This window comes from Phyllobates terribilis, unplaced genomic scaffold (assembly GCF_046119375.1).
Source record: "Phyllobates terribilis strain yellow unplaced genomic scaffold, ASM4611937v1 Scaffold_10__3_contigs__length_209671492, whole genome shotgun sequence".
Lineage (NCBI taxonomy): Eukaryota > Metazoa > Chordata > Amphibia > Anura > Dendrobatidae > Phyllobates > Phyllobates terribilis.
In genome coordinates, this window is record NW_027362770.1 from 132143566 (window position 1) to 132287744 (window position 144179).

At 46.7% G+C, this 144179-nt stretch overlaps 1 protein-coding gene across 7 annotated transcripts; it reads left to right on the forward strand.

Moving 5' to 3' along the window:
* The first annotated feature begins 40182 nt into the window (after window positions 1-40182).
* On the forward strand, window positions 40183-94714 carry TCOF1 (treacle ribosome biogenesis factor 1). Of its 7 annotated transcripts, none has more exons than XM_073649794.1 (30): window positions 40183-40377; window positions 43987-44039; window positions 50993-51093; window positions 52173-52234; window positions 58863-59034; window positions 60293-60363; window positions 61917-62054; window positions 62326-62514; window positions 64469-64657; window positions 65490-65642; window positions 66915-67061; window positions 68049-68201; window positions 73127-73264; window positions 73378-73515; window positions 73633-73770; window positions 75337-75492; window positions 75730-75867; window positions 76164-76298; window positions 76383-76643; window positions 77581-77733; window positions 83722-83907; window positions 85844-86020; window positions 86622-86786; window positions 87545-87614; window positions 87985-88040; window positions 88147-88309; window positions 89341-89745; window positions 90400-90512; window positions 91026-91065; window positions 93506-94714. In XM_073649794.1, the coding sequence occupies exons 1-29, from the start codon at window positions 40276-40278 to the stop codon at window positions 91044-91046; spliced, it is 4143 nt and encodes a 1380-aa protein (XP_073505895.1). In that variant the 5' UTR covers window positions 40183-40275; the 3' UTR covers window positions 91047-91065; window positions 93506-94714. The 7 variants fall into 7 exon arrangements, with proteins under 7 accessions (XP_073505895.1, XP_073505899.1, XP_073505896.1 ...); XM_073649798.1 differs by having other exon boundaries at window positions 86622-86699; XM_073649795.1 differs by having other exon boundaries at window positions 62329-62514.
* The last annotated feature ends 49465 nt before the right edge of the window (window positions 94715-144179 follow it).

Below are 144179 nucleotides of genomic sequence, written 5' to 3' on the forward strand. Positions count from 1 at the left end.
CTCAAAGTGCGTGTGTTGGGCAGGTTGAGAACGCTATTAACCTGCAGATTAACCCCATATTTGCAGATTAATAGCATTTTTTCACGTGACATGTTTGCATCACCTGGCCTTTCCTGACGATGATAGTGAACAAGCCATAACCTTAACAGGTTAATTAAGGTCTGAAACCTTGGTCAAAGTTACCTGAGTACACAAATCTCCAAGGGTGCCCAAACTTTTGCATTTTTGTAATTTTTAAAATTTAAAAACTGACTATATGTTTTTTTGCCTAAAATACAAAGGAAATGTGTCATCTTTAGCTTTAGGCCTTTTAGAGATCATTTCATCTTCAACTTGCTTAACTGTTCACAATAACAGTAATTTTGACCAGGGGTGCCCAAACTTTTACATGCCACTGTAGGTACTCTTTAAGTATCCGATCCCCTCCACACCCTTGCTTGGGTCTATGTCTTTCCCACTGGCTAACAATAGCTTGTCCTGCACAGGGTCCCTCCACCAAGAAGCCAAGAGGATGTAGACCCAACCAAGGTTGGGTGTTCTTTCCTCTGGAGCCCCATGGGATGCCTCATTGATATGTACTCCCCATGTGTAACATGGGCGGGGTGGTAGCTGTGGACGAGGTATTCATCTCTTGTGCCCCAGCACATTACATAAAGGTGGGGGTCCTGGCTGGGTGTGTAGACTTGTGCTGTGATGGTGCTACGCCCGTGACGGCCGCATTTAACTGATGTTGCTGATTGGCCAGGACCAAATGTTTGACAGTTCAAGGAGGGAGACCACCAGTTTAAAATAAACTTTTTACTGAACATTTACTTATGGGGGTTATATTCAGTAGATAGCGGGTACATATCTTCTCAAACGTTTCCTTGATAGTGCATAACCTTTTCTTCACACAAATTCAGTCCCTTTCTCTTCTCTCTGTTTACTTGTCCTCAGTTTTCACTATTCCTCACTACTTCACCACAACCCAGCTCGACTCTACAATTCAGCTAGCTAGAGTCCTTTACTCAACCCGCAGTTCCGCATCTTCTTTCTCCTTAAGGGAGCTACTTTGCCAGTATGGCCGGTACTTATCGTCTCTCTCATTGATGCTTTAAAACTCTGTTCGTCTTGCGTACTCCGTCCTCTTTAGGCCCTTTACCTTTTGAAGTTATAAACTCTAGGCCATACTGCTTGGCGTCCTTACCCAAAACCCATCTTCAATAAATCACTGTCTCTTGGTCATTCTTCCTTGTTTCTGCTCCAGATCATGCTATCTCTTTCTCCCAGTCTCCTCTCACTTCTAGGGACACCCAAGGAATGCGGCACTGCTCACATTCGACTTTGGGTCTCTTCTCTATGCACTCCAAGCCTTATCTGCCATTCTAACAGGAAACTGACACTTTCCCTTCAGCTTATGCCCTCCCCCCACTCTGGGCTAGTTCCAAAACATTAACTCTTGCTATCCATACTGTCAAGCAATTCACATTATCAATGACAAGCCCAGGGGATGGGGATGACTCAGTACCCGGGCCTTTGCCTGGCCTTGGGGATGTCGCGGTGGTCGGCTCCTGGGCCCGTACCCTGGGGTCAGCTTTAAAAAGGGGATTGTTTGTTAGTTTTATGAAAGTTCGTGACGCCACCTGTGGCTTCTGGTGAGAATCACCAGCACTGCGCAGTCCACTGAGGCCGGTGATAAGGCAGCTCGATGGTATAGCTCCCCACAGGTGGAGCTAGGCCTCAGGGCAGCATACGGAGAGGGGGATACAGGACAGGCGAGACCCAGCCGGGTCAGATCAAGAACAGGGACAGACACGATAGTCACTTCAGTACCTTTTACTGGTGGAAAATCAGTCACATCCCGAAGCACTGTAGGGTGAAGGGTGCATATCAGGATCCTCTCCAATGAGCGGGTGTAGGGCCTCCTGTTTCTTGCCTCTGCGTTGTAAGTTTCTGACCTGCCTGAAGCTAGGCCTAACTTTATCTCTGTCCTGCACTGGCTGACGTTGTGGTAGCGCCTTCTCTTGGAGTGCACACTCCCAGCTACGGGGCCTATGTGTCTCCTGGCTCTGTTATGTATCAGCTTTCTGGTGAACCTGGGACCTGTAGTTCTCCAGGGATTCCGGTTATGCCTTACTGGGACGTAGAGATCCCGGTAAGCTCGGACCCGGTGTCCGGTATATGGTTCGGGGTGAACTGGGTAAGCTCCTCTGCCCCCACTGCTACTCACTTTCCACTGCCTTCGGCCACGCTCGGGCCCTCACTAGGCTACTCACACTAACGGCAGCTTGCCGCTCTTCACCGATCTTATGGCGCCGGCACACCTTAAGCTCACTATTTTGAGCTATAACTGAGTCTGAACTATGCTCCACTGCAGGAACTCTCTCAACAGACTTGACTAGACTGAGCTCGACTCTGTATTCAGGTCTGTACTTGCTGAACTCTCCAGAGGAACTGCTGAATCACTCTGTACTCTAAACTAGACTGAACTGCCTGGCTCCACCTTCCCTATTTATATCCCTAACGAGCTCCCTCTGCTGGTCTGAGGTGGAAGGTGGAGATGTGTGAATGTTTATGGGGGCCTCTTGTGGAGGAATCCATCAATGCACTCTTCTAGGATCTGTGATACCAAGCGCAGCTGGGCATCACATTAACATCATTATCGCACATCACAGTTCACATTACGCAACATAACAACACTTGTTTCTTCAAGGGTGAACGTGGGCAATATGTCCATCTCCTTACATTTGTATAAACTTTGGGCTGTCCATGTAGGACCTGCTGTACTCAGCTTCGTGTTTGTAACAAAGTGCCATTTGTTCTTGTACTTAAAAAAAAAAAAAATCAATATCATTCTGTGCATTTTTTTTTTTAGATAATTGGATGTGGGTGGGAAAAAAACATTGAAAGCGTTAAAAATCAAACCTCACACCGTGCACATTGAGCGGGCCATTAACAATCAACACATTGCTCTTTGTGTAGAGGAAATTCGTGCAAGACTTTTCTCATTTTGTCACCAAAATCAATGCAGGCTGCCTAAGCAACGTCTCGCTCTGAAAATCCTCCACACCGGGTGTCATAATCCCAATAATCCATAGTAAGACGGGAGCTTTTTTTGGCTTCACAAAAACTAATTCCTGTAATTTGCTCATGAGTCAGGATTAATGACGATAAAACCGACAGGTAAAAGTTTAATAGAATGAATGTAATGGTGGCTCTATTTTATTTTTTTCTAAAATAATTAACAAAAAAGCCTGCTGTCCACAGGTGAACTGATACGTCATCTTTTAATGGCTCAGCGCTGGCAAGACGTCTGTACCTGCATTGATTGCTCCCGGGCACTAGACTGCCCAGGTAAGTGTTTTTGTGGTTATTTTTAACTTGCTTGAATAAAGTTCGGCTTAATAGAAAACTAAAGTAGCATTTAAGCTTTTGTGCAAGGTGCTTTCATTCCCAATCAACTGCAAGTCGTCCCGCCCATTCCATGTCAAAAAAGGCTTGAATTTTAGGGTAAAGTGCTGGTTACCATGGCAACAAACAAAATATGTGCTTTTATAATAGTTTGTTGGAAGAGAGCTTCCGAGAATGCTGATGAAGTCAATTTTTTTTTCTATTTTAAATGTCTTCACGGGAAATAAAATGTAAAAAAAAAAAAAAAAGCGCTTTATGATATCAAATGCCAACATGAAATGCCGTAAAAGTTTGAAACAAAACATTACTGATTCCTGCACTTCCGGTTCTTGAAGATGGTGGAAGTTTAATCATAAATGTTTATGGAAACAGCATCTTGGCCTATGGTATTCCATGTTCTAGGATTACTAAATTCAAACTGGTCTTCTTTCTTCTTTTTATTTTTTTATATAGTGCCAGCATATTCCACAGCGCTTTACAATTCAGACAATATTGGTGCTGTCCCCATTGGGGCTCACAATTTACATTCCCTATCAGTATGTCTTTGGAACTTGGAAGGAAACCTGGAGGAAACCCACACAAACCCAGTGCTGCAAGACTACAGTGCTAACCACTGAGCCACCATGCTGCCCAAAGAGGTCCTGAAATATAAAAATAAATGATAGATAATAGGTAGAGAGAGCTGGATGGATAGATAGACAGATAGATAGATAGATAGATAGATAGATAGATAGATAGATAGATAGATAGATAGATAGATAGATAGATAGATAGATAGATAGATAGATAGATGGATAGATGGATAGATAGATAGATAGATAGATAGATAGATAGATAGATAGATAGATAGATAGATAGATGGATAGATGGATAGATGGATGGATGGATGGATGGATGGATGGAGGGATAGAGGGATAGAGGGATAGAGGGATAGAGGGATAGAGGGATAGAGGGATAGAGGGATAGAGGGATAGAGGGATAGAGGGATACTGAACCACCGGACTACTGTGCTGAGCTGCCAGAGCAAATCTGGCAAATACCAGGTGGACCGGTCCATCAGTCAGCCACATCAGCCTGAAATTTTTTTAACAGATATTGACGTTCTATTAACAGCTGTAGTGGAGCAGAAAGCCAACAGCTTCCTACTCTGCCATTTACTCCGGACGGCCACCTGACATCACTGCATCGCCTGTGATGGCCTACTACAAAATAAGCAGGATGAGGAGACAAAGACAGCGGTGGAATGGGAACAAAGATTGGGTGAGTATAAGGAGGGTGTATGGTGCATCATACATGGTAGGGGGAATATACTGTAGGGGTCATCATACTGTGTATATGGGACAACATATGGGACATACACTGTATGGGACATACACAGGTTATAGGTAATCATATTGTGTATAGGGGGGCTGTGGTGGCAATAGACTGTGTATGGTGGGCTGCTCTCCCCCACCAACGCCATCACCCTCATCGCTGCTCTCTCCCACCAGCCCCATCACCCTCATCATTGCTCTCCCCCACCAGCCCCATCACCCTCATCATTGCTCTCCCCCACCAGCCCCATAAACCTCATCATTGTTCTCCCCCACCAGCCCCATCACCCTCATCATTGCTCTCCCCACCACCTCCATCACCCTCATCATTGCTCTCCCCACCAGCCCCATCACCCTCATCATTGCTCTCCCCCACCAACCCCATCACCCTCATCGTTGCTTTCCCCTACCATCCACATCACCCTCATCATTGCTCTCCCCCACCAGCCCCGTCACCCTCATAATTGCTTTCTCCACCACCTCCATCATCTAGGATTACTAAATTTAAAGAGGTGTTGAAATATAAAAATAAGTGATAGGTAGATAACAGGTAGAGAGAGATGGATGAATAGATAGATAGATAGATAGATAGATGGATAGATAGATAAGATAGATAGATAAGATAGATAGATAAGATAGATAGATAGATAGATAGATAGATAGATAGATAGATAGATAGATACTGAACCACCGAACTACTGTGCAAAGCTGGACTGGCCATCAAGCAAATCTGGCAAATACCAGGTGGACTGGTCCGTCAGTCAGCCACATCAGCCTGAAAATTTTTTAACAGATATTGACGTTCTATTAACAGCTGTAGTGGAGCAGAAAGCCAACGGCCGGATGGCCACCTGGCATCACTGCATCGCGCCGCCTCTGATGGCCTACTACAAGATAAGCAGGATGAGGAGACAAAGACTGTGGTGGAATGGGAACAAAGATTGGGTGAGTATAAGTTGGGTCTATCGTGCATCATACATGGTAGGGGGAATGTACTGTGGGGTCATCATACTGTGTATATGGGGCAACATATGAGACATACACTGTATGGGACATAAACTGAGGTTATAGGGAATCATATTGTGTATGGGTGGCTGTGGTGGCAATAGACTGTGTATGGTGGGCTGTGGACCATCATACCATGTATAGGTGGCTATACAGCATCATCATTTTGTGTATGGGGGGCTGTGGGGAATTATACTGTGTATAAGGGTCTATGGGGCTTCATACTGTATATAATGGGCTATGGGCCCTGTGGGTGTGTAACTGTGGGCATCATCATACTGTGAATAGGGGCCTGGGACATCATAATGTTCATAGGGGAGCATGGGCCATTATAGTATATATATAATGGGGGGCTATGGGACATCAGATTGTATATGAGGAGCTATGGTCCATCCTGCTGGGTATAGGTGGGCTATGAGACCATAATTCTGTGTATGGGGCATGTGGTGCCATCATCCTGTTTAAGCGGGACTGTTCGGACATTTATACTATATATAGGAAGATATGGGGGTCATCAAACTGTGAATAGTGGACTGTGGGGCCATCATACTGGATAGGCATATGGCCACCATCATACTGTGCACAGTATGGCTATTATACTGTGTATGGAGGACTGTTGGGGCCATCATACTGTGTATGGGGTGCTGTGGGGACCATCATACTGTGTGTAGGGAGGGGGCTATGGTCACCATCATACTGTGTACGGGGGGCTTCAGGAACCATCATACCATGTATGGGGGACTGTAGGGGACCATGATACTGTGTAGTGGCCAGCATAATGCATCTGGTGGGTCTGTAGGGGCCATCATATTGTGTATGGGGGGCGGTGATGGCCATCATGTTGGATATAAGGGACACTGATGGCCGTGATGTTGTATATGGGGGCTGTGGTGGTCATCATTCTGCAAATGGGAACATTGTGGGGGTCATCATACTGCTTAACGGGGGCTGTGGTGTTAATCTTAGTGCATACGGGGAGCTGTGCTGTCTATCATACTGTATGTGGGAGGCTGTGGGGCATCAATATAAGGAGCCACAATGGGGGATCATTATAGGAAAGCACAGAAGTATTATTATTCTACTAGATGGTGGCCCGATTCTAACGCATCGGGTATTCTAGAATAGGTATGCGGCCGACCGGGCGCAATCAGCAGAGCGGTGTTTAAATTTGGCGCCAAAATCGCTGATTGGTCGAGGCCGGCAACTGCGACCAATCAGCAAAGCGGTGTTAAAATTTGGCGCCTATATCGCAGATTGGTCACGGCCGGCGGTCGCGACTAATCAGCAGAGCGGGGTTTAAATTTGGCACCAATAATGCTGATTGGTCGCGGCCAGCGAACGCGACCAATCAGCAGAGCGGGGTTTAAATTTGGCGGCAATAATGCTGGTTATTCGTGACCGGTAACCGCGACCAATGAGCAGAGCGGTATTTAAATATGGCGCCAATATCGCTGATTGGTCGCGTCCGGACACCGCGACCAATCAGCGAAGCGGTGTTTAAATTTGGCGCCAATATCGCTGATTGGTCACAGCCGGTAGTTGCGACTAATCAGCAGAGCGGTGTTTAAATTTGGCGCCAAAATTGCTGATTGGTCACGGCCGGAGACCGCGACTAATCAGTAGAGCGGTGTTTAAATTTGTCACCAAATCTGCTGATTGGTCGCGGCTGGCGGTCGCGACCAATCAGCAGAGCGGGCTTTAAATTTGGTGCCAATACTGCTCATTGGTCGCGGCCGGCGACCGCGACCAATCAGCAGAGCGGTGTTTCAAATTGGCACCAAAATCGCTGATTGGTCGCAGCCGGCCTCCGCAACCAATCAGCAGAGCGGGGTTTAAACTTGCCGCCCATATCGCTGATTGGTCGCGGCTGCCAGCCGCGACCAATCAGCAGAGCATTGTTTAAATTTGGCGCCAATCTCGCTGATTGGTCGCAGCTGGCAGCCGCGACCAATCGGCAGAGCGTTGTTTAAATTTGGCGCCAATCTCACTGATTGATCGCGTCTGCCGTCCGCGACCAATCAGCAGAGCGTTGTTTAAATTTGGCGCCAATCTCGCTGATTGGTCGCGTCTGGCGTCCGCGACCAATCAGCAGAGCGTTGTTTAAATTTGGCGCCAATCTCGTTGATTGGTCGCGTCTGCCGTCCGCGACCAATCAGCAGAGCGTTGTTTAAATTTGGCACCAATCTCGCTGATCGGTCGCGTCTGGCGTCCACGACCAATCAGCAGAGCGTTGTTTAAATTTGGCGGCAAAATCGCTGATTGGTTGGGGCCGGCCATCGCGACCAATCAGCAGAGCGGGGTTTAAATTTGCCGCCCATATCGATGATTGGTCGCGGCCGCAACCAATCAGCGTCGTATTAGTAAGGACCAGGGAGCGGCGCTGCCTGTGCGGGTACTTCCGCGACCAATCATCACAGCAGTGTTTAAATGTGGCGCCCAAATCGGTGATTGGTCGCGGGCAGAGGCCGCGACCAATCAGCACAGAGGTGTTTAACTTTTGGTCCAAGATCAGTGATTGGTCGCGGCAAGAGATCGTGACCAATCATCGAATTATATTGCTGAGGACCGGGGAGCGGAATTGTATAGGTGAGGACCGGGGAGCTCCGCTGCCTGTGCGGCTACTTCCGCTGCGAGAACCCGGGACATGAGCGGGCGTTCGCAGCAGAAGTATCCCGCCCCGCAGCGCCGCTCCCCGGTCCTCCCTTCCGCATGGATGTCAGCGCCGCTGCCTGTACGGCTACTTCCGCTGCGAGAACCCGGGACATGAGCGGGCGCTCGCAGCTGAAGCATCCCGACCCGCAGCACCGCTCCGCGGTCCTCCCTTGACACCCTAGCCGCATGGAGGTCAGCGTCGCCGGCGGTCGGGAGATGAGCGCCTCGCGCCGGTCATCTCCCGGCTGCATCGCCGCTGAGCTCCGTCCCGCAGATGAGCCGCTAACGGCCGCCATCTTTTTTCAGAAATCCCGCGGCGCTGATTGGCCGCTGCCGAACCAATGAGTGACGCGGGATTTCCTGGACAGACAGACAGACAGACAGACGGGATAAGACGATTATATATATAGACTAGATGGTGGCCCGATTCTAATGCATCGGGTATTCTAGAATATGTATGCGGCCGACCGGGCGCAATCAGCAAAACGGTCTTTAAATTTGGCGGTAAGATCGGTGATTGGTCACGGGTGGCGGCCGCGACCAATCAGCGAACTGTGTTAGTGAGGACCGGAGAGCTTGTTTAAATTTGGCGAAAAAATCAGCAGAGCGGCGTTTAAATTTACAGCCTATATCGCTGATTGGTCGCGGCTGGCCACCGCGACCAATCAGCAGAGCTGCGTTTAAATGTGCCACCAATCTCGCTGATTGGTCGCGGCCGGCCACCGTGACCAATGAGCAGAGCGGCGTTTAAATTTGCCGGCCATCTCGCTGATTGGTCGCAGCCGGCCACCGCGACCAATCAGCAGAGCGGCGTTTAAATTTGCCACCCATCTCGCTGATTGGTTGCGGCCGGCCACCGCGACCAATGAGCAGAGCGGCGTTTAAATTTGCCGCCCATCTCGCTGATTGGTCGCGGTGGCCGGCCGCGATTAATCAGCAGAGCAGCATTTAAATTTGCCGGACATCTCGCTGATTGGTCGCGGTGGCCGGCCGCGACCAATCAGCAGAGCAGCGTTTAAATTTGCCGCCCATCTCGCTGATTGGTTGCGGCCGGCCACCGCGACCAATGAGCAGAGCGGCGTTTAAATTTGCCGCCCATCTCGCTGATTGGTCGCGGTGGCCGGCCGCGATTAATCAGCAGAGCGGCGTTTAAATTTGCCGCCCATCTCGCTGATTGGTTGCGGCCGGCCACCGCGACCAATGAGCAGAGCGGCGTTTAAATTTGCCGCCCATCTCGCTGATTGGTCGCGGTAGCCGGCCGCGACCAATCAGCAGAGCGGCGTTTAAATTTGCCACCCATCTCGTTCATTGGTCGCGGCCGGCCACAGCGACCAAGCAGCAGAGCGATGTTTAAATTTGGCGCCAATCTCGCAGATTGGACGCGTCTGGCGTCCGCGACCAATCAGCAGAGCGTTGTTTAAATTTGCCGCCAAGCTCGCTGATTGGTCGCGGCTGGCGTCCGCGACCAATTAGCACAACAGTGTTTAAATGTGGCGTCAAAATTGGTGATTGGTCGTGGCCGCTATTTAAATGTGGCGCCCAAATCGGTGATTGGTCGCGGGCAGCGGCCGCGACCAATCAGCAGAGCGGTGTTTAACTTTAGCGCCAAGATCACTGATTGGTCGGGTGCGGAGAGCGCGACCAATCAGCGAATCGTATTGGTGAGGACCGGGGAGCGGAATCGTATTGGTGAGGACCGGGGAGCGCCGCTGCCTGTACGGCTATTTCCGCTGCGAGAAGCCGGGACATGAGCGACAGCTCGCAGCAGAAGTATCCCGACCCGCAGCGCCGCTCACCGGTCCTCCCTTGACACCCTAGCCGCTGATGTCCCCACAGTATCCGCATGGTGTTACAAAGGTCCGGACATTTGTGTTAAAAATCGCTGATTGGTCGCTGGCGCTGCCCGTGACCAGTCACCGATTTGGGCGCCAAATTTAAATATCGGCCGCGACCAATCACCGATCTTGGCTCCACATTTAAACACCGCTGTGCTGATTGGTCGCCGACGCTGGGCACGACCAATCACCGATTTTGGCGCCACATTTAAATAGCGTCCGCGACCAATCAGTACAGCGGTGTTTAAATGTGGAGCCAAGATCGGTGATTGGTTGCGGCCGATATTTAAATTTGGCGCCCAAATCGGTGACTGGTCACGGGCAGCGCCAGCGACCAATCAGCGATTTTTAACACAAATGTCCGGACCTTTGTAACACCATGCGGATACTGTGGGGACATCAGCGGCTAGGGTGTCAAGGGAGGACTGGGGAGCGGCGCTGCGGGTCGGGATACTTCTGCTCCGAGCGCCCGCTCATGTCCCGGGTTCTCGGTGAGGAAGTAGCCGCACAGGCAGCGCCGCTGACATTCATGCGGCTATGGTGTGAAGGGAGGACCGGGGAGCAACGATGCTGGTCGGGATACTTCTGCTGCGAGCGCCCGCTCATGTCCCGGGTTCTCGCAGCGGAAGTATCCGCACAGGCAGCGCCGCTGACATCCATGCGGCTAGGGTGTGAAGGGAGGACCGGGGAGCGGCGCTGACATCCAATTGGTCGCGGCCGCTATTTAAATGTGCCGCACAAATCGGTGATTGGTCACCGTCTTGGCCCGCGACCAATCACTGATCTTGCCGCAAAAGTTAAACACTACTGTGCTGATTGGTCGCGGACGCTGCCCGCGACCAATCACCGATCTTGGCTCCACATTTAAACACCGCTGTGCTGATTGGTCGCGGCCGATATTTAAATGTGGCGCCCAAATCGGTGATTGGTCGCGGGCAGCGTCCGCGACCAATCAGCACAGTGGTGTTTAACTTTTGCGCTAAGATCAGTGATTTGTCGGGTCCGAAGACCACGACCAATCATCGAATCGTCTTGGTGAGCACCGGGGAGCGGCGCTGCCTGTGCGGGTACTTCCGCTGCGAGAACCCGGGACATGAGCGGGCGCTCGCAGCAGAAGTATCCCGACCCGCAGCGCCGCTCCCCGGTCCTCTCTTCCGCATGGATGTCAGCGGCGCTGCCTGTGCGGATAGTTCCGCTGCCAGAACCCGGGACATGAGCGGGCACTCGCAGCAGAAGTATCCCGACCCGCAGCGTCGCTCCCCGGTCCTCCCTTCCGCATGGAGGTCAGCGACGCTGGCGGTCCTTCCGCTGCTACCGGCCGGGAGATGAGCGCCTCGCGCCGCTCATCTCCCGGCTGCATCTCCGTCCCGCAGATGCGTCCTGCGATCGAGGTCCTTCTGCTGGTACCGGCCGGGAGATGAGCGCCTTGCGGCGCTCATCTCCCGGCTGCATCGCCGCTCAGCTCCGTCCCGCAGATGAGCCGCTAACGGCCGCCATCTTTTTTCAGAAATCCCACGGCGCTGATTGGCCGCTGCCGGACCAATGAGCGACGCGGGATTTCCTGGACAGACAGACAGACAGAAAGACAGACATACAGATGGACAGACAGATAGACAGACAGACAGACAGACGGGATAAGACGATTATATATATAGATGGAAGAACGGGTGTGCGTTTTTATTTTTATAAGGTGGGAAAAGTCATTATTTTGATTAGAAGGCATAGAGGGATTATTATTAAAGGAGGAGCAGGGGGAATATTAAAGCAAGCACAGGGGGACATTGTTACTATGAGGAAACATTATTACTGTGCAGGGCTCAAGGGGGGACATTTTTACATTTTTACTGTCTAAGGCACTAGTTATAGCACTATATGGTTTGTGAGGTGGGGGAATATGAGGAAGTTGATGTAAAAGCAGTAAGCCAAAGATGTCTGTTATATTTTGCACGAATAAGTTAAGAAAATGGAAGAAGTGGTGCTTCATAGCAGATGATGATTTCTGAAGCCCTGACGTGTGTAGCACAAACGATCAGAAGATCGCAAGCTTCAGCAAGTAAAGTAAGTAAAAGCAAGTAAAAATTTAAAAAAAAAAAAAAAATGTAAAAAAAATCATTTAAAATATAAACGTTCAAATAACCCTCCTTTTGCCCCATTCAAAATAAAAAAAATAAAAAATACACATATTTGGTATCACCGCGTTCAGAATCGCCCGATCTATCAAAATATAAAAAGAATTAATTTGATTGGTAAACGGCATAAAAAAAAGTAAAACTCCAGAATTACTTTTTTGGTCACCGCAACATTGCAATAAAATGCAATAAGAGGTGATCAAAACATTGTATCTACCCCAAAATGGAATCAATAAAATCATCAGCTCAGCGCGCAAAAAATAAGCCCTCACCCGGCCCCAGATCCCGAAAAATGGAGACACTACGAGTCTTTTTTTTTTGTTGCAAACTTTGAATTTATTTTTTTTTACAGTGGACACTCGACGCTAAAGGAGATAAAACCTAACAGGTATTTGTATATAGCTGTAGTGCGAGCCCCTAACTTCAATTCTACCTATTGGTCCTAAGTACCCCAGTTTGTCACTAGCTGTGTGTATATGCAGGAGAGCTGTGTTTTCATGCTACTGCTCCCTAGCCAGCTAACAGAGGTGTGAGGATCATGGATCCAGGGTGTAGGGGAGCTCGCCGGTGCCAGTAGGGTAGATCGCCGATGCCAGTAGGGGAGATCGCCGATGCCAGTAGGGGAGATCGCCGGTGCCAGTAGGGGACATCGCCGGTGCCAGTAGGGGAGATCGCCGGTGCCAGTAGGGGAAATCGCCGATGCCAGTAGGGGAGATCGCAGATGCCAGTAGGGGAGCTCGCCGGCGCCAGTAGGGGAGATCGCTGGTGCCAGTAGGGGAGATCGCCGGTGCCAGTAGGGGAGATCGCCAGTACTAGTAGGGGAGATCACCGGTGCCACTAGGGGAGATCGCCGGTGCCAGTAGGGGAGATCGCCGGTGCCAGTAGGGGAGCACGCCGGTGCCAGTAGGGGAGATTGACGGTGCCACTAGGGGAAATCGCCGATGCCAGTAGGTGAGCTAGCCGGTACCAGTAGGGGAGATCGCCGGTGCCAGTAGGGGAGCTCGCCAGTACCAATAGGGGAGCTCATCGGTGCCAGTAGGGGAGCTCGCCAGTGCCAGCGCTATTCGTTGTTGAATATGTATTCACGAATGAACATGCGATTGAAAACTATTGTGGAGCAGAAGCCATTGACTGCCTGCTCCGCAATACCTGTACACACCTATCAGAGGCCAACTGGCAGCAACTGATTATACTGTATGGGGGACTACAGAGAGAGACATTATGCTGTATAGGGCCTACAACGGGGGATATTACACTGTATGGAGGCTACAATGGGGGACATTATACTATATGTGGGACAGAATGGGGAACATTATTCAGTACTAGATGGTGGCCCGATTCTAACGCATCGGGTATTCTAGAATAGGTATGCGGCCGACCGGGCGCAATCAGCAGAGCGGTGTTTAAATTTGGCGCCAAAATCGCTGATTGGTCGAGGCCGGCAACCGCGACCAATCAGCAAAGCGGTGTTAAAATTTGGCGCTTATATCGCAGATTGTTTGCGGCCGGCGGTCGCGACCAATCAGCAGAGCGGTATTTAAATTTGGCGCCAATAATGGTGATTGGGCACGGCCGCAACCAATCAGCAGAGTGGTGTTTAAATTTGTCGCCAATAATGCTGGTTATTCGTGACCGGTAACCGCGACCAATGAGCAGAGCGGTGTTTAAATATGGCGCCAATATCGCTGATTGGTCGCGGCCGGCCACCACGACCAATCAGCGAAGCGGTGTTTAAATTTGGCGTCAATATCGCTGATTGGTCACTGCCGGTGGTTGCGACTAATCAGCAGAGCGAAGTTTAATTTTGGCGCCAATACTGCTGATTGGTCGCGGCCGGCGACCGTGACCAATCAGCAGAGCGGCGTTTAAATTTGGCGCCAATATTGCTGATTGGTCGCGGCCGGAGACCGCGACTAATCAGCAGAGCGGGGTTTAAATTTGGCGCCAATACTGCTTATTGGTCGCAGCCGGCGACCACGACCAATCAGCAGAGCGGTGTTTCAAATTGGCACCAAAATCGCTGATTGGTCGCAGCCGGCCACCGCAACCAATCAGCAGAGCGGGGTTTAAACTTGCCGCCCATATCGCTGATTGGTCGCGGCTGCCACCCGCGACCAATCAGCAGAGCGTTGTTTAAATTTGGCGCCAATTTCGCTGATTGGTCGCAGCTGGCAGCCGCGACCAATCGGCAGAGCGTTGTTTAAATTTGGCGCCAATCTCGCTGATTGATCGCGTCTGCCGTCCGCGACCAATCAGCAGAGCGTTGTTTAAATTTGGCGCCAATCTCGCTGATTGGTCGCGTCTGGCGTCCGCGACCAATCAGCAGAGCGTTGTTTAAATTTGGCGCCAATTTCGCTGATTGGTCGCGTCTGCCGTCCGCGACCAATCAGCAGACCGTTGTTTAAATTTGGCGCCAATCTCGCTGATTGGTCGCGTCTGGCGTCAGCGACCAATCAGCAGAGCGTTGTTTAAATTTGGCGGCAATCTCGCTGATTGGCAGCGGTCGCCGGCGGCCGCGACCAATCAGCAGAGCGTTGTTTAAGTTTGGCGGCAATCTCGCTGATTGGTCGCGGTCTTCCGGCGGCCGCGACCAATCAGCAGAGCGGCGTTTAGATTTGCCGCCCATCTCGCTGATTGGTCGCGGCCGGCCACCGCGACCAGTGAGCAGAGCGGCGTTTAACTTTGCCGGCCATTTCGCTGATTGGTCGCGGTGGACGGCCACGACCAATCAGCAGAGCGGCATTTAAATTTGCCAGCCATCTCGCTGATTGGTCGCGGTAACCGGCCCCGTCTCATGCTGCACAAAACACATCTGCATCTCTGGCTGCTATGGGCATAAAAGGGGACAAACTTATGGTGTGGCCCCCATGCTCCCCTGACCTCAACCCCATTGAGAACCTCTGGAGCATCATCAAAAGGAGTGTCTATGATGGCGGGAGGCAGTTCACATCTAAGCAACAGCTCTGGGAGGGTATTCTGTCCTCATGCAAAACAATTGAAGCAGAAACCATCCAAAACCTGACAAATTCAATGGACGAGAGAGTTCAGAAGCTCCTTTCGGACAAGGGGTCCTATGTGCAAATGTAACATCACCTAGAATAAAGTTTTGAGTTGAAAACTGTTTGATTTCAGTGTGTAATAACCTGCTAATGCTTATAATTTCAAAAATGACCATTTTTTTGTTCTTTATTAAAATGAAAAGGTTGAAAACTCTGCTGTGCATAATAATTTGGAACATGCATTTTGAGTGCAGTTTGAGTTTTTTATTTTTTAAAAAATATCCTGTTATCATAGGCAGTTTGTACAAAAAAACTTTCAATTGTACTCTAATAGTTATTTAACTGGAAATTTACAATGACTGCAATTCATATAGGTAATTTGGGAAAATCTGAGAAAATATTATTTGCATAATAATTTGGAACACAGTGTATTACTATATTGGGGTCAGAATAGGGGACATGATAATGTACTGGGCTAGAATGGGGGACATTATTACTATGTTAAGATCAGAATGGGGGACATTATGTTGTATGGGGCCAGAATGGGAGATATTATTACTACTGTATATTCAGACCACAATGGGTGATATTGTACTGTATGGGGACCATAATGGGTAATATTATACTTTATGGGAGCCAAAATGTTGGACATTATAGTATATGAAGGCCATAATGGAGTACATCATTACTATATTGGGGCCATAATGGCAGACATTATTGTTGTATAAGGGCAGCAATGGGGGAAATTATTGCTATACTGGGAACAGAATGGGGTACATTATACTACATGGGGCCACAATGGGGGACATTTTTACTGTGTGGGTGCCACAATGAGGAATTATATTACTGTACAGGGTCAGAATGGGTAACATTACTATATTGCTGCCACAATGGGGATATTATACTTTATGGGGATCAGAATGGAGAACATTATACTGCACTAGATGGTGGCCCGATTCTAATGCATCGGGTATTCTAGAATATGTATGCGGCCGACCGGGCGCAATCAGCAGAGCGGTGTTTAAATTTTGCGCCAAAATCGCTGATTGGTCGAGGCCGGCAACAGCGACCAATCAGCAAAGCGGTGTTAAAATTTGGCGCCAAAATGGCTGATTGGTCGAGGCCGGCAACCGTGACCAATCAGCAAAGCGGTGTTAAAATTTGGCGCCTATATCGCAGATTGGTCACGGCCGGCGGTCGCGACTAATCAGCAGAGCAGGGTTTAAATTTGGCACCAATAATGCTGATTGGTCGCGGCCAGCAAACGTGACCAATCAGCAGAGCGTTGTTTAAATTTGGCACCAAAATCTCTGATTGGTAGCGGCCGGCCACCGCAACCAATCAGCAGAGCGGGGTTTAAATTTTGCGCCAATACTGCTGATTGGTTGCGGCCGGCGACCGCGACCAATCAGCAGAGCGGGGTTTACATTTGGCGCCAAAATTGCTGATTGTTCGCACCCGGCGGATGCGCCAATCAGCAGAGCGGGATTTAAATTTGGCCCCAACACTGCTGATTGGTCGCGGCCGGCGACCGCGACCAATCAGCAGAGCGTTGTTTAAATTTGGCACAAAAAACGCAGATTGGTCGCGGCCGGTGGTTGCGACCAATCAGCAGAGTGAGGTTTAAATTTGGCGCCAATACTGCTAATTGGTCACGGCCGAAAACCGCGACCAATCAGCAGAGCGGTGTTTAAATTTGGCGCCAATCTCGCTGATTGGACGCGTCTGGCGTCCGCGACCAATCAGCAGAGCGTTGTTTAAATTTGGCGCCAAGCTCGCTGATTGGTCGCGGCAGGCGTCCGCGACCAATTAGAACAGCAGTATTTAAATGTGGCGGCAAGATCGGTGATTGGTCGCGGCCAGGTATTTAAATGTGGCGCCCAAATCGGTGATTGGTCATGGGCAGCGGCCGCGACCAATCAGCAGAGCGGTGTTTAACTTTAGCGCCAAGATCACTGATTAGTCGCTTGCGGAGAGCGCGACCAATCAGCGAATCGTATTGGTGAGGAGCGGGGAGCGGAATCGTATTAGTGAGGACCGGGGAGCGCCGCTGCCTGTGCGGATACTTCCGCTGCGAGAAGCCGGGAGATGAGCGACTGCTCGCAGCAGAAGTATCCGGACCCGCAGCGCCGCTCCCCGGTCCTCCCTTGACACCCTAGCCACTGATCTCCCCACAGTATCCGCATGGTGTTACAAAGGTCCGGACATTTGTGTTAAAAATCGCTGATTGGTCGCTGGCGCTGCCCGTGACCAGTCACCGATTTGGGCGCCAAATTTAAATATCGGCCGCGACCAATCACCGATCTTGGCTCCACATTTAAACACCGCTGTGCTGATTGGTCGCCGACGCTGGGCGCGACCAATCACCGGTTTTGGCGCCACATTTAAATAGCGTCCGCGACCAATCAGTACAGCGGTAGTTTAAATGTGGAGCCAAGATCGGTGATTGGTCGCGGCTGATATTTAAATTTGGCGCCCAAATCGGTGATTGGTCGCGGGCAGCGCCAGCGACCAATCCACGATTTTTAACACAAATGTCCGGACCTTTGTAACACCATGCGGATACTGTGGGGACATCAGCGGCTAGGGTGTGAAGGGAGGACCGGGGAGCGGCGCTGACATCCAATGGGTCGCGGCCACTATCGGGTATTCTAGAATATGTATGCGGCAGACCGGGCGCAATCAGCAGAGCGGTGTTTAAATTTGGCGCCAAAATCGCTGATTGGTCACGGATGGAGTCCGCGACCAATCAGCAGAGCGTTGTTTAAATTTGGCGCCAATCTCACTGATTGGACGCGTCTAGCATCCACGACCAATCAGCAGAGCGTTGCTTAAATTTGGCGCCAAGCTCGCTGATTGGTCGCGGCTGGCGTCCGCGACCAATCATCACAGTAGTGTTTAAATGTGGCGGCAAGATCGGTGATTGGTCGCGGCCGGTATTTAAATGTGGCGCCCAAATCGGTGATTGGTCGCGGGGAGCGTCCACGACCAATCAGCAGAGCGGTGTTTAACTTTAGCGCCAAGATCACTGATTGGTCGCGTGCGGAGAGCGCGACCAATCAGCGAATCGTATTGGTGAGGACCGGGGAGCGGAATCGTATTAGTGAGGACCGGGGAGCGCCGCTACCTGTGCGGCTACTTCCGCTGCGAGAACCCGGGACATGAGCGACTGCTTGCAGCAGAAGTATCCCGACCCGCAGCGCCGCTCCCCGGTCCTCCCTTGACACCTTAGCCGCTGATGTCCCCACAGTATCCGCATGGTGTTACTAAGGTCCGGACATTTGTGTTAAAAATCGCTGATCGGTCGCTAGCGCTGCCCGCGACCAATCACCGATTTGGGCGCCAAATTTAAATATCGGCCGCGACCAATCACCGATCTTGGCTCCACATTTAAACACCGCTGTGCTGATTGGTCGCCGACGCTGGGCGCAACCAATCATCGATTTTGGCGCCACATTTAAATAGCGTCCGCGACCAATCAGTACAGCGGTGTTTAAATGTGGAGCCAAGATCGGTGATTGGTCGCGGCCGATATTTAAATTTGGCGCCCAAATCGGTGATTGGTCGCGGGCAGCGACCAATCAGCACAGTCACAGTAGTGTTTAACTTTTGCGGCAAGATCAGTGATTGGTCGCGGGCCAAGACCGCGACCAATCACCGATTTGTGCGGCACATTTAAATAGCGGCCGCGACCCATTGGATGTCAGCGCCGCTCCCCGGTCCTCCCTTCACACCCTAGCCGCTGATGTCCCCACAGTATCCGCATGGTGTTACAAAGGTCCGGACATTTGTGTTAAAAATCGCTGATTGGTCGCCGACGCTGGTCGCGACCAATCACCGATTTTGGCGCCACATTTAAATAGCGTCGGCGACCAATCAGCGATTTTTAACACAAATGTCCGGACCTTTGTAACACCATGCGGATACAGTGGGGACATCAGCGGCTAGGGTGTGAAGGGAGGACCGGGTAGCGGCGCTGCGGGTTGGATGCGGCTCCTTCCGCAGCGAGAACCCGGGACATGAGCGGGCGCTCGCAGCAGAAGTATCCCGACCCGCAGCGCCGCTCCCCGGTCCTCCCTTCCGCATGGAGGTCAGCGACACTGGCGGTCCTTCCGCTGCTACCGGCCGGGAGATGAGCGCCTCGCGCCGCTCTTCTCCCGGCTGCATCTCCGTCCCGCAGATGGGTCCGGCGGTCGAGGTCCTTCTGCTGGTACCGGCCGGAAGATGAGCGCCGAGTGCCGGTCATCTCCCGGCTGCATCGCCGCTGAGCTCCGTCCCGCAGATGAGCCACTAACTGCCGCCATCTTTTTTCAGAAATCCCGCGGCGCTGATTGGCCGCTGCCGGACCAATGAGCGACGCGGGATTTCCTGGACAGACAGACAGACAGAAAGACAGACAGATAGACGGTATAAGACAATTATATATATAGATGGGTGCCAGAATGGGGGACATTATACTGTATGGGGCCACAATGGGGTATATTATTTCTATATTGGATCCAGAATGGGTGACATTACAGTGTATGGAAGCTATATTAGGGGACATTATTACTGTATTTGGGGCCAGAATGGTGGACAGTGTAGGGGGGCCACAAAAGGGGACATTACAGGGTTACAATAGGCAACTTTTTGCATTAAAGGGAACCTGACACCATGATCGACACCTACAGTATATGGTTTCTTCACTGCTGATACAGTGGCTTGCGAAAGTGTTAACCCCCTTGGCATTTTTTGTATTTTCTGATCTCACAATCAGAAATTTTACTGTTTTTTTTTAAGGGTTGCATCAGTTCATGTAAAGAAGATGTCGACAACTATGAACATTTGGTTTTCTTTTTTTTTGCAAAACAAACAACAAATACGACAAAATAACTGAAAACTTCACTGTGCATAACTAATCACCCCCCTAAAATCTGTACTTTCTAGAGCCTCTGTTTGCGGCAATTACAGTTACAAGTCGTTTTGGATAAGTCTCTCTGAGCTTTCCACATCTTGCCACTGGGATTTTTGCCCATTCATCAAGGCAAAACTGCTCCAGCGACTACACGTTAGATGGTTTCCTCTGGTGAACAGCAATCTTCAAGTCTGACCACAGATTCTTAATTGGATTTAAGTCTGGTGTTTGACTAGGCCTCTCCAAAACATTTAAACATTTCCCCTTAAACCACTCAAATGTTGCTTTAGCAGCATGCTTTGGGTCATTGTCTTGACCCTCCATCCCAGTCTCAAATCACTGACAGACTGAAACAGGTTTTGGTCAAGAATATCCATGTATTTCGCACAATCAATCTTCTCCTGAACTCTGACCATTTTCCCTGTCCCTGCTGCCGAAAAACATCCCCACAGCATGATGCTGACACCACCATGTTTCACTGTGGGGATGGTGTTCGTGAGGTGATGAGCTGTGTTGGTTTTATGCCAGATAAAGCCTTTACCTTGGTGGCCAAAAAGTTCAATTTTGGTCTCATCTGACCACAGCACCTTTCTCCATACATTTGGGGGTCTCTCACATGTCTTTTTGCAAACTCAAAATGAGCCTTACAATTTTTGTGTGTAAATAAAGGCTTTTTTTCTGCCCACTCTTACATAAAGGCCACCTCTATGGAGTGAACAGCTTATTGTGGTCATATAGACAGATACTCCAGGCTCTGCTTGGGAAGTCTGCGGCTCCTTCAGGGTTACCTTGAGCCAAGGGGGTGAATACTTTCACAAGCCACTATATACAGTTGTGCTCAAAAGTTTACATACCCCGGCAGAATTTTTCCTTTCTTGACCTTGTTTCAGAGAATATGAATGATACCAAAAAAACTTTTTCTCCACTCACTTTTTAAATCTTAATGACAACCAAAAACATCCTAATGACCCTGATCAAAAGTTCACATACCCTGGTGATTTTGGCCTGATAACATGCACAGAATTTGACACAAATGGGTTTGAATGGCTACTAAAGGTATCATCCTCACCTGTGACCTGTTTGCTTGTAATCAGTGTGTGTGCATAAAAGCTGAGTGAGTTTCTGGGATCCAGACAGACTCTTGCATCCTTCATCCAACCACTGACATTTCTGGATTGGATTGTGAGTCATTGGGAAAGCAAAAGAATTGTCAACGGATCTACGGGAAAAGGTATGTTACCCTATGCGCAAGATCCTATCCCAATATGTAGTAGGTGTATTAATAATAATATTAGCAAATACCTCCAATTAGAAATGTAGTATAGTTCTTCTGATTCACTATGTTAAACCGTGTGCAAGATCCTATCCCAATATCTATTAGTTGTAATAATAATATTAGCAAATAACTCCAATTAGAAACGTAGTATAGTACTTCTGTTTCATTATGTTACTTACCCCGTGTGCAAGATCCTATCCCAATATGCTGTAGGTGTAATAATAATAATATTAGCAAATACCTCCAATTAGAAATGTAGTATAGTTCTTCTGATTCAGTATTTTACCCCATGTGCAAGAAACTATCCTAATATGCAGTATGTGTAATAATAATATTAGCAAATACTTCCAATCAGAAAATGTAGTATAGTTCTTCTGATTCATTATGTCACTTGCTAGATGTAGTAATAATAATAATAATAATAATAGAAAATACCTCCAATTAGAAATCTATATATATAATCGTCTTATCCCGTCTGTCTGTCTGTCTTTCTGTCTGTCTGTCTGTCTGTCCAGGAAATCCCGCATCGCTGATTGGTCCGGCCGCGGCCAATCAGCGACGTGGGATTTCAGAAAAAGATGGCGGCCGTTACCGGCTCATCTGCCGGACGGAGGTCAGCGGCGATGCAGCAGGGAGATGACCGGTGCTAGCCGCCCCTTTTCCCCACTGCTAGCAGCACAAGTACCCCGACAGGCGGCGCCGCTCACCTCCATGTGGCTAAATTCGGGAGATCAGCGGCTTGGCCAGTCACGACCAATCAGCGAGATTTGCGCCAAATTTAAACAATGCTCTGCTGATTGATCGCGGCCGCCGGCCGACTGAGACCAATCAGCATTATTAGTGCCAAATTTAAACACCGCTCTGCTGATTGGTCGCGACCGCCGGCCACGACCAATCTGCGATATTGGCGCCAAATTTAAACACCGCTCTGCTGATTGGTTGCGACCGCCGGCCGCAACCAATCAGCGACATTGGCGCCAAATTTAAACACCGCTCTGCTGATTGATCGCAGTCGCCGGCCGCAACCAATCAGCATTATTGGCGCCAAATTTAAACCCCGCTCTGCTGATTGGTCGCGACCGCCGGCCGCGTCCAATCAGCGATATTGGCGCCAAATTTAAACACCGTTTTGCTGATTGGTCGCGGTCGCAACTAATCAGCGATTTTAGCGCCAAATTTAAACAAGCTCTCCGGTCCTCACTAACACAGTTCGCTGATTGGTTGCGGCCGCCACCCGCGACCAATCACCGATATTGCCGCCAAATTTAAACACCGTTTTGCTGATTGGTCGCGGTTGCCGGCCGCGACCAATCAGCGATTTTGGCGCCAAATTTAAACAACGCTCTGCTGATTGCGCCCGGTCGGCCGCATACATATTCTAGAATACCCGATGCGTTAGAATCGGGCCACCATCTAGTGTAGTATAGTTCTTCTGATTCACTATGTTACCCCGTGTTCAAGATCCTATCCCAACGTGTAATAGGTTTAATAATAATAATAATATTAGCAAATACCTCCAATTAGAAATGTTGTATAGTTCTTTTGATTCACTATGCTACTTACCCCATGTGCAAGATCCTATCCCAATGTGTAGTAGGTCTACTAATATTAACAATATTAGCAAATACTTCCGATTATAAATGTAGTATAGTTCTTCTGATTCTCTATGTCACTTACCTCATGTGCAAGGCATTGTTGTAGCTTGGGTATCCATGGCTGCGACCACTAACAGCTAACTAACTGTCACTATAGGAGTGGTCGTATCCATGGATACCTAAGCATGGATATGGCTCTTTAAATGACACATAGGAATCATTTAATTTGCTTTGCCAATTTCTACAATATATTTATAACACTGTGAAATCTGAAGAGTCTGAAATGCTATTAATAAATTAATTAGAACGCCAAATTAGGTAACGGAATTGGATGCGGTCTTCATTCACAACACAGGAAATATCAAGTCTTTGAAATGTTAATGGGACAATTTGAAGACGCTACAAACTTGTTCCTCTGGAAGAAAGTCATTATTTGTCATTTAGTCACACATCCTTATTAGACAAACTGTACTGATTAAAGTATGTTGGGCATCATTTTCCTCCGTGCATGCACCGCTACAGGGACGAAGAACCAACAAGATTATAGCATCCTACACGCACATTCATTAGTCGTATAATGAGATTCGGGATTCTTACACAACAGAAATCAATCATTTGTTCTGACAATCCAAAATCCACAATAAGAAAAAAAATGGCTTTGTACCCAAATAATTATTCAAGCATTCATTTACTGGAAAAACTGAATAACAGCAAATATGACGCTTTATACAATGCCTTGAAAAAGTATTGATAAGCCGTGAACTTTTCCATATTTTGTCACGTTACACTCACAAACTTAAATGTATTTTATTGGGATTTTATGTAATATACCAACACAATGTAGCAAGTATTCGTGAGTGTGAAGGAAATGATACATGGTTTTCGAAATATTTAAAAAATATAAATCTGAAAATGGTGATGTGCATTTGTATTTAGCCCCTCTGAGACAGTACTTTGTAGGACCAACTTTCGCTGAAATGACTGCTGCAAGTCTTTTGGGGTCTGTCTCTACCATCTTTGCACATCTAGAGTTGATATTTTTGCCCATATTTCTCGCTCTGAGATTGGATGGAGACGTCTGTGAGCAGCAATTTTCATGTCTTGTCACATATTCTCAATGGGATTTCGGTCTGGACTGTGACTGGGTGATTCACACACATGAATATGCTTTTGATCTAAACCATCCATTGTAGCTCTGGCAGGATGTTTAGGGCCATTGTCCTGCTGGAAGGTGAACCTACGCCCCAGTCTCAAGTTTTTTGCAGCCTCTAACAGCTCCTGTACCTCCAGGATTGCCCTGTATTTAGCTCCATCCATCTTCCTATCAACCCTGACCAGCTTCCCTGTCTCTGCTGAAGAGAACCATCCCCACAGCATGATGCTGCCACCACCATGTTTGACAGTAGGGATGGTGCTTTCAGGTTATTGTACAGTGTTCGTTTTCTGCTACACATAGCATTTTGCATTTAGCCCAAAAACTTTTACTTTGGTCTCACCTGAGCAGAGCACCTTCTTCACATGCTAGTTGTGTCCCCTACATGGCTTTTTGCACACTGCAAACGGGATTTCTTATAACTTGTTTTCAAAAATGGCTTTCTTTTTGCCACTCTTCCATAAAGGGCAGATTTGTGGAGTATAAGACTAATAGTTGTCCTGTTTACAGATTCTCCCACCTGAGCCGTGGATCTCTGCAGCTCCTCCAGAGCGACCATGGGCCTCTTGGCTGTTTCTCTTATTAGTTCTCTCCTTGCTTGGGATGTCAGTTTAGGTGGACGGACATGTCTTGGTGGGTTTGCAGTTTTGCCATATTCCTCCCATTTTTGGATAATGACTTGAACAGTGCTCCGTGAGATGTTCAGTGTTATGCTCACGCCCAGACTAACTGGCGTGAGCGTGGTTAGTGATCCCACTGGACCATGAACCGAGGAGTGCCTGGAGGGGCGTGACAAAGTATCAACTCGGTCCGACCAAGGTCGCACGGCGGCTCAGTCGACTCCGTGAACCAGGGAGGAACCGAGCAGAGGGACCAGGTGCTACTCCAGGTCAGACCACGGTCACAGCTGTTGACCCACACCGGGGAATACAGGAATGGGCAGGCACGGCTGGTATGCAGAAAGACGGGTACTGGCAGGCATGGCTGGTATGCAGAAAGGCGGGTGCTGACAGGCACGGCTGGTATACAGACAGGCGGGTACTGGCAGGCACGGCTGGTATGCAGACTGGCAGATACTGGCAGGTATGAACGCAGGCTGGATAGGGACCAGTACAGACTGGGATACAGGAACAGAGCCGTAGGTGCGGTGGACTAGCAGAGCAGAACCTCAGGCGCAGAGGACAAGCGGGGTAGAGCAGAGCTAAACCACAGGTGCAGTGGACAAGCAGAGCAGAGCGAAACCGCAGATGCGGTGAACAAGCTAAGCAGAACAAAACCGCAGATGCGGTGAACAAGCAGAGCAGAGTGAAACCGCAGGTGTGGTGGACAAGCAGAGCAGAGCGAAACCGCAGGTGCAGTGGACAAGCAGAGCAGAGCGAAACCGCAGGTGCGGTGGACAAGCAGAGCAGAGCGAAACCTCAGGTGCGGTGAACAAGCAGAGCAGAGCCAAACCGCAGGTGCGGTGAACAAGCAGAGCAGAGCGAAACCGCAGGTGCGGTGTACAAGCAGAGCAGAGCGAAACCGCAAATGCGGTGGACAAGCAGAGCAGAGCAAAACCGCAGATGCGGTGGATAAGCAGAGCAGAGCGAAACCGCAGATGCGGTGGACAAGCAGAGCAGAGCGAAACCGCAGATGCGGTGGACAAGCAGAGGAGAGCGAAACTGCAGGTGCAGTGGACAAGCAGAGCATAACAGAGCAGAAGGTGCACGCAGACAGGACAGGGCTCTGTTCACATGGAATAGACTGGAAAATACAGGAAGATAGTTAGAACACAGGAGGTAGATACGAAGGCAGGGAAACGGGACAAGCAGAACCAGATACACACAAGGTACTTACAATGAAGTAGCGAGTGGACACAAAACTCACAAACAGAAATACAGAGACAACGAGTTGGAGTTAGGTGCAGGTTCAGACACTGCAGGAAAAAGGAAGGTTCGGACATAGAGACAAACAGGTAACGGGCTAGGACACAGTTCAGACAGGAACTGAACCAGGAACAAGATACAGGAACGAGCCTGGGAACTCAGCCCCCAGGGTAGCGGAAACAGACTAGAAGTCATAGATACAGGCAACAGGCCTGGGTATACAGCCCCCAGGGTGGCGGAATAGACTAGAAGTCACAGATACAGGTAACAGGCCTGGGTATGCAGCACCCATGGTGGCGGAAACAGACAAGATACAGGACAGGACATGACAACTCAGTTGCAAGGAACACACTGAAGGAAAGTGTTGCTCAGGCACCTCCTACTGGGTGGAGGGGGTTTAAGTATCCAGTGACTCACAGCAATAGGCTGGGGAGGCATTAGGAGTGCGCACACAGTAACTATAAGAATCAGGCAGTAACTGCGCCGCCCTAAGCAATCAGACAAGAGACACAGCAGGTACTGGAGCAAAGTGTGCAGCCTGGACTGATAGGTAAGATGCCAGCACACCGTCCGGGATGTTACATTCAGAGCTTTGGCTGTTTTTTTATAACCTTACCCTGCTTTACTCTTCTCCACAACTTTATCCCTGACCTGTCTGGTGTGTTCCCTGGTTTTCATGATGCTGCTTGATCCCTAATGTTCTCATACATACCTCTGAGGCCTTTACAGATCAGCTGTAGTTATGCTGAGAATAAAGACCACATAGGTAAACTCAATTTACTAATTATGTGACTTCTGGAGGCAATTGGTAACTCAGGATTTTGTTTAGGGGTATTAGAATACAGAGGGCTGAATACATGTCACAATTTTAAGACCACTATTATTATTCTTTGGATATGTCTGATTATAATGCATCTTCATCTTTTCACTATTGATTTTATTTTTGTGCATTACATTACACCAAATCTCTATATATCTATCTCGCAGAATTGCATTGTAATTAATTTTGTAGATATCTATATGTGCCTATACATACCTCTTATCATCACTCCTTCTGTCATCTTGTAGCTACGGTTTTTTATTACTTTCTTATTTTTATTATTTTGTGTCTCCCATCGGCCTCCTCTTGATTTCATTGTTTTTATTATTAACTTTTTTTGTATTGTGTAGTTGTGTACAATAAAATATTTATTGTGTATATACATTTGCCTGATTTCTGATTTAATTGGAGTTGTGACACTCGCAGCCCTGCCCTGGGAAGATGGGAGGGGGGTACTCGGAGCCGGGTCAGATGACGAGGGGATGTAGCCGTGGCCTGGACCCGTTCCGTGCCCAGGGCCGTCACATTTAAAAAAAATAATGGGCTATCGGTGTTGGTGAGGACGAGTGGTGGAATTGAGACTACGCCACCTGCGGTATCTGGTGATGCGCCACCAGCGCTGCTAGCAGTCCTCTGAGGCTGGATGTTATGGCAGCTTGAGATGTTATGACTCCCCACAGGCGGAGCAGGGCCTCAGGGCAGGGGAGCAGGAGGATGGAAGAAGTAGTTATAGGAATACCCTGGTGCTGTGTGGTGCAGTGCTGAATAAAGAGTCCGGAGGCCTTAGGGGTAGTCTTCCAGGTCTTTTACTCACGTTATTGTAAGCAGCAGCAAGGCTTCTCCCTGCTCCTCACAGATTACTGCAGTCACCAGAGACGAGGGCTCAGCGCACCCAGGATATTCAGGCACTTCGATCAGGACCCTCTGAGTGTTCCTAAACTGTCCCTTTCGACCTCTCCTGTCCGCGTGCGTGCAAAGGCTGGGTCTCCCTCTGGACTATGCACAGATTTGGGGCACGGCGGCAATTGCTGTTCTGTCCGTCCCGCGACGGGATCCACTGTAGCCTTCCGGACTTCTCTGACAGAGATGTGAAGTGGCAAAGTCAGATGTCGGGGGCCGGTACCCCTCTTGCAGCATGAATCCCTCTGGCTGGGCCAGAATGGAGAGTACAGGTGGCGTATGCCGCTCCCACCATACTCCCTGGGATCCTTTTGCTTGTGGAGCTGTTTCACTATAGCTCCCGACCTTCTTGAACAAGGGAACTTGACCGGGGTAGGGACACTGTTAACTCATACCCGCTCCTCGTGTCAAGGTCAGAGCACGAGGATCGTGCATCTACAACATGCTGCAGGCTCCAACACATGGCCGCTGCCAGCTGTGAAGATCACACTCCATGAATAGGAACTAAGAATCAAGAACCTTGTGCTCAAGATGGCTGGCTATTATATAGCAAGTTATGTGTGTAAACTTAAACTGTGATCTACCCTTCACCCACTACATGGTTCCCCTAACTTTTGGTTCCCCCCACTTGTGATCCTGCTGAGGCAGCACTATGGTGCATACTTGCCTCCCATAGGTCAGGAGTGTGTAGTGTTGAATGTAGATTCAGGGTCCTGACCAGTGCACCTTCCTTACCTGGGTGGGGAGACACTACACCTGCTGACAGGCTGCAGTATCCCCCCTTGTGGCGACCGAACCCTCAGGGGCGCCACAGAGTAACATTTATATGATATTTTAAGGTATAAATAAAACCTTATAAGTTTGGTATCACCGTAATCGCACTGACCTAGAGAATCATATTGACAGGTCCATTTTAATGCATAATGAACACCATAGAAACAAAACCCAAAAAGCAATGGCAAAGTTGTTTTTTTTTTTACCATTTCACCCTACATGGAATATTTTTCAGTAGGAAAGTAAAAAAAGTAATGGCTCTCGGAAAAAGGAGAGTAAATATCAAACGAGCAAAAACTAAAAATCGCCGGGTCTTGAATAGGATAAAGGGGTATTCACAACAAAAGCAGTATATTCCATATATATCTGATAGATAAAGGGACCCTGCCAATTGCCGCTTATTGCATTGACATCCATAGAGAGGTGTGTATATGAACATATATGGGAGTTATGGAGAGAGGCAGAAAGGTAAATCCTATAGATTAGAATGAGAGAGCCATGCACAAGTGCGGAGAACTCTCCATTGAAGCCTTGTGCATCAGCAAGTAAGATTTTTTTCCGCAGAAGGACATTTATGGGTATCAGGGACATATGGCATATCATGTGGAGACCACCCACTGAACTCATAAATCCAAGGGAACAGGGGTATAAATCAATAAAATACAAATAAGTCATACAAAAGTGCTTCCCATATGTGTGTGCGTCCAATATGTATTTGTTGCATGTGATCTTTGATCTTCCATATATAGTTTCTGTATTGAGTCAGTTTTTATGTTTGCAAATATTTTTAGACACCACCCTAATGGCAATCCTCTTTTGTAATAATTCACTAGTAGATTGAAAAACAGACAGATAGATCAACAAACGATAGATAGATAGATAGATAGATAGATAGATAGATAGAAAGATAGATAGATAGAACACGTCTATAACGTGGTCACCAGTCAGCGATCCAAATTGTCCTATGCAGGGCAGCTCATTACAAGGTATATAGCCACACAATGCCACATCTAATCATTAGTAGCTGGAACATCCAAGGCCTGAACACCTCAGTCTTTGGACGTAAGACAGACGACCCAAACAAAGATTGAAAAACATCGATATACAGATCCTCCTGGAAACATGGACTAAAGCAGATAATGAATCCCTTGTCCCCACCGGATACAGGAAACTCTCTGTCCCTGCCCTGAAAAACAAAAACACCAAACAGGGTCGGAGCTCAGGAGAGATATTAGTCAGGAATAAAGAGGAGCTTCGTGAACATATCAGAGCATTGAAGAGAGGAGACAGCCACATCTGAGTAAGAATAAGCCGCTCCATCCTCATCTCTCAGACCGATATCTACCTTTGTCCAGCATAAGTAGCTCCTCCAGAGACTCCATACTTCAACCCAGACAGCTTTGAGACCCTGCAGAGCGAATCCGCCCACTTCCAGACCTCAATGCAGGAACGGGAAGGGAGAGAGACTACCTGACCACTGAAGGAAACGTTTGTAAATTCAGAGCAGATACCGACTGTGACAACCCAGTGTACACCGAGAGGAACAGCTACGACGGCACAGTCAATAAAAGTGGCAGAACACTATTAAACCTATGCCGAAGCCTCGGACTTCATATCCTTAACGGTCACAGCAAGGGAGACTCATTGGGAAGAAACACCCTAAACTCCCAGATGGTCAGCAGTGTGATAGACTATGCCATCACAGATATGGACCCTACAAGCATTGGCGCCTTTAGTCATCCCCCAAACACTTCTATCAGACCACAACCAGCTGCTCCTATACATCAAATCCACAAACAAATCACCCTCACAAACTCTGCAGCAGACCGGCCTCTTTAGCTTGCCTCCATGCTTCAAATGGTCCAAGATGTCGGCCCCAAAATATACAGAAACCATCAGCAGACCAGAGATCGAGGATAAGCTCCAATGCTTCCATAATAACGTGTATGAACTTAACCCAGAAGGAGTACACCTAACAGTAAGGGACCTTAAAGACATACTCTATGCCATGGCAGAAATTTCCAACCTGAAAAGATGCAGCAACAAGAGGCAGAGTAAACAAAATCCCAACAATTGGTTTGACAAGTAATGTAAAGCTATAAGGAAGGCCCTAAGAATGGCCTCAAATAAAAAACTCAGAGACCCAAACAACCCCACTCTGAGAGAAGCCTACCTCACCATACAATGAAATTACAAATCCATCCTCAAAAAGCAAAACCACATTTCCACCAGACTCCTCCAACTCCAAGATGCCCTTGAAGACAACAGCTTTTGGGAACTATGGAACCACATAGGATCCAACCATAAAAAGCAACAACCTCCACATCCAGAGCGGCAACATCTGGCTCCAGTACTTCAAGGACCTTTACAAAGACATCCCAAATGAATACCTGAACCCGGCACAAAAAGAGCTTGTGAACAAACTGAAGGATATGGAGGAAAAAATCAAAGACTTCCAAAACTCTCTGGACACACCAATTACATTGCCAGAAATAACAGAAAGGATCACACTGATAAAAGCCAGCGGCCTAGATGGGATCCTTCGAGAAATGCTGAAATACAGCCCGCCAGACATCCAGGCTGCTATAGCAAAACTATTCAATATTGTACTGCAGGCTGACTACTTTCCCAAAAACGGGAACCAAGGACTCATAATGCCGATACACAAAAACAGGGACAAGTACGACCCAGCAAATTACAAGGGAATATGTGTCAGCAGCAACCAGGGGAAACTCTTCAACTGCGTCCTGAACAAGAGGATCCTCACCTTCCTCTCCCAACACAATGTCCTCAGCAAAAGCCAAGCATGCTTCATGCCAAACCACTGCACCACCGACTACATCTACACGCTGCACAGCCTCATCAAGAACCACATCCACAATACAAAGCATGGGAGGATCTATGGCTGCTTTGTGGACTTCAAGAAGGCCTTCGACTCAGTGTGGCACCCAGGGCTATTCCTAAAACTCCTGGGGAGCGGAATAGGAGGCAGAACACATGATGTCACCTGAAGCTGCTACGCTGAGAACAGCTGAAGCGTGAGGTTAAATGGAAGGAGGATGGCCTATTTCCAACAGAACCGAGGAGTGCGACAGGGCTGCAGCCTCAGTCCAACTCTCTTCAACATTTACATCAACGAGCTGGCAGTGGCTCTGGAGTCCTCCTCAGCTCCAGTACTCACCCTCCATGACACAGAGGTGAAATTTCTGATATATGATGATGACCTCGCGCTGTTATCACCAACTGAGAAAGGCCTCCAGGATAATCTGAAATTCCTAGAGACCTTCAGCACCACATGGGCACTGCCAGTCAACCAGAAGAAAATGAATATCATGGCGTTCCAGAAAAGAAAGCAGAAACCAGCTGGCCATACTCTCTTCATAATAGACAATTGTCCACTCACAGAAACCAACAAGTACACCTACCTGGGCCTAGAACTCAGCCAATGAGGGAGCTTTAAGCAATCCTGCTTTGAGCAGGGGGTTGGACCAGATGACCCAGGAGGTCCCTTCCAACTCTACCATTCTATGATTCTATGATAAGCCATACAGTTGCTGAAAGACAAGGCATGCAAAGCCTTCTATGCCATCAGAAGACAGCTGTACCATCTTAAGGCACCTGTAACTCTGTAACTGTCTGGCTAAAAATATTTGATACCACCATTGCCCCAATCCTTCTGTACGGCAGCAAAGTCTGGAGTCCAGCCTTATACCCAAACTGGTCAAAGTGGGACGCTGGACCAACAGAAATATTCCACATAGAGTTCAGAAAACACCTCCTCCAAGTCCATCGGAGCAGATCAAACTGCGCCTGCCGAGCAGAGCTGGGCAGATTCCTGCTACACCTTGCGACCCAGAAGAAGGCGCTATCATTCAAGGCTCATCTATAAAATAGTAGTCCCAGCTCCTACCATCACAAAGTCCCGGCTACACCAGGAAGCCCGAGGAGAACGAAGCCCCCAACACAAATCACTCCAAACCAGCCTGACCAAGCCACCAACTGGCATGGCCCGACCAAAGGGGAAATCCAGAAGATGGTACACAAAGACAAAGAGGAATATCTCAGCGTCTGGAGGAATGACATTAACAAATCACAGAAACTGGTGATATACCAGAACCTACAGAGGGAATACAAACTGGGCCCATATCTAGAAAAACTAGCAAACCCAAAAGAGCGACAGATTCTGATCCGGTACAGACTGAGTGCCCACAGCCTACTCATCGAATCCCGGAGGCACCAACAGAACTACATGCCCGAGAGCGCAGACTCTGTCAGCAGTGCCCCCAAAAGGCCGTGGAGGATGAGGATGAGGTGCACTTCTTGCTGTGGTGCCCCAAATACTCCACAGTGAGGGACATTCACTTCAAGAGACTGTCCGATCTCCTCCCAGACTTCACCCCCATGGAGGTGGAAAAGAAACTGCCTATACTACTGGGGGAAAAAGAAAGTGCAGCGGCCATAGCAGAGCAATATGTCAGTGCCTGCCACAGACTAAGAGGATTCTGATATGTCATGGACCCAGATACCCCACCCTGGATGTGTCCCTATCCCTATCCCCATCCCCCCATTATTTTACCACTTGCTTTGGCAATGCTAACATGTACAGTGCCTACAAGTAGTATTCAACCCCCTGCAGATTTAGCTGGTTGACACATGCGGAATTAACTTGGCATTATGACATTTGTACTGTAGATCAGCCTGGAAGTGGGTAATGCACTGCAGCAAATATTGTTTTTTTTTTTTGTTTGTTTTTTAAAAACGTTAAAAGTTAATTCAGAGTGTCATTTATTATTCAACCCCTCAAACCACAAGAATTCTGTTTGGTCCCCCTAAAGTATTAAGAAGTAGTTCAGGCACCAAAAATAATGAGCTTCACATGTGTGGATTAAAGATCTCTTTTGCCAGCCTTTTCTGACTATTTAAGACCCTCCCCAAACTTGTGAATAGCACTCAAACATGGTCAACATGGGAAAGACAAAGGAGCATTCCAAGGCCATCAGAGACAAGATCGTGGAGGGTCACAAGGCTGGCAAGGGGTACAAAACCCTTTCCAAGGAGTTGGGCCTACCTGTCTCCACTGTTGGGAGCATCATCCGTAAGTGGAAGGCTTATGGAACTACTGTTAGCCTTCCACGGCCTGGACAGCCTTTGAAAGTGTCCTCCCGTGCCGAGGCCAGGCTTATCCGAAGAGTCAAGGCTAACCCAAGGACAACAAGGAAGGAGCTCCGGGAAGATCTCATGGCAGTGGGGACATTGGTTTCAGTCAATACCATAAGTAACGTACTCCACCGCAATGGTCTCCGTTCCAGACGAGCCCGTAAGGTACCTTTACTTTCAAAGCGTCATGTCAAGGCTCGTCTACAGTTTGCTCATGATCACTTGGAGGACTCTGAGACAGACTGGTTCAAGGTTCTATGGTCTGATGAGACCAAGATCGAGATCTTTGGTGCCAACCACACACGTGACGTTTGGAGACTGGATGGCACTGCATACGACCCCAAGAATACCATCCCTACAGTCAAGCATGGTGGTGGCAGCATCATGCTGTGGGGCTGTTTCTCAGCCAAGGGAGATTTTGGCCAAGAACCTCCGCTCCTCCATCAAGGATCTTAAGATGGGTCGTAATTTCATCTTCCAACAAGACAACGACCCAAAGCACACAGCCAAGAAAACCAAGGCCTGGTTCAAGAGGGAAAAAGTCAAGGTGTTGGAGTGGCCTAGTCAGTCTCCTGACCTTAACACAATTGAAAACTTGTGGAAGGAGCTCAAGAATAAAGTCCACATGAGACACCCAAAGAACCTAGATAACTTGGAGAAGATCTGCATGGAGGAGTGGACCAAGATAACTCCACAGACCTGTGCCAGCCTGATCAGGTCTTATAAAAGACGATTATTAGCTGTAATTGCAAACAAGGGTTATTCCACAAAATATTAAACATAGGGGTTGTATAATAATTGACCCACACTTTTATGTTTAAAATTTAATAAAATTCAACTGAGCAACATAACTTTTTGGTTTGTAAGATTTATGCTTCTGTTCATAAAACCTACTCTCGTTTGCAGTTTGAAGGCTCTAACTTATTTGCATCTTATCAAACCAGCTAAATCTGCAGGGGGTTGAATACTACTTGTAGGCACTGTACTTAGTCCTGCCAATAAAGCCCATTTCATTTGATTGATAGACGGATGGATGGATGGATAGATAGATAGATAGATAGATAGATAGATAGATAGATAGATAGATAGATAGATAGATAGATAGATAGATAGACGTTTGGTTGGATGGTTAATAGATGGAATAGAAATGATAGATACAGTATATACAGTAGATGATGGATGGACAAGCCTGGAGAATGGCGCCAGCTTACAGGTTGCGGCCAAACAACCGTACCATATAAAATTTTAAAAGGTAGGCAGCACACAGAATTCAGATTGTCCATGTGCAAAAAAATCTTTTAATCAGTCCATGTGTGCAATGGCAACATTTTGGTTCCACAGAGCCTTGGTCAATCAGTTCATATAATGTAACAGACTGGTATAAATAGATATGAGCATTAGAATAACAGTATAAATCAATCTATCAATTATGTAGGAGTAATGGCGCATTCAGACGTCCGTACGAATCGGTCCGAGATCGGACCACAATGCACGGACTGGCACCCGAGTGTGACAGCTCAATAGAAATTATTGAAGCTGTCACGCTCAGAACGGTGGCTCACATATCTAAGGGAATCTAATAAATATAATACTCAGGAATGCGCCATCCGTGCGAATGTCCGAGACATCAAAGGGACGCACATATTAATTAAGAAAAAAGTAGATCCGGAGCAGAGAGATCCACAGAAGTCAGAGGTGCCAAACCCTACGGCGCACTCATGTGCCGCAATCTTAGTGGTGTCATGATGACAGGGAATAAGTAAACTAATGGTCATGCGCATCAGCCTATAGAGAGGCAGCAACGCCATATTTGAAAAGGGTATGCCATAAGCTGGCGCTACTAGAGCGATTATAGAAAGAATAGCGCCCTCTGCAGCAATATAGAGTAGAGTAGTGTCAGTGGGTTCAAAGCACAATTGGGCATGTAGATTAGGGTTAGGGTAATTTTGGAAGCCTCAGACTCATTAATTTTAGACTCAGAATACTCTAGAATTAAAAAAAAACTAGTAGAAAAATATGGAAAATATGTTTTTTTTAGTTAATTAATGAAAGTAAAACGATAATAATAAAAACATAATACATAAATAATAAACAAAAAATGATTTCCAAATTGAAATAATGGCGTGGGGCATTCCTCCTTGAACTTTCAAGGTCCCGACGGTGAGTCACACATGGTGAATTGGAGATCGTGTCTGTGTAAAAACGAAAGATAACAAACAGATTAAAATATGAAGTTATAGAAAATATTCAACTACATTGTGAGATGGGAGGCGCAGATAGATGTAACTAAGAGCAAACCGTTAGAAATTAGACTATAGCATTCAACGTTGAGGCGAATGGTACATCAAGAAACTGAATAGATTCCAAATAACTAACAGAGGGAATTTAATCTGAGGATCAAGTGTTCAGAAACCTAAGAAAAGCAGATAACTCATCCATAATACCATCCCAAATGAGGAAGATATCATCAGTGTACAGCCACAACCTCAAAACATGTCGGAAGTGGTGGCAGACATACACAAGACTCTCATCTAGAAATCCATAACAATGTTTGCATATGCGGGCACCATATTTGCGCCCATGGCGGTCCCCCGTTATGGTTTGCAGCAGCTATCATCAAAAAGAAAGTAGTTATGTTGCAATACAAACTAAAACAATTGAATAATAAATTAAATACTTTCAATGTGATATGCAATACCTTGTAATCTCTAACAGCCTGCAAGCCACTTTCATGATCAATAAATGTTTATAAAGAGATAACATTAAAAAAAACACATTATTATGTAGATTGACTCCATTTGATTTTTTTTTAGAAAGTCAGTTGTATCCTGTATGAAAGATGCAGTGGACTAAGGACTTTAATTTAAAAAATGCGAATGTTGCTAAAAATATGATATTAACCTGATGCTATAGGCTGACCCGGGGGATATTAATGGATTTTGGCTAAAATATAAAAAAATGGGGTAATTGGGTTATCTATCATAAGATAATCATGTAAGGAATCAATAATATGGTTTTGTATGGCTAAATCTACAAAATTACATAAAATCTTAAGAATATCCATTTTGGGATCAGTGTCAACACAGTAAAGACAGTATCATCTGCCAGTTGTCGTTTAATCTCCACGATGTATGACGATGTATCCATTACAACGACGGCACCACCCTTGTCAGCTGGTTTGATGGTGACTTTGCCATTATTGGACAAAGCAGCCATATTTGCATGATTAAAAGAATAATCAGAATTCAATTTTAAAGATGTTATATCAAACTGCAGTGCATTAAACGGAATGTGTCATCCACAAAAAAAAAAAAATGTTAACAATTGAAAAAATGTAAAGTGTTAATGTTCTACTTAAAAAATGAGTAACATTTTTTAATGGTATGAAATATGAAAAATAATTTAATACGTTTTGATATTTTCCACTATTAAACACTAGGGGGAGCAGCTGCTGAAATTTGCCATGAAAACCTAGTGTGCTGCTAGCTCGCATTACGACTGCTGTACATGTGGGCGGGGTCTGCTCACATGTGTCTGATGTCTCCTCTCCTTTTGGGCGTTTGCAAAAGGATAAGGGAGGATGAAGTTTAGGATCACAGTGAGGAGACATTACTGGTGACTGCAAAGTGATACTGAGACGTGGATGGCAGCACTGATTCTATTAGTTGGTGCTGCTCGCCGTATCCTGGGATTAGATCCGCAGCCTTTGTCACATGCTGGGATTAGATACAAGGAGTGTATCACACAGGAGAGGGTTGCATACAGAGAGTGCACCACTCAGGATAGGGTTAAATACATGGTGTGTACCGCACAGTATGGAATTAGATACAGGGCTCAGTGGAATGTATTACATGATGGGAGTATATCACACGGGATGGAATTAGATAGACAGACTGCATTATGAGAAACACAAAACCCAAATTCATGGTTGCTGAAGGCACGTCAATACCAATAAGTAAGAATGTGCCGGGACAGCAGCATAGCTCCAAGATACATATAATAACAGGAGACAACAAGAGCTTTTAAATGCAAATACGAAAATTCTTTATTAAATAAATATATAAATTGTAAAAATTTCACATAGAGTCAATAAAACATCTACAATGTGTACAGGACAGAAGCAGACACCCCAAACGGATAACCACTCCAAGGAGTAAAGTGGAAGGTAATGAAGTTAACAAGTATACAAAAGCCACCTATCAGCACATTAACCACCTAGCAGAAAGACTATTAGGAGGTAACATTAGATGAAGGGGAGCAGAAAATGCTGCTAAAACACCCCATCGCTAATCAAAAGCCAATCAGAGGGAACACTGAATGGTAGCCCTCCTGAAAAATTGTGCTGAACTGGAACAAAAGTGAAACCAGTAGTGGACACTTACCCAAGGATAGGAGACCCCCCAGTGGGATGAAAGGGTGCTAAAACAACTTCCCAACGCGCGTTTCGCGTTGACAGTGCGTTGCTTTCTCAAGGGATGGGATTACATACATGGAGTGTATCACACAGAATTAGGATTAGATACACAGATGTATCACACAATGGTATTAGATACGCAGAGTTTATCACACTGGATGGAGTTAGATACAGGGCTCAGTGGAGTGTATCACACAGGATGGGATGAGATATACAGACTGTATCATGGGCAGGGGTTAGATATATGGAGTGTATCACACAGGATGGGAGTAGATAAAGGGCTCATGGTAGTGCATCAAATGATGGGATTAGATACCGGGCTCAGAGGAGTGTACCACATGATGGGATTAGATACAGGGCTCAGCAGAGAGTATCATACAATTGTGCTCAAAAGTTTACATACCCCGGCAGAGTTCTTCCTTTCTTGGCTTGTTTCAGAGAATATGAATGATAACAAAAAAACTTTTTCTTCACTCATGGTTATTGGTTGGGTGAAGCCATTTATTGTCAAACTACTGTGTTTTCTCTTTTTAAATCTTAATGACAACCAAAAACATCCAAATGACCCTGATCAAAAGTTCACATATCCCAGTTCTTAATACCGTCATGCATACCAGAATTGGGTCTGAGGGGGCAATGCATACCAGGATTGGGTCTCAGGGGGCCATGCATACCAGGATTGAGGGATGAGGGGGCCATGCATACCAGGAATGGGGATGGGGGCCATGCATACCAGGAATGGGGATGGGGGGGACATGCATACCAGGAATGGGGATGAGGGGGCCATGCGTACCAGGGTTTGTGATGAGGGGGCCATGCGTACCAGGATGGGGATGAGGGGTGCCATACGTACCAGGAAGGAGGGGGCCATGCATGCCAGGAATGGGGATGAGGGGGCCATGCATACCAGGAATGGGGATGGGGGGGACATGCACACCAGGAATGGGGATGAGGGGGCCATGCGTACCAGGGTTTGTGATGAGGGGGCCATGCGCACTAGGATGGGGATGAGGGGTGCCATACGTACCAGGAATGAGGGGGCCATGCATGCCAGGAATGGGAATGAGGGGGTCATGCATATCAGGAATGGGGATGAGGGCCATCGGCTGAATGCCCCTCATTACCAGCGCCCCTCTGACAACTCCTCCTGCCAGGAGAGAAAGAAATGGTAAATGGTCGTGGATTGGGGTGTGGCCAAAATTTTCCGCTACACGCACCGCATGATCTGTCCCTCTTTCTCTTCTTCAAAAGTTGGGAGGTATGTAGACAGGCGCAGCCTCAATGCAAGTGTATTGAGCAAGAATGGACACAGTCTAGTCAGAATGTGGCTGGGAGTGTGCAAATCGATGGCAGAGTCCTCAATGTGTGCAATGTGCACATGATGAGAGGAGTCACAAGTTTGCAGTCACATAGAGTCACTGGCCAACCCCTTTATAGCACCGCTCCAGCGGGTTTTATTATTGCAGCGCAGCTAATGTAAGTTCCCTTCCCCTAGCCTTATAGTTAGCAGCCGCCGTCTTCATCTGTTATCAGGGAACTTAGATTAATGGCACCACTCCAGCGCTGCAATAAAAAAAAAACACTGGAGTGGCGCTTTAAAGGGGCTGTCCGGTCTAAAAGGGAACCTATCATGTTAAAAAAAGACAACACAGGAGTGGTACATTAAGGCAGATGTGATTACCGGGGCCTCATTTTGTAGAAATTCCATATTATCAGCGTATTTGTTGGAGTCGGCCATAAATTCGCTGCAAAAATTAGAACAGATTATCTCAGGTAAATGGCTAGAGAGCAGGAGCTGAAGTTACTGATTATAGGGAAATCCATGTAAACCATATGTCATCGTTTATTAGTGTTTTTGTCACTTAACTATTGAGGACAGATAAGAATTGCCCTCAGTGACAACCAGAGGGCGGCGCTATTGTCAGCGCTGGGAACAAAGTGGTGTTGTTTTGTTTACATAAAGTTTCTGGAAAAAAAAAATGGAAGAGCGGCCGTCCCAGAATGCACCTGGAGAGCTGTACCCGGAAGTAACGTTGCAGGAAGCACATGGTGGCTGAGGAGGAGGAGGAGGTGTGCGGAGAAGAGGCAGAGCAGTGACTGCACCATGGCGAAGCGCAGCACGGCCCTCCTGGCTCTGATATACAATCACCTCCTGGAGCATGGACTGTCAGAGACGGCCAGGAAGCTGCAGCTGGAGAGCGGGGAGGTGAGGGAGCCATGTGCCTGTGTGTGACCCCCCTCACGTGCTGTCCTGTCCTGTCCTGTGCTGCAGCTGGACTCACCTTAGTGTATTTGCTCTTAATACCCTGGACATGTCATATTTTGCAAACCCCTGTGTAGACTTTGGCTATAGGGCACTAGATCTGATGTGTTAAAATAATAAAAAAAAAGTTTTAATTTGAATAATACAAATAATTATACTTATATAATTCTCTATACATAAATGTAATATTTTATTTCTCTATACATAAATACATTTATATATATTTTATCTATGTATATATATATATATATATATATATATATATATATATATATTTATTTATTTATTTATTATTAATATGTTTATTTTTTATTTTTTTGTTTTATTTTTTTCCTTGTGTTTATTTCCCCAGCATCTCACTATTGGGCCACCAGAGTGTGTGATGACACTTGTCATCACAGTGGTTAAAGTGGCAAAAACGCTGTTAATCTGCAGTTTAATAGCGTTACTATCCTGCCCGGCGCTTGCACTTAGCCTGATTACACAAAAAGAGAGAAAAGACTATGCACAGGCAGGGATCACTAAACATCAATTATTTATTAATCAAAAAGACACACATAAACAAACCAAGAAATATATTAAAAACAAGAATGTTTACAAATCAGTACCATAGCAAATTATGATATGGTCAACCCTCATGCATACAGGCCAAAGAACAAAGCATTAAGAAATCAATTGTAACAGCAAGACCCCATAATATCATCAGTAAATAGAGGGTAATGAAGCAGCATAAATAAAGCTGCAATAAATTGGATAAGAAATATGCTACTGGCACAAAGAGATTAAACAAAAGGCATAAGTGCCATGATGAAATATGGCCAAGAACTACTGCAAAATCAGAACATCAGTAGAAAGACTGGGAATGATATGCCCTGATCAAAAAGGTGAGCCAAAAGCTATACCTAAGAGGGTAAGAAACCTTAGCCTGATGCTTCGGGAAGAAAATTTACTTTATTCTACTCGCCAGCATTCAGTTTCAGTCACGGGGGCATCCCTGACCCTGACTGACAGCAGGCCATAATGCAGAGGGAGTGTTAGTAAAGGCCGAGGTTAGAGAGCGGTGACTGAAGCGGGAATGCTGCCAGGTAGAATAAAGTTTATTTTCTCCGCAGCATTCGGTTGCGTGCAGGCGCCGGGCAGGTTACTAACGCTATTGACCTGCAGTTTAACCCCATGTCTGCAGGTTAATTGCTTTTTTTTTTTTTTTTTTTGCTGGTGACAAGTTCTCTTTAAAGAAGCACTCCTCCTCCCATCAAATTTTTTATCCTCTTAATATATTGCAGTCATCATATTATATAGCTCTGTGTACTTACAATTGCTTATTTTGCCTTTCTACCGAGATAATTCTTCTCCTTTTCATGAGGTTTATGACATCACGAGATTAAAAATTGACTAGCTGAATTCTTCTAAGCTCTATGTAGAAGCAGGAGGTCAATTTTCCCTGTGTGACTCATTAGTCACTGCAACAGTCAGTAGGAGGGGCGAAGCAGCTTGGTCAGGAGTTGAAGAAAATAATGATTTCTGCAGGGACTAGAGACTTCCTGTTCCTACATAGAGCAGAGAAAAGAGAAGAATTATCCGGGTAGAAAGGCAAAATAGCAATTGTAAGTACACAGGGCTATATAATGTAATGATTGCAATATTTTAAGGTGAAAACTTTAACGAGAGTGCTTCTTTAATTAGTAACATGGCATGAAAGGTGCGCCACCATCTCTTGTTCATTACAGGTTGTCGGAGTCTTGTGACATGGTGCAGTATCAGGAGCTAAGTAGTGAAAGTTTAAAGGGTTATTCCCATCTTCATAAATGGTTAGTATTTGTAAAAACAAGCAGTTTTGCAATTTGCTGCTTCTTAAAGTTTTCTGCCGTTCTTGAGATATTAACACTTTATTTTACAGCTTTTTACCTTGGAGACCGACCACTGCTGCTAGACAGCTGAACACATGTAGTGCTTACAAGCTTTTTACTATTGAGCTTGTAAGCGCTGTTTTGTAGCTGGCCAGGATCGCTGGATCATACTGTTATCACCTAATCCTGACCATCTTCAGCTCAGTGTTTTATAAGTGAAGTAGCAAAGGTGGTCGGTCTCCAAGGCAACGAACTACAGAAAAGAAATGTTAACATCTCAAGAATGGCTGCAAATTTTAATAAGCAAGAGATTGTGAAAGTGCTTGTTTTTACAAGCGGTATATGACAATATCCATTTATAAAGATGGGAATATTCCTTTTAAAGTTTTTTTTTCCTACTAAATGCATTGCTTCCACATTAGAGCTCCATTCACTCAGGAGGCTTTTACAGTTTCTGTGGTGTCAGCAGTCAGACTTCCAGTGTTCATCCATCCTGCCAGAATACTTGGGCGCGCGTCCTGGTGCCGGGGCGCGCTTCCTGTTCTTATGAATAAGGCCCTGGACTCTGCACAACAACTGATAACACTCACGTGCAGACATGGTCTGGGTAGGTGATGGGCTATGGACTCCACCAGTCTGATATTGATGACCGCATGCTACGCTGATGGATGCTATGATGGAAACCAGACACACAACTTTATAGTTAGTGGGCGTCATTATACAGAACAGTGGAGTTAACCGAATACAGATGTGAACCCAGCCACATAGAGGAGCCATGGAAGATAACTCCGATCATCCATTAACCTGATTTATGCCCCTGGTCGACTGTAGGCGACTTGTGACACCTGCATTCACAGAAAACTACAAGTCCCAAGATGCTTTGCAAGATACAGTTGTGAGAGTAATAACACTACACTCAATGATATCTGACATATTGGAACTTAGACTATACTATACTAGTTAATCGGTTGCAGATTTATTTATTTTTGTCAGTTTTCTGTCTTGTGGTATTCACTGCTGTCTTTTGCGCCAAATTCTTGAAAATGGTGCACAAGGTTCGTGAATTTTTGACAGTCAAAAAGGTCCTTATTTTTGCCTTTTTAACCTTTTTTCTTTGCGACTTTTTAGCTCAAAGTCACACGTTTTGTTAAATAGTGCAACAATAACTGGGTGATGTTCCAGAAGGGGAACTGGAGTGCACTTTAATGATGAATCAGACGAAAGCATCTGGAAACCCTAAACCCTGCGCACAATGGTGAACATCAAAATAAAAGCTAACACACATATGAATCAGACTTTAAAAAGACGCAAATTAAAAGAATAAGGCAAAAAGAAAGAAGGTGCAAATGCAGTAATGAATCAGGCTCTTTATGTTCGGAGGATATGTTCTCATGGAAAAAATCCGTTGCCACAAATTCAGCGCTGAATGAGTTGCAGATCCAACATGTTTGGGGATTTGATGCGGATTCCTGCTTTGCGTAACTAAGGTGCAGAAATGCCAGGCACCAGATTTAGGGCACGTTCCCTTGTACGTCGCACCACAATGAAAGTGAATGTTGTCACGTGGCGTCCTGACCAAGTTATAGGAAGTCCTGCAGATTTAATATTTTCCGGCTTGGTCACAACACATCCACATTTACTACCACAAGGTGAGATAATGAGCGTCCATTGCTTGATCATTGACTTTTTTTTTTTCTCTCTACAGAATTTTAATTCACAGAAGAAGACTCTTGAAAAGATGTACAAGCACTGGAATAAGTAAGTCATCATCCTACCCCATTACAATGACCAAGACATAACAATTAAAGGATGTGAGCACCATACTGGTCAGGCCGGGTGCAGACCAGGACGGCTCTAGCCCTTAGTAGATGGGTAAGCCCCTTTCATTCATCTACTCTAAATTCAGGCCAACAATGCGTATTCCTTGGAAAGCCTGCATTTTGCTTTCGTTCCTGAGATACGGCCCCTTCTTTCTTATTTTTTTCTTTAAACAACATGTCGTGGTCCTCAACTCTTCCATATAGGAACCTTCTTGAGAATCATGCCTGGTTAGCCCCAAAAACTAACTTAGATTTATATATATATATATATATATATATATATATATATGTATATGTATATGTATATGTGTATATATGTAAGAACATTAACTCAGAACAGCTGCATTTACACCAAGGATCCCAAAAAAGCAAATCATCCCCTTTCCATATGATAAGGGATCACTCTGTGGGGAGGGGGGCCTCACTGGTGCCAAGAACGAGGTTCTGTCTGAATGGAGCGCCGGCCGAACATCTGTATTTCTCTATCGCTTCATTGGGGGACACAGGACCATGGGTGTATGCTGCTGTCGCTAGGAGGTTGACACTAGGCAAAAAAAGGAAAATAGCTCCTCCTCCGCAGTATACACCCGCCTACAGGCACCAAGCTCACCAGTTTAAGCTTAGTGTCTGTAGGAGGTAGACCTGGATCTTCATAGATCCAACCTTGTTGTGTTTAATAACCTTTTGTTTTTTCTCTTTCAGATACAGCTCTTCAGGCTAACAGGGAACACTGCGTCCCCTGTTAACCCACTAGCGACTGAGAGAGTCATGTGGCTACCCCCACATCGCCCACTCTCGGACCCGCTGGGCAGGACTTATCCCCTGTCACCTTAGGGTGTCTTAGGGTGATTTCGGTGGCCAGTCCTAGCCTGTTCCCCACCCCAGCCCCCTCCTCGGAGCGGCCTGGGAGGGAGACGGTTGTCCCTGCGGGTGACCTTCCCCCAGTTTTCTGGGGTTGACACAGTCTCCTGCACTGTCCAGGACCGGACAGTGCGGGAAGGAGGAAAAGCCAGGATCCCCCCCTATCCAGGAAGGCATCCTGAGACCATCCTCAGAAGGAGAAAGGAAGGGACGATTCCGGGACCCGCTAAGACAGGTACTTCCCTGTCTTTCAGCTGTAGGTCCCAGTCTCCCGGCGTTACCTGCCTCCCTCCCCTCTCACCAAACACGGCGCTTGACAGCGCTTCCCTGGGCCACTTCCTCCTTTTTCTTCATTATGCGCGGCAGATGCGCTTTTCTCCGTCGGGGGGGCGTGTCCGGTGGGGGGTCCCGCTCCGACGGCTATACTCCCCCTCCTATGTGACCAACCAGGCCCGAGGAGCATAGTGACGCTTCTGTCACGCCCTCGAGCCTTCCGCGGACCTATCAACGGGGGACCTCTCAAGCCCGCCCCCCTTCCTATCCGCCTATCGGAGCCTCGACGCGCTCCGTCATGAACGCAGCGTCCTCTGCTCCTCCCCCTACACCGACGCCATCACTCTGCCACACGCCGCTCCCTACTCCGTCGGCACCTACTGTGACCTGCTCCAGCCTCACCTTTGGAGCCTTTCAGGGGGACACGGGACCGCTTCTCTGCAGGATCGGGTAGGCTCTGTCCTGACACTGACCCCCACCCTTCCCTGCCCACAGCGCCCTCCTCTGCAGTATCCCTGGTCAGGCACATATGCCCAAACCCAGGGAGCTCTCAGTCCGTCCCTCTCACGTTGTCACATACTACGCCTGTGCTCTTTGCGGTACTAAGTGGCCCGTGGGTCTCACTACGACCTTCTGCTCGACCTGCAAACCTGCCGCCATGCTGGCACCCCAAGATCCCCCCGCCGCTCAGGACGTGGTAACCCCCTCCCGTCCGGAGTGGGCTGTTGCTATGTCACAGTCTGTCTCTGACCTCACCAAGGTTTCTCAATCTCTGGTGCAGGTCTTAGAACGCTTGCCAGAACGTTTGCCTATGTTATCCACGGCCACCAGCGCTCCGAACGTCCCCGCAGACGATTCGCAGGCACCCCTGCCCCCTCCTCACAGGGGCAGGCTGACGGCACGTTCTCAGAAACGGACTCGCACAAGCTCATCCTCCAGCTCTCCAGACTCCAAGATGCTCCCTGCGTCTCACACCACTTCCCCGGAGGTCGCCCCGGGACCTAACTCTTCTTCAGATTCAGACTCTGGTTCCGATACAGACCAGTATTCTAAGATCCAGGACATGATAGACAGCCTTATAACGGCTTTCAATCAGACTCTGCATGTTACAGAAGACGAGAGCCCTTCCCGGGACTACTCAGTTTCCTTCAAAAAGATTAAGCGTCCTGCACGCACTTTTTCTAACCATGCAGAATTTGACAGTGTTTTTCAAAAGCAGTGGGAACATCCAGAAAAGCTCTTTACAGGAAAGAAACAGCTAAACGTCCTATACCCCTTTAACCATGACCTTGTCAGCAAATGGACGGAGTCCCCATCTGTGGGCCCTCCCGTCTCTCGCCTTTCCGCCAAGACGGTACTGTCTCTTCCGAATGGTTCCTCCCTTAAGGATACCACGGATAGACAGGTTGAGGCCCTCACTAAGTCAGCCTTTGAGGCCGCGGGCACCTCCCTTTGCCCTTCCTTCGCCTCAACTTGGGTATCAAAAGCGGTGTCCGCCTGGGCCAAACAGCTGAGACAGGCTATCCTAGCAGGGGCCTCCCCGGACGATCTGGCCGACTTAGCTGATCAAATTGGCCACGCTGGAAAATATCTACTTACGGCGTCCCTCGACTCCCCTGCATGCTCAGCCCGGGTTTCCAGTAATCTCGTTGCCTTACATAGAATCCTTTGGCTTAAAGCCTGGAACGCCGACCCAGCTTCCAAAAGATCTCTAACTAATCTCCCTTTTCAAGGTTCCAGGCTGTTTGGATCCAAGCTAGACCAGATCATCTCTGATGCTACTGGGGGTAAGAGCACCTCTCTCCCCCAGCCCAGACCCAAACGCCCTTTTCCTAGGAGACGCCCCCTTCAGTTCCGGTCCTTTCGTCAGTTCGCTCAACCGAACCCCTCCTCTCAACAGGACCGTACTCCAGCACAGCGGGACAGTCGTAAGCCCTCCTTTAGGCCCACGCCTAACTGGCGCCCAAAGAGTCGCTCCTCCAAGTCCTCTGGATCACGATCCAATAGGTTTTCCTCAACATGACTGGTCACTCCCACCTGGGACTTCTCCCAGGGTGGGCGGCCATCTCCTTCTGTTCACAGATTCTTGGCTTCTGGCAATAGAAGATGCCTGGGTCAAAGAAATTGTGACTTCCGGCTACAAAATCGAGTTCGATTCCAGCCCACGATCACGTTTTCTCAGGTCCCGCCCCCCGCAACCATCTCTGCTTCCCGGTTTTCTTCAAGCCATCACCTCCCTTCTGCGCTCAGGAGTCATAGCTCCGGTTCCCGTTCAGGAAAGGTTTTCCGGTTTTTACTCAAATCTCTTCGTCGTCCTAAAAAAGGACGGCTCACTGCATCCTATTCTGGACCTCAAACAGCTAAACCAACATGCACGCATCCGACAGTTCAGGATGGAGTCCCTCAGTTCGGTAATCGCCTCGATGGAGGCCGGGGAATATCTATGATCAGTGGACATTCAGGATGCATACCTTCACATCCCAATCTGCGCGTCACATCAGAAGTTCCTACGCTTTTCCTTCAAGAACGCGCGTTACCAGTTCACTGCCCTCCCCTTCGGCCACGCCACAGCCCCGAGGGTTTTCACGAAGGTGATGGCGACAGTTATGGCCATTCTTCGAACAAGGGGAATTGTAATCATCCCCTACCTCGACGACCTGTTAATCAAAGGCCCCACGTTCAGGGACTGTCTCCACAGTCTCCAGATCACCTTGAACACACACTCTCGACTAGGCTAGCTGATCAACACAGACAAATCCTCCCTGGTTCCATCCCAACGCTTAACCTTCCTAGGGATGCAGTTCGACACGACAAGGAATCCACATCCTCTCCGACCCAAGTCCACACTCCCTTCGCCTATGCATGAGTGTCCTGGGAAAGATGGTAGCAGCCATGGAGGCAGTTCCGTTTGCCCAGTTCCATACCCGGTCTCTTCAACTAGCCCTTATCTCAGCTTGGGACAAGAATCCGTCATCTCTAGATCGACGCATCAAGTTACCTCGTCAAGTAAGACGGTCGCTAACCTGGTGGTCCCTCCCTTCTTCCTTCAGACCCTGGAGATCATTCCTTCCGCTTCGCTGGCAGGTGGTCACGACCGATGCCAGTCTCATCGGTTGGGGGGCAGTTTTTCTACAACACACGGTCCAGGGCCGGTGGAGTCCCCACGAAGTCTCCCTTCCCATCAACATTCTGGAGATAAGGGCGATTTACCTGGCGTTGCGTCACTGGCAGAAGATCCTGGCAGGGTTCCCAGTTTGTGTACAATCGGACAATGCCACGGCCGTGGCATACATAAACCATCAGGGAGGAACGCGCAGCAAGCCCATCTTAAAAGACGTGGCAAGAGTGCTACTCTGGGCCGAGAAGACGGTCCCGGCAATCTCAGCAGTCCACATTCCAGGGGTCGACAACTGGGCGGCCGACTTCCTCAGTCGGCAGAGCCTCGCCTCAGGAGAATGGTCTCTCCATCCCGAGGTGTTTCACCAAATCTGCCTACGGTGGGGCACGCCGGACGTCAACCTCATGGCGTCCCGGTTAAACCACAAGGTTCCGTCCTTTGTAGCTCGGTCCCGCGATCCGCTAGCAATCGCCCAGGATGCGCTAGTCATATCATGGTCACAGTTCCAACTGACCTGTCTCTTTCCACCTCTACCTTTGATCCCTCGAGTCATCAAAAGGGTCAAGACAGAGGGAGTACCAGTTCTCCTAGTAGCCCCAGATTGGCCCAGACGCGTCTGGTACGCAGATCTGGTAAATCTGCTTGTCGACTCCCCCTGGAGACTACCAGACCGTCCGGACCTCCTCTCTCAGGGTCCTATTCTTCATCAGAGTTCTCGTTCTCTGAATTTAATGGTATGGCCGTTGAGGCCGCGGTGTTGAAGACTGCGGGCTTTACTGACAATGTCATTCAGACATAACGCCAGAATACCCGCTACCTCGCGCATATACCACAGAACTTGGAGAGCCTTTTTTCGTCACTGCAAACAGGATCAGCTGACTCCTATGTCATTTTCTTTGCCAGTCGTTTTGGCTTTTCTTCAGTCTGGCCTAGAGGCGGGACTATCTCTCAGCACTCTCAAGGGCCAAGTTTCGGCCTTGTCCATTCTATTCCAACGTAATTTAGCTAGCCGTCCTCAGGTCAGGACGTTTCTACAAGGGGTGGCCCACGTGGCCCCCCCCTATCGCCCTCCAGTGGAACCATGGGACCTTAATATGGTCCTAAGCGTCCTACAACAGCCTCCGTTTGAACCCATTCATGACATTCCAGCCTCTCTCCTTTCCTGGAAGGTGGCTTTTCTTGTGGCTGTTACCTCTATTAGAATGGTCACAGAACTCGCAGCCCTCTTGTCGGTCGCCTTTTCTGGTATTCCATCAAGACAAAGTAGTGCTCAGGCCGGTGCCTTCCTTTTTGCCAAAGGTGGTTTCCGCTTTTCACATTAATGAGGACATCGTTTTGCCTTCCTTTTGCCCTGCTCCAGTGCATCCACGGGAGAAGTCCCTACACAAACTGGACCTGGTCAGAGCTCTACGTGTGTACCTTTCTAGAACGGCCTCCCTTCGGCACTCGGATGCCTTTTTTGTCATCCCTGAGGGGCATCGCAAGGGTCTCCCTGCTTCCAAATCAACCATCGCCCTTTGGATACGTTCGACCATCTTGGAGGCACACCGCATCTCGGGCAAACCTCCCCCTCCCGGAGTAAGGTCTCACTCCACCAGGGCGGTGGGGGCCTCTTGGGCGGTCCGCCATCAGGCTTCGGCCTCTCAAATCTGTAAGGCCGCAACGTGGTCTTCTCTTCACACCTTTTCAAGGTTTTACAAGGTCCACGCTTATTCTTCGGCTGATGCCAGTCTTGGACGGAAGGTCCTGCAGGCGGCAGTTGCCGCAGTCTGACCTAGTCTGTGACCATCTTCTGTTCTCCCACCCAGGGGACTGCTTTGGGACATCCCATGGTCCTGTGTCCCCCAATGAAGCGATAGAGAAAGAGGGATTTTTGGTACTCACCGTAAAATCTCTTTCTTGGAGCCTTCATTGGGGGACACAGCACCCTCCCTGATTTTGGGCATAGGTACAGTTGGCCCTGTTGGGCATCTCATTTAGTTTTCACGGTTGTGCCCCGTTGGGCATTGCATAGTTGGTTATTTTGTGCTTCTCCTACTGCTTTAGCCACTAACTGGCGAGCTTGGTGCCTGTTGGCGGGTGTATACTGCGGAGGAGGAGCTATTTTCCTTTTTTTGCCTAGTGTCAACCTCCTAGCAACAGCAGCATACACCCATGGTCCTGTTTCTCCCAATCAAGGCTCCAAGAAAGAGATTTTACGGTGAGTACCAAAAATCCCTCTTTTCACTCTCTTCATTCTTTGAGAGCTGAAGATTGTAGGGCACAGCACTCTGCTTTTTCAGCAGTCCCATGCAGAATGACTAGTGGTGGGGTGCATGTCCAGCCACTGCAGTTTTTGCGAGCCACTGAGACCCCCACTGTCCCTTTTACATGTGGTTCTGCAGAGCGCCATTCTTTGGATCGGTGCGAGGGGCAACAGTCAGACCCCCGAATGTATTCTACAGACAAAGATGGGAATATCTTAAGGGTCCGTGCACACCTGCCGTTCTCCGCCGCAGCGGAAGTGAAGCTGCCATTATAGTAATGTTTGGGAGATGTCCTTTTGTTTGATAAAGGGGGTGTAACGACATGTGACAGATTATTATATGACGCTGTGAGCTACAATATAATATTTATACGATTTGTTTTCTTATTCACAGAAAAAGCAAGAAAAAGAGCGGCAAAAAGAATGAGGCACAGACCAAGAAAACTGACCAGCAGGATCCCGTCGTCACCCAATCTGCTGAGGACAAGGGTGACGGTAAGAAGTGGGCAAATATTTTGTGGGAGTCATTGTTGAATGTGATAAATTAGCGTCAAAATATTGACCTTAAAGAAGTTTTCCAGTACTTTAGGTTAATCCCCCAATATATCCCCCCGGCGCCTCTAAGCCTTTTTGTAAATACCTTCTGTTGCTGATAATACCTGTGAGCGGCGCTATCGGTGGCCACTCACCGGCATCACGTGACCCCATGCTGACATCACGACAAGTGAGGCGTGACTCAGCGCTGGGGTCCCCGCGGTGGCTGCTGGGTTGTGTGAGGGGTTATTCCCCTGCGTCACACCCATCATCCACCGTGCACTTTCCCAATCAATGGGGAGAGGCAGAGCGCGCGGTGGATGCAGCAGCCAGTGATAGCGCCGCTCACAGGCATTATCTGCAACGGAAGCTATTTACCAAAAGGCTTAGGGGCCCCGGGGGGGATACATTGGTGGGTAAGCTAAAGTAGTGGACAACCCCTTTAAAGCACCACTCCGGTGTTTCTTATTCCTTTCACTTCCAGAGTGGTATCACTCTGTTCCCAGCCGCCCTCTTCAGCTCTTCCCGGTACCACCCCAATCCTGCGCCTCCATCTTGTGACCAAAGCTCCTGACTGACCTGGAAGTCCGAGGTAGCGGTCACAGGTTCTCAGTGTACGTCTGTGAGGTTCCTCATTCTGCCCTTGTCCTTGAGCAGTGACTTCCGATCTGGCCATCAAATACTGGAGCCATCCGGCAGGTCACAAGTATCAGAACAGGACCGGAGAGGTGCCGAGAACAGAAGATGATGACAGCTAGTAAGCAAAAGACTAAGGGCAGAGAACAGACATTAGTGACACCACTCCAGGCGTGAAATATAAAGAAAAATGCCAGAGTGGTGCTTAAATGAAAAAGGCTCGAAGTCAGGAGCTTGGTATATATACTTCTATTATTATCCTTTTGTTGTGCTACTATTTGTTTTAATTTGTGGTACAAAGATCACAATAATTTAGTTTATTATTTGGTAGTGTTTTTGTCTTTTTTTTTTTTTTTGTTAATCAGAAATTTGTATCATTATTTTTCTTTTCACACATCCAAAAGAAGCAAAGAAAGCAGTTCCGGGGGCCCAAGACAAAAAGGTTTCTGTAAAGAGAACTGTGAAGGTGAGTTCTTGTCTTTGTCTTCCAGCCTTCTCTTATATCCTCAGATCTTCTTAGAACACAATCTGCAAAATCCGACCCCTTCTGAGAGGCACTTTTTTTCTTTTTTTTTTTTTTTTTTTTTTTTTCTTGTTTGCATAAACTCTCGTCCAGAAACTCCCTCCCAACCTTCCATAAGCTAAAAATTTAAATGGGGCTATAAAAACCCTATTCATCCACTGTGGATGTGGAATGATGGTGGATTTGAGTGTTTAGGTGCATTTTTTTTTTTTTTTTAATCAGTCAAATCCTCCTCCTCCTCTCGCTTCCTAAAGCTCAATATGGACAAAACCAAACTCCTCATCTTTCTTTCATCCTGCACAACTTCCCTGCCTGATCTATCACAATAAATATTACGCTTTCCTTTGTACCCGAAGTCCGCTGCTTTGGCGTAACCCTAGACTCTGCCCTGTCCTTCAGGCCACACATCCAAGCTCTCGCCATCTACTGCCACCTCCAACTTATAAATATCTCCAGAATCCGTCCTTTGCTCAACCCTACAATGTTAGTGCATGCCCTCATCATCTCCCGCCTCAGCTACTGCAATATCCTCCTCTGTGACCTCCTTGCTAACACTCTCATACCTCTCCAGTCCGTCATTAACTCTGCAGCCTGATTAATCCATCTCTCTCCTCGCTACTCCCCTGCTTCTACCTTCTGCAAATCCTTCATTGACTCTCAATTCTCCATTGTATCCAGTTCAAGCAACTAACTCTGACCTACAAAGCCACCCATAACCTGTCTCCTCCATATGTCTCTAAACTAATCTCCTGATATCTTCCAACACGCAACCTCCTGTCCACATAAGACAACCTCCTCTCCTCCATACTTGCCCAATGACCTCCATGACTTCTCCCGAGTATCCCCATCCTCTGGAATTCTGTGCCCCAACACATCCGATTATCCTCCACATTCGGAACTTTCAGACGGAACTTGAGAACCCTCAAGAAAGCTACAGCCTGCAATAATCCACGGGAGCTGCCGCAACCCCCCCAACCTACTGCCTCATTATCCCGTAGGCTGTAAGCCCACAAGGACAGGGCCTTCTCCTCTGTTAGTTTGGTCACCATAATTTCTATTTGTGTCTTGTATGTAACCCCCTCTCACATGTTCAACCCCCGGGAATCAATGGTGCTCTAAAGTCTCTATTTTTGCATCTAAATCCTCATCAAAACTGGGATATGTTATATCATCGTCTCTCCATATTGCAACCAATGCATATCATTTAGGATCCTTTTGTTAAATAACAGACTGATCCATTTCCTCCTGCGGCAGTGTCTGAAGCCAGAACCTCAGCAATCACCCTGACGCCTTGATGTGCAAAAGTATAGGACCAGACCTTGGGGCCGAAACTCCACTCGGCACAGTGGTCAGTTGTCGCCCAGTGGACGGAGCTTCGTTGTCATTGCCGCATTGTCTTGCCATACTTTTGTGAGATATCCCCTTTTAACTGGGGTTGTGCTGAATTAACTCCCTTTTTAGAGCGCTCACAGGGTTGTCTGATGAAGTCAAGTTATCATATATCCAAAGGATAGGAGGTTATTTTATAGATTGATGAGGGACCTGCACCGATCAGCAGAAGGGAGCACTTTTTTATAAAATGGCGCAAGCTCGATCACCGCTCCTTTCATTTCCTATGGGGCTTGCCGAGTGCTTCTCTCAGATTTTTCTGCAGACCCATAGGGAATGAATAAATGTATGCATCGGACCTGCTCCTTCAATTTATAGGTATAAAAAAACTAAAATATGGTGCCGACAATTTGACACCCACCGGATCAGCGAGTTCTCTATCTATTGGATTGGTCATGACTAGTGTTGAGCGATACCTTCTGATATTGGATCGGACCGATACCCAAAAAATATCGGATATCGCCGATTCCGATACCGGAAACCAATGCAAGTCAATGGGACACAAATATCGGAATAAAAATAAACCCTTTCTTTCCTTGTAGGTTAATTCTACATGAAGGAAAACAACTAAGAATAATGTAGAATGTATTACATGAAAAGCCGGCAATTCATCAGCGGCATACACCGGTACCCGACAATTTAGAAGAGAAAGAATAGAACATCACACATAGATTAGATAGATAGAAACATGTCTGTCACATATATAAGAAGTACAGTGACATTGTGGATTACTGTACTTGTCATTTAGTGTTAAAATAAAGGATTTATTTTAAAAAAAATTGGCGTGGGGTTCCCCGTAATTTTAGTCTCTAGCGGAGGTTAAGCAGACGGCTGGGGCAGATGTTTGAAGCCTGGGAAGGGGGTAATACCCACGGAGCTTCCCAGGCTACTAATATCAGCCCCCAGCTGAATACCTAGCCTTTACTAGCTATTAAAATGGGGTACCCCCCCAAAAAAAAGGCAGACCGCTGGGGGCTGATATTAATAGCTCAGGCAGGGTGCCATGAATATTGGCCCCCTCCCAGGCTAAAAACACCAGCCGCCCCAGAAATGGCGCATCCATAGGATGCGCCAATTCTGGCACTTAGCCTCGCTCTTCCCACTGCCCTGTAGCGGTGGCATTGGGGTAATAGGGCTGGGGTTGATGTCAGCTTATAATGCCAGCTGACATCAAGCCCAGGTCAGTAATGGAGAGGCGTCTATAAGACACCCCCATTACTAACCCCATAGTCAAAGTTAAAAAAAAAAACACATACCCAGAATAAAGTCCTTTAATTGAAATAAAGACACAATTCTTTATTGTTCTAAATTAAACCATACTTACCATCACGCCCATTCCAGCTGAAGACAACGATCTCCTGCAATAAAAGTAAAATAATAAAGCAACCTCATCCTTACCTTTCCATGGTTCCCACTACGGCTCCAGCTCTGCTACATTCACATGACAGGCTGGATCGCAGCCGAAAGCTGCCATCCAGCTTGCCATGCAGCAGACACCAAGAAGCGCAGGCATGCTTGCGCTCATCAGTGTCTGGCTGTGACGGCATCCAGATGAGCCGAGTTCATGTACAAGGAACTCAGCTCACCTCATGCACGTCACTGACAGCGTGGGAAAATTCTCCTGCTCAAGCGCAGGAGAATTTTCCCACGCTGTCAGTGACATGTGTGAAGCCCAGCTGTGCTCGGTATCACAACTCCTAGAAGGGTGTATTGAAGGATTCCTCCACAAGAGGCCCCCATAACCATTCACACATCTCCACCTTCCACCTCAGACCACCCACCAGAGGGGGCCCGTTAGGGATAGATAAATAGGGAAGGTGGAGCCAGGCAGCTCAGTTCCTCTGGAGAGTTCAGCAAGTACAAACCTGAATGCAGAGTCGAGCTCAGTTAGTCTAGACTGGAGTTGACAGAAAGCAAACCTGTTGAGAGAGTCCCTGCAGTGCAAAAGCCTGAGAGAGGTTAGTCTGCAGTGGAGCACAGTCGAGACTCAGTTGTAGCTCAGTGAGGTGAGCTTTAGGTGTGCCGGCGCCATAAGATCGGTGAAGAGCGGCACGCCCTGCCGTTAGTGTGAGTAGCCTATTGAGAGTCCGAGTAGGCCGAAGGCAAAGAGTAGAGAGAGTTAGTTCATAAGGGGGCAGAGGAGCTTAACTAGCTCACCCCGAAGAAGTAGTTGTTACCGGACACCGGGTCCGAAGCTTGCCGGGATCTCTACGACCCAGTAAGATAAACCAGAATCCCTGGAGAACTACAAGTCCCAGGATCGCTAAAGTGCGATACGTACCAGAGCCAGGAGACACATAGGCCCCGTAGGTCGGGAGCGTGCACTCCAAGAGAAGGCCCTACCACAAGGTCAGCCAGCGCAGGACAGAGACAAAGTTAGGCCTAGCTCCAGGCAGGTCAGAAACTTATTACGCAGCAGCAAGAACCAGGAGGCCCAAAACCTGCTCACTGGGGAGGATCCGGACATACACCCTTCACCCTACAGTGCTCCGGGGAGTACCTGAATTTCCATCAGTAAAAGGTACTGAAGTGACTTTTGTGTCCGTCCCTGTTCTTGCTCCGACTCGGCTGAGTCTCCTTGTCCTGCATCCCTGTTCTTATACTGCCCTGAGGCCCAGCTCCACCTGTGGGGAGCTATACCATCAAGCTGCCTTATCATCGGCCTCAGCGGACTGCGCAGCGCTGGTGAATATCATCAGAAACCATAGGTGGCGTCACGAACATTTTTATAAACTTAACATCTATCAACTCCTTTTTAAAGAGTGACCCCAGAGTACGGGCCCGGGAGCCGACCACCGCAACCTCCTTAAGGCTAAAGGCCTGGGTAACAGAGTCATCCCCATTTCCCCCTGGGCTAGTCACATGCATGAGGTGAGCTGAGTTCATTGGACATGAGCTCACCTCATGCACGTCACTGACGGCGTGGGAAAATTCTCCTGCACTCAGCGCTTGAGCAGGAGAATTCTCCCACACTGTCAGTGACGTGCATGAGGTGAGCTGAGTTCATTGGACATGACCTCGGCTCATCTGGATGCCGTCACAGCGAGACACTGAGGAGCGCAAGCATGCCTGCGCTTCTCAGTGTGTGCGGCATGGCAAGCTGGATGGCAGCGTTCTGTTGCGATCCAGCCTGTCATGTGAATGTAGCAGAGCTGAAGCTGTCGTGGGAACCATGGAAAGGTAAGGATGAGGTTGGTTCATTATTTTACTTTTATTGCAGAAGACATTGGCTTCAGCTGGAATGGGCGTGATGGTAAGTATGGTTTAATTTAGAACAATAAAGAATTGTGTCTTTATTTCAATTAAAGGACTTTATTCTGGGTGTTTGTGTTTTTTTGTAACTTTGACTATGGGGTTAGTAATGGGGGTGTCTTATAGACGCCTCTCCATTACTAACCTGGGCTTGATGTCAGCTGGCATTATAAGCTGACATCAACCCCAACCCTATTACCCCACTGCCACCGCTACAGGGCAGTGGGAAGAGCGAGGCTAAGTGCCAGAATTGGCGCATCCTATGGATGCGCCATTTCTGGGGCGGCTGACGGCTGGTGTTTCTAGCCTGGGAGGGGGCCTATATTCATGGCACCCTTCCTGGGCTATTAATATCAGCCCCCATCTATCTGCCTAGCCTTTGCTAGCTATTAAAATAGGGGGGACCCCACGTCATTTTTTGGGGGGGGTCCCCCATTTTAATAGCTAGTAAAGGCTAGGTATTCAGCTGGGGGCTGATATTAGTAGCCTGGGAAGCTCCGTGGGTATTACCCCCTTCCCAGGCTTCAGACATCTGCCCCAGCCGTCTGCTTAACCTCCTCTAGAGACTAAAATTATGGGGACCCCCACGCCAATTTTTTTTTTAATAAATCCTTTATTTTAACACTAAATGACAAGTACAGTAATCAACAATGCCACTGTACTTCTTATATATGTGACTGACATGTTTCTATCTATCTATCTAATCTATGTGTGATGTTCTATTCTTTCTGTTCTAAATTGTCGGGTACCGCTGCTGAATTGCCGGCCGGCTTTTTTAAAGAGACGGTGCATGAAAACACTATTATTTTTTTTAATAAATCCTTTAACACTAAATGACAAGTACAGTAATCAACACTGTCACTGTACTTCTTATATATGTGACTGACATGTTTCTATCTATCTAATCTATGTGTGATGCTCTATTCTTTCTGTTGTAAATTGTCGGGTACCGGTGTATGCCGCTGCTGAATTGCCGGCCGGCTTTTTTAAAGAGACGGTGCATGAAAACACTAATATTTTTTTAAATAAATCCTTTAACACTCAATGACAAGTACAGTAAGCTGAGCGCTGCCATCCAGCTTGTCATCCTTCAGAGACACTGCAGAGCGCAGGCATTATGGGAACTTCCGATTCCGGTATTCGATATTCTAAAAGTATCGGAACTCAGTATCGGAACTCCGATACCGCGAATATCTGTCGATACCCGATATTTCAGTATCGGAATGCTCAACACTAGTCATGACTTGTTTTCACTCAAGGGTAATCGGACCCCTTTTACGGACATTTGGTATCAGTCCAATGCACACGGTATCACTATTTCACATATACAGACCACATGTCTGATTCTGAAAACCAACATCTACTTTCCTGCTTCACATTTTTTTTTCTCAGCACATTCCCCATTAAGTATGAGGCTGACATCTCTCCGGCCTTTCCTCATCGCTGAGCTGCTTTATTAAAATGCAGACACTCGGAAGAGAATGTGTCTGGTTTTATTCTGTTGCTCCGGGCCGTGAGAACTTGACGTTCCTCTCTGACAGTCATTGTAGCTCCAGACCGGACACCGGGAGTTTGTGCTCTGCTCACCCTTCTGGGAGCCGGGGCCACACACGTCTTCTGTCTTGCAGTCCGGCACTGATACCACTTCATTAGAGGGTAAGGACACAATATTTTCACCCTTGTGATTGGAGGTGCACACCCCGATAATTGCCCACTGAGCGCACCTAATCATGAGCAAGCGCTATGCATCAGAGAAGAAACTCCCTGCCAGATGTTTGCCCCAAAGGGATCTCCGTGGAAGGGGTGATCTTCTGCTCCACTGTCTTCAAAAATACTCTGCAGATTGTCAGTATCTGCAGGACTCTTACCTACAGCTTCAGGGATACATTTTGCCTCCTACATATGTTCATAACTTGTCTTTTTTGACCAGATGAAAGTTGTCGAACCCAAGGAAATGGATCCTGCTAAAAAGTCAGCACCAAAAGCTGCCCCTAGAAGCAGAAAGCGGGCCGCACCAAGCACCGAGATTCCTGCAGCTTCGGCTCAAGGCGGTGATGACCCTGACGGTGAAGAAGAGATGGCTTCCTCAGCCCCAGGAACAGGTAAGGGCTTGGTCTTAAGTATTTTCGTGCATTGGAACAGCATTAACCACTTCCTGATAAAGCCAATTTTTTTTTTATGTCCTTCAAGAGCCATAACTTTTTTTTTTTTTGTCACTTCAGGGCTTTTTTTTTTTTTTTTTTTTGCAGGATGATTTGTAGTTTTGAACACAATACGATTCGCCACATAATGGACAGGTGTGACGCTTCATTGTGTGTTTTTTTTTTTTGTTCCTTTTTTATTTTTGCGTGTCCGAATAAGTGCAGCTGCCCCAGATTAAACCACTGTCATACAGTTGTCGGTGATTGCTGCCAACAAGCAGCAGAGATCGGCGCTGCAAGGCCTCATTCAGACGTCCTTTTTCCACTGCCATCTTGTAGCCATGCTTTTTACATACAGTATGTGTACCTGTAAAGGGTACACATACTGTAAGTGAAAAGCACGGATACAAGTTTATAGTCTTTGGGGTTCGCGCAGTCCCACCTCTCCCTAGTCTTTGGGGTTCGCGCAGTGCCACCTCTCCCTAGTCTTTGGGGTTCGCGCAGTGCCACCTCTCCCTAGTCTTTGGGGTTCGCGCAGTCCCACCTCTCCCTAGGCTTTGATGTTCACACAGTCCCACCTCTCCCTAGTCTTTGAGGTTCGCACAGTCCCACCTCTCCCTAGGCTTTGAGGTTCACACAGTCCCACCTCTCCCTAGTCTTTGGGGTTCGCACAGTCCCACCTCTCCCTTTTCCTCTCCATGAAAAAAAAAATCATGTCCATTTTTTACCCAAGTCATGGACATATGAGTCTGTGAAAAACTCACTGATGCCATCTTCATTGACTGCTAGGAGAAGCTTGGGAAGCCCCCCCCCCCCCCACCCCAAAAAATTGGTCCTCTGAAAAAGGCCACGCTCGGCTGTCAGGAAGGGGATAATATGATGTACCTAATCCTGAAGTATAAAGTCGCTTTCACTTGGCTGCAAACAGACTTTTGGGACAAGCCTATTTCAAATAATCTTTAGGGGCAGAACATTAATAAGTATTACTGCTAGTCTGTGTACACACTTTGCAGTCACCGTTCTGTATTTGCTGTGATTTTGTTTTCCATATTTGCTGCAAAAAAAAACCCTGTAGGTGTATAGATGGTAAGCTATGAGCCAGACAGCAAAGCTTCATCCTATGCAGACCAAAGACGCCATCACTTTCTGCTGCATCTTATGTTTGTCAGTGCAGATTTTACACTTTTATCAATTGCCCACTCATTTTCTTATCCCACAGAGCCCCCATTAAAGCCGACGCCAGCTGCAACCGCAAAGAGCAAGACCACCAATGCCAGGGCAGCAAAGCAAGTAAGTGTGCAAAGCAGATGGGCGGCTTCTGCAGTGTGGACAGCCCCTATTTGCTAGAAAGGTCTTGTAAAGGGGTCTCCAGTTATGTCATTGGTGACATATATACCTACGACAACATCAGATGGGTGGAGGTCCAGCACCCGTCACCCTCACAGATCAGCGGTGATTGGCTCTGGCGTCAACCAAATGTAGGCAATGAATGGAGCTGCAAAACAGAGGTGCAGTTTATTAAAAAATATATATTATATATAAACAGTGCTTTACTCACCGTCCCCTAGACCGCCGTGGAGTCGCTGGTGCTCCTGAACCTAGCGGCTCTGCCTTTGTAGCTCCGAGCCGCTGAGCTCACTAATTGATGTCTGCAATGTCAATGTGACATATGCGCTGCAGACAGTAACAGACATACAGGGAAGCAGCAGCGGAGACTCAGAGATGGACCCAGGGAGGATGAGTAAAGCATTTATATTAAACAAAAAAAACAAAACTGCACTTGGGGAATCTGGATTTTCTGAAAGGGGACAACTCCTTTTTCATTTCCCTTTATAGGTTACAGGGAAATGTGTTTTCTCCTTGGCTACTGGCTGTCACTCAATTGCCCCATGTATCAGTCACCCCCAGTTCTGTAAAGTCTGTTAAGAACATTTGTGACTCCGGCACACGAGCAGCTGAAATTCATTAAAGATATGCACTTTTTTAAAGGAATTTGGCCATCAAGACTTTAAAGCGTCAGAGAATAATTCTCCTCTCGGCCCCCTGATAGGCGTTTTCCATCTACTTCTTGATGTTTACCTGCCGTTTATAAAGATACTTTACTTGATTTACAATTTATGCCATTGATATTTGCCATGCTGATATTGGGGTGCAGCGCGGACATCCCTGAACTTTTGGGTTTTTAGTGGAAATCATAGGTCCATTTGCACTACCATCCGCTGCCCATTTTGTACAGTTCTGTACGTTGGTGAAGAATCACTAACCGAATGCCAGATCGGACGGCCATAAGCATTTCTACGTAAAAACAACTTGCTTTTCATATGTTCAGTCTTCTAACCGCTTCAGGTTTACAAAGACACCCTGCGGTGAAAAGTTTAACGGACCCCTCTACAGACGCTCTATACTTTTCAATACAAGTCACTACTGTCTGAGTATACTATTAGCGTTTTTAAGCAGAAACGCTGTTGTTTTCTTCATTGTTGAACAGAGTAAAAAAAAAATCCTTAACATGCCTGTTAAAATGAAGTTCCAAAAACGCTGAAAAAAAAACCCGGCTAGTGGTCAAAAACATCAAGAGTTCAGGAAACAACCCCCCCAAGAAAAAGCACTTTAGGTTTCTAAAAATCCAGAGAAAATTAGCAATTACTAAAGCATCTTCTATTTTTGGCTGCCTGTTCCCACAATGAGCTTCTGGTGAGTTTCTGAATTTGCAGATTTTCTGCACCCATTAAGAAAAACAGGTTACTTGCATTTTTATTTTAAATACACAGCATAAAAAACTCCCCAAAAACTCATTGTGGGAACGTAGCCTAACACGGTTATTTTTTTTTTTTCTTTTTAAGCTCAAGAGAGGATCTGCTAAAACAACTCCTGAAGCTGCTGCTGGCGAAACCCTTGTAGCCGCCAATGGTGAAGCCGTGGTTATAAGTGACGTCAGCAATAATTCTGAGAGCAGCGATGAGACCGACATCGAGAAACAGGTGAGTCAAATGTAACAAGTGAAGGAGGTGGGACCCTACCAAGATTCGTCTGTAGGGTCTTCTGAACAGAAATGGGAGCCGTCAGCTATCAGCCTCGGGTTAACCTGACGGGGTAGCATTTGCTCATCCCCTGCAGCACAGGAAATGAAGCGTCACACCGAAGTCATTGACCTCAATGTCACATTCACTTTTGGGTAGTCTTGAGCATCAGTTTAAGATGTTTAACCCACTTAGTTAAAAAATTTAGCTATCTGCCACTTTTCTAATAAAGCAGAAGGCGCCAGCCCCAGCAGTGTCTAAGGTGAGAGCCGCCGCGCCAAAAGCAGCCAAAACCACAGCAGCGCCAGCGAAAGCTAAAAGGGGGAGCTCCAAAACTACAGGTGTCACCCCAACAACCAAAGTCAGCACCGCAGCGAGGAAAACTACTTCTGCCAAGACCAAGGAGAACAGTGACAGCAAGGTAAGGGGATCATCAGTAAACCACTTAGCATTTTTTTTGATATATCACAATTAGTATTAACCCCTTCACAACATTTGCAGTATATATACGTCATGGTCGGGGAAAGACTTCTCGACCAATGCAGTATATATACGTCATGGTCGGGGAAAGACTTCCCGACCAATGCAGTATATATACGTAATGGCGATTTCTGAGTAGTCAGCTGATTCTAAAGTGCCTGCGCTGCTCCCTTCACTTTAACGAGCTAAATGCCGCGATCAATATCAATCGCAGCATTTAAGCACCTCTGCTCTTGAATCGGCACCCCCGCGACACCCAATTGTTGCCATGATGACCCGATGTCGTCATGACGTCTATTTTCTCCTGTCGTCCTTTTGAAAATTGAAAAATTTGGGTCTAAAGTAAAAAATTTTGTGGGGAAAAAAAAAAGTAAAATGTTCATTTTTTTTTCTTCCATGTTCTATTAATTCCTGTGAAGCACCTGAAGGGTTAATACACTTCTTGAATGTGGTTTTGAGCACCTTGAGGGGTGCAGTTTTTAGAATAGTGTCACTTTGGGTATTTTCTGTCATATAGACCCCCAAAGTCACTTCAAATGTGATGTGGTCCCTAAAAAAAAAAAAAAAAAAAATGTTTTGTTGGAAAAATGAGATCTCTGGTCAACTTTTAACCCTTATAACTTCCTAAAAAAATTATATGTGCTTCAAAAGTTGGTCTGATGTAAAGTAGACATGTGGGAAATGTTATTTATCACAAAAAAAAAAGTCAAATTGGAGAGATCTCTCTGTTTGGCGCAAAAGCGGGAAAGGACTGAAGGAGGACTGGACCCCGCAGAGGTCATCCGAATACCAGGGAATAATCTAGTGACCGCAATCCTGTCCCTTTGGCCTATAAAATCAATTATGCTGGAGAGGAGAAAATCTTCAATTCGTTGCATTAATAGTGTTGGCCTCCGGGTGGCAGCACTTTCCCACGGTTAGTGTCCCCAATGAAGACAGCAGCGGACTCCTAGGGTGAGCTCGCCCTATACCTGGCAGGTAATGGCTGTGTGTTACACACCCAGGATCTGCGTCTAACAGCAGTTGCCACCTGCGAATGTTAACCTGTTAAATGCCTTTATGGGGGCACATGATTTTTGCACCCATTGGCGTTCACGTGATGTGAGCTCGGGGCGTCGATGGGTTATTATAATAGCCGGGGGTCTGCTGAAGTCCTCGCTGCTTGTCATTATGGAGCTCCCTTTAACCTCAGGCTGTGGCCAGGCCTCAAAGGAAACAGATTTTTTTTTTTTTTTACTATATGCAGCAATACTGTGGCATTGCGGCATATAGTACAAGCGATCACAGGTTCATGTCCCCTAAGGGGACTAATAAGTACAGTGAGAAGTAAAAATATTGTTAAAAAAAACTATGAAATAAAAATGAAATATAGAAAAGAAATGTAAAAATATGTAATTAAAAATGAAATAAAAATATGAATTTAAAAAAATTAAATATGAAAACAAAAAAGAAATATATAAAAGTTTTTATAAAATTACAAAAATGAAATAAAATCTGAATTAAAAATGATTTATTAATAGATAAACAAATGAAAAATAAATATGAAAAAAAAAAAAAACTTAAATTCAAATCACTGGCTCCCCCTCCCAATTAAAAATTTAAATAATAGAAAATTAAAAAAAAAAAATACTTGTGACCGCCATGTTCAGGAAAGTCAAATTTATCAAAATATAAAAATAATTAACCCGACCGGTAAACACCAGAAACGTAAAAAATGCAAAAGTGTAAGTTGGCCTCATCGAGAAGGGGGTAAATGCCAGCTGCACTTAGAGATGCTGACTGTGTAACACAGCCGGCATCCACTGTGTATCGTGTGGGCTCCATAAATGCAGCCCTATAAATGCTCCAGCCAGTGTAATTTTTTTAATGATCCTCCGTCTTTTCTGATTAAACAGAAGGTGCCAGCCCCAGCAGTTTCTAAGGTGAAAGCCGCTGCGCAAAAAGTAGCCAAAACCACAGAAAAAAAGGGGCGCTCCAAAACTACAGCTGCGACCTCGGCACCCAAGGGCCGCACCGCAGTAAGGAAATCGCCTGCCAAGAAAGTGACTCCGGAGAACAGCGAGGAACCGGACCTTGACATCGAGGCAAGTCAATGTTGTTGAAGACATTTCCTGACTTGGGCTGTGTTCACATATTGCGATTTTTCTGCGTTTTTTTTATGCAGGCAAAACCTGCTCTGTGGCAGTAAAGAAGCTGCTTTAAAAAAAAAAGCAGGTTTTGCTGCGTTTTTTGCTGCTCTTTACAGGTACATTTGTCTTACAGGTTAGTGCCTTTTGTTCCTGAGTTTCCTGCACCGAAAATGCAGCAAAACCTAATATCGGCGTTATTTGCTGCGTTTTTGCACTTACCGCTGTAAGCCGCAGGGAGCGGCTGTCGGACGGGTGTTAATGCCACTTGAAGCCTTTTAACCCCTTAAATGACTGTAGTAATTGAGTTTTAAAGTGAGCTACCTCTGTAAATCTGCATTGCCATATCCTGTGTCTATTACCCAGTCTCTGCCACTGCTCCAGGTGTCTGTGATTGTTTGCAGCGCTCACATCAACAGCGCTGCATACAGTCAGTGAGCTCTTCACATGTAGATGAAACGCCCTGCCCAGATCCGCTGAGCTCACTGGCACTGATCACTTTTGAAGTGATATCAGCACTATGGACAAGAACAAACACCAGGAGCAGTGCTGGAAACTCTGCTCTGGACCTGGTGAGGGTGAGTAAAGCACATTGTGTTTTTGGTTTTTTTAAGCAAACTTCAGCCAGGGGACAACGGTTTTCCAAAACTTTAATGAATGAGGCGCTAAAGCAAGGCTGCACTAAGGATCAGTGGCTGTTTCAATGATCAGACCCCCACTTATGAGAGCATTACAATATTACTCAGGTATTTCAGCAGATTGTGTATAAATCATCTTCATCTACTTGCAGTTTGTTTCACCAACTCCGGAATCCACAGCACCAAGTAACATGGTGACCTCATACCAAAAAGTGCCGGTCCGACCCATCGCCCTTCAGACCATGGAGGAGGAGGATGGTTCAGAAAGCAGCGAGACGGAAAGCGAAGAAGAGCCTGTAACACAGGTATGGAAATCATTACTAGCATAAGAGGGGGTCTGAGCTGAAAGTCCGGACAGACTATGGTCGTTCAGCAGTGGATGTGAGACCACCGAGCGTAGTTTATACTAATCAGTGAGCTGGGGCGCTCTTTTTTTCGCTAGACTGTTACTTGACAAGACAAGTTGTCAGATACTTAGTGTCTAAATGCCACATATAGCAACATTTTTTTTATAGCATTGGTATTGATTGTAGAGGATGTGTTCAAAATGTATGTACTAGGAAAAAATATATATATTTTTTCTATTAAATTAATTAGTATGGTTATAAAAGGTTTAATTCCCAACATTTAGTGTTTATCGCCTTTCATGTGGATGAGTGATAACTTATAAGGTTATTCCTATCTCCAAGGTCCTATCCCAATATTTAGTAGGTGTAATAATATTAGCAAATACCTCCAATTAGAAATATAGTATAGTTCTTATGATTCACTATGTCTCTTGCCCCATGTACAGGTCATTGCAGTAGCTTTGGTATCCATGGTTACGACCACTCATATAGTGACAGTTAGAAAGCTGTTAGTGGTCGTAACCATGAGCTTTCTAACTGTCACTATGAGTGGTCATGACTATGGATACCAAAGTTACCCCATGTACAGGTCCATTGCAGTAAGAGACACAGCGAATCAGAAGAACTATACTACATATCTAATTGGAAGAATTTGCTAATATTAATATTACACCTACTACATATTGGGATAGGATCTTGGAGATGGGAATGCCCCGTTAACATCCTCATGTTTTCCCAACACCTTTTCTAATGCTGAATTTTTACACTGTCCTGTTGGGAGTAGAAGGTGGCGAAGGATAAAGTAGAACCACCAGGGAGCAAAGCTGTGACTATGACACTGGCCATACTGGGAGTGATTGACTGTACGGCCATTACGGATATGTTTGAGAACGGGGCTTCACTAGGGAAAACCCAGAGCCCTGCCGAGGCTGAAGTGTCTGAGCCCAGTGACTGCTCAGACAATGCGGAGACGCTGGGGTGTGGTGCTCTAATCAACAGCAGTAACTGCGCGGCTGTATGAGGGTTGAAGGCGATTTCCTACCCTTGTAAATGTTGTTAGACCTTTACCCACTAGTCATTTTCTTTCATAAATGTTGCATTCTTGGGGATCGCACGTTCGTCTATATATTGGGTGCAGAATTATTAGTTGTCACCACATTAATTTTTTTTAAAAAAATGGTTTTAATTTTATATATATTTATTTAATTTTATATATTTTTTGTATTACAGGAGAAAATTGCATCTCCAAAGAAAAGGACAATCCCTGCCAGTCCTGCAAAAATTACCAGTGCCCAGACTGCGAAGCCCGCAGCCGCCACACAGGACTCCAAGACCAGCGCCGAGTCTGATAGTGAACCGGAGATGAAGGCACCACAGGTAATATTGTGCACGGTCATCTCCTGCCTGTATATAGCATATTCCACACTGCTTAATAGCCATGATCATCGCCGTCCCAAAAGGGGCTCATAATCAGTACCCCCAAAGAACATACAAACTCTATGTAGATGTTCTCCTTGGTCGGCTTTAAACCCATAACCCCAGCGCTGCAAACTAATAGTAGTAACCGCTGGGCTTCTGGATTTAACTGTGATGATCTGTGAGCAACGCAGACATTATGATTTAGTTGGGTTTTTGGGTACGAGTAAAACCTTTAATATAAGTGTCTGGTAGCCACTTAGAACCTTCCATAAAATATAACATTCCCTGTCTGTCCTTAATGGACTTGATTTATCCAAGCTGCGCTAAAATATTGCACTTTTTAGGATTCTTGCACTATATTCACAATGTGGCCGGAGCTGGGGCAGGACGGGGTCATGGCAACCCCCCACTTGTCAAATTCATAACGAGTGGCAGCTTTCCTTACGCCACAGATCTTACTCCAAGATTTGTGGCGAGGCCTTTTAAGGAATCGAGAGCATCATTGACATTACCCCCTTAACACAGTGACACACCTGGACATCATTATCTATGGGGGTGTTTATCACACAGGATGCTGCATACCCACGCCATTGTGATTGTGGAGGCACAAGAGCTGTATCCACCTGCGAAGCGTGGCTAGGACTGACAGACTGTTTCCGGCTCCAATGACCTTGATCATAGATGACAAAGAGCACAGGCTTTTTATTACATAGATGCTGTGATCAATAGCAACTGCCGCATCTGTGTGCTCCCTCCATCGCTGCCCCCTCTGTCGCTGCCCCCTGCTCCCTCCGTCATTAGCAGTTTGCATGCTGCCTATTTGGGCTTCTACGTTACAGGGGATCCCAATATGGAAGGGAAGAATGAACAATTTGGAATTCTTTATTCCCTTTTGCAGTTTTACATTTTTGACTTCAATATAATATTTGCTAATTTTTCCTTAAGGTGCCAACTCCAGCTGTGGCAGCCACGAAGCAGAAGCCTAGGGCTAAACCTACCGCTGTGACCCCGGCGTCCCAGATCAGCGCTGCCGCAGTGAGAAGTCCTGCCAAGATGGCGGCTGATGAGAGCAGCGAGGAATCAGACAGTGATGATGCGGTATTTAATTTAATTTTCTAGCATGAATATTTTTCAGTGATGTGAAGGGCTGAAGATACGCCGCCTGTGGTGGAGATCCAACATCTGTAACCCCTATTGGTCGCTCTAGCAGAGATGGGAAAGATTTGTCATTTCTGCTCTGCTTTTTCGGGAGACCACATGTTTGACATCGGCTCCGTTTCGCTTGCAGCCTCTGAGGCTCCTACCTCCTGCCAGTCTATCTAGCAACTAATGGTGGTCTAAGTAATCGGACCTTTACCACTGAGGACATATCTCTGCATTTCTCTATTTTTCTTGCGTTTTAGTATCTGTGAGATTACGACTAATCCTTTTTCTCTATCGCTTTATTGGGGGACACAGGAAACCATGGGTGTATGCTGCTGACACTAGGCAGAAAAAAAAGGGCTAACTCCTCCCCAGCAGGCTACACCCGCACTGGGAGTGAACTAACCAGTTTGTGCTTAGTGTCCAAGGAGGCAAGACATGGGTCTGCGTTCAGACCCGTCTCTACCATCTTGTTGTGTTTTGTTAATGTTTTTCCTTTCTTTTTCAGATACAGCTTGTGACTTCGGGCAACAGGGTGTAACAGCTCACCTTGATTTCCCACCTTTTGGGACAGAGAGAACAATGTGGTGTCGCCCACATCGTCCACTCTCTTGTCTAACAGGCAGGACCCTTTTTTCCCCCTAACTCGTCCGAAGCGTTTTGGGGTGACTCGTGGCGAATGGTCCTGCCTTTCCCCACCCCAGCCCCTTCCTCGGAGCCGGCCGGGAGGAAGACGGTGATCACTAGTCAGTGATCCTCCTCTCATCCAGGGTCGACACCGTCTTTTGCACCGCCGGGGACTGCGACGGTGCGGGAAGGAAGACGTTCCTATTCCAGCAACACCCCCTCCTCAACCGGGGGCTGCTGATGCAGTCTTCAGGACTGTGAAGGAGTCGGGGCATCTCCAGAGACAGGTACCCTCCTTTCTTCAGGTGGCGGGAGCTCCACAGGAGCTGTCACAGCGCTAGCCCTGCTGCTTCTCCTCGCCAGCTGCGGCCTCCGATCCAATGTGAGCTACGGCCTACATCATGGCGCTAGCCGCGTCCCCTTCAGTGACTGCCGCAGCGCCAGCAGCGGCCTCCGGCACAACGGCTCCTGGCCCTCTTCAGCCTCGGCTCCTGGCACTGCTTCAACCATTAGCCCATAGGCAATCAACACCGGGGTCCCCTACATAGGATAAGGTAGGCCCTGTCTCGGGCCCAATCCTCCTTTTTTCTAAACTGTCCAAATAGTTTATGGGACATTTCATTCCACAACCAGAGTTTGTTGGGCACTTCATTCCAAAACGATAGTTGTGGGACACTTCATTCCAAAACCACAGAGTTTGTGGGGCAGACCATGCTAAGACTTATGAGGGTACCAATATCCATTGGTCAGCTTGAATCTCCGTGCATCGACCGCAACAACCCCAAGCACACAGTTCTCTCCGGAGCTCCCCTCCACCAGGATCAAAAGCAGTATTCCAATGGTTGCTGCCTTATTGCATCCGGTAACCGACCTCACCAACCTTTGGTAGAGGTCCCTTTGTGACTGCCTATCAAGCCATCCGCCTCAGCTGCTCTGATTATTTCCCAAGATGTATCAGATGCTGCAGATCGCGCAGAGTTCCAGGGAGCGGGTGCCCTCCAGCTTTACATCTGGACTCCCCTTGTTCCTACATAATCTAGGACTACTCCCATGTCTCGCTTCTCTTTCCCAGAGATAGTTTGAGTTGGACCTCTCCACCCTGCTACCCTAGTCGGATTCCGATCTAGACTCCAACCGTCCCCTCCAGGTCACAAGACATGATGAACAGCCCGGTATCAGCTGTCAAGCAGGCCTGAGTCTAGGACGACGAACCTCTTCCACAAAGACCAATTTCTTCTCAAGAGTGTCTCTCACCTCCAGTCAAGAAGAGATCTGATTGAGTGCACCTGCGAATGAGGTATACTCAGGAAATGGTGTTCAGAGCAGTTATCGTTCTAGAATTCTTCTGCAACCTATGGTTTCTGGTCAGTTAACATTCTGGTACCTGCCGGGTGCCTTGCCTATAGCCGCAACCTTGTTTATGGTACACACAGAAGTTGTTTTATGCCTCTCCCTACGGACAGGTCCACAATTCACCAAGGTTGTGCCCTCACACTGTTCCTACTAGCGATAGTAAGTCAGAACCGAGGTGTCTCCAGAGTTATTATTTTTATAACGGAGTAGTTGCCTATACCTTGACTGTTCTATACTTTGCCACTCTTGCAGTGCGTCAGAACACTCCATCCTCCATGTCCACAGCTGTAGAGCTTCCTTTATGGAACATACCAGGTGTTCCACCAGCTCCACGACCATACCTATGGCACGACTACCCAGGCAAGCCACTGCCAACTCCTACCCACTTCCTAATGGCATCAGATCTATGTGGTTGCCTATCCCGCCAACAGTCCTTTCGGAACTAAGGCGGGTCAGTAACAGAGTGTTACCTTGCCACTGCTATTTAAGAACATACATGCAACAACCTCCATTATTTCCATTTCAGAGGTTTCTTATGCATCAACTGTCGGGTACTCTCTGCAGTTGGTCAGACCCACTAACATCTATGGCCACAGCTATACAGCTGCCTCTTTTCAACGGCATAAATCCATGTAGTGCTCCCCAGGCACTTATCTTATCTATATCTGGGCTCTTTGTCCATTATCCCTAGTGGTTCAGACCTACTACCCCCCCCCCCCCCTTATTAGCAGCTACAGTGTTTTTATCCGTTTGCTGCTAACCCTGTAGTATTCGATCCACTATCCACAGCCTGTCAGTTTGTCGACACTCACCTTTTTGTTTCCTCTGAAGCAGACCTCTTCAAGTCTTCAACAAAATACAGACATGGTATTACAGACCAGACGCTGTTACAGGCTCTGTTCATACCAGGGAGTAGGTCTTAGTTCATCACGAAAACAGATTCTTCACGTCCTGCTCATCCTGACCGCCCCGGTTCGCCCAGGCTCCGTGGGACCTACTGGTCTAATGCCTATACAGAGTTGTAGTCGAGTTGTTGTTCCTGTTTTCTTTTTCCCTACAGTTGTCGTCAACGCCTTTCATCAGTTGGATAATCGGCTGTTTGCGGCGCTCCTCTACGGAGAGTATTCCGCATACAGGTACTCGCCTTTTCTTCCGTCACATGTCAAGGACCGAAACAGACCTAGGGTCTCTAGACGCCTTGAGACGAAGCACGTGATTACCTCCTACCGGTCAGGTACCTCAGTAATGTTGTCTCTTGCCTAATTTTCTCTTTCGACAAGAGAACGTCCGACTTTCAGGACATGGAAGCCTTTCCTCAAGCCGGCACTATCCGGCTTAACGTGTCCAGTCAGAAGTTTCCACTTCCAGGGACAGTTGTTGGCAGCACCCAACATTTGCAGGATGAACGGTTGGTAACGGAGCTCATCTCGGAAGACTCCTCTTTGGATTCAGGATTCCGCATGCTGGTACTCTTCTTTTCTTCCTTCCTTTCGGGATTGCCACTTGTCTAGAATCAAGATGGACTATCGGTCTCCAGACGCCTTACGATGAAACACCTGATTCCACAACCTGAACCAGTCTGCCGTCTACCTGACTAGGACCTCATTAATGCCATGTCTCTTACCGTACCTTCTGTTTCGACGAAGAGAACTTCCGCCTATCAGGATATGATGGCCCTTATTCAAGCCAGTCCTCTATCCAACGTAACACGAACCGACGGGTCGTTTCCAGAGACCGGTAAGGTTCTCCTCAGAGCATTCCCTTCAGATGGGCGGTAGTTACTCCTGCGTGACGTGTCATCATGATTAATCCTACCGTGGGTGGAATCCTCCCTCCGTTGGCGCTATAATCCTTACTCTCACGGTAAGAGTTCTCGATCCTTCCCTGGAGAGTTGGACTCTTTTGGTGTCCATCTTCCTGTTCTCTTTTTTTCGCCTTCTTCTCTCATCTCCACATAAGTGTGTTTGAGTAGATTTGGGGGACAGTGTAACACATGGAACAGGGGGGCCCTTCCCCAGATTGGTCCTTAATTCTTCCCCCCTGAGCGAAGTTTTCCCTGTATGGGAGGGGCTATCCTCCCGTCTAGCCTGAGCCCTGCACCTGTCGGAAGTGTTCTGAGACTCTTGTTCCCTGGCCGGGGAGCTAACTTCTAGTGCCCCCCGTTTCAAGGTCGCAGGAAGTTCAGGACCTTTTCCTTTTTCCGACTCGCTTAAGTTTAGAGCCCGTCTCATCTTTTAGCCGTACTTACATACAGAGTGGAGCGCTAGATTAGACAGTCTGGTGCTTCTGTTTTTTCCTCCACAGTTTCTCCCCTGAACGGGGGACACTTCCAGTTTATCCAGAATGTTCCTATCGCTCCATGGACTGTTCGTCCTTCCTGGTCTTCGGTCCACACCTTCTCCTTGTACTACACGGTATCTCCACTCGGCCACAGCAACGCCAATCGGTATTGGAAGGTCTCTCAGGCAGTAGTGGACCGACCTTACCTTTTGAGTACTTGTCTCTTCCCGCCCTAGGGACGGACTGCTTTAGGACGTCCCATGGTTTCCTGTGTCCCCCAATGAAGCGATAGAGAAAAGAGGATTTTTGGTACTCACCGTAAAATCCTTTTCTCGGAGCCTTCATTGGGGGACACAGCACCTACCCTTATTTGTGCCATTTTTGGTTCATCTTAGGGTAATCTGTTATACCTCCTTTCCTACTGCTTTCTCACAAACTGGTTAGTTCACTCCCAGTGCGGGTGTAGCCTGCTGGGGAGGAGTTAGCCCTTTTTTTCTGCCTAGTGTCAGCTTCCTAGTGGCAGCAGCATACACCCATGGTTTCCTGTGTCCCCCAATGAAGGCTTCAAGAAAAGGATTTTACGGTGAGTACCAAAAATCCTCTTTTTACGTCCTTCCCAGCTTAGTTCTGCCGTAAAAGCCCCAGGTCTGAGTATAGGCAGGCCATCACCTAAACCGTCTGCGCCAATTCCTGCACGTGTTCCCGACTCAGATGCCGAATCTGAAAGCAGCGACTCCTCCGACTCCGATTTGCAACCGGTATGTCAATAACTTTTCAATGATTTTGCATTTATTGCTAATTTCATTATTTTTTTTTCTATACTATTAAATGCACTATAATCCTAATTTTCCATTATGTGTGTGTTTCGTAGGGACAGAAAGTCATTGCAAGCCAGAACAAAACTCCAGCTTCAGCAGGGAAGACTATAGTGACCGGGAAGATGATGGCACAATCGCAGCCATCTCAAGACAGTTCAGAGACCAGTGAGTCTGAGGAGGAGGAACCACAGGTATGGTTTATTTGCTGTAGTGTCATAATTCACATGATAAATATCTTCAATGTAACATCAGATATTTTAAACCATAATCAATACCTTTAAAATATATATATTTTTCCCTCTCTATAGGCTGCTGTACCCACCCCACAACAGAGAACGCCGGCACTTGGTGCCAAGGGAACAAGAGAAGTTTTTACAGCTGCACAACCCGATGAAGAAAGCAGTTCAGAAGAAAGTGAAGATGACTCCGATGAGCCCATAAGTCAGGTAAGGAAGGAGTAAGAAAGCTGACTTTTCTAGAGGCTAGAGCGTGACTACACCCGGGCATCCACTAGGAAACGAGGACCAGACATGTTGGGTTACAGCCCATATGATTCCGGCCTCTGGAGCCCACCAATAATGGAAAGATGACTGAACAAGGTCGTTGTCTTGTGTGTTCTGCCTGCTTCTAGGGGACCCCCCTCAGCCCCAGTATGGTTTTTATTTTTGGCGATATGTCCTAAAACAGTTTACAGTTGAAATCAAAATTATTCATCCTCCCTTGCAAAATTGTCAGTCTTCTGCCATTTTGGAATAAAACAATGAAGTAAGAACAATGGAAATAGCTCAACACAACATGACAAGCATCTTTAGTACTTAGCAGAGACCCCTCCGGCTGTTATAACTTGATGCTTAGCCAGACACCTGCTTCTGGCAGAGTTCCTGATGAATTTTGGCTCATTTCTCATGGGCAGTAGCCTCCAGTTCACAAATATTCTTGTTTTTTGTGCTGCAAATGCCTTCTTTAAATCTCATCAAAGATTTCCTATGAGGTTTAAGTCAGGTGACTGACAGCATTTCCAGAATATTCTAGGACTTCTTTTGACAATTGTCACTGGCGCTTAGTTTCAGGGAGGGGGCAGAGGCTCTGACAGTGACCACAGCTTCTGCCCCACTGATGAAACTTCATTTGAGTATCCAAGCATGCAATGGGATACTCAAACGAAATGTCATCAGACTGGAAATAGAGAAAAAAATACACTAGCTGTTATACAGTGTAGTTAGGGAATGGTAGAGAATTTTCAAAGCAAGTATGTTAGAAAATAGCTTGGATTATGGGACTGAATAGGTAGGGAGTTGGTAGCAAACTAAATTTGCCTTAGGGCCACCCCTTTAATGTATACTACCTAAGTGGGCGTGGCATGGCCTCTGGATCAGTAAAAGCGTGACGGTGGCGCTGGCGTGCCTGCAGTGAAGCGTGGCGCTGGCGTGCCGGCAGTGAAGCGTGGCGCTGGCGTGCCGGCAGTGAAGCGTGGCGCTGGCGTGCCGGCAGTGAAGCGTGGCGCTGGCGTGCCGGCAGTGAAGCGTGGCGCTGGCGTGCCGGCAGTGAAGCGTGGCGCTGGCGTGCCGGCAGTGAAGCGTGGCGCTGGCGTGCCGGCAAGATGGATTCAATCAAGTATCAGAAAATTCAAGGAGGAAATGTCATGTGTTCTGTGAGGCAGCTGACTTGGGCGTCATTGGATCTTCCAACAAGACAATGATTCCAAGCATACATCTGTCCAGCAAGGTTTAGTTTCAGAAGTCCTGGAAGACTCTTCAGTGGCCGTCACTGGAGCAGTTTGCTATAGAAAATCTCAGTTTATCTTTTCTTTTCTTCCTATTCTGAGTATCCCAATAAAATAGGCAGAAAGATGATAAATAATGCTGAAGAAATATAAGTGCAGCTCATGATCCTTTCTGCTTAACGTCCGTCACCAGCTCCTGAGGACATGAAGCCCTTTATTCTCTTATCCAGGATTGCAGCGTTATACTTGTAACTTTTTTTTTTATCTTAATTTTTTTCTGATTTACCAGAAGGTACAAACTCCAGCAGTTGCAGCCAGAAAGCCGAAATACATAAGTAAACCTACAGCGGTGACCCCATCGTCCCAGGGCAGCGCTGCAGCAGGGAGAACTCCTGCCAAGATGGCGGCTGAGGAGACAAGTGAAGAATCGGACAGTGACGATGAGGTACCTCTGCTTGTTAGGGATGTCTTTGTTCTAGCATGAATGTCGGTGAGCTGCAAGAACATGCATCTTTCACTTATTACTGCCATTTTTCTCTAGCGACCAGTGGAAGTCCCAGCGATCTGGTCTTTATCATTGGGCAATGATGGCGTATCACTGTGATTGTTGCATTTTCATTGTTTTACTACGGAGAGATAAGCTAAACATTTTTTTTATATATATATTTTACGTTTTTCCCAGCCTAGTTCTGCTGTAAAAACCCCAAGTCTAACCAGAGGCGCCCCGTCACCTAAACCGCCTGCACCGATCCCGCCACGTGTTGCGGATTCAGATGCCGACTCTGAAAGCAGCGACTCCTCCGACTCGGAAGAGACAGCGGTATGTTAAGTCACAATCCAATCTAATGCATCACTTTGTGTCCACAGCTCCCATGCATAACTATGTGTTTTCAGTGGTAACATACTCGAAACATGCAGGATCAGAAAACTGTATTAGTTTTCTTGTCTATTAATTTGGAAACGTTCCGTTCTGTATAGACGCTGCAGACACAGAATTGAAGATTATTACTGTAAGATTTTTCGCTTTTTTTTTTAATTGTAAATTAACTATAATAAAGTATTCAAGTGCCTTCCTATTTTGCTATTAAGATTTTGCTTTTTATGTGTTTTTTTTAGGGTTTGAATGACCAGGCTAGTCAGACAAAAATTACTGCAAAACTTTCATCTTCAGTAGTGAAGACTGAAGTGGATGAGAAGATGCCATCCCAAGACGGCTCAGAGACCAGCGAGTCAGAGGAGGAGAAGCCTCAGGTATATATCGTGTTTGCCATAGTTCTCCTAATGTAACAGAATCCATAGCTTAATAGTTGTGATTCGCCATCCCCCTCTTTACAGCTGGCTGTAACTTCGCCGCCACAAAGAAAGCCGGCACTTGCAGCTACGCCGCCACAAAGAAAGCCGGCACTTGCAGCTACGCCGCCACAAAGAAAGCCGGCACTTGCAGCTACGCCGCCACAAAGAAAGCCGGCACTTGCAGCTACGCCGCCACAAAGAAAGCCGATACTTGCAGCCAAGGGGAAGCAAGAATTTCCTGCAGTTGTAAATCCTGGGAGCAGTTCAGAAGAAAGTGAAGACAGCGATGAGCCTGGAAAATCTGTAAGTCTAAGGCACACATAACAAATTGTGGCCCCGCTGGCCAAAGCAGGCCCTTGGGGTGATTATATTTGGCACGCGACGCCTTTCAATTGTATCGGCATGCTGAATGTCTATACAATTGAAAGCAGCAATGGAAGAGGGAAGCTGCCTGATCCCTCCCCCATCATTCTCCCTGTACATCTGATGTCTCAGCGCAGCAGGCGCCATGACGTCACTATTTCGCATCCTGTGTGCTGAGCATTGAAGAGTTTGAGTGCTCGCTGCCAAAACCAGAGCAGTGGGGGAGCTAGTAGAGGTGAGTATTGTATTTTTTTATTTTTTTTTAATGTGAGGCCATTATATTGTACGGATGACTATGTGAGGCCCATTAAGGCCCGTTGTGCTGTGTGGAGGACAGCGAGGGGCCCGTTGTGCTGTGTGGGGGACAGCGAGGGGCTCCTTGTGCTGTATGGGGCATCCCTTAGATCAGTTTGGCATCCCTGGTCTAAGGGATGAAGCTCACTAATAACCTTTCACCCAGTATAACTTCTGCCCAAGGAAGGTGAGCAATCTATTACTGTCTTGGGCATCCCCTTTACTTGAAGGTACCTGGTTGCAGGGTGCCAAGTGCTGATTTTAGAGCAGATCTCAACACTGACTGCTTGCGGCGTTAGAAAGGCAGACAGCTGCTATAAGGAGCAAAATGAACCAGACATTTCAATAAAAATAAAACAATCCTTTTGAGGAGCAGTTTGCCTCAGAAGGTTTCAATTTTTTTTTTGTGCTCGGTAGAACAATAAAACAGAAGACGGATAAAATATATGGTGGAAATCCAGCGAAAGCTGCAGGACAGGAAAAATCTATGCAGCTTAAAATCCTACCCACCCGAAAGATGATTTGTTCCCTTATCCAGGATTGCAGTATTACACTTCTAACTTTTATTTTCATTTAACTGAAGGTACCAACTCCAGCAGTCGCAGTCAGAAAGCAGACGTCCATAACTAAACCTACCGCTGGGACCCCAGCATCTCAAAGCAGCATTGCTGCAGTGAGAACTCCTGCCAAGATGGCGGCTGATGAGAGCAGCGAGGAATCAGACAGTGACGATGAGGTAACTCTGCAACTAGTTTGCTTTCTTAAACTCTAGGGCAGACATTGCAGAGAGTTGCAGGTTCTATTACAGCTAAGGGAAAAGCAAATCTGATACCGCAAGTGTGAAAGAGCTGGTGAGTGATTGATTTTTAAGTGTGATTTGGCTTAAAAAGGTTCTGGGACATTAGCATTGATGGCAATTCCTTATGATAGGTTATCAATGTCTGCTACATTCGGCACCCCCACCGATCAGTTGTTCCTGGTGTCTGCTGAAATTGCTCAGTTTTGGAGCTGCACATCACAATTGCCGACTGTATAATGGCCGGGTCGACTGTAATAGGAGGCGGATGTGTATTATGCGGCCACGATAACGTTGACGGAGGTGAGCTGTGCAGTTCTGGCCGCCTCCAACACTAGGAACAGCTGAACGGCAGGGGTGCCGGGTGTTGCCCCCCACTGATCAGACGGTGATGATCTATCCTAAGGATAGGCCATTAATGCACCCCTTTACCCCTTTAATTACATTGTGCTTAAGGATACACTCTGAGGTATAGCTGTACTCACAAAGGGTTACTAGACGGAGCAGTTTCCGAAGTGCTAATTACAGGTAGGAGGACATAATTAGGGGTTTATAAGTGGCAGCTGCTTGGGGCTCACAGTCCTTTGCAGACATTGCAGTGAGTTGCAGGTTGTATTGTAGCTAAGGGAAAAGGTAACTACATTTATATCATCTGAAATAGCGAGTGTGTGACTTGTTTAGTTATTTCCGTCTTGTGCACTTATCATGAAAAAGGTGCTTTCCATCATCGATATTGCCATCCAGCGTACATCTTGTCACATGAATGCGATCCTTGACCCGCCGTGTAAGGGCGCATACTACTGTGCGAGAGGTGTATATCCTGCAATATAATGGAGTCAAAAATCCCCAAATGACACTTCATAAAGAAGAATCATATTCAAAAATCATTTAGATCAAAATATCAAGTGTATTATATATCAAAACAAGCTAAAAACTGTGTCCAGAGACACCCAAAGTAAGACAAATAGATACATTTACAATTTAAAATAATTCACCCAAAAATTTTTTAGCCCAAAAATTTCAAGAGCACTTCCATAGAAAGCATTATAAACCTATATACGACTTGGAAGATTAGCGCCAGTATAATAAAACATGGAGTTTTTATTGACATATATTTAAAATACAACATAAAATACATAAAAAGTGGGAAGGGAACTAGAACAGAAAAGAACTACACAAGCCAGTTATATCATGATATATCCACCATATAGAGCAAGTGCTCAAAACCACTGAACCATAATTATGTTGATTAAATATATTGAATTATAAGAATTGAGAAATGTATCAAAATCAAATCACAGAGTGCCATTAGCTATAGTGCAAATCAGCTACCATTGAAAGAAAGTGCATATTAATAGTGCAAAGAAAATAAGCCCCACCGTGAGGCCACAAATACTGCAAGGGCAGAAAAAATCACATAAAATGCATATGGGCAACTGTGCAAACAAGCTACAATTATAAGGTGCAATTGATGGTACAAGTAATTCAAGCACCTCATTCCCCTAAGAAGAAGCAAGCCGCGAAACGTGCGCTAATCCTCCAAGTCATTTATAATGCAATATAAAATAGTAGATCAGATGAGGACACAGGAAAGAGAATAACAAAAGGACAATATTAGTACATAATAAATGAGTTGCTAATATAATCCATAGTTGTGACCATTTTGATAGATACAATATAAGTTAAAGCATACCATGTAGTAATGTAATTATGCCACAAGATGGCATGCAAGTGCAGAAAAAATAGTATGCCTCAATGTAAAAAAATAGAGGGGGAGTATTCATGTTTCAAAGTAAATTTATAAGTTATGGTGTGTCACTCTCCAGACCCTCTCACCTAGCCAAATCACTTCTCATACTTTGCACTGACGAGGGCCAACAGCCCGAAGCACCGTGTCTGCAAATTGAGATTCTGGTTCGGCTTTTATCCTGAGTCTCATTGCAAGACTCGTTAACGGGTTTATTGTGACTTGTAGGATCGCTGCTTCCAATAGGTGGCGCTATAGAGTACAAGTCCTCTTTTTTTCTCTGAAGAGGTATGTTAGGGTCACTTCTATCTGGCATTCAGAGCTCTGAACACATTCTTGGGCCAGGGTCACACTACATTTGTGGCTCTGTCAGGGCTGCCATGGGAATTTCTCGAAAATGGGATTTGGATTGAGCTCCCAACAGGACCATTTACTATAATGAGGCAGACGGAGTCACTTTATGCTGTTTGGCCTCCATTTCGCCAGTGTCTGCCTTCTTAAGGCACAAAAGCGTGGGTAGCTGTATTCTGGCCAAATCCTGTTTTTTGGGGGCTTCAAACAGAAGCCTTGACAGAGCCACAACCTTGTAGACCAAACGTAATGTGAACTTGGCCTTAGATATATGTCTGCAAGTCTTTTATCAAAATCATAGCGTGCTTTGTCAATAAGTAATTGTTTTTACCTGCTTCACTACTGTCAATATTTGTCAATCACTGCATTTTCTGTATCATGTTATTATTTAAAGGGTTTGTCCATTACTAGGACAACCCCTTTAAACTAAACTAGTCTCCCTTGTAAAATATAACATTTGAGCGCATAACAGCCTAATAGCAGCCGCTGATTGGCTGCAGGGCTCACATGACATAACAATGCCCCGGGAGACCAGCTCTGACATCATTGCAACGCCGCCTATGAGTGAGGAGAGTATATGTTATTTTTATTTTACAAGATAGACTACTTTATTTATAAAGGGGTTGTCCAGGTAGTAGACTACTTTATTTATAAAGGGGTTGTCCAGGTAGTAGACTACTTTATTTATAAAGGGGTTGTCCAGGTAGTAGACTACTTTATTTTTATAGGGGTTGTCCAGGTAGTGGACTACCCCTTTAATAAATTGTCACTGTTAAAGAGGTATCAAGCCAGAACAAGTGGAAAATGTTACATCTTGAGGGTGCCTGACTGCTGGGGCTGCCACATGATAGTAAGGGAATGGTCACCTAAGTGTAAGATTGCATAGCTTACCCATGTAGAGAGTTGTTCTGATGTGTATCTGTGGCCCCGACGCGCGTTTTGCATAGGCTTCCTCTGGAGGAGCTGTGTGGTGCTATGTGAGATGTGTGTGTTAATATACACCTACCCACAGGTGCACATGCTTCAAGCCTTGGTAAATTAGCGCATGTGCATTGGGTCCGCAGGCGTCAGGTGGGTCACATCCGGCAATGCAGGCGGATCGGAGCTCCATGTGTGCGAGATGTGGGCATGTTGTACATTTGGAGGCCAAGGTGCTGGATTTAAATGAGCAGCTGGCAACACTGAGATCAGTTTGGAAAGGAGTTTGCTGCTCACTGGGGTAGATGTGGGGGAGGATCGTAGTATGGAGCTTCAGGACAGTGAGGCAGCTAGCTTAGTGACACTTAAAAGGTGGGCTAGAGGGAGGCTAGTCCTGGTGCGGCTCACCCCAACAAGCTTGCTAAATTGGGGTGGTGTCAGTACTGGGGTAGCACTACTGCAACAAGTCATGTGCTCTGGAAGCTGGGGCAGCATCTGCTCCAGTAAGCGTGAGGAAGGCCGGACAGGTGCTGGTAGTGGGGGACTCCATTATTAGGGGAACAGCTGGGGCAATCTGTCACAAAAGCACGGATCGCCTAACGGTGTGTTGTCTTCCTGGCGCTCGAGTTTGGAGCATTTTCCGTTTTTGCATTTTCGTTTTTTCCTCCCCTTCTTCCTAGAGGCTGAACTTTATTTTTCATTCAATATGGCCATGTGAGGCTTATCTTTTGCGGGACAAGTTGTACTTTTAAACGCCATCACTGGTTTTACCATATCGTGTGCTGGAAAAACGGGAAAAAAAATTCCAAGTGCGGTGGAATTGCAAAAAAAAGAAGCAATTCCACAGTTGTTTTTTGTTTTGTTTTCTTATGTTCACTGAATGCTAAAACTGACCTGCCATTATTATTCTCCAGGTCATTACGACTTCGTAGATACCAAACATGTACAGGTTCTTTCTTATTTAAGAGGTGAAAAAAAAATCTAAAATTTGCTTAAAAAAATAAGACCCGTTGCGTCTTCATTTTTTGGGATCTGGGGCCGGGTGAGGGCTTAATTTTTGCGCGCCAACTGACGTTTTATTGATACCATTTTGGGACAAATCCAATGTTTGGATCACCCGTTACTGCATAAAGGGTGATTGCATATTGCGATACCAAATATGTGTATGTGGGGTTTTCTTTTTATTATTTTAAATGGGGCAAAAGGGGGTGATTTGAACTTTTTATATATTTTTTTTATTTTTAACACCATTTTGTTTACACTTTATGCAGTCTTCTATAGTCTCCATGGGAGACTATAAGCAGCAGTTTTCTGATTGCTTCTACTGCATACAGGTGACGAGTAGATCGCCTGTATGCAGGAGAAATGCTCCTGTGCTGCGAGCGCCGACCACTAGGTGGCGCTCATAGCAATCTTTACATGACAACCACAGGGGTCTGCAGACCCCAGGTTGTCATGCCAACCCATCAGTGACCCGCGATCACATGACGGTGTCACCGATGGGCGGGATAAGTGACACGTTTCCGGCGCGGCACTGTTAAATGCCGCTGTCAGAGATTGCGGGACGATTACACCCACGGCTGTTGCGGGCACTTGTCAGCTAATTTATACAGTTGACGTGCCTGGTTCAGCGGGGGCTGCCGGAGCCCCCACTGAACTGGCCTTTCCGACATGGTGCATACTATTACTAACCAGGTCAGAAAGGGGTTAAAGATGATTGTAGGGAATTGGATTGTAGGTTTAAAGCAAGGACCTCAAAGGCAGTATTTTCGGAAATACTGCCTGTACCACGTGCCACACTAGCGAGGCTGCGGGAGATTAGGGAGGTGAAAAAATGACTTAAAATTGGTGGTTTTGGAGTTTCTGGAAAACCTGGCCTATTTGGCTACAGGCTTTAAGCTAGGGATGTGCTGCACTTCAATGGGGAGGGTGCAGCTGTGCTGGGGGAAAAAATGGCTAGAAGGATTGGAGGAGAGTTTAAACTAGGGACTGGGGAGGGCAATTACAGTACAGCTGGGAAGATGGTGTCCTGGGCATAAGCAATGAAAGTGGGGGAGGGGTTAGGACAGTCAATACATTAAACAGGAGGAGATGTACAGAGAAATACATAAAGTGCATGTATACTAACACCAGAATCCTCGCCAATAAGATAGAGGAATTAGAATTAATATTGTTGAAAGAAAATTAAGATATTGTGGGGATATCTTGGACGTGGCTGGATGAGAGCTATGACTGGGCCGTTAATTAACAGGGCTTATCGCTGGAGTGGTGCTACCAATCTTAGTTCCTGTAGTATCATACCGGTGCTGCTCCGGTCAGTCTTCTGCAGTTTGTGTCCTGTCTGATCGCTCCTGTGTTTGCTGGGCGATCCAGAAGTCCCAACTCTATGTACAGTAAGTGTATGAGCGCCAGTGCGAGGATCTCAGACTTACACTGAGAACTTGTGACCGTTATCTCTGACTTCCGGTCAGTCAGAAGTTGAGGTCACAAGATGTCGTCACTGATAACAGATGGAGACTGTATCTGGTAAGTGTAATACTAGGGTCAGGGAACTTGGATTAGTCGCACCACTCCAGCAGTGAAATAAAAAAAAAAAAAAAAAAAAAAAAACGCGGGAGTGGTGCATTAATATCTACTGTAATCTAGTGGCCTGCAGCCAGTGACACATGTGGTTGTGAAACTACCACTCCCCACATGCCATGACACTTCTGTAGGATGACTGCCAGCTCCTCGGCCGGCTTTGTGCACACCGTGCCTCAGTATGTGACATTTTTACCTGGACGCTTTTGTTTCTGAGCAATGAATCGGAGAATAAAACTAAACGTCTATTATCTGGGTATGACGTAGAATTATTGAACCTGGGATTGTTGGTTTTGCAGTCGCCTATTTAAGAAATGCTGTAACTACTGTAGGTTGAAGCTCCGGCACAGATTCCTGCTAAGGCAACAGTTAAAGGAAAAAGTGCTTTGGCCCAGATGCCAACACCATCCAAGTTGGGGGCAGTGAAGTCTGCAGGTAAAACTCCTGTTGCAATGACACAAGCGACTGCAAAGGTGTCAATCAAATCCCCCGTCTCCTACACAGAGGAAGCTGCTAAGGTACGTGCTGTTTGCTCTCATCAGGTTGATAGTGGTTCAAGGTCTTAGAAGTTTTTCTTCCATATTTGCCCTTTAAAGACTGTGTACACCTTTGCATCATTTTATATTTTTCATTTGCTTCTTTAATGTAGAGTTAAGCAGCCTTCTTAAATAGTCTTCCTTAAATAATTCTGCTATTTTGCTGCTTCTGAGTGTCTAGAAGTCCTTTATCTCCCCATGTTTGCGTGGGTTTTCTCCGGTTTCCTCCCACACTCCAAAGACATACTGATAGAGAATCTAGATTGTGAGCCCCAATGGGGACAGTGCTGATAATGTCTGTAAAGCGCTGCACAATTAATGCCGTTATATAAGTAAAATAAATTAAATAATTGCAATGGAGAAAACAAAAAATTTACAGTCTCAGGCAAAGAAAAGCTGCCATAAAATAGGAGGAAAACATATAAAGAGGAAATGAGTGCAGGATAGAAGCTGTGCTTGTTTAGGAGCCAATGAAGACGGCAGCCTGAATACACACAGACCTCATATCCAGCCTATATTACTAGGAGAGACACTGCAACAAAAAGAAAATCTAACACTTGAATCATGCTACAAACTGCGTATCGGGGTGTGAAAATGAATGAAAGAATGATTGCAGACGGAAACTTAGTGGTTACATTTAGTTAATATAAGAGAATTTTTGGACTTTCCATAAAATCCCTTTATTGGGGAACACGGGAAACCATGGGTGTATGCTGCTCCCAACAGGTGTGTGACATGAAGAAATACACTTAAAGAATAAGTACAGATTACACCCACCTGCAGACAGTGGACTAAACCAGTTAGTGAGAAAGCAATAGGAGAAGCTATACAACATTTAACAATGGTACAGTACAACAGAGTAAAAAGTCATAGGCCACAATGGAAATAAAACATCCCAAAAAGCTGTAAGGGTGGGTGCTGTCCCCCCCCTCAACAAAGGTTACGAGAAATGGATTTTATGGCAAGTCCAAAAATCCTGTTCTTTTGGTCGCTTCATTGAGGGGCGCAGGAAACCATGAGATGTCCAATGGTTTGGAATCGGAATAATGCCAGAATAACAGGGAAAAGAGATAGTAAATCAGATCCTTCAGGCTATAACCCAGGTGACTGCTTCTTACACATTCCTCACATGTGATAAAACTGTCAAACAGTCACAAATCATGCACACGGGAGCGATTCAACCATATCACCGAGCAGCTGTAACTACTCGTAGCTCGGCCCGAGCATACTCACCGAAAGGGTTAACAGAACATACTCGCTCAACACTAATGATAAGTTGTGTGTGGTCAGAAACTGATGCTTTCACAAGCCAGTGGATGTGTATCTTGCTCGCAGAACGAGGAAGGAAAGGAAAAATGGCTGCTGAGAGGAAGTCACCCATGAACTGCCGTGAAACACACCCATTATGAATATTCAGGATTACAAATACAATAAGTAACAGACATTGGCCAGCGGGTGACAGCATAGAAAAATGATTAACAATAATAACTAGCTGAAGACAAACAATGCAAACTCACACTATTAATTACACAAACTGAACTGCCTAATCAGCAATCAAATCTGGAAGACAGCACACTGCGGAAATCTCATTCTTCTAACAACCAGTCAGAGAAAATCAGACAGCACATGGATGTTGTTCTTATCCATGCCATCTTTTTTTTTTTTTTTTTTGATCTTTTCAATTGAATGGGTGAGTTGAAGTAGAACAAACATTACTTCCCTTTTACATCATCTGCTGCTGCAGTGCAGTTGCTCTAGTGGTCCTCGCCTACATTTATTTTCCTTTATGTGTTAGAATCCTCACTGAGGCCATTGATTAAATGCAGCAGTGATTGGTCATGGAGGAAGAAAGAGAAAGCAGAAACTTAATGTGACTGTACATTAATTGCCATTGCCTAAGCATTTCTACATTTTACAGAAGAAAACCACTGTGACAACTCTGGCGAAACACAAGTCATCTACCTCTATTCACATATTGACGTCCACGCCAGTTTTAGCCAGTCCAGCCAAGGGTAAAGCAGGGTTAAAGACTGCGCCAGTGCTTGCCAAAGACACCAGTGAATCTGAGAGCGATGAGGAAGAGGAAAGTCAACAGGTATCATATGAGCATGGCAGAAAAATCTCTGCCATCATTGATTTTGTGGTGGCAATTTTAAAGAGGTCTGTCACCGCAAACTGACCATATAAGCTCAGCACACATCCTCGAATTGGATATAGCCCCTATAAAAATGGAACTTTTAATGTCCTTTTGTTCTGCACAAACTAAAACTGAATCCAGAATGCCAACTAAAGACCTCGGTGCACCCTGGGTGTGGCCAAGAGGCTCTGCACCACTCTGCCCACTGATTTTGCATGTTCCTGCCTCCCTTGCTGGCGATTGACAATTCTTGCTTGTCTGACTATTTTCTGCAGACATTGCTCTTGCCAGGCAGCTCAGCGCTGTCGATCATCAATGAGGGAGACAGACCTGCAAAGCCAGTGGACAAAACTATGCCTGAGCCTCTTGGTCACAACCAGGGTGCACCGAGCAATGTAATTAGCATAGTGGATGAATCTTCAATTTCTGCAGAATGGGGGTTGCAATTAGATCCCTAAAGATGTGTTTTTTATTATATCCCCTACAAGGCTGTGTGCTTAGTTTATGCTGTCAGCCTGCTTCAACAAACGCCCTTTAACAAATGCTTTGATGACTGTAGATTGCAGCTCTGGCACCAACTACTACTAAGGCCTCGGTCAAGAAAGGAAAAGGCTCCGACATGGCATCACCATCGAAGGTGAGAGCAGTAAAGTCTGCAGGTCCTATTGCTAAAGGAGCTAGCGATTCCTCTGAAAGTGAGTCCTCAAAGGAAAGAGCGGCCAAGGTACGTGTTAGCGCTCATCAGGATGGGTAATGAAATATAGGTTCAAGTACCCTAAGCGGACTAAGAAAAATCCTAAAAGTAAAAAAAGTTTAAAAAATGTAGATTATATTTTAATATTATAGTTTATATCCCTTCCTGTTTCCCAATTGAGAAATAAATTATAAAAAAATTGGTATCACAATATCCGTATCCAAGTCCAATCTATCAAAAAAGCTAATTATTTAAAGCTGTATGTTAAGACTAAAAAAAGGAAACAAAATGTATAACTCTTGGAAGAAAGAAAAGAAAAAAACGAACAAACATGCAAAAATAAAACATCGGCCGGTCATAAAGGTGATTTTAATTTTTATTGCAGTTAGAACTTTGTTCTTGTGAATTTGAAATGCAATATTGTGACCACTAGGGGGAGCTTTCTGCACATTTTTATAGTGTTTGAGGTCCCCCGGGGCTGTGGCAATGGAAGAAGCCCCTCACTCAGGAGTTGTTTTTTCTTTCATCCTAAAGCTGTCATTTAGGGGGAGCTCGCTACCTTCACATTTATACAGAGTGCGTTCCCTATAGAGGATGGTCTGTGCTGCTCTAGGCAGGAATATTAGGTGCCTTAAAATGGGAGTATGTGCTTCCGATGTTGAGTCTGGTCTAGATGATGTGCCAGGCTGTATTATTGGAGTATGACCACTGGGTACATGGGTATAACCTGGTGTGTACTTGTCCAAACAGCCTTTAAAAGTCACTTCTATATTTTGCTTGTTTCACAGGGAAAAATGGCGAGTCTCGCATCAAGTCAGAAGACGGCGAAGAAAACTGTTGGCAAAGTCTCAGAAGATGGTAAGTAATAGTTACGCATGGAAATTCTAGAAAATTATTTTATTTTTAGGTCACCTATTGGGATTTAAAAAAAAAAAACACAGCATATTTGGTACAATGGTCAAAATGGTGAAAACACCCTTTTAAAAAAAAAAAAATATTTTTTTTTCTACTTTACAAAATAATAAAAAACTAAGTTTTGTTTCTGCATTGCAAAATCTTTACCAGCCATTTTAACCATACTGAAAGCCGTAGACGCGCAAAAAAACTATCCCCCAAAAAATGCTAGGAGTTGATATCTCAATCCAGAATTTTGAACTGATAAATCGTAGAATAAAAAAAGATGACTATGGGCAGTAAGGTGACGAGTGAAGTTCTTGTCTTTCCTTAGTACCTGGAACGGCTGGTGACTCTGCGGATGATGCTGGTGAGCTGGATAATTCCCAGGTATGTGTCGCTAAGTGCTTCTCTATATACATTGCTTCTAATCATTGTTCTAAGCGCTTGCTAATTTTTTTTCATTAATTTTTTTTTTTTTTTACCAAATATTAAGAGTCTTCTGCAAGCCAAATCTAAAAAACGAAAGCTGTCCTTACACAAAAAAGACAAGACCACTCCAGCTAATGAGAGTATCGAAAAGCCAAGTGGAAAGAAGTCCAATGTTCAAACACAGCCGGAAGCAAAGCCGACTCCACCTGCTCCGGTCACCCCAGCAGGTTAGTGCAGTTGGGATTCCGGAACCCAACGCTGTATTGTAAATGCCGTTGAAAGGGGTTTTCTGAGATTTCTGTAAAATTTAAGTAAAGCGTATATAGACAGAGCTGTCACTTGTTCAAAAAAAAAAGTACATTGTGCAAAACCCTGAGCTCCCCTGATTCTGTTACTCTCTTCCTTTTTGCTCTGCGTCACTCTGTTGCAGAGATATTCACATTTGTTGTTTTTTGGAGTGCAGTATGTGAAATCTCTGCTTGTAGTCCAAATGGGTGTTTCTTCAGTCTTCTCTGGGGATGTGCACCTTCATCCATCCCAGATGTTGCTTAGCAGTGATTCGTAGTGTGAGGGAGGAGTGAAAGCGCACATCCCCAGAGGAGACTCTAGAGAAACGCCCAGTTACAACACAAGCACTAACACAATCAAGATCCCAATGGGGCCAATCCAAAAAAAAATGTTTTGGATCACCACATCTATAAAAGTATGATCTATAAAAATCTAAAATTATTTACACCAATGTGTAGTAATAATAATATTAGCAAGTATCTCCAATTAGTTCTTCTGATTTGCTATGTCATTTACCCCATGTGCAGAACATTGCAATAGCTTAGATAACCATGGTTATGACCACCAACAGGTATCTATCACTATATGAGTTGTCATAACCATGGATACCTAAGCTACTGCAATGCCCTGCATACGGGGTAAGTGACATAGTGAATCAGAAGAACTATACTATTGTTTCTATTTGATGATAATCTTATTACACCTACTACATATTGGGATAGGGTCTTGGAGATGGGTATACCCTTTTTAGAAGAAGGTAGATAAGGTGTTACACTCTCCCCTCAAAATGAGCTCACTGATGGATTCTCAGTTATCTCATTCTGCAACCCTGCAGTAGTCAGTTTAACATGAAGACAAACTGTGCAAAAGTTTTCATGATGTCCAATTACAACAAATAATTTTACCCAAAAAATCTTTAGATTTAGTCTTTTGTTTAGCATCAGTTTTATTTATTTTCTTTCTCTATAAGGTCTGCTGGACTCTGAAGAAGAGACGGTTTTGGCCCTTTTGGAAGGAAGGAGCCCCAAAAAAGCAAAAGTGAAGAAGCATTCCGCTATGAAGAGTAGGGATGTAGCGGCTGCGACAGTGACCGTCCAGGATAGTAGTGTCCTTGAGAAAAGTCTCCCACAACATGTCACCTCGTTCCATTCCGAAGACGAAGATTTTATTATAAAATCCCCGGCCGTCCCAGAACACGGTCAGCTGTCTGCAAAGAAAAGCAGCAAAAAGCGGAAGAGTGCTTCTGAGGACAGTTTGTTCGAAGAAAAAGATAAAAAGGCTAAGAAAGCAAAGAGGGAGGAGAACTTGATGGCTGATGTTGCAGAAGAAGCCACCAGCCCTAAATCCTCCAAAAAGGAGAAATCTGAAAAGAAAAGTGAGTGACTGTGCCAAGTCAAGTTGGTCAAAGTGTAGATGAGTCGTTCATTGGGTTTCCACATGGGCCAGCTGCACTCAGTGGGCATTTAAAGGGGATTTTCTCAAATATGCTATGCAGGAGCGCATCGCTCCCCTGCCTCCTGGCTTCTTTAGCGGTGGGCGGTGCGCTCCTGATGAAGGACACTTTGGACCAATGGTATGGTCAAATACTGCTTGCCCAAACTGTGGGTGGTCCCATGCTACCAGCAGAATCAGCTTTGCTTTTGCAGCATCGGTGGAGAGAAGAGGACCCAGCCAGCTTCAGATCAGGGCTTGCAGTCACGCTCCTTGCCTAGGAGACCGGCCACTGCTAAGACTGCAGAGGTGGTCGGTAATCTAGGGAATAAGCAGTAAACTATAGAAATAAAAATCTTTGTTTTTGAGAATGAAGAAGAATTTTAATAAAAGGTAAATTGCAAAGTTACTTGTTTATTTACAAACACTGCAATATTATCCCTTTAATAAGATATAACAGCCCCTTTAACATTCCTCTAGCGCCACCACTGGTGAAATAAAACTTAATACAGTTCCCATTGATATCAATTAGCTGACGGATTTATTTGGGAAGTTCGCTGCCTGCGGCTCTAATACAGAGATATTATTCTCCCTGTAGAAGACGGCGATAAAACGAAAAAAGAAAGCAAGAAACTGATGGAAAGTTTAATGGCTTCATTTGGAGAGTCCACAGATTCTGGAGTCGGGCTTCAGTCAAAACCCAGGAAAAAGGCAAGTATCTGCATTATAGGTGAATATCATCCTTCATATGGGGCAGCCCCCAGCTCTTGTTATTTTAGGGGTCCCTTGTAGACTAACACTAGTGACTCCTCGGATTCTAGGACTTTTGAGGGACCGATCCGCTACCCCATGTGTAAGCCGCCTCTTCGGCAGTGCTGCTCTGTGCCCATCACCACTGCCTGCCCCCCGTGCCGTGGGCAATTCTCAGCCACACGTTGGTTTGGGGTCACATATTACATATTATGACTATTTGTCGTCATATCCAGTTTAACCCCTTCCCATCTGCGGCACATACATCAGCTCTCCTCATTAATGGGGTTTTTTAACACAATAAAATAAAAATTACCATAGACCCCCTGGCAGGACCCTGGTGAGAGGAGCAGTCGTCTCTTCTGGTAGTAAATGAGTATTCCATATGATAAAATGCTAAGGCTTCTCGTAAAACTCCTGTTATTCCTCCTGGAAATGTCTATAAAATGTCTTTTTATTTTTTTATATATACAGAAGGTGACAAATAATGACTGATTTGCTCATAGAAACTGTGGTAAGTCTTATTTTTGTCTTATGCTGACCGTATACAGATAAACAGCAATATTATGCTAATATTTGGCTTAAGATGACAACCATTAAGTGTGAATCGGAGCCAAAAATAATGGTAGCATATAAGGCTGTAATAGCTCCTGCCCTTGTAATGTGCAATAATCCTGTATGTAGAGGGGTGGCGGACCCTACTTATAGGATAACTTGGGCTCAATAATGGCTTCTGACATCTATCCAAGCTTTGAATTATTTGCCACAAAAATTTGCTCCTTAATCCCTTCACGACCTTTGACATATATTTACGTCAAAGGGAGTGTCCCCTGCCTTTAATGTGCGTTCACACTCTAAGCCCACATCTTAAAGGCACATGACTGATTTAATTAGCCATCATGTGCCTTTAACAACCATGGGTGTAGTGGAGCTCTGCCTGCATCTATTAACCAGTTAAATCCCTCTGACAGTGGAATTTAACACACATCGGCGCACAGGTCATAGGAAGCTGAATAAAATGACTCCTTGATATCTGCGATACGATGTCTTATTGGAGAGAGATTCATTTTTTCTTAATATGTAAAGCAGCGAAGATCTATGGGCCGGACATAGATCTCCCTGAGAATCTACCTCCAAAGCTTATTATAAAGGAGAGGAAAAGTTACCAGTGTGAGACATGTAATGACTGACAGTCTGCTCTCTGGATCTTCATATCTCACACTGGTAACCCTTTCATTTAAGATCAGATCTATGGGCCGGACATAGATCTCCCAGAGAATCTACCTCCAAAGCTGCTTATAAATGAGAGGGAAAGTTACCAGTGTGAGACATGTATTGACTAACAGTCTGCTCTCAGGATCTACATGTCTCACACTGGTAACCCTTTCATTTAAGATAAGCTGCGGAGGGCTGTCCGGCCCATAGATCTTAACAGCTCATTTACATATTAACACCTTCCCACCACAACTTTCCTTTTTTTTTTTGTTTTTCCTCCCCTTCCTCTCAGAGCCATAACCCTTTTTATTTTTTTATCCATATAGTCGTATGAGGGCTTGTTTTTTTAGGGACGAGTTGTACTTTTAAAGGACACCATTCATTTTACCACGTAGTGAACTGGAAAATGGGAGAAAAACTCCCAAGTGCAGTGAAATGGCAAAAAAAGAAAAACAATTCTGACATTGTTTTTTGGTAATTGTTTTTATGGCATACCTTGTATGGTAGAATGCCCTGGCAATACAATTCTCATTAGTATGATTACGGCAATGCCAAACTTGTCCAGGTTTTTTTTATTATTTTAGTGATGAAAAAGTAAAAAAAACTGGCAAAAAGATTTGGGAGATTGTGTCGCCATTTTACGTGACCCATAACGTAACCCATAGAAACTCATCGGCACCCCACTGACTGACCCACTTCGGGAGCGTCAATGGTCCCATAGAATGACGCAACCCCATGCCAGTGCGCTGTTAATCCTGCTGACAGTAATATTTAAAGAATGTTCTGGAATTATCACATACTTCTAGTTGGCTAAAATTAACACACTATTGTGGGCTAGGCTTAGCTTCTACTCCTTAAAGGAACATTTTATTTAAACACATCCAGTTGAGGAAATTATTATTCCCAGATCTATTGATTAAAATGAATTTTTGTTCGTGGGAGAACCCCTTTAATTTTGTTTCTTTGTTTGGAAGGTCTTTAGACAAAGACCTTCCAAAACCGTCTTTACATAGACTTCATTCCCAAAGAAAAGAGATGCCTGTAGAAAGAAACTACGATGGAGTCAGGATAGATAAATATGAATCGAGCGAGTTCACCCCGTGAGCCCACGCAGGCCGTCTGTTTCCCACCCATCAAGTGATTAACTGATAAATATGGGAATGGCTCTTTAATGCATAGACAGAGTAGGAGGCTAGCTTAGCTATTGAATTGAGCAGCCAGACCCCTATATACACAACACTGGTCATGTGTAACAGAGGAAACTGTTTTTTGTGTTTAGCAGGTAACCTCTTAATGAGGCCATATATAAGTAAAAAATAAAAAAAAATGTGTATGCTGCCGTTTTCCTGAATCCGGCGATGTTTTTCTTTTGTTCCTGCTCCTCTCTGTTCCAGAGATATGGCCCCTTCTTCCTTGTATGTAAATCCTAGTCTTTTAGCCAAGTGGGTGTGGTCCTCAAGTAAACGCCCACAGAAAAGAACTGGACCACGCCCACCTGGCTTTAAAAAAATTTGATTTATACACAGGGAAGAGAGGGCCATATCTCAGGAACGGAGAGGAGCAGGAACAAAAGAAAAACATCTCCAGATTCAGGAGAACAGCGACATTTACACCAGGTAATAATATTACATATTTATAGCAAGTGATGGGTCTTATTTAAAGGGCTTGAGGATCCTCCATCACTGTTATCCATATGCTTGTCTCTCTTGATGTCATAGAAGTTCTTTTTTTTCTTTCAGAACTTTGTTGGATGGAAGACCTTAGAAGTCGTTATGTTTTATATGTATATTTTGTGTCTACACCATTATCAGGCTAGCTAGAAGAAGATAATATTTTATTACTTTTTTTAGACCTTTATTTAAAGAATTGTGTATTAACCAGTTTATACAGACGTGGATGAATAAAGCCTGTACAGATCCGGTCCAGACATGGAACTTCTTATATTGTGATTTTTTGACCTTTTTTTTTATGCTTGTACATTTATAAGACTGATTACAATAAAGCCGGGATGTCGCCTACATCTGTTTGAACTGAACATTATAGATATATTTTTTACCCCTGTAAGATATTTTTATACTTTTTAAGAAGCTTTATTTTAGTGAAGCGAATGATTTCATTTACGATGTAACGGTGAGATGGTGGTGATGAGAGTGACGTTAGGTGTTACTCGGTACCGTTGCACTCAAAATAAAATAAGTAACAATGGTTTGATAATGTTGAAGATGCTTGTAACTTCATCAAGGACCTGGAATGGTACATGATACATTTCTGGCTGCCTTTAGTCACCACTAGAAGGAGCTTACTGCATACTGCTGAACTAGAGAAGTCTAGAGTGCCCTCTAGTGGAGGCTGAAGGCCGACTGAATTTTGTAATTTAAAGGGAACTTGTCAGGTCCAAAAACTCAATTTATCTGCAGATATAGGGTTACTCTGCAGGTAGATGACATTAAGTCATGTTAGGCTGCAGGAAAAAAAATGATATCCTAATGATATCCTAACTCATCGAGGTGGTGCAGAGAGCGGTTAGTGACTGTTAACAGCTCTCTTCACCTCCCCAATGACTGTAAGTGAGCGGCCACAGGGAGGATATAAGTTAAGATAATTTTCTCCCTGCAGCTGCTGCTCCAGTAAACCAGGCTAACATGCTTTGAATGCTATTTACCTGCAGTTTAACCCTATATCTGCAGGTAAATGATGCTTTTGAATGTGGCAGTTTCTTTTTTTTAAGTCTCTGTTCACACTGCATCAATTAAAGCAATTATTTAGAGGTATACATCTGCACTACTTTGTACCTCTGTTGGGAGGTTGCATTGTATGCAAATGTATAACAGTAATAAGTCCTACAATAACTGATGTAAAAAAAAAAATAGTACCACGGTATGTGGTTTCCTTTTTTTTTTTATTATTTAGAATTAAACATTAAAAAAATAAAGTTCTGATACAATAAAGACTTTGTAGAGTTGTTCTGGTCAGAAGCCTTCATCACCTTTGTGCTGAATAGGAGTGTTAGATCGGTCGTGGTCTATCGGATCCTCATTGATCTAGGTGCAAGTCTGGCACTAAGGGTTTAAGGCAGGGCTGTGGAGTCGGAGTTAGTTTTGGTTGGAGTCGGAGTCAGTAGAAATGTACCGACTCCAGCTTTAAAAAAAAATGTATTAATATTTCATAATTGAACTTTCATATGAATTTTATAAATGTTACTCAAATATATATGTTCCATCAAACTATGAACAACAGTGATAAGCAGTTCTGCTGGAGATAGACATTTCTTACTTCTTGTGTGTCACTGTTCTCCACTGCCCTTATCTAATCTTATACTTGGTTAACCTCATGCTGCCCCAACCCTCCTACTTACAATGTATGAAACTGAAAGTGAAAATGTGTTGCAAATTCTTAGTAGTAAAGCTCCTCCTCTAGACTAGATGTTTACTAGGTGTGCGTCTTCCAAGCATCTCACAGCTGCTACTCAGAAGAGGAAGACTGTAAGAAGTATTATCCTTTCAACAAACTTTGCATCAGTTAACTGTGAGTACATGAGGAATAACAGTATTACTGACCACTATATCAGTTGTATGACCTGGCAATAATTTTGTACAATTGTTTTTAGGAAAAACAATTGTCATTTGGATTGTGAATGCAGAATGTCAAAGAAGCGTCACATTAAATCAGCTGTATTTGAACACTTCACCATCACTCAAGATAGAAAACATTATGTCTGTCAGTGTATGACAAATGATCCAGACGAAAACAAATGCTGTGAAGCCAAGATCAGTGCATATTCAGGCAAAGATAAAAATGCCCCTACCAGAGCTTCTAATCTAAAGAGACATTTACAGCGCTTTCATCCAGAAGTACTGAAAGCAGTGGATGAGAAAGACTGCATCCAAACCAATGAACCAGTGCCCAGCTCTTCCAGCCAAACAAAGGAGCAGAGAACTTTGCAGCCATCAGTTGCAAGATATTTTGTCAGTGACAAAGTTACTGTGACAATGACAGTAGATACATTTAAAAAAACAGATCATAGAGCTTGTTGTAAAGGATAGTGTGCCTATTTCATTATTTTCACGACCAGCTTTTATGTGTCTGAATGGGGAAATGGCCCTCAAGCTTGGTGTTTCTCTGGAGAGAGAGAGAGTATTAGAAAATTAGTAATCGAAGAAGCTTTTAAACAAAAGGAAGAACTTAAAAAAGCACTCAAGGGACGCTTTCTGTTTCTTAAAATGGATGCCTGCACACGTCACAGAGTGAACTATTTTGCCATCAATGTCTGATTTGTTTGTGACAAAAATGAAAGTTACCAAGACATTGGCAGTAAAAGACACCAAAGCTCATCACACCAATGAGTTTCTCCAGGTCTTGGTGGAAAAGGTTCTGCAAGACTATGAACTTAAAGAGCAAGTTCTTTCTGTCGTAACTGACAATGCTTCAAATATGATAAGTACTATTAAGCTAATGAATGAGAGTAATGATGGTGACCAGCAGCTAGAAGAACATTCTGGGTCCACAGACACAGAAATTTTGAAATTGAGGAACACAGTATTGTAACTGAGGAGCAAACTGAAATTGCTTCAGATGAACAGCAACATGATTGTTTAGATGATCTTGTTGAAACTGTGACAATCCGTTCTTTCATTCATCACATGCGCTGTGTTGTGCATACGCTACAGCTGGCTATAAGAGACAGTCTGCAAGAAGGACATGCTGCTGCACTGATTGGCAAGGTGAGAAAATTGGCTACTGTTGCCAGAACCCCTAAAGTTGACTCAATTTTGAAGAGACGTGCTGGAAAAGGGGCAATTATTGATCAAGCCACACGATGGGGCAGTACTTACTTAATGATTCAGCGCTTGGTTGAACTGAAAACCTTTCTTGTATACATGGCTAACCCTCAACTGACGCTAAATGAAAGTCAGTGGAATCAGGTGATTGAGCTGGAAAAATTGCTAGAGCACCCATTTACAGTGATTAAAAAATTACAAGCAGAGGACTTAACTCCAGGTATTTTCTTAAAGGAGTGGAAGAACCTGATGCTTCGCCTGTCCCAAGGAGGAGGGTTAATTGCAAGTGGCATTGCTACATCAATGAAAAGGAGAGAGGAGCTACTATTACAAAATAACAATCTTTTGGCAGCTGTTTATGTAGATGCAATGCATCGGATTCTTCTAGATGATCAACAGCTAACTAAAGGAAAAGAAGCTCTGTTTGAAATAGCAGTAAGGATGAAAGGGTTGCAGAAAAGTCAGGAGGAACAAGAAGAATTTGGTCGTCCTGCCACATCTTCACCCTCATCATCAACTGATGAAGAATTTAATTTCGAAAAATATTTGGAACACAAGGACCGTGCAAAGCGTTCCCGCATAGAAGAAGAGTCATCCCCATCAAAGAACACAGCCAGTACATTTCAGCGGAATTTTTCATGTGCACTAAAAGAAATTGAGAAATTTGACCGTTCATCAAAAATAACAGTGCAAGAAGCGATTCCTCTGTATCCTGACATTGTCAGAGATGTTGCCCAAGTGGTTACTGCTTTGCCACCAACCCAAGTTAGTGTAGAGAGGTTGTTCTCTGCTCTCAAAATAATTAGATCAGATTAGAGGTCATCCATGAAGGAGGATCTGACAGAGGCAATACTTTTTCTGAGGACAAATTTATAGATTTCTTCTTATTAACTGCATAACAGTGTTTATTGCATATTTACTTACAAGAGTTTAGAAAAGTTTATAAAAGTTATTTGCTATATTCTAATTGTATTCTAATAAATATAGTTTTTGCTCTAAGTGGTCTGATTACTTATATGATGGTGAGAAACTGAATAAGCACGATGTTAATATTTTACAACAGTAAATTTATTGTTACGAATTGGCCATTTATGAAGGAGTCTGAGTCGGAACCTGATAAAATCCAGGAGTCGGAGTCGCAACTGTGGCTTACTGACTCCACAGCCCTGGTTTAAGGCCTTGTTCAGACTTCTGTATTTGTTGTTTTTTTTTCCATGTATGCAGAATAATGGAATGTGAGTCATCAATGTTTTGGATCCGAGTGTCATTAGTGTTTGTTCTGTGTCTGCTGTTTTTACCACCGGTGTTTGTTTGTGTGTCTGTTGTTTTTACCACCAGTGTTTGTTTGTGTGTCTGTTGTTTTTAAGACATTTTCTTCACTCCCTTTCCTTATTCAGGCTCACAATCTAAATTCCTTCTCATAGTATATCTTTGGATTGTGGTATGAAACTCGCGCAAACAGAGGGAAAACAACTTCATACAGATTTTCCTTGGTCAGATTTGAGCCCAGCATTGCACAAAACAGTGCTAACCACTGAGCCACCGTACTGGAAATATGCTAAACATTTCTGAACAGAATACCTCTTTAGGGATACAGAATATTTAACATAAAAACATGTTAAAGTGTACTGATCGTTTTATATATAGGCTGTTCTTCCACTTTTTTGATCCTTCCCCAGTTTTCCATTTGTCTTCCCAGCTGCTTGACTCGGCCGTGAGCACTCCTGACCACCTCCTTTCCCTTCCCACAATGAGTTGTAATATATATATCATACTCACACTTGTATAGATGAGAAATACAGCAGAATTCTTGGTTATATTGTCTCATTTGAGAGTGCACAGCTGTAAAATAGCTATCTACTGCAAAAATAATAATATAATTATATACACTGCTCAAAAAAATAAAGGGAACACTGAAATAACACATCCTAGATCTGAATGAAGGAAATATTCTCATTGAATACTTTGTTCTGTACGAAGTTGAATGTGCTGACAACAAAATCACACAAAAATCATCAATGGAAATCAAATTTATTAACCAATGGAGGCCTGGATTTGGAGTCACCCCCAAAATTAAAGTGGAAAAACACACTACAGGCTGATCCAACTTTGATGTAATGTCCTTAAAAAAAAGTCAAAATGAGGTTCAGCATTGTGTGTGGCCTCCACGTGCCTGTATGACCTCCCTACAACGCCTGGGCATGCTCCTGATGAGGTTGCGGATGGTCTCCTGTGGGATCTCCTCCCAGACCTGGACTAAAGTATCCGCCAACTCCTGGACAGTCTGTGGTGCAACGTGATGTTGGTGGATGGAGCGAGACATGATGTCCCAGATGTGCTCAATCAGATTCAGGTCTGGGGAGTGGGCGGGCCAGTCCATAGCTTCAATGCCTTCTTCTTGCAACTGCTGACACACTCCAGCCACATGAGGTCTGGCATTGTCCTGCATTAGGAGGAACCCAGGGCCATCCGCACCAGCATATGGTCTACAAGGGATCTGAGGATCTCATCTCGGTACCTAATGGCAGTCAGGCTACCTCTGGCGAGCACATGGAGGGCTGTGCGGCCCTCCAAAGAAATGCCACCCCACACCATTACTGACCCACTGCCAAACCGGTCATGCTGAAGGATGTTGCAGGCAGCAGATCGCTCTCCACGGCGTCTCCAGACTCTCACGCCTGTCACATATGCTCAGTGTGAACCTGCTTTTATCTGTGAAGACATAAGGCCCCAGTGGTGACTTTGCCAATCCTGGTGTTCTGTGGCAAATGCCAAGCGTCCTGCACGGTGTTGGGCTGTGAGCACAACCCCCATCTGTGGACGTCGGGCCCTCATACCACCCTCATGGAGTCGGTTTCTAACCATTTGTACAGACACATGCACATTTGTGGCCTGCTGGAGGTCATTTTGCAGGGCTCTGGCAGTGCTCCTCCTGTTCCTCCTTGCACAAAGGCAGAGGTAGCGGTCCTGCTGCTGGGTTGTTGCTCTCCTACGGCCCCCTCCACGTCTCCTGGTGTACTGGCGTGTCTCATGGTAGTGCCTCCAGCCTCTGGACACTACGCTGACAGGCACAGTAAACCTTCTTGCCACAGCTCACATTGATGTGCCATCCTGGATGAGCTGCACTACCTGAGCAACTTCTGTGGGTTGTAGAGATCTCATGCTACCACGAGTGTGAAAGCACAACCAACATTCAAAAGTGACCAAAACATCAGCCAGAAAGCATTGGTACTGAGATGTGGTCTGTGGTCCCCATCTGCAGAACCACTCCTTTATTGAGGGTGTCTTAATAATTGCCAATAGTTTCCATCTATTGTCTATTCCATTTGTACAAAAGCATGTGAAATTGATTGTCAATCAGTGTTGCTTCCTAAGTGTACAATTTGATTTCACAGAAGTTTGATTTACTTGGAGTTATATTCTGTTGATTAAGTGTTCCCTTTATTTTTTTGAGCAGTGTATATACAGAATGGAGGACTATGTGGGGCCAATTATTCTGTATACAGGACTATGTGGGGTTATTATACCATATGGGGGACCATGTGGGGCCACTATACCGTATGGAGGACCATGTGGGGCCATTATACCGTATGGAGGACCATGTGGGGCCCATTATATACCGTATGGAGGACCATGTGGGGCCCATTATATACCGTATGGAGGACCATGTGGGGCCCATTATATACCGTATGGAGGACCATGTGGGGCCCATTATATACCGTATGGAGGACCATGTGGGGCCCATTATATACCGTATGGAGGACCATGTGGGGCCCATTATACCATATGGAGGACCATGTGGGGCCCATTATGTACCGTATGGAGGACCATGTGGAGCCCATTATGTACCGTATGGAGGACCATGTGGGGCCCATTATGTACCGTATGGAGGACCATGTGGAGCCAATTATGTACCGTATGGAGGACCATGTGGAGCCCATTATGTACCGTATGAGGACCATGTGGGGCCCATTATGTACCGTATGGAGGACCATGTGGAGCCTATTATGTACCATATGGAGGACCATGTGGGGCCCATTATGTACCGTATGGAGGACCATGTGGGGCCCATTATATACCGTATAATGGGGGGTCATACCGGCATCGCCTGCCAAAAATAATCAACGTGCAGGCCAGCGTTTCACATGTGTGATTTTACTGGAGAAAATGTTTAGTGGGTTATGGGTATTCCTTCTGTTTTCAACAGTCCATATATAATTTAAATCTGGGCTTCATCACCGAAAAACAGATTTAGACTCCCGCTGATGGACCCATAATGTTTAATGAGGCAAAGAAAGTCAAAATATGAAGCTTCAGCCTCTGTCCGTGCTCCTTTTTGGCAATGTCCGTCATCTCAAACAGTCAGAATCATGTCATCTACTATACTAATGTGTCTGAAAAAAAGCTCAAATCTAGTTCAGAGTTTCATACTTTACCTTATTCACCCATGCGGCTCAATTAGGGGCAAGTCTGAATCATGAACCTCAGATGGAGTCACAAACGCGGTGTCGAAAATAGTGTGCACGTGCTGACGTGGGTTTGCTCAGATCTGCTGACCTGGTAACATATTGGTGCCATTAGCAAGGATGAGCTGAATACTGGTAGTATCTGCCACGCATCTTCTGGATCTCTTCTCCTTGTCACTTCAGTCCTAGAAAGACTCATTGCGAAGTGACCCAATCTTTATTTTTTTGTGGTCACAATGGTTGTACCTATAGCAATGTTGTGCCATTCTTACATCTACAGCTGCAGCGACTCAGACGAGACGTTCCCTCTCACCTGCTCCTGGCAGCAGTGGAGCGCGTTATCAGGGCACTGCTCTTAGGCCCGAGTTCACATTATGTTTGATCCCCATACTAGTGTTTCTGTCATGCCATATCGTTTGCACTATCGGACATCATTCTTGGCCATTTCTGCCTTTGTGAGGCGGGCATTAATACGTGGTCAACTACTTTGGTACTTGCCTGAAATAGGCAGATACAGCCAAACATGATGTCCGACAAGAGTACAGTGACTCCGTCTGTATCGTTAAAGGCAATGGCCATCTCAGCACTTAAAATAGGTTACTTGCATTTTTGTTCGAAAATACGCAGCATAAAAAAAATTACCAAAAACTTATCGTGGGAACGTAGCCTTAAGTGCAAGTTCTCCTTCCAGGACCCTTTCCTCCACCAATCAGAACTCTAATGGTAGGTTCCCTGAGATATTATCAAGGATTTTGAAAAGGGTTCGCCTCCAAAATTCACATTAAAAACTCTTGAAATACTCTGAATTAGGCTACTTTGTGGAGTGCCAAACAACCCCATTTCCTTACTTATGAGGCTTCCAGAGATGTCTACATCAGTGTTGCCAATCTCTGCTCCTCAGCTGCCATTACTCTTTGTGGCTGCTCACATACACAATCCTCAATATTGAAAGTGCAACGCCAAGAAGAAAAAGTCAAAACCTCTCTAGTATAGAGTATGGGCAACGTGCAGAAATTCCCGCACTAACAGCCTCGACTGCTATGAATTAAATTATTAATGATCGTCTGAGGAATGTTCTGCCGTTGAATGCACTTAAGAAAATTATCAAGATTAGCTGTTGGAAACCTCTGAAAAATGGCTTCTTGTATACTTTTGAGAAATGGCTGTGCTACTGGTTCCACAAGTAAATCAATGCTGTTAGTGGACCTGGAATGAAGACCATAATCTCTGGAGAACCTGTGTGATGTTCCATTAACCTGATGCCACCGTTCTCAAAGGCTTTTATGATGCAAACCAAGAGAGCAGAGGGCTATCCTTATCAGCAATGGATCCCACTTCTATTTTGGACGAAATGATAGCAGGTGATTGATCTGGAAAGTAGGCGAGTAAAGCCAGGAAGAGCCCTTCAAGAGGGAACATCACACTGGTCCTACTCCTGGGATTATGGTGTATGACAGCATTAATCTGAACATGGAACCAGTGGTATGGCCACTATAAAGTATCCCAGAAACAATTTGTCAAAATGACAACACCAGGCTGCATGCATTTCTGTGAGTCTAAACCTGCTCCCATGGCCTGAAGCATCTTCTATCGAGCACACCTGGGACGTCAATAGTCTCCATATACATGTGTAGCCCGGGGGATGGGGATGACTCGGCGCCCGGGCCTTGTTGTTAGTTTGGGGGATGTCGCGGTGGTCGGCTCCCAGGCCCGTACCCAGGGCCTCTCTTTTAAAAGGGTGGATAATTAAATAAAAGTTTGTGACGCCACCTGTGGTGTCTGGTGAGGATCACGAGCGCTGCGGCAGCCCACTGAGGCCGGTGATAAGGCAGCTTGATGGTACGCTCCCCACAGGTGGAGCTAGGCCTCAGGGCAGCGGGGGAAGAAAGGATGCAGGGACAGACAAGACCCAGCCGGGTCAGAGCAAGAACAGGGACAGACACAATAGTCACTTCAGTACCTTTTACTGATGGAAATTCAGGCACGTCCCGGAGCACTGTAGGGTGAAGGTTGCATATCAGGATCCTCCCCAGTGAGCGGGTATAGGGCCTCCTGTCTCTTGCCTTTGTGTGGTAAGTTTCTGACCTGCCTGGAGCTAGGCCTAACTTTGTTTCTGTCCTGCAGCGGCTGACCTTGTGGTAGGGCCTTCTCTTGGAGTACACGCTCCCAGCTTGCGGGGCCTCTGCGACTCCTGGCTCAGTTACGTATCAGCTCTTTGGTGATCCTGGGACCTGAAGTCTTCCAGGGGTCTCCGGTTGTCTCTACAGGGGGATAAACGGCCCTGTAAACGCGGACCCAGTGTCCGGTATATGTTTCTGGGGTGAGCTGGTAAAGCTCTTCTGCCCCCAATGCTACTCACTCCTCTAGCCTTCGGCCTACTCGGGGCCCTCACTAGGCTATACACACTAGCGGCAGCTTGCCGCGCTTCACCGATCTTATGGCGTTGGCACACCTTAGGCTCACTATTCTGAGCTCTTTGAGTCTGGATTGAGCTCAACTGCAGGCTAACCACTGCAGGAGCTGGAACTGGCTCTCTCCACTGAGGTAACTGTCCTCTAGACTGCACTTCTCACAGACTGGACTTCAGGCTCCCAGTCTCCAGACTCAACTGCCTAGCTCCACCTTCCCTAATTATATCCCTAACGGGCTCTCTCTGGTGGTCTGAGGTGGAAGGTGGAGGTGTGTGTATGCTGTGAGCGGCCTCTTGTGGAGAAATCCTTTAATGCACCCCTCTAGGATCTGTGGTACCAAGCGCAGCTGGGCGCCACATTCCCCCCTAGCAAAGCTCAGCACTCCCGGGCTGAAGTACATTTTGAATAAACATGAACATTAACAATCTTCCCTTTATGGGAGGCACATTCTTAAACGTTGCAAATAAACATAAACCGATATATACAAGTTAATAAGTAACCCACAGAATTTAAGTCTCTTTTGGTGAGGTTCCCCGAAAGGATGTCCATCTCACAGAGCAGAGTACTTGGTAGCTTGAGGGACCTGTCCCAAACCCTCAACATAGGCCCTGGGGTGGCTGCAGGGCATGAAGGTCCCGAGTTGGACCTCCGAGAGAGCCACTCCAGACAGGTTTTACTTCTGAGGTCACCTAAAGGGGCACTCCAGGGAGTGTAATTATATACAAGAAGCAGTTTCTGGGCTGCACATAGTCCTCAGCCACAGAGTTCTTTATGTAACAAGGGAAGTGTCCATATCACTTAGATTGTCCATTAGAAGGCAAAACACAAGTTAGTACATATTCATAAAAATACACAATACTATGCAATATTATACAATACCCCAGGGGCAACTATCTACACTTGTCAGAAGTTTTAACTATTTTACTCAGTGTACCTGACAGGGGGTTGACCTCTCGTAGTACGTGTAGATCTGCTTAGTGTGGGGGTCTGGGTGATATCAATGTCTGCATTTTCAGCTACCAGTCCTACGTGTGACTAAGTTGTAAAACTGCCTTAACCTCTCTCTGGGACTGGCAAGTTCACCATTGGCTGGGCCCTCTTGCTCTGCTCCTACCGGGGATCCTTCTTCTGGGGATACTTCTTGAGCTGGCTCTTCTTCAGCACTTACAGGCTCTTCTTGCTGTGGGTAGAATGTGATTACAGGGATGATTACTGCTCCTCCTAGTTGGGGCCAATCTGCCGAGAAATCTCCTAAATCAGTGTGTATCACTGCTTCTTTAGGCTCCTCCGGGACTGTGAGAGGCACTTCTTCTTGGGGTTTCAGTAGATCTGGACACAACTTTAGATGGTCCCTGGACACTGTTTCAGACGTTTTCCCTCCATCTCTACTAATTAAGGAAGGTCTTCCTATTATCAAATCTTGACTGTAACACAGTGTAGGGTTCTCTCTCCCACTGGTCATCAAGTTTGTGGTTTCTCCTTTTCCTTTTTAGTACTACTTCACCAGGTGTGAAGGGTTCTGCTTGAGCACTTCTGTTGTATTGTGCTTCCTGTTTATCCCTGACCCGAGTGAGACTGTCTTCGACACAGGCTTGTACTCTTCTGTACTGCTCCTGTCTAGTCGTGTCCTAGTCCTCAGTGGTCACATCCGCTTCTGGTTCTACAACACCGAGCTCCAGGTCCATGGGCAACTTTCCTGGTCTTGCTCGCATGAGATATGCTGGAGTGCAATTGGTGGAACTTACTGGTATGTGATTGTACAGATCCACTAGGTCAGGTAGTAGGTCTGGCCACTGGTTTCTCTCCTCAAGTGGTATGATCTTCAGCAGGTCGATGATGATGTTGTTCATCTTTTCACAGAGACCATTGGTTTGTGGGTGGTACGGTGTAGTTCTTATCTTCTTACACCCGTAGAGATGGCAGAACTCCTTGAATAACTCAGCCTCAAAGGCCGGGCCTTGGTCCGTCAGCACTTGCTCAGGGTACCCATGGGGTCTGCAGAAACACGCCTGGAATGTTTTTGCTGCTGTCTCTGCTGTCAGGTCCTTGACGGGGGCGACCACCAGGAACCTAGAGTAGTGATCCACCATGGTCAGGGCATAGGAGTACCCTGACCTGCTGGGTGACAACTTGACATGGTCCAGGGCCACGATTTCCAGGGGTCGAGTCGTCTTGATGGGTTGCAGGGGTGCCTTCTGGCTGCTGTAGTCTTTTCTTCTGAGACTACAGGGTCCACAGTTTCGGCACCACCGCTCAATGGAGCTGCGCATTCCTACCCAGTAGAATCGACACTTCAGCAGGGTCTCCAGCTTTTTCCAGCCAAAGTGTCCCGCCTGATCGTGGTAGGCCTCCAACACCATTTGGATGTCTTTCTTGGGAACCACTATCTGCCATACCATCTCATGGGTTTTTGGATTGACGTACCTCCGACACAGCTTCTCACGGTAGATAAACAGCTGGCTTCTCTCGTTCCACAGCTGCTTTGCTTGCAGAGACGCTTCTTTCTCCAGGGAGGAACCTTCCTGGGTTATCAGCTCCTTAATACGGCTGACAACCGGGTCGCTGTCCTGGGTCTCTTTCCAGCTATGGTGAGGCAGAGGGTTTAACGTCTTCCCAAGCTGCTTCCTGGAGGCTCGTTCATAGAATCATAGAATCATAGAATGGTAGAGTTGGAAGGGACCTCCTGGGTCATCTGGTCCAACCCCCTGCTCAAAGCAGGATTCACTAAATCATCTCAGACAGATGTCTGTCCAGCCTCTGTTTGAAGACGTCCATTGAAGGGGAACTCACCACCTCTCGTGGCAGCCTGTTCCACTCATTAATCACCCTAACTGTCAAAAAGTTTTTTCTAATATCTAATCTGTGTCTCCTCCCATTTAGTTTCATCCCATTGCTTCTAGTCTTTCCTTGTGCAAATGAGAATAAAGATGATCCTTCTACAATGTGACAGCCCTTGACATATTTGTAGACAGCTATTAAGTCTCCTCTCAGTCTTCTTTTTTGCAAGCTAAACATCATAGGACATGGTTTGCAGACCAGTCACCATTCTGGTCGCTCTTCTCTGAACTTGCTCCAGTTTGTCGATGTCTTTTTTAAAATGTGGTGCCCAAAACTGTACACAGTATTCCAGATGAGGTCTGACCAAAGAGGAGTAAAGACCGATAATGACTTCACGTGATCTAGACTGTATGCTTCTGTTAATACATCCCAGAATTGTATTTGCCTTTTTTGCTGCTGCATCACACTGCTGACTCATGTTCAGTCTATGATCTATTAGTATACCTAAGTCTTTTTCACATGTACTGTTGCTTAGCTCTATTCCTCCCATTGTGTATATGCTTTTTTCATTTTTATTGCCCAGATGTAGTACTTTGCATTTTTCCCTGTTAAAAACCATTCTGTTGGTTGCTGCCCACTGCTCCAGTTTATTTATGTCTTTTTGAATCCTCTCTCTCTCTTCTCTAGTATTAGCTATCCCTCCTAGCTTTGTGTCATCAGCAAATTTAATCAGTTTACCCTCAATTCCTTCATCTAAATCATTGATAAAGATGTTGAACAATTCAGGTCCCAGGACAGAGCCCTGTGGTACCCCACTTGAGACATTCATCCAGCTGGATGTGAAGCCATTTACAACCACCCTTTGAGTCCGATCACTAAGCCAGTTATGAATCCACCTAACAGTTGCCTGGTCCATTGCATACTTGGTCATTTTTTCAATAAGGATGGTGTGAGATACTTTGTCAAATGCTTTGCTGAAGTCAAGATATACTATATCTACAGCATTTCCCTGATCCACCCAGTCAGTGATTCTGTCATAGAAGGAAATTAAGTTAGTCTGACATGACTTGTTAGTTACAAACCCATGCTGACTCTGGTTGCTCGTGGATCATCCCATCCCGGTGAAAGGCAGGTAACTCAATCTCCTACAGGTCATCCACTTCCTCTTCTGTATCTGACTGGTGAGGCATCCTAGACAGGGCATCGGCATTGGCGTTTTTGCGGCCCGCCCGGTATTTAATTGTGAATTGATAATTTGACAGCCAAGCCATCCATCGCTGCTCCAAGGCTCCCAACTTGGCTGTCTTAAGATGGGTCAAGGGGTTGTTATCAGTGAAGGCAGTGAACTTACTGGAGGCTAGATAGTGCTTGAACCTTTCAGTGATGGCCTAGACCAAGGCCAGGAACTCTAACTTAAAGCTGCTATAGTTCTCTGCATTCCTCTCGGTCGGGCGGAGCTTCCTGCTTGCGTATGCGATCACTTTCTCTTGGCCATTCTGCTTCTGACTTAGGACAACTCCCAGTCCTTCGTTGCTGGCATCAGTATACTGCAGGAACGGTTGGCTGTAGTCAGGGTAGGCTAGGATCTCATCGCCTGTCAGGATCCCCTTCATCTCCTGAAATGACTCGGCTTGCTCCTTACCCCAATGGATCGGGGGATTTCTGCCTTTGGGGGACTGTCCTACCAGGAGGTCCTGCAGAGGGGCTGCTTTCCTAGTGTAGTCCTTTACAAACCTCCGGTAGTATCCTACTAGTCCCAGGAACTGACGCACCTCCTTGAGGTTCTTCGGCTCCGGCCACTTCTGGATGGCAGTGACCTTCTCCGGGTCTGGTGCTACCCCTTCCGGACTGACAATGTGCCCCAGGTACTGTACCTTTCTCTTGAGCAGGTGGCACTTTGAGGGCTTCAGCTTCATCCCGTACCGGGACAGTGACTCAAATACCTCCGCCAGGTGCTTCAAGTGGTCCTCGTACGTCTTAGAGTACACTATCACATCGTCCAGGTAAAGTAACACAGTCTCGAAGTTGCGGTGTCCCAGGCAGCACTCCATCAATCTCTGGAACGTTCCGGGGGCATTGCAGAGTCCAAACGGCATACTATTGAACTCGCAGAGTCCCATCGGGGTGGTGAAGGCCGTCTTCTCCTGATCCTCCTCAGCCACAGCTACTTGCCAGTACCCACTAGTGAGGTCAAGGGTGGAAAAGTAATTTGCAGACTTTAAGGCAGCCAGGGACTCCTCTATGCGTGGTAAGGGGTATGCATCTTTATGTGTAATGCGATTCACTTGTCTGTAATCCACACACATTCTCATGCTCCCGTCCTTCTTCCTGACTAACACTAGGGAAACTGCCCAGGGACTACAACTATCCCTTACTACCGCTGCCTTCTTCATGTCATGCAACATCTCCTTTGCCTTCTGGTAGTGAGCTGGTGGTATAGGCCTGTAACGTTCTTTGATTGGGGGATGGTCACCTGTGGGGATATGATGTTGAACCCCCTTAATCCTCCCAAAGTCAAGTGGGTGCTTACTGAACACCTGCGCTTATTCCTGAACCACCCGATGTACACCCTGTTTCTGATGGGCAGGAGTGGTGTCTGTCCCAACATGGAGCTGTTGACACCAATCCTCCACCTGGGTTGCAGGGTCGTTATCCTCCACTTCGTCTGGTGAGGTTAAGGACTCCGCCGTATGTATAGAGTTGTTATTTACAGCATGTAACTTGGCAACAGTGGCATAGCGTGGTAATCTGACCTCATCGTCCCCACAGTTGAGAAGACGGACGGGCACCCTCCCATTGCGTACATCCACTACCCCTCTGGCAGTTAAGAGTGTAGGTCTGTGCTCTGAGCTAAGGGGTTCTACTACCGCCTGGTAGCTCTGTCCTTTAAGACCTATTGCTGCTCTACACCAGATAAGCATTTCACTCATTGGGGGAATCACAATGGGTATGGGATATGTTACCCGCACATTACCAATCTCACCACCGGATATCTTTACTTGCTGCTGGTTCATCAGAGCTCGGATCTCCTTCTGCAGCGCCCTTCTCTGCCCTGGCCTGGCAGTGTCAGCTATCTGTTGGAGCAAGAACACAACTTCTCCCAAACAGTTACCAACAATGTTAGTGCCAAGTACCATATACGGATTGGTGTCTTCAGGATTAGTCTCTACTACAATTAGTCACTGGTCCTTCAGCTCCACTCTCCCCACCTTTACAGTCACATTCTTAACCCCGATTAGGTTAAGGGGGAGTCCGTTTGAGGCATAAACAGGAAGATTTGGAGCTGGCGGACTTAGGTCGTCCGTGGACCAGAACCTTTTGTAGAGGACGTCAGAAATTATGGTTACCTGAGATCCTGTGTCCAGCAGAGCATGCGTCTGGATGCCATCCAGTACAATGGACAGGAAAGGTCTTCCTCCCACGAACCTGTTGTACCAGTCTGATGGGCCTGGGGACTCTACTCCTGGGTGTCGGCCCTCGGCCCCAGGGTTTTCTCGTTTAAAGCACAGTGCTTGGCGGTGTGACCTGTCTTTTGGCAGCGGTAGCAGGCAGGGTCCTTCTGTGGACGGCGTTGGTCACTGATCCTCGTAGAGGGTGGTGTTATCCTCCTTCGCATCCAGGGGACATCCTCAGGGCTATCGGCTAGCAGGATCTTCCCTTCTTCCTCGGGCTCCGTCCGCAGCTGCAGGGCACTCAGCACAGTGGTCAGGGTTTTGCTCAACTGACGCACTTCAGAGCGCAGGCTGTCCAGCTCACTAGGGGACGTTGCTGGAACTTTGGCTTCAGCGGCCACTAGGGAAAAGGTGGGGGTTGCAGGCACTGGGGTGGCCCCACCCTGGTAACATTGGATGGAATTTGTTTCCAGGGGCTGCAGTCCTTTTATAGCCATGTCCTTAAGATTGTCAAAGGTGGCATCTGGATGATCCAGGGACCACCAACGCACAGTCCTGCTCTCCTCTGGAGTTTTCAGTCCCCGGAAAAACTGTTCCTTCAGCATTTTGTTTTCATTGTCTATGCTGGTTGGACTAATCTGTTTCAGAGCTCACAGGGCCCCTTGTAGTCACCAGGCATAGTCCCGAACACTGTCCTCCATCTGCTGAGAGCAGTTGTAGAACCTCATCCGGAGGTCCGTCTCAGTATGATCCTCAAAGACAGTCTGTAACTTTTTAAAGATTGCGGACACTGACTCCTGGTCTGCGGCCGACCATGTTTCTACTTCCCGCTCCGCAGCACCAGTCAATTGTCCTAATACAACAGCGGCTCTTTGCTTGCCTGTCATAGAGTACATATCCAGGATACCGCAGATCTTCAGTTTAAATCCAGACAGAGTATCTGGTTTGCCGCTGTACTGGGGAAGCCACTTCGCTCCAGGGATGTACGGTAGGGCCATGGGTATGACAGGGGTTACAGGCGCTGGTGGTGGAGCGGCTGCTTCGACCTGCTCAGCGTCGGGCGCGGGTTGTACATCAGGGCCATCCACCGGTGCTCCGGCGTTTTGCTGTACCTCGGACATTCTGGCGCCCCCCCTAGCGAACCGTGGCCTACCTTCGGTTCTTTTCTTCCGGTAGGCCGCAGCTCCGCAGGTGTTAGTCTTCCTCAGGACCTTGCGTCGCTTGCGTCCTACGTCTGAGCGTTCAGCGACGCTCCTTACAGGACCTGGTGCTTCCTGGTTTGATGTCGAGGCGTGGGGCGTGTCCTGGGCTTCGCACGCTTTTGCAGGTACACCCCTCTGTTTCCCGCGGTTACGCCCTTCTTCTCGCTCGGCTGCCCAACAATGGCGGCAATCTTCACCACAGTTTAATACACAGTTTTTGATTAAAGGCACACAGTACCTGGTGGCAACGGGCACAACACTCCCTCATTGCAGCGGGCACGGGATCCTGTTTGTGATGCCAGGAAAGAGATGTGTAGCCCAGGGGATGGGGATGACTCGGCGCCCGGGCCTTGTTGTTAGTTTGGGGGATGTCGCGGTGGTCGGCTCCCGGGCCCGTACCCTGGGCCTCTCTTTTAAAAGGGTGGATAATTAAATAAAAGTTTGTGACGCCACCTGTGGTGTCTGGTGAGGATCACTGGCGCTGCGGCAGCCCACTGAGGCCGGTGATAAGGCAGCTTGATGGTACAGCTCCCCACAGGTGGAGCTAGGCCTCAGGGCAGCGGGGGAAGAAAGGATGCAGGGACAGACAGGACCCAGCCAGGTCAGAGCAAGAACAGGGACAGACACGATAGTCACTTCAGTACCTTTTACTGATGGAAATTCAGGCACGTCCCGGAGCACTGTAGGGTGAAGGTTGCATATCAGGATCCTCCCCAGTGAGCGGGTATAGGGCCTCCTGTCTCTTGCCTTTGTGTGGTAAGTTTCTGACCTGCCTGGAGCTAGGCCTAACTTTGTTTCTGTGGTGCACCGGCTGACCTTGTGGTAGGGCCTTCTCTTGGAGTACACGCTCCCAGCTTGCGGGGCCTCTGCGACTCCTGGCTCAGTTACGTATCAGCTCTTTGGTGATCCTGGGACCTGAAGTCTTCCAGGGGTCTCCGGTTGTCTCTACAGGGGGATATACAGCCCTGTAAATGCGGACCCAGTGTCCGGTATATGTTTCTAGGGTGAGCTGGTAAAGCTCCTCTGCCCCCAATGCTACTCACTCCTCTAGCCTTCGGCCTACTCGGGGCCCTCACTAGGCTATACACACTAGCGGCAGCTTGCCGCGCTTCACCGATCTTATGGCGTCAGCACACCTTAGGCTCACTATTCTGAGCTCTTTGAGTCTGGATTGAGCTCAACTGCAGGCTAACCACTGCAGGAGCTGAAACTGGCTCTCTCCGCTGAGGTAACTGTCTTCTAGACTGCACTTCTCACAGACCGGACTTCAGGCTCCCAGTCTCCAGACTCAACTGCCTAGCTCCACCTTCCCTATTTATATCCCTAATGGGCTCCCTCTGGTGGTCTGAGGTGGAAGGTGGAGGTGTGTGTATGCTGTGAGCGGCCTCTTGTGGAGAAATCCTTTAATGCACCCCTCTAGGATCTGTGGTACCAAGCGCAGCTGGGCGCCACATACACAGGGAGCTGCAAGCAGCCGATATTGACGATTTTCGTGGCCACGTAGATTCAGCGCGTTAGAACATTCCCCAAACAACCATTAATATCCTCATTTATGGCAGCAAAGACTGTAAGTGCGGAGATTTCTGCATGTAGCGATCCTACTGGATACTGAATAAATTGAGATACTTAGAAAATGTCTCCATTTTTTTAATCATTTGCATATCATTAACATGTCTCTCCATCCTGTGATTTCCATAATCCAATGACTTTTCCTTCTTGGTGTTGCAGTGTCAGTGTTGAAGAGTGTAGTTAACCTGACAGATGAGCATTTTTGTGTCCATATGGTAGAGCACCATCCAGAATGGCATAGTGGGATGCAGGTTGTGCACCCCTGTGCTAGTGTATGGGCTCCTGGTGGGCATGTCATTTGGTTACATGTCTCTGAGGTCATGTGGGGCTCTTGCAAATATGTTCCAGTACATGGATGGATCATGCCAGTGTTGAGTACGAGCAGGGTGATGAAAGTGGTCACTAGTAAGTGGCTGCTGGAACATTGAGAAGCTGCAGATGATGCTCCACATGTTGTAAGAGACTAGTACATGTAGCTGAAAAGGTGGAAGTGGGAGTAGTGTCATCAGAGAGTATAAAGTTTAGGGTTCATATAATTTTGTTGGGGGGGGGGGATTTGTAGAGTGCATAATGAGAGGAAGTGAAGAATGAGAGGTTGTGTCATGGCATTTGGGTTTGTATAAAGTTGGGTGGGTCTGTGAGGGGATTTACAGAGTGCATAAAATAGGAGGTTGTATGGGGGGATTTGCGTAGCGTAGAGTGGGGATCCTTGTAATGTATAAGAGGGATTCAGGGAGTATAAAGGGTGTTTTTCTGTGAAGGTTTTTGCATTTAAAGTAGACATCTGTTCTCTGTTACGGGTTCTTTAATAATGTACATTTAGAGATCTGTATTTTTGTGTTGTCTGCATTAGTGGGGCCCTGTCTTTGTGGTGTATTGAGGTGAGTTTTGAGATCTTTATTATTTAGAGGGCTGTTCTCTGATACGGTATCTGTAAGAGTGTATTATTTAGTAGTCCTGTTCTCTGGTCTTTGGTATATCTCAGTCCCAGACAATCACTTTTAATCAGGTGATAACAGCCTTCAGACTACTTGGTTCTCCTTATTATACATGGGTTGATACAGCACTCGGATATGCCAAAGCAATAAAACTGAATAGTTTATATTAAAAGGGTTCTCCGGGAATGTGATAAAAAATGTCTCTGGTCACATATTTCAAACTGCAACCCGCCCTTGTCACGTGTTGTAGACTTAAGGAACACAGCTCAAGAAGTGTGACACATCTGTCAAAGGAGCAGCATCGTGGACAAACATACGTCACTCAGCCGTAAAAGTCTGATCTATCAAGATATAAAATGAACTAATCAGATTGGTAAACAGTGTAACGAGAAAAAAAATCGAAACGCCAGAATTATGTTTTTTTGGCCACCACAACATTGCAATAAAATGCAGTAAAAGACGATCAAAACATTGTATCTACCCCAAAATGGTATCAGTAAAAAAGTTAGCTCAGGGCGCAAAGAATGAGCCATCACGCAGCCCAAGATCCGGAAAAGTGAAAACATTACGGGTCTTGGAAAATGGCGACACATGCAAATTTGTTTTTTTGCACAAATTTGAACTTTTTTTTCCACCACTTAAATGAAAAAAACTATATGTGTTTGGTACCTGCGGAATTGTACTGATCTGGACAATCATATTGCCAGGTCAGTTTTACTGTATACAGTTCAAGAAACCTCGGCACTCAAAATGTCCTTTATATGTGAAAATTTATTTTAGCATGATAAACACACAGCAATATAACAACAAAACGTTTCGGTCATAATGACCTTCTTCAGTTGGCTGTAGAAGATAAAAAACAATGTAAGGTTTTGTCGGGAAATATGATTCATTATAAACAATAATGATAAGGACAAAACATAGCTTACAAAGATAATAGTAGTAATCACGAAATACAATTGGTAGTTGGAAAAAAAACATAGTGCCTAAAGGGCATATTAGATAAATGGATAAAGCAATCTGATGATAAAAAAAAGGGGGAAGGAAGGGAGAAACATATGGAAAAGAAGGAGTGGGGGAGGGGGGAGTTTAAAAAGGGGAAAGAGATTTTTGTAGAAAGTGTGTGAGACCACGAGAAAGAGCAGGTAAATGTGATATCACTGGTACTGTGCAAGGTGAATATCAAAAGAAATTGAATGTTGTACACAGTACAGGATAGGGAGGACAGGATAAAACAAGGGGGGAGATAATGAGAAAGAGGAGGGATGAGGAAGAAAATAGCGAGCAGCTGTAGAAGAAAATGTGAAGGAAATGCTAGAGGAGCCGCAGTGGAGGGTATAAACATACCAAAAAGAACTGCTGGTGTAGTTAGAGAGATAGGGTCCCAAACGGGCTGCCTATAGATGAGGGGATAGGAAGAAGCAAATAAGTATTTAGGGCAACAAAGATTATAACTAGCATATCCAGCAGTGGAGAGAAGGTTACCTTAGAGGAGCGTACGTAGGCTCCAGTTGTGCATCGCGGTGTCCACCGCTCAATGTGAGACCAGAGTGAGAGAGGGGGCGTATATAGGGGGAGAGGCTGATGAGTGAGCCAATGCAAGCGCGAGTACAAAAACAGGTGACCGCGCGAAACCGGAAGTGGCAAGTCGCGTTACCGGAAGTGACGGACTCCGGTCATGTGAGCGTTCCAGGAGGCGAAGCTTGCGTTCCACAATGTTAAGAATAGCCAGAGGGAGCGGCAGGATTTCCTAAGGTTGCGGTGGAGAGGAGGGGCATAAGAGGAGGGGAGGGGAGGACCGTAGAGTAGGAGGAGCATCTGTGGGAAGGGCACAAAGAGGCAGGTCACAAAACAATGAATGAGCAGTATGGCATGATAATACAAACACATGAGTGCACCGATAGTATGGACATTATAATGACATTATATGTTGTAACATACGAGAGAAATACAATGGTTATGACATTTGGTAATGGCTTCTGTGAATTGGTGACATAACAGAGATGAGACGCGGTCAGTGGGCTGCGATGAGTGTGAAAGGTGACTAACGGCTAAGGGTATACTATATATGGTAAAATAGAGAAGGCTGTTGGGATAAGGGGCAAGTATACACATGGGTGGGTACTGATAAGGGTATCAACTAAATGACAGGAGGTCGTACTCCCTGTTGAGGCCCCTGGGATAAAGGGAATCGAGGGTGTGGATCCAAAAAGCCTCTCGTTGTTTGAGGAGGCGAATCCTATCACCGCCACGGCGTGGTGGTGCTATTTGTTCGAGAACTTGAAATCTTAATTGGGAGACACTGTGTCCTAAGGAGATAAAATGGTGGGGGATAGGTAGAAGTAGATTTTTGCACCTGATTGTCGATTTGTGCTTTGAGATTCTATCTCGAATGGGTTGTATGGTTTCTCCTACATAGAGGAGTCCACACAGACATTTAATCAGGTAGACGACATAGGCACTGTCGCAGGTATAGTATCCATTGATATTGAATTTCTTGCCCGTGTGAGGATGGTAGATCAAGTTGCCTTTGGTGACGTTGTTGCACTGCCTACACTGGAGGCAAGGGAAGGTACCTGTTTTGGGATGTTGGAGAAAGCGCTGAGTTGGTCGGGATCTGTTGGTGCCGATGTCTGCTCTAACGAGGGAATCTCTCAAATTGGGGGCTCGTTTGAAGCAGGGCATAAAAGGTTTCTGAAAATGGGAAATGGATGGATAGCCAGTGCTTAAAATGCCCCAGTGTTTACGGATGGTTTTGTGTAATATATATGCAAAGGGGTGAAACGTATGAACAAAGGGAATACGTCCTGAATTATCACGATGTGCCCGAGGTATATCTTCTGTGGGTTGAAGTAAGGAGGAGGGGTAGCCTCTTCTTCTGAATTTCTGGTTCATGTCCTGGAGCCTGGAATCGCGTACGGTGGGATTGGATACGATACGTTCGACTCTTTTGAATTGTGACTTAGGGATGGATCTCTTGATGTGTTTTGGATGATTGCTGGTATAGTGCAGTAAATTGTTACGATCAGTGGGTTTGGAGTATAGATCTGTGGATAATATGCCATTATCGTCCTTGATGACGAGAGTATCCAGGAAACTGACCATGTGCTGATCATGTGTGACCGTGAAGTTCAGGTCAGGCCATGCTGAATTCAAGTCAATGGAAAAAGACTCGAGGGTGGATACCGGGCCGTCCCAGATGCAGAAGATGTCATCGATGTATGTCTTCCAGACGACACAATGTGTCTGGAAGAGAGGATGAGTGTATACAATGAGGTCTTCGAATGCCGCCATGTAGCTGTTGGCGTAAGGGGGGGCAACGTTCGAGCCCATAGCGGTGCCTTTTATCTGTAGGAAAAACTTATCCTGGAAGAGAAAGTAGTTTTTTTGGAGTATGATAGATAGTAGGTCAACCACCAAGTCTACAATCCTTGGATCTGTCTCGGCTTGTATAAGTAGAGACCTTGTTGTGTGAATGCCTCGATCATGTGGGATGGACGTGTACAAATTCTTAACGTCAAGAGAAACCAGCAGGGCAGAGACAGGGACTTGTCTATGGTCTGATATTATTTTGAGGAAGGCACCAGTGTCAAGTAAAAATGATGGGCTCTTCTGTGTGAGTGGTGTCAAAATTTTTTCGACGAGAATGGATAATGGGGAGAATAGCGAATCTGTTGAGGCTACTATGGGATGGCCTGGGGGTTCCGTGAGACTCTTGTGTATTTTGGGTAAGATGTAAAAGACCGGAGTGATAGGGTTAGTTTTAGTGAGGTATTCTGCTGTTTTGTTGTCTATGGTCCCGGCTAAGAGGTGGCGATTAATGGTGCTGTGTATCAGGTCCTTGAACTCAGATGTGGGATCACGGGATAGTTCCCGATAGGTCGTGGCATCACTTAATTGGCGATCCACTTCTCTGATGTATTGGACCTTGTCCATGACCACAATAGCTCCGCCTTTGTCCGCAGGTTTGATGATCAGATCATGATCGTCTTTCAGACTGCGGAGAGCTTGTTGGTCAAGGGCAGATAAATTGGGTTCATGATGTAGCGACCCTCGGTCGACCTTAGATCGTAATTCTTTGAAGGCCATATTGACAAAGCCTATAAAAGTCTCAAGGGCGTGGGAACCGTGAGGGGGTCTATATGTGCTCTTTGTATAAAGACCAAGTCTCTTGGCCATGATAGCCACGTTATCAGATGTTGGGGTTGTCGTATCGGGAGGGGAAGGGGTTTGGTCAAAGTGAACCTTAAGTCTAAGGGAGCGGTAGAAGCGCTGTAGTTCCATGTCCAACTTGAAGGTATTGTACTTCAATGTTGGACAGAAAGAGAGTCCCTTTTGTAGGACCGATAGTTGGGCCATGTTTAAAGTCTTAGAGGAAATATTTACCACCAGGTTGGGCGCGTCTGAGACCTCGTTACCCTGTACGAGTCCGTTGTGTCTCCGGTGTTGGCCTCCCCTCCTCGTTTTCTTCCTTGGCGGTATCTTCGCTGTTGACCTAAAAAATGAGAGGGATTAGTAAAGTGGGTTCTCCTTTCTGACTCTGAGCCTGAGGATGAGGCGTCTGAGGGGGGCTGGTTAAATCTGGGTGGATTATTCCCTGATGTACGCCGTTCTTGCCAGCGGTAGACCCTATTAGCCTCGTAGTCCTCTGTGTCTCGATGGAACTTGGCCCTTTTCCTGGCCTCGGTATCCCTCTTGTGTTGGTCGAGATTCAATTGGATCTTGGTTTTCAGGTCCGTCCACTCTTCGGGTTTTAGGGAAGCGGCCAGCTGTGTTTCTGTGTTGGAGATAAGTTCCTTGGTGGATATGATAGCTTTGTGCAGAAAATCGACCGTCAGCACCATAAGGTCAAAAGAGCACTTGTTCAGGATCTGTTCAAATTTGTCATTGTATTCTTGAAGTTCGGAGAACAGGGTGGGTCTGAGTGGAACCCTCAGGCCCCTCGGGATCCTCTGTGCTTTCAGATATTCGGTTAGAGTCGTGCAATGGAGTTCAAGGTTGATCAGATGGCGACGATCCTTCTCCACATTCCGTCCTCTTGTTTCGCCCGCTGGGATCTTTAGGAAATCACTGGATATGCAAGTATGAGCCAAAATGGAATTGGTTTCCTCCACATTGTAAGAGAAAGTGGATGAGGACATGTCCCCAAGGGGTGCAAATGGACCGGTACAGGTAGTGAAAATAAATATCACTGCACTCCCTTTGTAGGTGCTCGAGCAGGGGCCGAACCCTTTAGGACACAGTTCAAGAAACCTCGGCACTCAAAATGTCCTTTATATGTGAAAATTTATTTTAGCATGATAAACACACAGCAATATAACAACAAAACATTTCGGTCATAATGACCTTCTTCAGTTGGCTGTAGAAGATAAAAAACAATGTAAGGTTTTGTCGGGAAATATGATTCATTATAAACAATAATAATAAGGACAAAACATAGCTTACAAAGATAATAGTAGTAATCACGAAATACAATTGGTAGTTGGAAAAAAAACATAGTGCCTAAAGGGCATATTAGATAAATGGATAAAGCAATCTGATGATAAAAAAAGGGGGAAGGAAGGGAGAAACATATGGAAAAGAAGGAGTGGGGGAGGGGGGAGTTTAAAAAGGGGAAAGAGATTTTTGTAGAAAGTGTGTGAGACCACGAGAAAGAGCAGGTAAATGTGATATCACTGGTACTGTGCAAGGTGAATATCAAAAGAAATTGAATGTTGTACACAGTACAGGATAGGGAGGACAGGATAAAACAAGGGGGGAGATAATGAGAAAGAGGAGGGATGAGGAAGAAAATAGCGAGCAGCTGTAGAAGAAAATGTGAAGGAAATGCTAGAGGAGCCGCAGTGGAGGGTATAAACATACCAAAAAGAACTGCTGGTGTAGTTAGAGAGATAGGGTCCCAAACGGGCTGCCTGTAGATGAGGGGATAGGAAGAAGCAAATAAGTATTTAGGGCAACAAAGATTATAACTAGCATATCCAGCAGTGGAGAGAAGGTTACCTTAGAGGAGCGTACGTAGGCTCCAGTTGTGCATCGCGGTGTCCACCGCTCGATGTGAGACCAGAGTGAGAGAGGGGGCGTATATAGGGGGAGAGGCTGATGAGTGAGCCAATGCAAGCGCGAGTACAAAAACAGGTGACCGCACGAAACCGGAAGTGGCAAGTCGCGTGACCGGAAGTGACGGACTCCGGTCATGTGAGCGTTCCAGGAGGCGAAGCTTGCGTTCCACAATGTTAAGAATAGCCAGAGGGAGCGGCAGGATTTCCTAAGGTTGCGGTGGAGAGGAGGGGCATAAGAGGAGGGGAGGGGAGGACCGTAGAGTAGGAGGAGCATCTGTGGGAAGGGCACAAAGAGGCAGGTCACAAAACAATGAATGAGCAGTATGGCATGATAATACAAACACATGAGTGCACCGATAGTATGGACATTATAATGACATTATATGTTGTAACATACGAGAGAAATACAATGGTTATGACATTTGGTAATGGCTTCTGTGAATTGGTGACATAACAGAGATGAGACGCGGTCAGTGGGCTGCGATGAGTGTGAAAGGTGACTAACGGCTAAGGGTATACTATATATGGTAAAATAGAGAAGGCTGTTGGGATAAGGGGCAAGTATACACATGGGTGGGTACTGATAAGGGTATCAACTAAATGACAGGAGGTCGTACTCCCTGTTGAGGCCCCTGGGATAAAGAGAATCGAGGGTGTGGATCCAAAAAGCCTCTCGTTGTTTGAGGAGGCGAATCCTATCACCGCCACGGCGTGGTGGTGCTATTTGTTCGAGAACTTGAAATCTTAATTGGGAGACACTGTGTCCTGAGGAGATAAAATGGTGGGGGATAGGTAGAAGTAGATTTTTGCACCTGATTGTCGATTTGTGCTTTGAGATTCTATCTCGAATGGGTTGTGTGGTTTCTCCTACATAGAGGAGTCCACACGGACATTTAATCAGGTAGACGACATAGGCACTGTCGCAGGTATAGTATCCATTGATATTGAATTTCTTGCCCGTGTGAGGATGGTAGATCAAGTTGCCTTTGGTGACGTTGTTGCACTGCCTACACTGGAGGCAAGGGAAGGTACCTGTTTTGGGATGTTGGAGAAAGCGCTGAGTTGGTCGGGATCTGTTGGTGCCGATGTCTGCTCTAACGAGGGAATCTCTCAAATTGGGGGCTCGTTTGAAGCAGGGCATAAAAGGTTTCTGAAAATGGGAAATGGATGGATAGCCAGTGCTTAAAATGCCCCAGTGTTTACGGATGGTTTTGTGTAATATATATGCAAAGGGGTGAAACGTATGAACAAAGGGAATACGTCCTGAATTATCACGATGTGCCCGAGGTATATCTTCTGTGGGTTGAAGTAAGGAGGAGGGGTAGCCTCTCTTTCTGAATTTCTGGTTCATGTCCTGGAGCCTGGAATCGCGTACGGTGGGATTGGATACGATACGTTCGACCCTTTTGAATTGTGACTTAGGGATGGATCTCTTGATGTGTTTTGGATGATTGCTGGTATAGTGCAGTAAATTGTTACGATCAGTGGGTTTGGAGTATAGATCTGTGGATAATATGCCATTATCGTCCTTGATGACGAGAGTATCCAGGAAACTGACCATGTGCTGATCATGTGTGACCGTGAAGTTCAGGTCAGGCCATGCTGAATTCAAGTCAATGGAAAAAGACTCGAGGGTGGATACCGGGCCGTCCCAGATGCAGAAGATGTCATCGATGTATGTCTTCCAGACGACACAATGTGTCTGGAAGAGAGGATGAGTGTATACAATGAGGTCTTCGAATGCCACCATGTAGCTGTTGGCGTAAGGGGGGGCAACGTTCGAGCCCATAGCGGTGCCTTTTATCTGTAGGAAAAACTTATCCTGGAAGAGAAAGTAGTTTTTTTGGAGTATGATAGATAGTAGGTCAACCACCAAGCCTACAATCCTTGGATCTGTCTCGGCTTGTATAAGTAGAGACCTTGTTGTGTGAATGCCTCGATCATGTGGGATGGACGTGTACAAATTCTTAACGTCGAGAGAAACCAGCAGGGCAGAGACAGGGACTTGTCTATGGTCTGATATTATTTTGAGGAAGGCACCAGTGTCAAGTAAAAATGATGGGCTCTTCTGTGTGAGTGGTGTCAAAATTTTTTCGACGAGAATGGATAATGGGGAGAATAGCGAATCTGTTGAGGCTACTATGGGACGGCCTGGGGGTTCCGTGAGACTCTTGTGTATTTTGGGTAAGATGTAAAAGACCGGAGTGATAGGGTTAGTTTTAGTGAGGTATTCTGCTGTTTTGTTGCCTATGGTCCCGGCTAAGAGGTGGCGATTAATGGTGCTGTGTATCAGGTCCTTGAACTCAGATGTGGGATCACGGGATAGTTCCCGATAGGTCGTGGCATCACTTAATTGGCGATCCACTTCTCTGATGTATTGGACCTTGTCCATGACCACAATAGCTCCGCCTTTGTCCGCAGGTTTGATGATCAGATCATGATCGTCTTTCAGACTGCGGAGAGCTTGTTGGCCAAGGGCAGATAAATTGGGTTCATGATGTAGCGACCCTCGGTCGACCTTAGATCGTAATTCTTTGAAGGCCGTATTGACAAAGCCTATAAAAGTCTCAAGGGCGTGGGAACCGTGAGGGGGTCTATATGTGCTCTTTGTATAAAGACCAAGTCTCTTGGCCGTGATAGCCACGTTATCAGATGTTGGGGTTGTCGTATCGGGAGGGGAAGGGGTTTGGTCAAAGTGAACCTTAAGTCTAAGGGAGCGGTAGAAGCGCTGTAGTGCCATGTCCAACTTGAAGGTATTGTACTTCAATGTTGGACAGAAAGAGAGTCCCTTTTGTAGGACCGATAGTTGGGCCATGTTTAAAGTCTTAGAGGAAATATTTACCACCAGGTTGGGCGCGTCTGAGACCTCGTTACCCTGTACGAGTCCGTTGTGTCTCCGGTGTTGGCCTCCCCTCCTCGTTTTCTTCCTTGGCGGTATCTTCGCTGTTGACCTAAAAAATGAGAGGGATTAGTAAAGTGGGTTCTCCTTTCTGACTCTGAGCCTGAGGATGAGGCGTCTGAGGGGGGCTGGTTAAATCTGGGTGGATTATTCCCTGATGTACGCCGTTCTTGCCAGCGGTAGACCCTATTAGCCTCGTAGTCCTTTGTGTCTCGATGGAACTTGGCCCTTTTCCTGGCCTCGGTATCCCTCTTGTGTTGGTCGAGATTCAATTGGATCTTGGTTTTCAGGTCCGTCCACTCTTCAGGTTTTAGGGAAGCGGCCAGCTGTGTTTCTGTGTTGGAGATAAGTTCCTTGGTGGATATGATAGCTTTGTGCAGAAAATCGACCGTCAGCACCATAAGGTCAAAAGAGCACTTGTTCAGGATCTGTTCAAATTTGTCATTGTATTCTTGAAGTTCGGAGAACAGGGTGGGTCTGAGTGGCACCCTCAGGCCCCTCGGGATCCTCTGTGCTTTCAGATATTCGGTTAGAGTCGTGCAATGGAGTTCATCATGATAATTCAGGACGTATTCCCTTTGTTCATACGTTTCACCCCTTTGCATATATATTACACAAAGCCATCCGTAAACGACCTATCGGGAACTATCCCGTGATCCCACATCTGAGTTCAAGGACCTGATACACAGCACCATTAATCGCCACCTCTTAGCCGGGACCATAGACAACAAAACAGCAGAATACCTCACTAAAACTAACCCTATCACTCCGATCTTTTACATCTTACCCAAAATACACAAGAGTCTCACGGAACCCCCAGGCCATCCCATAGTAGCCTCAACAGATTCGCTATTCTCCCCATTATCCATTCTCGTCGAAAAAATTTTGACACCACTCACACAGAAGAGCCCATCATTTTTACTTGACACTGGTGCCTTCCTCAAAATATTATCAGACCATAGACAAGTCCCTGTCTCTGCCCTGCTGGTTTCTCTCGACGTTAAGAATTTGTACACGTCCATCCCACATGATCGAGGCATTCACACAACAAGGTCTCTACTTATACAAGCTGAGACAGATCCAAGGATTGTAGACTTGGTGGTTGACCTACTATCTATCATACTCCAAAAAAACTACTTTCTCTTCCAGGATAAGTTTTTCCTACAGATAAAAGGCACCGCTATGGGCTCGAACGTTGCCCCCCCTTACGCCAACAGCTACATGGCGGCATTCGAAGACCTCATTGTATACACTCATCCTCTCTTCCAGACACATTGTGTCGTCTGGAAGACATACATCGATGACATCTTCTGCATCTGGGACGGCCCGGTATCCACCCTCGAGTCTTTTTCCATTGACTTGAATTCAGCATGGCCTGACCTGAACTTCACGGTCACACATGATCAGCACATGGTCAGTTTCCTGGATACTCTCGTCATCAAGGACGATAATGGCATATTATCCACAGATCTATGCTCCAAACCCACTGATCGTAACAATTTACTGCACTATACCAGCAATCATCCAAAACACATCAAGAGATCCATCCCTAAGTCACAATTCAAAAGAGTCGAACGTATCGTATCCAATCCCACCGTACGCGATTCCAGGCTCCAGGACATGAACCAGAAATTCAGAAGAAGAGGCTACCCCTCCTCCTTACTTCAACCCACAGAAGATATACCTCGGGCACATCGTGATAATTCAGGACGTATTCCCTTTGTTCATACGTTTCACCCCTTTGCATATATATTACACAAAACCATCCGTAAACACTGGGGCATTTTAAGCACTGGCTATCCATCCATTTCCCATTTTCAGAAACCTTTTATGCCCTGCTTCAAACGAGCCCCCAATTTGAGAGATTCCCTCGTTAGAGCAGACATCGGCACCAACAGATCCCGACCAACTCAGCGCTTTCTCCAACATCCCAAAACAGGTACCTTCCCTTGCCTCCAGTGTAGGCAGTGCAACAACGTCACCAAAGGCAACTTGATCTACCATCCTCACACGGGCAAGAAATTCAATATCAATGGATACTATACCTGCGACAGTGCCTATGTCGTCTACCTGATTAAATGTCCGTGTTCACTCCTCTATGTAGGAGAAACCACACAACCCATTCGAGATAGAATCTCAAAGCACAAATCGACAATCAGGTGCAAAAATCTACTTCTACCTATCCCCCACCATTTTATCTCCTCAGGACACAGTGTCTCCCAATTAAGATTTCAAGTTCTCGAACAAATAGCACCACCACGCCGTGGCGGTGATAGGATTCGCCTCCTCAAACAACGAGAGGCTTTTTGGATCCACACCCTCGATTCCCTTCATCCCAGGGGCCTCAACAGGGAGTATGACCTCCTGTCATTTAGTTGATACCCTTATCAGTACCCACCCATGTGTATACTTGCCCCTTATCCCAACAGCCTTCTCTATTTTACCATATATAGTATACCCTTAGCCGTTAGTCACCTTTCACACTCATCGCAGCCCAGTGACCGCGTCTCATCTCTGTTATGTCACCAATTCACAGAAGCCATTACCAAATGTCATAACCATTGTATTTCTCTCGTATGTTACAACATATAATGTCATTATAATGTCCATACTATCGGTGCACTCATGTGTTTGTATTATCATGCCATACTGCTCATTCATTGTTTTGTGACCTGCCTCTTTGTGCCCTTCCCACAGATGCTCCTCCTACTCTACGGTCCTCCCCTCCCCTCCTCTTATGCCCCTCCTCTCCACCGCAACCTTAGGAAATCCTGCCGCTCCCTCTGGCTATTCTTAACATTGTGGAACGCAAGCTTCACCTCCTGGAACGCTCACATGACCGGAGTCCGTCACTTCCGGTCACGCGTCTTGCCACTTCCGGTTTCGTGCGGTCACCTGTTTTTGTACTCGCGCTTGCATTGGCTCACTCATCAGCCTCTCCCCCTATATACGCCCCCTCTCTCACTCTGGTCTCACATCGAGCGGTGGACACCGCGATGCACAACTGGAGCCTACGTACGCTCCTCTAAGGTAACCTTCTCTCCACTGCTGGATATGCTAGTTATAATCTTTGTTGCCCTAAATACTTATTTGCTTCTTCCTATCCCCTCATCTACAGGCAGCCCGTTTGGGACCCTACCTCTCTAACTACACCAGCAGTTCTTTTTGGTATGTTTATACCCTCCACTGCGGCTCCTCTAGCATTTCCTTCACATTTTCTTCTACAGCTGCTCGCTATTTTCTTCCTCATCCCTCCTCTTTTTCATTATCTCCCCCCTTGTTTTATCCTATCCTCCCTATCCTGTACTGTGTACAACATTCAATTTCTTTTGATATTCACCTTGCACAGTACCAGTGATATCACATTTACCTGCTCTTTCTCGTGGTCTCACACACTTTCTACAAAAATCTCTTTCCCCTTTTTAAACTCCCCCCTCCCCCACTCCTTTTCCATGTTTCTCCCTTCCTTCCCCCTTTTTTATCATCAGATTGCTTTATCCATTTATCTAATATGCCCTTTAGGCACTATGTTTTTTTTCCAACTACCAATTGTATTTCGTGATTACTACTATTATCTTTGTAAGCTATGTTTTGTCCTTATCATTATTGTTTATAATGAATCATATTTCCCGACAAAACCTTACATTGTTTTTTATCTTCTACAGCCAACTGAAGAAGGTCATTATGACCGAAACGTTTTGTTGTTATATTGCTGTGTGTTTATCATGCTAAAATAAATTTTCACATATAAAGGACATTTTGAGTGCCGAGGTTTCTTGAACTGTGTCCTAAAGGGTTCGGCCCCTGCTCGAGCACCTACAAAGGGAGTGCAGTGATATTTATTTTCACTAGTTTTACTGTATAGTGAACATGAAAAAATAAAAAAAAACAATTGTGGAATTGCACTTTATTTTGCAATTTCACTGCACTTGGAATTTTTTTTTACCTCTTTCCAGGGCATCACATGATAAAATAAATGGTGTCATTCAAAAGTCCAAAAAACAAGCCCTCATACGACTATGTCGACGGAAAAATAAAAAAAAGTTATGGCTCTTGGAAAAAGGGGAGGAAAAATTGAAAATTGAGTTAACGAAGGAGTGCTGCACTATTTAGAAGACTTTTTATTTATAGGCAGATCTGATACAGAGGCTTGTAGGAATTTATTATATAAATTCAGAGAACTAGCCGATTGTATCGGCGTGCCATTTGTTGAGGAGAAGACAGTATATCCTTGCCGTTGTCTGGAATTTTTAAGAACTGCCATATATTCAGTTAGGATGGAGTATAGGCTTCAGGTTGAAAAATTTTTAGAACCTGTCATAGATTCAGTTAAGACGGAGTGTAGACTTCAGATTGAAAAATTAAATGAACTTCGAGTAGACCTGCACAACATACGACCCACGAGCCACATGCGGCCCACTAAGGAGTTTGTTGCAGCCCGCAAGAACCGGGAGACAACGGTTACCGTGTGTTCACACTGATTTTTTTGGAGCAGAAACTGAGCACAAACTCTCCAAATCCTCCACAAATACTCAACTTGGTTCAGGTGATGTATTAATGTACTGATGGTGTTTCTGGTGATGTATTCATGTAAGTACCCCTTTAAAAATGTTTGCGGCCCTTGGAACTAGTTCAGTATGGCAATGTGGTCCTTGGGCCAAAAATGTTGTGTAGCCCTGATTCAGAGTATGATTGGGTAGCTATGCCTACGAATTTGCAATTAATAAGTTATCATTGATATGCATATGGACTTTTAAGCTACTCAGGCATTTAGTATTGCGTTGCATCAAGCTGTATATATGGCTAAAAGCTAGTTATATTGAAGGCACAAAAAAGACCTTTTATTATGCTCCAGTGTGGTGCAGTTCGATGGGCGTCTCTTGTCTTGATCCAATGCCTCCACTCATCTTTTAATCTCCATCCTACTTCCGTGTTTCGTATGGATGACACGTCCTTCATCATCCACACAGTGTCCCTCATCTCGCTGCTGCGCAGGTGCACTTCTCTCTGCCCTGCCAAGGGCTGGTGCATGTGCACTACAGTGCACTTGCATAGGAGCACGATGGGGGACACTGGGTGCATGACATAGGACGTGTCAACCACATGAAGTAGGGAAGGAGGACAGCGATTGTAAAAAGAGAGAAGGCATCAGATAAAGACAAGAGATGCCCACTGTGTTAGAACAGCGCCGTCGCCACTACATGAGTCCCTTTCGCCCTCCCACCAGGGACGCTGGAGTGTTCACGTACCCGTCCACGTTTCCTCAGCATCTGTTTCCTCCCAGGACCTACGCACGCCCCACCGGTCTCCTGGGAGTGTGCTTAGTGCCCGTGTGCACTTCTGAAATTGTCCCCAGCCAAAACGTCTGATATTTAAGGCACACTTCCCTATTGGGAGGTGCCTAAGCAACTTTAGTATTCAGTGTGCTTCCTGCTACTAAGTTGTAAAGTCCCTGTACCTGTGCTTCCTGAACCTGATCCTGTCCGTCCTATCTGAACCTGTCCGTCCTGCCTGCCCTATCTGAACTGGTTCCTGTGCGCTCTGCTGTAACCTGTTCCTGAGCCCGTCCTGCCTTTACCAAGTCCAGAGCCTGATCCGACTTGCCTGCACCTATACTGCTACCCTCACCAGTCCAGTCTGGACCAGCACCTGTGATCCTGTACTTGAGACCGTCCAGTGTTCCTGAACCTATCCAGTCCATTCCAGATCCAGTACCTGTTCTGACTACCAGCCGCACGTCCCCCTGTTATCCAGTTCCTGGTCGGTCCTGCTTCCCTGCTCCCTTGAGGGTCAGCTGCCGCGGTTCCAGGGCCCTGTGTGAAAAAGTGATTGCCCCCCTTAAAAAATAAATTAACTGTGGTTTATCACATCTTTGAGAAGCTGAGTTCAATTTACCTATCCACACACAGGCCTGATTACTGCAACACCTGTCTTCGAATAAAGAAATCACTTAAATAGGACCTGCCTGATAAAGTGAAGTAGACCAAAAGATCTTCAAAAGCTAGACATCATGCTGCGATCCAAAGAAAGTCAGGAACAAATGAAAAAGTAATTGAGATCCCTCAGTCTGGAAAAGGTAATATAGCATTTCTAAGGCATTGAGACTCCACCGAACCACAGTGAGAGCCATTATCCACAAATGGCGAAAACATGGAACAGTGGTGATCCTTTCCAGGAGTCACCGGCCGACCAAAATTACCCCAAGAGCGCAACAACGACTCATCCAAGAGGTCACAAAAGACCTCACAACAACATCTAAAGAATTTCAGGCCTCACTTGCCTCAGTTAAGGTCAGTCTTCATGACTCCACCATTAGAAAGAGACTGGGCAAAAATGGCATGCATGGCAGAGCTCCAAGATGAAAACCACTGCTGAGCAAAAAGAACATAAAGGCTTGTCTCAGTTTTGCCAGAAAACATCTTCATGATTGCCAAGAGTTTTGGGAGAATACTGTGTGGACTGACGATACAAAAGTTGAACCTTTTGTTAGGTGTATGTCCCATTACACCTGGTGTAGAAGTAATACAGTGATGCTCCATCTGGGCCGTGGGGTACTCGGTAGCCGGGCCAGTCGATGCTGGGGGATGTCACAATGGCAGTGACCCAGTCCGTGACCCAGGGCAGTCAATTAAAGGGAAAATAAAAGGGGAATAAAGATTTTTAGAGATAGTTAGTGGCGCCACCTGTGGTATGCGGCTATATGGAGCCGCCACTGGGATGCAGATCCTCTGGAACTGATGGTGATGCAGCAGAGTTGGTTCAGCTCTCCACAGGCAGAGCTAAGCTCCAGAGCAGGATGTAGTGATGCTATGAGGTAGATGTTGCTGGTGCTGTGTAGTGCAGGGCTGGTGATGACGCAGCAATTATTCAAGGACACAGTGGGGTGCAGTCTTCAGGTTTTACTCACAGTTGTTAAGTTCCTCAGGTTACACTTTCCAGATTATAACTGCCCACGTCGTCCTGTGTTCACCAAGGAAGGGGTTCAGCAGCTCTCAAGTATTTCAGGAGTACTTAAACGGGACCCCGTTCTATGTTCCTTTCTGGGTCGTCTTCCCTGCGCTGGCTCTCGCCCTCCTGCCCTGCACCTCACAATCAGTGTTCCAAGCCAGTAGCCTCGGATCATGTCGGGCGACATGCAGTCCCCTGGACCCTCTGTGGCCACCTTTTCAGCAATATAATTGTGGGTTTTGGCTGCAACACCTTGAAAATGCAGCAGCCTCCAGTTATCTAGCTGAGCCTGATTATTCTCCACTAGTTTTGGGGCCGGTCCCCTCTACGGCCTGATCCCTCCACGTCCTTGTAGATTCGGGCGCACGGGTGGCTTCCTGCACTCCCTGTGCCCCTGGGATCCCCTCTGTCTCTGGAGCCTTCCCTCTGCTCCCGTCCTCTCTCTCTTTCCTGGGCCTCTCTTACTAGGCCCCACTCGTTTCAACTCCTGCTCCAAGCACTGGAGCCAGGAGCCTTGACCTCCTCCACTGCTCTCCTGAGCAGGATTCGATCCTGACTGAACTGAACTCCTTCTAGATGATTCCCCCTCTTCTTATACTCCTACTGACGGTGCTCCCCCTGATCTACTTCCTCCACCCACACCCACTACATGGTTCCCCCTCTCTTGGTCCCCCCATTTCCAACCAGGGACAGGGCTCAGCAGTGGATTAGTGCATCTTGACCCTCCTGCTGGTCTGGAATGATGTAGTGTTGGATGTAGGTGGGTGGGTAGCACTCCCTCCTTACCTGAGAGTGGGGTACCACACCTCTGGGTGAGATGCAGTACTTCTGTGGCGACTGAACCTGCAGGAGCACCGCAACAGCATTTTAGAAAAGGAACATCATATCAACAGTAAAATGTGGTGGTAGTGTGATGGTCTGTGGCTGTTTTGGTGCTTCAAGACTTGCTGTGGTAAATGGAACCATGAATTCTGCTGTCTACCAATAAATCCTGAAGGAGAATGTCCGGCCATCTGTTCGTGACCTCAAGCTGAAGCGCACTTGGGTTATGCAGCAGGACAATGATCCAAAACACACCAGCAAGTCCACCTCTGAATGGCTTAAGAAAAACAAAATGAAGACTTTGGAGTGGTCTAGTCAAAGTCCTGACCTTAATCCGCTTGAGATGCTGCGCATGACCTTAGAAAGACGGTTCATGCTCAGAAACCCTCCGATGTGGCTGAATTACAACAATTTTCCAAAGATGAGTGGCCAAAATTCCTCCATAGCGCTGTAAAGACTCATTGCTAGTTATCGCAAATGCTTGATTGCAGTTGTTGCTGCTAAGGGTGGCCCAACCAGTCATTAGGTGAAGGGGGCAATCACTTTTCACACAGGGCCCTGTAGATTTGGATCTCTTTTTCCCTTAATAAAATAAAGACCTTCATTTAAAAACTGCATTGTGTGTTTACTTGTGTTATCTTTGTCTAACATTTAAATTTGTTTTGCGATCTGAAATATTTAAGTGTGACAAGCATGCAAAAGAATAAGAAATTAGGAAGGGGGCAAACACTTTTTCACACGTGTGTGCGTGTGTGTGTGTATGTGTGTGTGTATATATATATGTATATATATGTATATATATATATATATATATATATATATATATACAGTACAGACCAAAAGTTTGGACACACCCTCTCATTTAAAGATTTTTCTGTATTTTCATGACTATGAAAATTGTACATTCACACTGAAGGCATCAAAACTATGAATTAACACATGTGGAATTATATACTTACCAAAAAAAGTGTGAAATAACTGAAAATATGTCTTATATTCTAGGTTCTTCAAAGTAGCCACCTTTTGCTTTGATGACTGCTTTGCACACTCTTGGCATTCTCTTGATGAGCTTCAAGAGGTAGTCACCGGAAATGGTCTTCCAACAATCTTGAAGGAGTTCCCAGAGATGCTTAGCACTTGTTGGCCCTTTTGCCTTCACTCTGCGGTCCAGCTCACCCCAAACCATCTCAATTGGGTTCAGGTCTGGTGACTGTGGAGGCCAGGTCATCTGGTGTAGCACCCCATCACTCTCCTTCTTTGTCAAATAGCCCTTACACAGCCTGGAGGTGTGTTTGGGGTCATTGTCCTGTTGAAAAATAAATGATGGTCCAACTAAACGCAAACCGGATGGAATAGCATGCCGCTGCAAGATGCTGTGGTAGCCATGCTGGTTCGGTATGCCTTCAATTTTGAATAAATCCCCAACAGTGTCACCAGCAAAGCACCCCCACACCATCACACCTCCTCCTCCATGCTTCACGGTGGGAACCAGGCATGTAGAGTCCACCCGTTCACCTTTTCTGCATCGCACAAAGACACGGTGGTTGGAACCATAGATCTCAAATTTGGACTCATCAGACCAAAGCACAGATTTCCACTGGTCTAATGTCCATTCCTTGTGTTCTTTAGCCCAAACAAGTCTCTTCTGCTTGTTGCCTGTCCTTAGCAGTGGTTTCCTAGCAGCTATTTTACCATGAAGGCCTGCTGCACAAAGTCTCCTCTTAACAGTTGTTGTAGAGATGTGTCTGCTGCTAGAACTCTGTGTGGCATTGACCTGGTCTCTAATCTGAGCTGCTGTTAACCTGTGATTTCTGAGGCTGGTGACTTGGATAAACTTATCCTCAGAAGCAGAGGTGACTCTTGGTCTTCCTTTCCTGGGGCGGTCCTCATGTGAGCCAGTTTCTTTGTAGCGCTTGATGGTTTTTGCAGCTGCACTTGGGGACACTTTCAAAGTTTTCTCAATTTTTCGCACTGACTGACCTTCATTTCTTAAAGTAATGATGGCCACTCGTTTTTCTTTACTTAGCTGCTTTTTTCTTACCATAATACAAATTATAACAGTCTATTCAGTAGGACTATCAGCTGTGTATCCACCAGACTCCTGCACAACACAACTGATGGTCCCAACCCCATTTATAAGGCAAGAAATCCCACTTATTAAACCTGACAGGGCACACCTGTGAAGTGAAAACCATTTCCGGTGACTACCTCTTGAAGTTCATCAAGAGAATGCCAAGAGTGTGCAAAGCAGTCATCAAAGCAAAAGGTGGCTACTTTGAAGAACCTAGAATATAAGACATATTTTCAGTTGTTTCACACTTTTTTGTTAAGTATATAATTCCACATGTGTTAATTCATAGTTTTGATGCCTTCAGTGTGAATGTACAATTTTCATAGTCATGAAAATACAGAAAAATCTTTAAATGAGAAGGTGTGTCCAAACTTTTGGACTGTACTGTGTATATATATATATATATATATATATATATATATACAGTACATTGTGAAAGTATTCGGCCCCCTCAAACTTTTCTACCTTTTGCCACATTTCTGGCTTCGCACGTAAAGATATTAAATTAAATTTTTTTTTTGGGAAGAATCAACAAGTGGGAATCGCAGGGGCATTTATAGGAGACTTGATTACACACAGGTGGATTCTATTTATCATTACCAGTCATTTAGGAGAACACTGGATCATTCAGAGATCCTCACTGAACTTCTGAAGTGAGTTTGCTGCACTGAAAGTAAAGGGTCGAACAATTTTGCACGCCCCACTTTTCAGTTTTTAATTTGTTAAAAAAGTTTAAAATATCCAATAAATTTCGTTCGACTTCACGATTGTGTCCCACTTGTTGTTGATTCTCCCCAAAAAAATAAGAATTTTATATCTTTATGTTTGAAGCCAGAAATGTGGCAAAAGGTAGAAAAGTTCAAGGGGGCCAAATACTTTCACAATGCACTGTATATATATATATATATATATATATATACACTGCTCAAAAAAATAAAGGGAACACTGAAATAACACATCCTAGATCTGAATGAATGAAATATTCTCATTGAATACTTTGTTCTGTACAAAGTTGAATGTGCTGACAACAAAATCACACAAAAATCATCAATGGAAATCAAATTTATTAACCAATGGAGGCCTGGATTTGGAGTCACCCCTAAAATTCAAGTGGAAAAACACACTACAGGCTGATCCAACTTTGATGTAATGTCCTTAAAACAAGTCAAAATGAGGCTCAGTATTGTGTGTGGCCTCCACGTGCCTGTATGACCTCCCTACAATGCCTGGGCATGCTCCTCATGAGGTTGCCGATGGTCTTGACGCGCCCCCTGGGTCGTGGGGTACTCGGTGCCGGGCCGGTCGTTGCTTGGGGAGATGTCACAGTGGCGGAGACCCGGTCTGTGACCCAGGGCGGTCAATCAAAAGGGGAATATTTACAGGGGAATTAAAGTTCTTATATAAAGTTAGTGACGCCACCTGTGGTTTGCGGATATAGCGAGCCGCCGCTGCTATCCAGAACCTCTGGAGCTGATGTTAGTGCAGCAGAGTTGGTTCAGCTCTCCACAGGCAGAGCTTAGCTCCAGGGCAGTGTAGAGATATTGTAGATGTTATAGGTAGTGCTGTGCGTTGTAGTGCAGGGGTGATGGCGCAGCAGCAATAACGGACAGAGACAGTGGGGTGCAGTCTTCATGGTTTTTACTCACGGTTGTTGCAATCCAAGTTACAGGTACCGGTGTAACTTCCCTCGTCGTGCTGCGCTTACTCAGGGAGGGGTTCAGCCAACCCTCAGGTAGATCCGGAGTATTTAGCGGGACCCCCTCCTGTGTGTTCTCCCTCTCTGGCCGTCTCCATGCACCTCACACCTAGTGTCCCAATCCAGTAACCGCGGGCCTTGTCGGGCGATGTCTGTTCCGTCCCCTGGGTCCTCTATGGCTAACTTCTTGGTGAGACTGATATGGACTGTTGGCTGCAAGACTTGAAATACTGCAGCCTCCGGTTTCTAGTTGAGACATAGCGTACTCTGCTAGTTGACGGACCGGTCCCCTTTGTGCGGCCTGACCCCTCCAACTCCTGGTAGATTCGGGCATACGGGTGGCCTCCAGCACTGCCCGTACCCCTGGGGTCCCTTCCTCGTTCCTCCTGGAGCCTTCTCCCCTGCTCCTCTCTCCTTCACAGCCTTGGGCCTCCCACTAGGCCCTCCTCCTGAGCAGAGCTCCTACAGAGCTCCTGTTCCTTCTACTTCTCCTCTGACTGACCTCACTGAACTCTCTTCCCAAGATGGTTCCCTCTTTTTTATCACTTCCTTTACTGTGCTCCCCTGAACTATGTCCTTCACCCACACCCACTACATAGTTCCACCCTTCAGCTAGGGACCAGGGACTATGCTCTCCCTTAGGAGCAATCTCGCCCTGCCCCCACTAAAGTGGATTGTGTTGGATGCAGGTATTAGGTCCCGGGCAGTACTCCTTCCTTACCTGAGAGTGAGATACCACACCTCTGGGTGAGATGCAGTACCTCTGTGGCGAACGAACCCTCAGGGGCGCCACAGTCTCCTGTGAGATCTCCTCCCAGACCTGGACTAAAGCATCCTCCAATTCCTGGACAGTCTGTGGTGCAACGTGTCATTGGTGCATGGAGCGAGACATGATGTCCCAGATGTGCTCAATCGGATTCAGGTCTGGGGAATGGGGGGGCCAGTCCATAGATTCAATGCCTTCATCTTGCAGGAAATGCTGACACACTTCAGACACATGAGGTCTGGCATTGTCCTGCATTAGGAGGAACCCAGGGACAACTGCACCAGCATATGGTCTCACAAGGGTCTGAGGATCTCATCTTGGGACCTAATGGCAGTCAGGCTACCTCTGGCGAGCACATGGAGGGCTGTGCGACCCTCCAAAGAAATGCCACACCACACCATTACTGACCCACTGCCAAACCGGTCATGCTGAAGGATGTTGCAGGCAGCAGATCGCTCTCCACGGCGTCTCCAGACTCCGTCATGTCTGTCACATGTGCTCAGTGTGAACCTGCTTTCATCTGTGAAGAGCACAGGGCGCCAGTGGCGACTTTGCCAATCCTGGTGTTCTGTGGCAAATCTGTGGACGTCGGGCCCTCATACCACCCTCATGGAGTCGGTTTCAAACCATTTGTGCAGACACATGCACATTTGTGGCCAGCTGGAGATCATTTTGCAGGGATCTGGCAGTGCTCCTCCTGTTCCTCCTTGCACAAAGGCGGATATAGCAGTCCTGCTGCTGGATTGTTGCCCTCCTACGGCCCCCTCCACGTCTCCTGGTGTATTGGCCTGTCTCCTGGTAGTGCCTCCAGCCTCTGGACACTATGCTGACAGATACAGCAAACCTTCTTGCCACAGCTCGCATTGATGTACCATCCTGGATGAGCTGCACTACCTGAGCAACTTCTGTGGGTTGTAGAGTCCGTCTCATGCTACCACGAGTGTGAAAGAACAACCAACATTCAAAAGTAACCAAAACATCAGCCAGAAAGCATTGGTACTGAGACGTGGTCTGTGGTCCCCACCTGCAGAACCACTCCTTTATTGAAAGTGTCTTGATAATTGCAAATAATTTCCATCTATTGTCTATTCTATTTGCATAACAGCATGTGAAATTGATTGTCAATCAGTGTTGCTTCCTAAGTGGAGAGTTTGATCTCACAGAAGTTTGATTCACTTGGAGTTATATTCTGTTGTTTAAGTGTTCCCTTTATTTTTGTTGAGCAGTGTATATACTAGCTATTGAACCCGTTCTACGCCCGGGTGGTGAGCAGTTTTAATGGTATATGGTCTCCCTTGCTGGTATGTGCTGCCCCATCTCCTGCTATGTGCTGCCCCCATCCTGGTATTTGTGCTGCCCCCATCCTGGTATTTATGCTGCCCCCATCCTGGTATTTTTGCTACCCAATCCTGTTCCCATATCCTGTTATGTGCTGCCCCCATCGTATCCTGGGACGCTTGTGTGGCGCCCCTGAGGGTTCAGTTGCCACAGAGGTACTGCATCTCCCAGAGGTGTGGTATCTCACTCTCAGGTAAGGATGGAGTACAACTCAGGACCCTAACACCTGCATTCAACACACCACTGCAGGCCAGCAGGAGGGGCAAGATGCCTCCCACGTACTTGCTGAGCCCCTTCCCTGGCTGGAGTGGGGGGGAACCTAGTAAAGTGGAACCACGTAGTGGGTGTGGGTGGAGGAAGTAGTTAAGGGGAGCACATAGAAGAAAGATATAAGTACAGACGCCATCTTAGAAAGGCAAGCCAGTCAATCAGTGTTTAGTCAGAGGAGGAGAAGTGACAGGAGCAGAGGCTCTGTACGAGCTCTGCTCCAGAGGCGGGCCTGGACAGTGAGGCCCAAGTCTGAGAGGAGAAGGAGAGAAGAGAGGAGAGGGAGCAGGAAGGCTCCAGGAACGGAAGAAGGGACCCTAGGGGTACGGGAAGTGCAGAAGGCCACCCGTATACCCGCATCTACCGGGAGGTGGAGGGGTCAGGCTGCATACAGGGTACTGGATCCCTCAACTAGCAAAAGATTGTAAATCTTAACTAGAAACCGAAGGCTGCAGTATTTCAAGTCCTGTAGCCAACATTCCATGACAGTCTCACCAGGAAGGTAGCTATATAGGACCCAGTGGATGGAAAAGACGTCGCCCGCCAAGGCCCGCAGATACTGGACTGGGACACTTGGTATGCGGTTAAGGGGAGACAGCCAGAGAGAAGACACAGAAGGGGGTCCTGCTAAGTACTCCGGAGGTATCTGAGGGTGGACAGAACCACTCACAGAGTAAACGCAGCACGACGCGGATAGTTATATTGAGCTCTGTAACTTGGACTGCAATAACCGTGAGTAAAGACCCTGGGGCTGCACCACCTTGTGTCTGTGTTTCTTCCTGCGCCATCACTCCCTGCACTACAATGCCCAGCACAACCTGCAACATCTTCTACACTGCCCTGGAGCTAGCTCTTCCTGTGGAGAGCCACACCATCCCTGCTGCAGTAACATCAGCTTCAGAGGACTGCTCCGCAGCGGCGGCCCCTTTAGCCGCATTCCACAGGTGGCGTAGTCAGACTCTTTAATAAAACCTATACATATAATTTCCCTTGGATTGACTGCCCTGGGTCACGGACCGGGTTACCGCCACAGTGACTACAACCCCCGGCGTCTACCGACCCGGCACCGGGTGCCCCACGGCCCGGGGGCGCGTCACATGGCACCCCTCATCCATATCCTGGTATGCATGGCACCTCTCATTCCTATCCTGGTATGCATGGCACCCCTCATCCCTATCCTGGTATGCATAGCACCCCTCATCCCTACACTGGTATGCATGGCACCCCTCATCCCTATCCTGGAATGCATGGCACGCCTCACCCCAATCCTGGTATGCATGGCACCCCTCACCCCCAATCCTGGTATGCATAGCACCCCTCAACCCTCAATACTGGTATGCATGTACCCCTCACCCCCCAATCCTGGTATGCATGGTCCCCTCACCCCCCAATCCTGGTATGCATGGTACCACTTCACCCCCTAATCCTGGTATGTATGGCACTCCTCATCCCCAATGCTGGTATGCATGGCACCCCTCACCTCCCAATCCTGGTATGCATGGTCCCCTCACCCCCCCAATCCTGGTATGCATGGTCCCCTCTCCCCCCAATCATGGTATGCATGGCCACCTCACCCCCCAATCCTGGTATGCATGGTCCCCTCACCCCCCAATCCTGGTATGCATGGTCCCCTCACCCCCAATCCTGGTATGCATGGCACCCCTCATCCCTCAATCCTGGTAAGCACGGACCACCCACTACCCAATCCTGGTAGGTATGGCACTCCTATCCCCCCAATCCTGCTATGCATGGCACCCCATCCCTCATCCTGGTATGCATGGGCCCCTCACCCCCCAATCCTGGTATGTATGACACCCCTCATCCCCAAATCTTGGTATGCATGGGCTCCTCACTCCCCAATCCTGGTAGGTATGGCATTCCTCACCCTCCAATCCTGGTATGCATGGCACCCCTCACCCCCCAATCCTGGTATGCATGGCACCCCTCATCCCCCAATCCTGGTATGCATGGCACCCCTCATCCCCCAATCCTAGTATGCATGGCACCCCTCATCCCCCAATCATGGCATGCATAGTCTCCTCACCCCCCAATCCTGGTATGCATGGTCCCCTCACCCCCAAATCCTGGTATGCATGGTCCCCTCATCCCCCAATCCTGGTATGCGTGGCTCCCCTCACACTCCAATCCTGGTATGCATGGTCCCCTCATCCCCCAATCCTGGTATGAATGGCACCCCTCATTTCCCAATCCGGGTATGCATGGGCCCCTCACCCCATAACCCGGGTATGTATGGCACCCCTCACCTTCAATTCTGGTATGCATGGTCCCCTCACCCCCCTCCTGGTATGTATGGTACCCCTCATCTCCAATGCTGGTATGCATGGTCCCCTCACATCCCAATCCTGGTATGCATGGTACCCCTCATCCCTATCCTGGTATGCATGGTCCCCTCACGCCCCAATCCTGGTATGCATGGTATCCCTCATCCCTATCCTGGTATGCATAGCGCCCCTCATCCCTATCCTGGTATGCATGGCACCCCTCATTCCTATTCTGGTATGCATGGCACCCCTCATCCCTATCCTGGTGTGCATGGGCTCCTCACTCCCCAATCCTGGTAGGTATGGCACTCCTCAACCCCCAATCCTGGTATGCTTGGCACACCTCATCCCCCAATCCTGGTATGCATGGGCCACTCACTACCCAATCCTTGTAGGAAAGGTACCCCTCTCCCCCAAATCCTGGTATGCAGGGCACCCCATCCCTAATCCTGGTATGCATGGCACCCCTCACCCCCCAATCCTGGTATGTATGGCACACCTCATCCCCAAATTCTGGTATGCATGGGCTCCTCACTCCCCAATCCTGGTAGGTATGGCACTCCTCACCCCCCTATCCTGGTATGCATGGCACCTTTCATTCCTATCCTGGTATGCATGGCACCCCTCATCCCTATCCTGGTATGCATAGCACCCCTCATCCCTATCCTGGTATGCATGGCACCCCTCCTCCCTATCCTGGAATGCATGGCACGCCTCACCCCAATCCTGGTATGCATGGCACCCCTCACCCCCAATCCTGGTATGCATAGCACCCCTCAACCCTCAATACTGGTATGCATGTACCCCTCACCCCCCAATCCTGGTATGCATGGTCCCATCACCCCCCAATCCTGGTATGCATGGTATCACTTCACCCCCTAATCCTGGTATGTATGGCACTCCTCATCCCCAATGCTGGTATGCATGGCACCCCTCATTCCCCAATCCGGGTATGCATGGGCCCCTCACCCCATAACCCGGGTATGTATGGCACCCCTCACCTTCAATTCTGGTATGCATGGTCCCCTCACCCCCTCCTGGTATGTATGGTACCCCTCATCTCCAATGCTGGTATGCATGGTCCCCTCACATTCCAATCATGGTATGCATGGTACTCCTCATCCCTATCCTGGTATGCATGGTCCCCTCACCCCCCAATCCTGGTATGCATGGTATCCCTCATCCCTATCCTGGTATGCATGGCGCCCCTCATCCCTATCCTGGTATGCTTGGCACCCCTCATTCCTATTTTGGTATGCATGGCACCCCTCATCCCTATCCTGGTGTGCATGGGCTCCTCACTCCCTAATCCTGGTAGGTATGGCACTCCTCAACCCCCAATCCTGGTATGCTTGGCACACCTCATCCCCCAATCCTGGTATGCATGGGCCACTCACTACCCAATCCTGGTAGGAATGGCACCCCTCTCCACCCAATCCTGGTATGCAGGGCACCCCATCCCTAATCCTGGTATGCATGGCACCCCTCACCCCTCAATCCTGGTATGCATGGCACCCCTCATCCCCAAATTCTGGTATGCATGGGCTCCTCACTCCCCAATCCTGGAAGGTATGGCACTCCTCACCCCCCTATCCTGGTATGCATGGCACCTTTCATTCCTATCCTGGTATGCATGGCACCCCTCATCCCTATTCTGGTATGCATAGCACCCCTCATCCCTATCCTGGTATGCATGGCACCCCTCCTCCCTATCCTGGAATGCATGGCACGCCTCACCCCAATCCTGGTATGCATGGCACCCCTCACCCCCAATCCTGGTATGCATAGGACCCCTCAACCCTCAATTCTGGTATGCATGTGCCTCTCACCCCCCAATCCTGGTATGCATGGTCCCTTCACCCCCCAATCCTGGTATGCATGGTACCACTTCACCCCCTAATCCTGGTATGTATGGCACTCCTCATCCCCAATGCTGATATGCATGGCACCCCTCACCTCCCAATCCTGGTATGCATGGCCCCCTCACCCCCCAATCCTGGTATGCATGGTCCCCTCACCCCCCAATCCTGGTATGCATGGTCGCCTCACCCCCAATCCTGGTATGCATGGCACCCCTCATCCCCCAATCCTGGTATGTACTGACCACCCACTACCCAATCCTGGTAGGTATGGCACTCCTATCCCCCCAATCCTGCTATGCATGGCACCCCATCCCTCATCCTGGTATGCATGGGCCCCTCACACCCCAATCCTGGTATGTATGGCACCCCTCATCCCCAAATCTTGGTATGCATGGGCTCCTCACTCCCTAATCCTGGTAGGTATGGCATTCCTCACCCTCCAATCCTGGTATGCATGGCACTCCTCACCCCCCAATCCTGGTATGCATGGCACCCCTCATCCCCCAATCCTGGTATGCATGGCACCCCTCATCCCCCAATCCTAGTATCCATGGCACCCCTCACCCCTCACCCCCCAATCCTGGCATGCATAGTCTCCTCACTCCCCAATCCTGGTATGCATGGTCCCCTCACCCCCAAATCCTGGTATGCATGGTCCCCTCATCCCCCAATCCTGGTATGCGTGGCTCCCCTCACCCTCCAATCCTGGTATGCATGGTCCCCTCATCCCCCAATCCTGGTATGAATGGCACCCCTCATTCCCCAATCCGGGTATGCATGGGCCCCTCACCCCATAACCCGGGAATGTATGGCACGCCTCACCTTCAATTCTGGTATGCATGGTCCCCTCACCTACCTCCTGGCATGTATGGTACCCCTCATCTCCAATGCTGATATGCATGGTCCCCTCACATCCCAATCCTGGTATGCATGGTACCCCTCATCCCTATCCTGGTATGCATGGTCCCCTCACCCCCCAATCCTGGTATGCATGGTATCCCTCATCCCTATCCTGGTATGCATGGCGCCCCTCATCCCTATCCTGGTATGCATGGCACCCCTCATTCCTATTCTGGTATGCTTGGCACCCCTCATCCCTATCCTGGTGTACATGGGCTCCTCACTCCCCAATCCTGGTAGGTATGGCACTCCTCAACCCCCAATCCTGGTATGCTTGGCACACCTCATCCCCCAATCCTGGTATGCATGGGCCACTCACTACCCAATGCTGGTAGGTATGGCACACCTCTCCCCCCAATCCTGGTATGCAGGGCCCCCCATCCCTAATCCTGGTATGCATGGCACCCCTCACCCCTCAATCCTGGTATGCATGGCACCCCTCATCCCCAAATTCTGGTATGCATGGGCTCCTCACTCCCCAATCCTGGTAGGTATGGCACTCCTCACCCCTCAATCCTGGTATGCATGGCACCCCTCACCCCCAATCCTGGTATGCATGGCACCCCTCATCCCCCAATCCTGGTATGCATGGCATCCTTCACCCCCAATCCTGGTATGCATGGTCTCCTCACCCCCCAATCCTGGTATGCATGGTCCCATCACCCCCACCCCCCAATCCTGGTATGCATGGTCCCCTCACCCCCCAATCCTGGTAAGAATGGCACCGGTCACTTCCCAATTCTGGTATGCATGAGCCCCTCACCCCCCAATCCTGGTATGTATGGCACCCCTCACCCCCCAATCCTGGTATGCTTGGTACCTCCTATTCCCTATCCTGTTATGAATGGTACCCCCTCACTCCCAATCCTGGTGAATGGTCTCCTCACCCCCAATCCTGGTAGGTATGGTACCCCTCATCCCCAATGCTGGTAAGCATGGTCCCCTCACGCCCCAATCCTGGTATGCATGGTACCCCTCATCCCTATCCTGGTATGCATGGAACCCCTCATCCCTATCCTGGTATGCATGGCACCCCTCATCCCTATCCTGATATGCATGGCACCCCTCATCCCTATCCTGGTATGCATGGCACCCCTCATCCCTATCCTGGTATGCATGGCACACCTCACCCCCAATCATGGTATGCATGGCACCCTTCAAAAACAATTCTGGTATGCATGGCACCGCTCACCCCCAATCCTGGTATGCATGGCACCCCTAAACCCCCCAATCCTGGTATGCATGTTCCCCTCACCCACCAATCCTGGTATGCATGGTCCCCTCACCCCCCAATCCTAGTATGTATGGTACCCACCCATCCCAGTATGCATGGTCCCCTCACCCCCCCAATCCTGGTATGCATGGTCCACTCACCCCCCAATCCTGGTATGCATGGTACCCCTCATCCCCAATGATGGAATGCATGGTCCCCTCACCCCCCAATCCTGGTATGTATGGCACCCCTCACCCCCAATCCTGGTATGCATAGCACCCCTAAACCCCCCAATCCTGGTATGCATGGTCCCCTCACCCCCCAATCCTGGTATGCATGGTCCCCTCACCCCCAATCCTGGTATGCATGGTACCCACCCATCCCTATCCTGGTATGCATGGTCCCCTCACCCCCCAATCCTGATTTGTATGGCACCCCTCACTCCCCCCCCCCAATCCTGGTATGCATAGCACCCCTCACCCCAAAACCTTCTATGCATGTATGGCACCCCTCATCCCCAATGCTGGTATTCATGGTTCCCTCTTTTTTATCACTTCCTTTCCTGTGCTTCCCTGAACTATGTCCTTCACCCACACCCACTACATAGTTCCACCCTTCAGCTAAGGACCAGGGACTATGCTCTCCCTTAGGAGCAATCTCGCCCTGCCCCCACTGAAGTGGATTGTGTTGGATGCAGGTATTAGGTCCCGGGCAGTACTCCTTCCTTACCTGAGAGTGAGATACCACACCTCTGGGTGAGATGCAGTACCTCTGTGGCGACCGAACCCTCAGGGGCACCACAGTCTCCTGTGAGATCTCCTCCCAGACCTGGACTAAAGCATCCTCCAATTCCTGGACAGTCTGTGGTGCAACGTGTCGTTGGTGCATGGAGCGAGACATGATGTCCCAGATGTGCTCAATCGGATTCAGGTCTGGGGAATGGGGGGGCCAGTCCATAGATTCAATGCCTTCATCTTGCAGGAAATGCTGACACACTTCAGCCACATGAGGTCTGGCATTGTCCTACATTAGGAGGAACCCAGGGACAACTGCACCAGCATATGGTCTCACAAGGGTCTGCGGATCTCATCTCGGGACCTAATGGCAGTCAGGCTACCTCTGGCAAGCACATGGAGGGCTGTGCGACCCTCCAAAGAAATGCCACACCACACCATTACTGACCCACTGCCAAACCGGTCATGCTGAAGGATGTTGCAGGCAGCAGATCGCTCTCCACGGCGTCTCCAGACTCCGTCATGTCTGTCACATGTGCTCAGTGTGAACCTGCTTTCATCTGTGAAGAGCACAGGGCGCCAGTGGCGACTTTGCCAATCCTGGTGTTCTGTGGCAAATCTGTGGACGTCGGGCCCTCATACCACCCTCATGGAGTCGGTTTCAAACCATTTGTGCAGACACATGCACATTTGTGGCCAGCTGGAGATCATTTTGCAGGGCTCTGGCAGTGCTCCTCCTGTTCCTCCTTGCACAAAGGCGGATATAGCAGTCCTGCTGCTGGATTGTTGCCCTCCTACGGCCCCCTCCACGTCTCCTGGTGTATTGGCCTGTCTCCTGGTAGTGCCTCCAGCCTCTGGACACTATGCTGACAGATACAGCAAACCTTCTTGCCACAGCTCGCATTGATGTACCATCCTGGATGAGCTGCACTATCTGAGCAACTTCTGTGGGTTGTAGAGTCCGTCTCATGCTACCACGAGTGTGAAAGAACAACCAACATTCAAAAGTAACCAAAACATCA

Bases quoted from the DNA above. Each gene is read 5' to 3' on its own strand.
- TCOF1 (XM_073649794.1), top strand. From the start codon at position 40,276: ATGGCGAAGCGCAGCACGGCCCTCCTGGCTCTGATATACAATCACCTC. The intron at 64,658-65,489 runs GCAAGTCAATGT...ATCTACTTGCAG, and splicing joins AACCGGACCTTGACATCGAG to TTTGTTTCACCAACTCCGGA. The intron at 76,299-76,382 runs GTATATATCGTG...CCCTCTTTACAG, and splicing joins CAGAGGAGGAGAAGCCTCAG to CTGGCTGTAACTTCGCCGCC.